This window comes from Cotesia glomerata, linkage group LG2, assembly GCF_020080835.1.
Source record: "Cotesia glomerata isolate CgM1 linkage group LG2, MPM_Cglom_v2.3, whole genome shotgun sequence".
Classification (NCBI taxonomy): Eukaryota; Metazoa; Arthropoda; class Insecta; order Hymenoptera; family Braconidae; genus Cotesia; species Cotesia glomerata.
In genome coordinates this window covers 12,433,558-12,555,453 of record NC_058159.1, presented here as the reverse complement: position 1 = coordinate 12,555,453, position 121,896 = coordinate 12,433,558, and the positions used below count along the sequence as shown (strand labels likewise).

The following is a 121,896-nucleotide window of genomic DNA, read 5'->3' as shown; positions in this document are numbered from 1 at the left end:
GCCGTTGAAACAAGGGATCATAGAATTTTTCTCACATGTGTCTTTTATGGCTTTTCCTCAGAATCTCAAGTACCTAAGGTTTCTCAGAACTCAACTACAATGTCCCTTTGTACTCGATAATAATTTATATTTATTTGAAACAAAATATACTCTATATAATAAATATTCCACGATACAGAACTTAAACTTTCTAATTTTGACAGTCTTCACTATTTAAATTATGAATTAATAAAATAATTTAATATAATCTAAATTACATTTAAATTTGCACTTCACTGGCTGGTAGCGTCACCTGCTGGATGCATCTAGAGGAATTACAGACCGTACATCTAGACTGTCATGCCCACTGGTGATAAGAATGTATTTACAAAGTTCGGGAAAAAATTTTAAACCTCACATACATCATATGTATGTAACATATATACTTTGCTGCTGAGAAGCATTGGATGCGTTCCGCAAAAAAATATTGATTCTTTGGTTTCCATTCATAATAATTAACGCCACCTACTAACGTACGTCTTAGATTTTAAGTGAATTTAAAAATCAAAAAAATTGTTCCTATCGTTGTTTTTTTTTTTTTTTTTTTTTTTTTTTTAATAATTTCATGTTGAGTAATACACATATATACAATTGTAAAAAAAATCAATCCAAAAATACTATATATTTAAATAATCATTCGAAATTTTTTCACTAAGTTATTTCTCATAATTTTATTGGTTTTATAAAAATAAAAATTGTCAGATATCTGTTCATTTCAGAGTATTATCTAATGTTAACAAGCATAATTAAAATTTTTAAAATTCTTTATCATTGAAAGAATAAAAAAACAATACCTTTTCATGGATAAAATTAAAAATAAATTTTTTTAAGTAGATTTGAAAAAGATAATACAAAGAAGAATTTTGAATTAATATCTAAATCCTAGACATTTTATATTTTGGCCAATAATGTATTTGTTGATCATAATGTTAATTATCATTCAACAACCTTTTGTTTCTCATCCATTATCAATGTATTACAGTGATTATAGTGATTGGAAACAACAGAATACAAAAGAAAAAAAAAAGCGATTACTTAAAAAAGTTTAAAATATTTGGCAGTAAAATAATTCAACCTGTTACCTAATAATTTTTTTGAAATTCTCAGGGCCAGTTTTTCAATCAATTAAATAAGATTTAATCCAGGATAAAATTATTATTGCCAATATACATATATTTTAACATGAGATAAAACTTTTATCCCAGATTGAAAAACTGGCACTTATTGAGAAATTAAAATTTAATTATAAAGAAGCTAGTGAAATGGATATTATAAGCGAATTGCACAAAATTTTAAAATTTTACATTTTTACATAAGTAATAACTGAAAACGTGTACCTTTTATGCTCGTCTACATATGATAGATCCTATATAATAGATATATGTAAATATATCTGTATTATTCTAGTAAATAAATGAATAAATAAATAGAACTTAGAATATAAAAATCGTTAAAAAAAGTTCGTTCATATTGTTTTAGGGCATGAAATAAATATTTTTGTTGATCGATCCATACATGGAATTGGTTATAAAATTTTTAGTTCACAACTTTTTTTTCAAATTTTTTATTTTTATTGACTAGTGTATCTTATTGGTTATTAATCGATGAGAATAAGACGCTAGGAATCTTATGCTCATCGATGATAATAAACTAATTGTTACTTCAATGTTGACATTTTTCTTTCAACAATAATTTGTAAATTTTTTTTCCTTTCGCAAGTCTACTTGTAGCCATTATACTGAATAATGTAATTTTTATTCGGTTCTGGTAGTAAATAAATACCAAAAAAAATATTACGTAACGCTGAGGGTAAATTCAGAAACATAAATCTCGAAAAAATTTTCGTTTCGACATTCTCATTCTCACTAGGATAGAAATTTACGCCTGGCCAGTAATAAGGATCGGGACGTCTCGTACATGCGCTTTTGATCGTTCGGCCATTATTTCTCAGTTTTGATGATTTTGATCTTAACGATGTGACTTATTTTTTTTTTTTTTTTTTTTACTTTTTTTTACTTTTTTTACCACAGCAAAATAATACTGCGTACATAAGCGTTAATCTAATAAAAATAAGTGACCAATTAATATAAAGGAAGATTTTAAGTTTATATTCTTTAGAGATTATTATCATGTGAAAACAACCAAAAACATACTGACCAAACTATACACAAGTTGTTATAAAATTTACTACCTACAACTAGGCAGTACTATGTATTTTCAGAATTTCAATGACATCTCATAAATTGAGAAAAAAAAAAAAATAATTATTACGGAAGGTTTATCATCGTTTGTTTAAAAATTTTTGCAAAAAGTAATTAGGCAAAAAAATTTTTGAAAATAATTTTAGTACTGTTCAACTCAACTTAAAAAAATAATTTTTTTTTACATACAAAAACCTCATTTTTACCCTTTTAGATATTACCAATTGGCTACACTATGCTATAGCCGGAAGCTCCAGCATTCATGACGAGTTTCGACGATGTACTTCCGTCTTGGAAATCAGAAAAGTTGAAAAAATTAGGGAATTTTATTTTCTAAAATCTGCGGGCACCGCGCATACAGTTTATATCATATTTCACCAATATTAATTTATCACTGTCAACCTTCATCTGATATGTAGTTTTAACATATATTAGCACATTTACGTCGTGATTTCATTCATATGGGCTTATTCTAAAATATTATTTGAGAATATTTCAGGATTGCAGTATTGCTGCTAATCTCATAGTTGGTAGTAGATTAGTGGGAGAGAGCCACTATTGATGGGCGAAACCTTAACCAGCTGGCAGATGTTTCCCGCGCGGTCGCAGTATACTCGTTTTTCCATAGTATATTTTTGTAATCAATAAGTAGTACAAATTGATAAATATAATTTGTTTCAATGAAATGTGTTTTTATCGTTTTTCATACCAAAAAAATTAGTATGACTAATGGGATTTCATCAATATCTTTAAATGCCGTAAAAATTCAATAAACAATGGTAAAAAATATCCTAACAAGATTGAATATCGTCTGTATCAATGAGCGTAGGGAAGAATCATGAGACATTCCTTGTAATTCTGTTTATCCACGACTTTGGTTTTTTGTACTTGTTATTATCGCTGCCGTTGTGAATTAAGTGTTTAAAAGTTACTTTTTGCGTTGTTACGCAATACACTGGTAATATCTGTTATTCTCTGTACCAAAAAAACTTAACGTCCTATTCTACTATGGTTTATGATAGGTTAAATAAAGTAGACTCTAATTCAACTATTATATTAATGTCTGATTGAAAAAGTATTATTATTATAGTACAACAAAACGTGCTCAAAGTTACAAAATGTAAACCATGTTATAGTTAAAGATAAATTAAAATTAAGAGGAACCTACTATTAACTGTGCGTGATGGTTAAAAAATATTTTCAGTAGAGATTGCCTTTAAGCGTTCAAGTACCCTTTAATGGTTCGGCCCTGAACCGGCGGCAGCGAAGTAATTTACGTTGGGTGTAAAACCTCAGCTGTTTCCCGCCAAAGATCGCCATTGCGAAATACGATCGGGCGTTGTGTGCGTTGTGGGCTGGTTGTCCTGCGAATAAATTCTGGATGTGTACCATTCAACATTAGCGTAAAAACAAAATAAATTATTATTGATGAGAGAAGTTAAGTGTGGATACAGTATTGTATATCGTGTTGCCCTAAGGGCACACGAATACAAAGAGGTGGAATCGTGGAAAGAACTTTAAATATGTATACATGTAATATTAGTTTCAACTTAAATAAAACATAAGATAAAAGCATATAAATTATATACACCAACTAAATAACCATAAGTTTTTTGATATTAATTAGTTATTTCTGTGTAAGATATTCACCGATGTTATAGTTCCATAAGTTTAACTGATCATTTTATTAAATTATGATATAATTTTGGTGTGTGAACAGAATAAGTGGCGCGGAAGAACAAGATATGTCAGTGTTTGCTAGTAGTGACGAACGGATTTTCATTGAAGAAATCGTCGAAGCCACAACCGGAGAAAACGAGCACGAAACCGACTTTTGTAGGTATGTAAATGTACCTAAACTGAGTTGTTGTCGAAGAAACTAAAATATCTGTCAGCAATATAAATATGTTCGTTATTAATCATATGAAGCTCGATAATTATTGCCTAAGTTTTATAGATATAACTCTAAATATATGCCAATCTTGACATAAATTTATTTTTAATTGCATATCGAAAAAAATTTGAATATTTGTCGTACGTTACGAAAAAATAACGCCGTAATCAACTTTTCTTTTAATGTTAAATTTCACTTTTCAAAATTTTTTTATTTAACAATTTAATTAAAAAATATTTAATTACTTGTTCTAATATAAAAAAAAATTTAGGACTTTTTTTTCTAAGCCGTGATATAATTTTATTTGTGATTTAGATTTGATCTACTGTATTTCCAAATTTCATATGCAAGTTATACGCATAATAAAAATTTGATCTGAGACAAACTTAAATTCCGGGTTAAAAAACTGGCCATGAGTTGAAAATATCTGCTTAAATACATGAGTAAAAAAACAAAAATTTTACTAGTATTGTAATAATCACATAATTTCAGAGAATAAAAAGTAGGTATTGATTCAGCATAATACTTGATCATTTTACAGATTAAATTTTTTTTTATGATTCACCAATATTTTATTACGTTATAGTTTTTCGTAAATTACAGAACATGTAAAAATTTCCCGGCAGTACGTATCCAAACGGCACAAATTTTTTTTTGCTAATGTTTTGTTGAATTTAAGTTGACGATTATTAATTTTTGACTTCTTGTTAATTAAAATTTATCAAAAAGCCAACATTTTTTTTTTTTGTAACGCTTGGGTAAGAGTTACATTTTTTTCTATTAAAAACGTAGGCTTATTACATATAATTCACATAGTATATAATTATGAAGAATAAAACACATTGCTAATAGTTTTTTAATTTTTAACGTTAACTCACACCTCCAATGAAAACAAAACTAAACTTCCTATGGATCACATTGACCTCACGCTAGTAATGAAATGGTCCATTTCAAGAAGAATCAGTTTTCTCGAAGTTTAGATTATGCGATTTTTTGAAGATAGAAGGATGGTCTCGTAAGGGCATCATTAATGGATCGGCTTTAATAGTTTTTAATCATTAAAATGATACATTATATTTTTAACTTCCCTCTATGAAAATTAATGATTATCAAAAAATCGGCACTGCATGCCGTACCGATCTCTTCCCAAATCTAATTAGCTCTTCACCTAATCAATAAACAACGTCGATTGAAAATCGTAAATCGAATGAAAATCAGTCAAGAAATATCATTGTTCAAAAAATTAAAAAAAAGTGTTTTTCATTTACTTAACTTCTATTCGAATCATTTTCTAAGTACACTGTTAAAAATTTCTATTGTAATTTTACAAGATATGTATTGGAAGCTAATAGGCAAAACATTTATTTAAAATTATAATCGGGTATAGTAATATTACAAAACTTACATAGCACTGTGAGGTTACTAATTTTACAAAACGGTTTTGTAATTTTAAAAATATTTTTAGATTAGCTAAGTTTGTAAAATTACAATACTTTCCTTGAATTTTACTTTAATTGAAATAGTAAAAAAGAAAGATTTGATTTAATATTTGTTGTCATTTTATTTTTATCACATTTGAAAAAAATTTTTTTGCAGTTTTTTTGAGATTTCTCAAAATCTACTGGTTCGAATCGGTTCAAATTATGGTCAACATCTAAGTTTAGTCAAGATTTTTCAAATGGTGCCAACCGCGATGAAATCGGTCAACCCGTTTAAAAGTTATGAAAGGTTTACATACGGCCGTACACACACACACACACACACACACACACACACAATTTTCGGAAATTAAAAAAAATTTTGTTATAAATTTAAAAATTAAAAAAAAAGTTTGGAACGTATTTAGTGTGCGCGGTTGCAAAATTAAAAAAAATTGAGATACACAATGACGCACACCAAGTACGTTCCAAAATTTTTTTCTTAATTTTTAAATTTATAACAAAATTTTTTTTAATTTCCGAAAATCATAAACAATCATATCGGTTACTTGGATTTTTTAATTTTTTTATTTTATATATTTTTGTAAAGAAAAAAACAAATTTTTTTTTCTTAATAGTCTTATGAACGTGGACTTGGCGCGATTTTTTTACAGTGAAACTGTTTTTGTTCGGATTTTAGTATTTTTTGTAATTATAATAAAAATTTACAATTGGTACCAACTTAATTAAATCTCGCGTTGGTTGCATTTTTTATAGCAAACTATCCCCTTTAAACTACAGTTTATGTAAAAATAATTCCAGCGCACCCTGGCGGGTGTAGATGCAAGCTGTGAAATATCTATTTTTAACTGTAGTTTCCTATCTAATGAAGGATTAATATGCATTCTCGAATTATTTAGTCTGTGGCAGATCACTTTGCCCATCGAAAAAAAAGTCAGGATCGAAATTTTTGCGTTGCTATAGTTTGTGCTGATTAAATTTAATAATTTCAAGTAGATTAATTGTTATAAGTGAATATAATTAATTAATAACAGTCAAATAAAGTATGAATTACTGTTATAATATACAATTTAGGAAAAAAAAGTACCGTAGAATTAAATAAAATTTTGCAACCTCAAAATACCGTTCTGCTTACAGTAAACACAGTCGGTAGTCTAGCGCTCCGTTTACAGCAGATTTGAACGGAACTTGGCGCCAGATTCTACCGAATCTGTGGATATTTATTATAATGAAATAAGTAACTTCTTTATTGTTAAGAAATATTTTTAATGCTAACAAAGCTTTATTAACATAAAAGAAATATTTGTTAGTTCCAAACAAGATTCATTAATATTTAATAAATATTTCTGATAATTTTTCGGTAGAAGGCTGCACACGAGCTTGTAGTGGTGTATACGTATTAGAAAGAGCTATATATACATGCGTGTGGTTGCAATGCCATATTGTTTACTCCGTTCTTACTTGTTTTTAGGTTATAGTGTTAATTATTATGTAATTGTATTTTGAAATTAAAAGAGCAGAAAATTTTAGATTATGGTTGTTTTAATTATTTTTGTTTATAAATATAAATATTAATGTATGTGTGTAGCCGCATGCAAGAATATATATATATATATATATATATATATATATATATATATATATATATATATATATATTAGGGTGCTTTTTTTTTTTTGCGACTATTTTTTTTTTTCGCTTCCATCCCGAAATTTTTTTTGAAATACACCCAAAAAAATTCCCTGAAATTTTTAGCCCTTAATATTAATATTAAGTACTCCTACCCAGCGTGTGAAGATTTCCCATTTTAAATATACGAGAACTTTTATTTTTTTTAAATTTCTATAGCTCAGTGGCATTTCATAGCATCGCTTTGACCATGGACGGGTTTTTTTTCAGAATTAAATGCTCTACAAAAGTGTCTATTGTCGCGAAGTCGTAACACATACTGGCGGGGTAGTACGGACCGCCAAACCGAATTTTTTATAGAATTCTTGTTTTTTCACTCATTATCTCATAAACAACAAGACATACAGAAAAAATGTAAATGATAATTTTGTAGGAAATTCAATTCTCTACAAAAAAGGTCCTCAGCACCAAATCACTAAGATCGATATTTTCTGAGATATTAATCATTGAAGTTTACCTAGCATTGAATTTCCACAAAATGTTGAATCAAATCTTAAAAAATATTGATTTTTTTCTTTTAGGAGGTACAGGGAGTTCATCCTCAAAATCAGAATATGTTCGTTTCAACCCACTGGAATTTGATGATAGACTACAAAAACTTGCTGGCATCGAATGTTGCGATAATTTCATGCCTAAAACAATTTTTTCAGAATTAAATAAATAAACCCAATCGATTCAAATATTTTTCAAATTTTATATTCAGCTTCTGTTATCCAGAAGCAAAGATATTCTTTGAATTGAGTTTCCGTCAATTTTCCCCAATAAAAATAAGACAAAATGATATATATGTGTTTTAAATTTATTGGTTACAGAGACTTCAATTTTTTAATAGCGTGGGGATTTTCGACTGCAAAAAAATCGAAAACAAATTTTTTGAAGTTATACTTCTTTTGGCGCGTTAGATTAAATTAAATAAATTTTGATTTATCTCACTTATTCAGATTTACTTGATAGAAATTTAACCGAAAATGATAGACTAATAATTAGAAAAAAAAGTTATGAATCTAGACACAAATTTTAAAATATTGAAAAATTATATAGAATTTAATTTTCAGATAATGAGGTTAAGAAAATTAGAATTTTAATGCGAATTAAATTTTACAAGTAAGTAGAAAAAATATGAGTCTAAATTATAAGAAATTGTTTTCGATTATTAAAAATGATTGATTGTTGAGCTTGATAATTTATAGTTGTATGTGAGAAGAAACTAACCAATTTCGTCTGTATTATTCTCATTATCTTCATTTGTTATCTCCTGTTCAGTGTCAGATTTATTCTGAAAAGTTTCCACCGGCAAGAAATTAGTAACGGGCGAGTGAAGATTGGTTTTCCCCTTTTGACACTCATTCAGAAATTGTTGCTGCTCTTTTGGCAAATTCTTAACCATTGTGGAATTCGAAATATCGAACAATTTATCTAGTTTTTGGTTAAACTTTTCAACATTCTGTTTTTGTGCTTTCGATTTTTTTTCCCTCTTGTGATGTGTCTTCACTTTTATATATTCGGCATAAAATTTTTCCAACTTCGTAAGACTGTGCTGAGGACGTATAGTTGGAATCTTGAAACTAGCCCGAATAGTATTAGTATCGTTAATAACACTAGTAGCACTATTTCGAATAGTTAATTTTAAAGACTGATGTTTATACATAAAAAAATTTAGTAAGTCACGATACGAAGGCAGCTTATTATTTATTTGGCTTCTTTCAAATCCAATTAAATAATTCCAAGTTTTATTACCAATTTTTTCACTCATTTTAATGATGGTTAAAGTCGACCTAACCTCAAATTTAACAAAGTATACATACAACGGCGTCACACTGATCAATGCCCACTAAGCTTTGTTCTTACTCTCGCGGGATTAGTACGCGAAAACAAAGAAAGCGCTGCAATTAAAGGGGAAATTTGTTGAACGCATTCAAGGTCAAGTGAAAGCTCAGTAGTACTACCAGAGCAAGAAAAATAAACCGCAATTAATCAGTATCACAATCCACAGCAACAAAGAAACATCCTATATTATTCGTAATGATCATACACAATATATTTTTATCTAGAATTTCATTGAAATTGAATTATTAAATGATAAATTCAAATATTATGGGGTGATTTAAATGAGAAATTTATTTAAAAATAAAAAACTTCAGAAAAATACAATTAAAAATTTTTTACGTTAAATTTGTAACTTAATCAATAAGTAATTACTAATTATAATTATGATACGAATAAAAAAATCATTATTTTTTAAGATTTGATTCAACATTTTGTGGAAATTCAATGCTACGTAAACTTCAATGATTAATATCTCAGAAAATATCGATCTTAGTGATTTGGTGCTGAGGACCTTTTTTGTAGAGAATTGAATTTCCTACAAAATTATCATTAACATTTTTTCTGTATGTCTTGTTGTTTATGAGATAATGAGTGAAAAAACAAGAATTCTATAAAAAATTCGGTTTGGTGGTCCGTACTACCCCGCCAGTATGAGTTACGACTTCGCGACAATGGACACTTTTGTAGAGCATTCAATTCTGAAAAAAACCCGTCCATGGTCAAAGTGATGCTATGAAATGCCACTGAGCTATAGAAATTTAAAAAAAAAAAATGAAAGTTCTCGTATATTTCAAATGGGAAATCTTCACACGCTGTGTAGGAGTACTTAATATTAATATTAAGGGCTCAAACTTTCAGGGAATTTTTTTGGGTGTATTTCCAACAAAATTTCGGGATGGAAACGAAAAAAAAAAAATAGTCGCAAAAAAAAAAGCACCCTAATATATATATATATATATATATATATATATATATATATATATATATATATATTTATATATATATATACTAGCTGACCCGGCAAACGTTGTTTTGCCATGTGAATAATTTCTAGAGAATTTTTAGTGTAGAAAAAAAATTACTAACTTATTGGAAGTGTATAAGGATGTGGAATATGAGTGAAAAAGGCCTGGAGCGCTGTGAACGATGAGGGAATGTTGTTTAAAAATAACAAAACACCAAACATTAATTGTTTTAATTTATTAAAAGTAATAATTATTTATATAATTAATCAATTACATATTATTAATCTCTTAATGCTGCAGCGTGAACAATATTTTTTGTTAGCCCGTCTTTAGCTAATACAAACAAACTTGATGGTTTACCCACTCGAGAGCATGCAACGTATAATTGTCCGTGTGAAAAACATGGTGTGCTCAAATCTAAGCCACAAACAGACATTGTTTGGCCTTGGGATTTATTAATAGTCATTGCAAATGCCAATCTAATCGGAAATTGAATACGCTTAAATTGAATTGGCACATCTGTGGGTATAATAGGTATTCGTGGTATCAATATATTTTCACCTCGAAACTTGCCATTTAAAATGGTGCCTTCGATAACGTTTTTCATTAATTTTTTAATGACTAATCGCGTACCGTTGCATAGCCGTGGCGGGTTCAAATTACGAAGCAAAATAATTGGAGATCCAACCTTCAATTGTAAGTTATGTGGTGGCATGCCTGGCAAATCTAGTGAGTTCAAAAAGTCTGTTGGAAAATTTACAGCTTCAGTGTAATCGCAAACTGTATCAATAGATTTATATGATACCAAGTCCCCTGGCAATAACTGTTGTATCTTCAGATTTAAAATGTCAACGTCCACATTTTTTGCAGCTAACATTGCTCTTTCTGCAAGCCACTCGAGATTTATGTAATTCGTGTGTACATCGGGATCTTGAAGCATTTGAACGCGCATATTTACTTTCAGCTGTACTATTTCAACATTACGCCACAATGTCGATGATTTTAAGCAGGCGTTGATTTCATCAGCGTATATTAAACGTGGAATGACGGGAAGTGTTTGTCTGAAGTCACCTGAAAGGACTAACAGAGTGCCACCAAATAGTTTGTGGTTGTTTTTAATATCTTTCAATGTCCTGTTCAACGCCTCAAGCGAATGTTTGTGTGCCATGGTACATTCATCCCAGATGATAATTTTACACTGTTTCAGCACTGTGGCTATGGACGATTGTTTTTTTATGTTGCACACTGCGTCAGGGTTATTTTGAATATTTAGTGGTAGCTTAAATACTGAATGAGCTGTTCTGCCTCCATCCAATAAAGTTGCCGCAATGCCCGATGATGCAACGGCCAATGCGATGCCATTATTGGATCGTATTTTGGCGAGAATTAGCGAAATAAGGAATGTCTTGCCAGTTCCATCTGGTGCATCTAAAAAGAAGAACCCACCTTGTCCTGCTGAAACTGCGAGCATAATGCGGTCGTAAATGGTTCTTTGTTCCTCATTCATTAGTGGGACATTGCGAGTAATAATCGCCGCCGTTTCTACAGTGTTGTACTGCATTTTACGATTCATTTCAGTGTTCATTAAATCAGTTGCACCTCAATTTGGCGAATTCATACCGAAATGACTGAGTGGTAAGTTGGCAATGATAATGCAAAGATCCTCAATAGCAATCAATGCTTCATTGTACATATCGTCGCTGAATGTTATCGCTAGATCGTTACACCGTGTACAATGTTGATGCAATATATCATCAATCATTGAATCTTTGTGATTATCCCACAATATCTCTGCTCGGGCTGAAAAACATGTAGTCAACACTATAGCGAATAGTAGACGAATTTGTATTGCTGTACAGTTCAATGCTGCTTCAGCAAGCATACATTCCCACTGATTGTCATCTTCTAGCAAGCCGAGTGCAAGGCATGCATTTTTATACGTTGTATACTGTTGCCCATTCACTTTACGTATATCTTGAAATGAAAATGGGCCAGTAACATTAACCAACAATAGTCGAAGATAAAAGCACTCAGTCTGTCTTGGATTCACTGTAAATACTCGCCCCAAGGCGTTTGATTTGAATAAATTGGGGCATGCATCAACTGGTGAGCCTTGCTTGCGGGGTATCCATTGTTTTGTTTGAGCTCATGTGAAATAGCGTGGTACTTGTGAATAGAGTAAAGTACGTGCAAAGGCACCAAAATCATCCGCACGATTACACAATTCAAAAAATTCAGTGAGTGTAGTTTTTGGTGGATTTATAGCACGATCAATCGCTGTCTCGTTCGTGAAATATACACGCTAACCATTTTCAAGATGAACGGATAACTGAACAACTGCTGGATCCCGTTCATGAATTGGAAAACCAAAGATACGCCAAACAGCTTCATTGGAGCTGATGTACCGACCTATTTGGTAGAGCGGTATTTCATCGTTTTTATTTACTGGAGGAGCATCCACATTGGTATTTTCCACTCTAAACACCGCCATGTCACTGCCTTTATGGACATACTTGCAAATGTATTTGATGCTCTTCACAGAACTGCAGAACTCAACATTAATATAAGCATTGTATGTTTTGCTCAGCAGAAGGGAATATGGCACGACCCAACGATTGTCAATACCAATGTCTGTGTTGCTGATGTTTTTAATAAATGAATGTCCGCCATTATCTGGATTCCTTCGACGATATATTGGATATCCGTCGACATTTGTGATTGTATCGTTAGTGAAATCTTTAGGGAAATTTTTTGTACATTTTCCATCTGACATTCAAGGCGATGAACGATTAAAAGTACCGCATGTGCCATGAATCATGTTTGCTGTAACAATATTAAACAGCAATTGATCAGTAGACGGATCGGGAATTTCTGCAGAAATTATATTATCTATTTCTTCAGGACGGATTTTGTCGATTAACCAAACCAAAATGTGGGCATGAGGTAATCCTCGCTTCTGCCACTCAACCGAATACAGCCAGCAACGTGTGGGACCGAATACATGTGATTTAGTATTAAAATTTATTAATGACTTCAGCTTTTGTCTAAACACACGTGCTGTAATGTCATGACGATGTATTGCATTTTGGCCAGGCAATAGCAAAGATGTAATCTCTGGCCATTTTGGATTACATGTGAACGTGATAAATAAACACGGTCGCCCATATTCGTGCACGAAAGTCAGAGCATCCTGTATATACTCTTGCATATGACGTGGACTGCCTACGTACGATGATGGTAGAATGACAGAGTTACCAATTTCGGCGGCGTCGGCGTTGTTGACAATAGCGTCTCGCAAGTGAATGTACTCTTCCACACGTAGCTTGAATTGATTATATCGTAAGTATCGTAGTCGTTCGCCTTCTATCTTCACGTACATGTCGACCATGAATTGTTGACAAAGCTCTCGAAATCGTAGAATGACGTTATCCAGCCCGCGTCTAATCATCAATCTATACGCATAATAATCCTTCGAGCTAACGTTCTTGTTTGTTTCGGCTCCTGTAATAATATATTCATAAATATTAATTTAAATTAATTGCGTTTAATAATTTAATTGATTTGTTAAAAGTGTAATAATCAAATTCATAATAAATGAAGTACCTGATACGGGATCTCATTGTTTAATATTTATGCTATATCCGTCTTGTCCCTTCCAGAAGATTAGCGGATATTGGAGAGCGTCATATGAACGGTGTTTATCAGCAATGAACTGAAGATTATTATTTCTCCTACGAATCACAATTTCTCGTGCACCTGTACGATTGCCAACCATGATTACAGCAACGTCGTCAGCAACAGGTGCATTGAATCTACGAATGTGTTCTCCAGCTGGTGTTTTATCAGGATTAATAACAATAGCGTGATTATCGCTTTCTAATTTGTGCATGTGGATTTGAATATTTTCAACAATTCATTATGCTCATTCAATAGAGCATCCAGATCGCTGACGATGCGTCTAGCAAATAATGAATCAAGGTTATTGTAGCCACAACGTTCGAATCCCAGTCTGAGCTATCTAATCATTTTTTCTCGCATATTCTATAAACTCACATTAAGGGGTCTATCCTCTTTAGACGGGCAAAGATAAGGTTATTTTCACGAATTTTTTTGACCGGTATACGTCATAAATATGGACATAAAAAGTGTTAGGCCTAAAAAATACACTATTTGATTACACAAGAGAATTTTTTTTATATTTATTTTAATCAGTTTTTATAGATAAAAATGAGGGAGAAGACTGGTCCAAAAAAAAAGATGAGTGTGCGCTGTTGATGAAATATCTGGAATGGATGATCTGAAAAAAAAAAAAAAAAAAATAGTTTTAGATTCAGTAAGTAAATGGCTATAGCGCATATCATACGATTTTTTTTTTTTTCAAAAATGACAAAATGGCAGCCATTTTTCGAAAAAGTACGAAAAATCACGTTTTTTCCGTCGTTCTTTGCCAAAAATAAATAGTTAAACTCAAAATTTCAGAAATCGTATGATATGCGCGATAGCTATAGTCATCAAGAACATGTGGTTAAATTTTGGTAAGGTTCGGTTGAATAGTTTCGGAGATTTTATCAACAAGCCGTCTAAAAACGTCATTCCGAGAAAAACGCGTTTAAAGTTTTCTGTAACGAAAAATCGTGAAAAAATCTTACTTACGTCTAATCAGCGATGCCTGCACCATACATTATGCCTTCATCTTCTTCATAGTGCTCATTTTCATCCAAAATAGCCTGCCTTCGTTTCGTTCTGGCTTCCTTAGAGGCATCGGTGCTGCGGCGGTTTGCAACTCGTATGCGCGTTCTGTCACAGTCAGCAGCAAAATGTGCGGCGATCGGGCCGATTTTGACGCCCATTACTTCCAAGATTTTTAATACTGGATGAAATCCCTCGTTAAAAATACAAGCAGCTGTTTAACAAGCTATTTCAACAATTTTTTTTCCGCAAAAGATGTGTTTGGGAGCCATTGACCAGACACAGTTGTTGAAAGATTCGTTATTATTCTGCGTGTTGCCACCGAGGCATCTTTCAAGCAGTTCTTGTTTTGTAAAATCGTCGTAGATCGGTTTTAAAACTTCTTGAACATCTTGAGCAAGGGCAGGAGGATGTTTGAATTTATGAACGGAGTTATCTTTTACAGCTATCTTGTATTTACACCAGGATTCAGAACAGTATGAATGCTGTGGATTGCTGTCAGTTGAAATCTTATGAAAAAATCCTGCCCAGATCTCTTTGCGCATTTCTTCCACAGAATCGGGATGTCTTCGAATCGCTAAACCATAGTTTCTTGATAGTTCTTTCATCAATTTTATCGTTAAATCCTGAGTTTTTACAGCAGGAATTTTTTTTACGACGATTCTTCTTTTTTTCACGACAACTGTTTTTGCTGCACTTTTTTTCACTGGGCTTTTTTTCTCGTCCTTCTTTGCAGCTTTCCTTGCCTGTGTAAGAATTTTTTTAGCCTCACTAGCGCGCTTGAAGACTCTTTTTGCGACGTGTAAGACGCACTCCAACTTTTTTACTATAAAATCTTCGCCATACGGTTGTGTATTGAGCAGCATTTTGAAAGTCTTCGTGTTGCCATCTCCGATGTAAAAACCATAACGCACAGAAAATTTTTCTAAAGATTGCAAAAACATTTCACATACACCGTCAACTTCCATTTTTCCAACACTACCAGAGTGATTAGCACTACAGTCTCTTTTGTGCGTTTCGTACCACGCTGCATATTCAATCGTTTTCTCAGTTCCTTTCTTTTTCTCGCATGCTTTGCAGTAACTTGATCTGATAGCGTTGTTCGCGATTTTTTTACTGCGTTTATATATCAAAGAAATTATGCCAATAAGAGAAGAAAATCCTCTTTTTTGCCAGGAACCGTCTCCCGAAACGGTTAAAATATCTTCTGGTTCTCCGTGCTGAGCATTCAAGAGTTTCTCTTCTCTAACAGCCTTCAGCATCACTACATCATACACACTTTTCACCGCGATAGAGATCGAATCGATAATTTTATAATAAATAGAGGAGCTTATCCCAGTTCCAAGTTCCATAAGGCCACAAAACTTATTAATACCACTCAATCCAACACCAATCAAACGCATAATATACACTAGACGACGATTAATTTCGTATCCAGTAGAAATCATGTGACACGAATTAATGTACCTTTCGCCACACTCACATGTAACACAAACTTTAAAACCGAGTCCTCGCTGTCCATACTTTGTAAAAGAAATATCTTTATCACAAGTTTTACACTTTAAATACTCTTGCAACGTAGAGAAAACCAGGAAAAACTGTATAATACTGTATCCCGACGTTTGATCCACGTGTACGTCGAAACTGGTATCTTCCGATTGTTGTAACTTCGACGCAGATGCACTAGCATAACTTGTATTTGCCTCGTGGTCATGTGGAAGCACTCCATGAAATTTCCGCTTTTTCGGCTTCGAACCTGGACGTCTCCACTTGGCAGTTTGATTTACACTTTTCTTGTCCATTTCGGTAATCACGAGCACAGATACTGACGGTTGAAAATTTCAAACACGACTAATATCGAGAGAAATTCTAATGGAACGGTATCCTTCGAGAATAACCTATCATAAATGAAAATTTTCAGTATGGATAGTATATTATAATATTGTACATTTGTCAGTATACCTGAAAAAGGTTGCAGCTGCTAATGAATACAAAGGCAGATAGGCCGTACCGCTCCGAGCGGTCCGCATATTAGCGCGCTCAGGTAGCTACGTAAACGTCGTCCAAAAGTACAGTTAGACTGCTCGGATCTTTATAAATTTTCAGTATGATACTTTTAAATATGTATACTTTCGAAAAATACAAAAAAAAAAAATTCGATTTTTTCAAAATTCTAAAGAGGGTAGACCCCTTAAGATGATCCTCTCCACATTCCTTTCTCAATCTTTTCCTACCAATATCCTGTTACGTGAATGTGGAACGCTTCACGTAATAATTACCGTAACTCCTATTCTTTCCCGCTTCACAGCATTATTTATATTTATAAAAATGTATATATATATATATATATATATATATATATATATATATATATATATATATATATATATATATATATATATATATATATATATATATATATATATATATATATATATATATATATTTATATATATGTATTTATTAGAGTGTACCAAAATTCAACTTCCGTACTCTTTAAACATGAAATAGTGAAAATTCACTGAAATAAGTGAATATTCACTTTTTCTAAGTACCAATCGAACCACTTTGGTTTCAAAGAGCGAAGCGCTTTTTTTATAAATTTTTATTTGTTTATAGATAAAATGGTTTTTAAAATTACATTTGTTGTACAAGTATGACAGAGATACTTCCGTTTGACCAAAAGAGAGCGAGAGAGAAAAAAAAGTAAACCCTCCTTAAAAGGTCCATCACGGAAGTTAAATTTTGGTACACCCTAATATATATTATGTATATATTTGAGTAAAACTCAAGATAATAATAATAATAATTATATATATATATATATATATATATATATATATATATATATATATATATATATATATATATATATATATGTTAGACTGTGCCAAATAAATCGAAGATTTTTTTTTTTCGGTCCCATATTAAAATTTCGTTTAGAGTTACGAAAAAAAAATTGTGTCAAAATTTGAGCGCTTTATCTTCATTTTTCAATTAGCGCTCGCAAAAAGAAGAATTTTTGCCAAAAGAAGTTTTTTTTTTCACTTATTTTTTGGTTATAGAAAATTCAATATACCAAATATGGAAAAACCCTTGGTATGGTTTTGCAGGAAATTAAATTCTCTATTTTTGAGTAAGATGTTTTTAAATTGAATTTATAATTGTTAAAAAATTATATCCGAAAATTTTAAGACGTTCCGTTTTAATGTTCCGGGGCTCTATCGCTGTTAGCTCATCTCAAAGTAGTCTCAAAATTTCTGTTTAAGATTTTTTTGAGACTAATTTATTTAGATCATTTTGTTTTGCCGCCAAGGCAAAAGAGAGTTGGTCACCCTGACTCTCATTACTATACTAAAATCTTAACTATACTCGAGACTCAACAAGAGTCGTTTCTATGACTGTTCTCCACGAACATGTCCAATAACACGTTTTGTAATGGCTGCTGCACCTGCGCACCATGAGCTAGCGGGAAGAAGCCCGGCTGGCACGAGACACGAGGCGCGAGACGCCATGTGCTAAGTAGAGTTGTGTTTGGGACCTGTGACCGACACAATATTCGCTCTGTGCGCGACTTCAGCGCCATGGCACGTTTGAACTACAGGGGGCTATTGTAATATATTTATTATGTATTGAATGGCTGTCAGAAATAATAATATCGAATGATAAATAAAAAAATGTTTTTTTAATTAAAGGAAATATTTATAATAAATATTTGTTAATGTAAAGTGTTCTTGTGCATTAAAAAGTGAAATGTAAGTATATTTAATACCGAAAAAGTAGCATAGAAGTTAGCACACATAAAGATAGGTTAACTGAAATCAGACTGAATTCAAATAAAAAGAAAATAGAGAAAAATTATAAGAAAACTTGAATAAACATTTAATTATTTTTTTTTATAAGTAAATTTAGATTAAACGAAATTACCAAAATATTTTATTGTTTCAAAATTCTACAAATTAAAAGTGCTGATTGTTTTAGAGTACAAAAAAAATAGATTACGTTTGCTAACTAAAATTAACATATTACAATTCAATAATAAAGCTGGGAAAAATTTTTAATCGATTTAATTTATCATTTTTATTTTTAGATTTGGATTTAAAATGGAAACCATAATAAAAACGGGATTTCAATCAATAACCCACGAAATTCAGTTCCAGCCACAGACATTGGTAAAAGGAAAAAAGCTGGTTCTTGCTGAACATGTCCGAGAGGTAGAAGAGCTTCGCAAGAATAACGAAAGCTATTTAACTTGACTAGTTAACTTGACACTCTTGATCAACTCTCAAATGAGTTACTGTCGGCGGATCTTCAGTAATCATTTCTTGCAATTCATTAACTTCAGGCTCAGGATTGAGTGCTGAAGATGCATTTTTGTTCTGCCGGCGGTCCATTAAGCGCTTAAATCTGAAAAATTTATTACACAAAAGTTCATATTATTTGATTGCTGATAATCACAAATTTTAATAGCGACAGTATTTATTTATAAAATAATATCTAAAATTTATAGTAATACTCTCCTTTTTAGTTTTTAAATTATGTTAATTTCAATATATTATTACTCACCTATTCGTGACCATTAACTCATTAACTTTTTGAGATTTATAAACTGTAGGAAATTTAGTAGGAATGTAGCTGGGACTCGATTCTATGTCAGACTTTTGGCCTCCAATAAAATGATCACTACAAATATAATCATGTGCCTTTGGAGTCCACAATGAGCCATCAATACTGCAAGGAAAATTGAAAATTTTTAATATTTAATATTTATAATTTATGATCATTGGTATGGATAATCTTTTAGTTTAATATAATAAGTAGCAAAGAGTAAATGAATCTTAAATAATAAATGAAAAGTTTATAATAAAAAAATTCAATCTTATTTTTTAATATATAATTAATAATTATTAATTATGCTAAATTTATAAATGTTTAAAAAAAATTTTTTTTTTAATTAATAATAATATTTCCTAGCATTTTCTAAACTTACTATTTTTTTAAGTTTTACTCCTTTCAAGATTTTTATTATTACCGATAGTAAGGTTATGATTCTACTTACTTTTGTCTCCTCAGCGGCTATCCATTTTTTCCTTTGATTTATTTTCCAACTTGCTGTTGGAAATTTATAAAAATGACAAGCACTTTTTCTACCTGTATTCTTACAACTAACAACACAACAACTTTTGTGACTCATTTTATGTTATGTTATTTAAATAAATTTTAAATAACAATTCACTTGTATATTTAGCTAACTCGAAACATAAAAACAGCCCCCCGTAGTATCGGATATAGCCACGGGTAGCTCTGACGGTAAATCAGTTTCTCCCCACCATGGCTTCGCACTGAGCGAATACCTGCTAGCCTCGCTAACACTTAATTTCATTATTCTGTGTTTCATTGTGAACAATTACATAGTAATACATCCATTCTGATATTAAATTAACTCATCTAGTTAATTAACTTCGTGTTCTTTATCGTGAAAATAGTATAAATTTATCGTAATTAAACTTAAACACATTTGATAATTGTGACGTAGTACTTTGGTGTGGCGTCGCGGCCATTGTTTTAACTTACACGCCGTGTAATAAGATGCGTAATTTCATCACTTTTAAATATTAGTTTAACTTCAAAATCTTCAGTAATGAGTAATAATTAATTAGATTTCTAATAAATTTAGCTTCATAATATGCAATTTAACTTATATTAAAAATATTGAACTTAGTGTTTCTCACGTAATAATCATCAAACATTGCAATTTATTTAAATTCTCGCGAATAATGCATAATTAAAATAAATTAAAAACAGTTATAATCACGAAATAATTCAAATTGACTAATTAAAGTCTAATTCATCTCAAATTAACTAACTACTTTACATTCTCAGATCATAAATACTTTTGATCCTCTTGGATCAACTCACTCGATCTTTCAGATCAAACACACATTTGATCCTCTCGGATCAAAATTCTCAGATCTTCTCGGATCATCATTAACAGGTCGACGGTTAACCTTAATAACCTATCGGCGGCTGAGATCATCTCTCACCCCTATTGTATCTTCAATACAATTATTTCACTTATTTCACTTATACACACACACATATTCATATCATACACGACTGTATCTATCTTCGAGGAGTTTTTCTCTAGTCATTACTAGAGTTTTCTCCCATTGGGAATAAATTATTTATAATTATTCGCCCCAACACCGAGTGTTTTATTTTAGATTTAGAATTCCTGATCCTGATTCCTGAATACTTAAGAAGAAAAAATAATTACGAAAATTCTCCTTCTTGGAGAGTTTACGACAAAACACATTTTTAGACTAATTTATTTAGATCGTTTTAAGACAATTTAAAGACGATCCATAATTATGTTCCGGAGCTCTGTCGCTGTAAAATTTTTTAAAGACTATTTTAAGATTTTTTCAAGACGATTTTAAGATTTTTTTAAGACTTTTTGAGATATTTTCAAAAAACTAAATCCCCTTTTTCAGTTAATTGTTGAAAACTTTTGCAATTTTTACAAGCGGAACTTTATTTTTTTTTTTTCAAAAATCATCTAGATGCCATTCCGAATCGAATGACAGCTCAATAATAATTTTCGGAGACTGCTGAAAAAAGTTAACCAAAAAGGCACTTGTTGGCTAGACTACAACTACCGTTTTGAGTTACGAATGCTACAGAAGAATCCGTTGACGAATAAAAATGACAGAAAAAGATAAATTTAATAATTTTGAAGCATGAATAATCTTTAAGTCAATGAGACTTATGAATAAAAAATTACGAAAAAATTAATTTTTTTGTCTTCATTATTTTTGTTAATAAAATTATTTTCAACTTCTATTGTACTATACTATAGTCAATTAAAGCATAAAAAATATTTTTTTAGATCATAAATATTCCTAAAAAAATTGTATAAGTCAGTTCTTTTCGTTAAGAAGTAGTTTTATACGTGTCCATCGATAATTGAAAACAAAAATTATCGAACAAATTTTAATTAAATTAGCTATTAAAAAGAAGCTGTTGATTCTTTAAATTCGACAAAAAATCATCTTTGTAGAGAATTTAATTTCCTACAAAACCATACCAAGGGTTTTTTCATATTTGTTATATTGAATTTTCTATAATCAAAAAATAAGTGAAAAAAAACTTTTTTTGGTGAAAATTCTTCTTTTTGCGAGCGCTAATTGAAAAATGAAGATAAAGCGCTCAAATTTTGACACAATTTTTTTTTCGTAACTCTAAACGAAATTTTGATATGGGACCGAAAAAAAAAAATCTGCGATTTATTTGGCACAGTCCAATCTAATATATAAAATTCTCGTGTCACAATGTTCGTTCCCATACTCCTCCGAAACGGCTTGACCGATTCTCATGAAATTTTTTATGCATATTCAGTAAGCTTGAGAATCGGCTACTATCTATTTTTCTAACCTCTAAGTGATAAGGGGTGTTCACCCCAAAAATTTTTTTTTTATTTTTTTGATAAAAATTTTTTTTTTTTTAATTTTTTTATTATGTTGCATCAAAAAATACATACAACTCTAAATTTGCACTTTTTTATCACCAACCCTTGCTTTTTAATAGTCATTTTCATAATTTTATCATTTTCTATCCCGCTCGATAACATCAATTATTATCACTTGGTAAGTTATCCCCTCCATGTGTCTACCGGTGTCACTTCTCACCCTGTAAACAGGACGGAGTAGGGATGTTACCTCTACAGTTTTCGGCTACAGTCGACGCTCTCTGTATTGGACCTCTCTGTATTTGACCGCTCTCTGTATTTGACCATATTCTTCCTCTGTATTTGACGATTTTACACAGCTCTTATGGACAAGGACGAGTCAAATACAGAGAATGGTCCTGTACGGGCGAGTCAAATACAGAGAGCGTTGACTGTATTATTAGTGTTTATGCTTCAAGCGTAGTAGTTAAACATTTTTACTATCTCAGTGTACAGTCAACGCTCTCTGTATTGGACCTCTCTGTATTTGACCACATTCTTCCTCTGTATTTGACGATTTTACACAGCTCTTATGGACAAGGACGAGTCAAATACAGAGAATGGTCCTGTACGGGCGAGTCAAATACAGAGAGCGTTGACTGTAACTCTCATATCAAATATATTCTCGAGTAACTTTATTATTTATTTATTAATAACTAATATTATTGAATATAATTAATTATTAATAACTAGTAAAATTATTAATTTTGAGTGTAAATCGCACGATCAGTTAATTAAGTGACTTACATAACCTCTAAAATACTCAACACGTGTCACGAGTTCCCGCAAACAACGGCTATTGAGTTGTAAGTATAAATTATTTTTTACGTTTATTATAAAATCAAAAATTATTCTTTCTTATTTATAACGAAAATATTGTTGGGAATGGTGAAAAACGAATTCGATGAAAGTTAGATTATTATTACAATTGGGAAATTTTTTTTTGTGTTTACTTATAAGAGCTCTAACTTCGACAGAATTTTTTTTTTCACTATTTCTAACAATATGTATTTTCGATATAATTAAGAAACATAAAATTTTTCGCTTTCGTGAAACTATCTAATTTTTACATGTATATTTAATGTAATCAAAGATAAAATAAATGATTAATATAATAATTAAAAATAAGTTTATTGCAGAGTCTCTATGTTATCATTATTCTTACTGTAAAGAAAAATATAATGATTATAAGGGTAAAACTAGAGCTAAATCCTTACAATTACCAAAGATTAATAAAAATATTTCGCGCAAAAATTCTAAATATATAGCAATTAAGTATTTTAATAAACTACCTCGGACTTTAAAGTCGTTAAATATAAAAAATAAGCTTAATAAAAAAAAAGTATTTCAGTGGATAGCATCAATTGATATCTAATTTCATGATTACATCTTTGTTATCATAATATGCTCTCTTTTTTTTCTTTTTTCATTTTAAAATGATACTTTATATATTAATATTAAGTCTTTTTATTGATAAGTTTTTGTTTCTCCAGGTCTATGTACAGGTGTTTTTTATAACACCTCTATAGGTGCATATTTTGTATGTATATACTAATTTTGTATCCTGGTAATAATAAATAAATAATAAATAAATAATTAAATATAATAATTTTATAATTCAATCAGTTCTATTCATGTGTGTTTTGTATTGTACAGTGAACCATGCCAACAAAACGCAAAGGGGCCAATTTGATCCGTGATACAAATAAATCTAGAAGCATTCGAAATAGAAGAGCCCAAAGAACCGAAGAACAAGTTCAGGAGGAAAATACTGGAGCGCGTGTGAGAATGGCGCAATTGCGTCAAGAACAATCAGACGATATACGAGCTGAACGCAATGAAGTCATGAGATTAGAACAACGACGATCACACCGTTTGACTGTCAATAGACGCAGAGCGAATAAATGTTAAGACATTGTCGATGAGTGATCGAGAGTGATCAATGAGTGATCGATGAGTGATCAAGTTTGTTTGTATTAGCTAAAGACGGGCTAACAAAAAGTATTGTTCACGCTGCAGCATTAAGAGATTAATATTATGTAATTGATTAATTATATCAATAATTATTACTTTTAATAAATTAAAACAATTAATGTTTGGTGTTTTGTTATTTTTAAGCAATATTCCCTCATCGTTCACAGCGCTCCAGGCCTTTTTCAATCATATTCCACATCCTTAAACACTTCCAATAAGTTAGTAATTTTTTTTCTACACTAGAAATTCTCTAGAAATTATTCACATGGCAAAACAACGTTTGCCGGGTCAGCTAGTATATATATATTATTATTATTATTTTGAGTTTTACTTGTATACCGTTATCTGGTTTTTACAAGGCTGATATCCCCACTCTTTTTTTGGGGAATCAACTATATCTCCACTCTTTATTACGGCTGTGGACCAACTTGTGCCTTCTCTACCGCATTTGCCCTGATCCTCATCACTCGGCTATTGGAACAGTAACATAGGAAAACCACAGAGAAAACCCATGTTAGTACAGTCGGAGCTGGGTTACGTCTACAGTGATTGATAAGAAACTCTTCTTTATCGACCACTGGAGCATTAGACCCCTCTCCTACTGTACAGAGATCCCTCGTGCTAGCCAACGCCAACTAGAGTAGTCACCCATTCAAGTTGTTGCTTAAATGTGTGATGATCGCCCAAGTCAGACGTGTGCCCCCCGGCTATCTCTGCCACTTTCAGAGGCTGGCAACGTAACGCACATATTTTTAATTATAATCACTGAAAAATATTGGTGCGTGCTGGGATCGAACCCGGGTTCCACTCTTTCGAAAAGCGAGCACCGAGCCGACTAGGCTATTGCCAGCCTTATATATATATATATATATATATACAGAGTGTCCCAGAAGTAACGGACGCCATTGTAGCATCTGATGAACAAAATAATTCTGAGACGAAAAGTCATTAGCCATTTTTTAATCAGACGCATAGATAATTAATTATTAATTAAAATAACGTTCTTTTATGCGTTAGAGAGAGAGCACTAGTGTCAAGTCAAGTGCGTTCCAACGAAGACGCTTGCACGTGTGAATGTGTAAGTAAATATGTGTGACTACGTTAGCTATAGAAACTAGTTAGTCATACAGTTAGTTGTGTCTTTGTTTGGCACATACTTTACTGGACACTGGCGCTCTCTCTCTAACACATAAAGCGACGTTACTTTAATTAATAATTAATTATCTATGCGTCTAATTAAAAAATGGCTAAGGACTTTTCGTCTCAGAATTATTTTTTTCATCAGATGCTACAATGGCGACCGTGACTTTTAGGACACCCTATATATATATATATATATTATATATATATATATATATATATATATATATATATATATATATATATATATATATATAATCGTGGACATTAATTTGAGTCAGTTTCTCAGTTTAAGGATTCATCGCCATCAATAAATTTGGCCGTTTCTAAACTCTAAAATTAGAAAATATGAAATTTTCCAATTTGTAAAATAAGCAAACCATAAAAAATGATATTATAAAAATTTTAAAAATATAAATAAAGTTAAAAGTAAATTATACATGTACTAAAATGTGACAAATAAAAAGACAGCCAACTGTAAATAATAAAATTTCTAAATGAATTCATTTTTAAAAAATGAACAGTTAAAAAAAAGCATTAATAAAACGTCATTAATCTAAAAATATCGGACTAAAAAAAAAAGAATTATTAAAAATATTCCCAATTAAAAAAATGATAAACTAAAAGTTTGAACATCTAAAACAACGTTACATTATAACTGAGAATATTTAAAATCACGAATTTTAAAATATGACGATCGCTAAATATTGCAAATTTAAAACCTGACAACTTGAATTTAGCTGATTTAAAATTTAGAAATCGCTAAAATCGGCCATTTCTAAACTTGGTAACTCGTTAAATCAGCCGATTTTAAACCTCGAAATTCATCAAACTTGCAGATTCTTAAAATTATTTAATTTAAAGCCTGAGCAGCGTAATATTAATGATATTTATGTTAAAAATTAGATTTTACTCTTAAAATTTTTTGTTGACAATTCTTCATTTTCTTAAATTATTGAAATCCAAAAATTCAATGTTTGGAGTTATATAAAAAAAGTTTTTCAGAGTACTAAAAAATCTAAACTATAAATAATTTTATTTCGTAATAATTTCATTTTTGAAATAAATAAGACCGCTATAATTATTAATTAGTATACAAAATATTATTAGTTTATCAAGTATCAATTCAACAATATAAATATATTTTACGAAAGAATATCAACAAAAAATTTATCAAATTTCTATTGACAGGTTTATGAATCCACCACATAAAACAAAATTAAAAAAAACAAAATTATTTCATTAATTAGTGAATTTTTCGGTTGTTATAATTCAAAATATGTAAAATCTAATTTTTAACATAAATATCATTAATATTACGCTGCTCAGGCTTTAAATGAAATAATTTTAAGAATCTGCAAGTTTTATGATTTTCGAGGTTTAAAATCGGCTGATTTAACGAGTTACCAAGTTTAGAAACGGCCGATTTTAGCGATTTCTAAATTTTAAATCAGCTAAATTCAAGTTGTCAGGTTTTAAATTTTCAATATTTAGCGATCGTCATATTTTAAAATTCGTGATTTTAAATATTCTCAGTTATAATGTAACGTTGTTTTAGATGTTCAAACTTTTAGTTTATCATTTTTTTAATTGGGAATATTTTTAATAATTCTTTTTTTTTTAATCCGATATTTTTAGATAATTATATATATGAGAGATTTCCACGTATATAGTCACTCATCACGATATCTCTGGAACTATAAGACCTAGAGACTTGAAATTTGGTAGGAATATTCCTTTCGCCGAGTAGAGATCAACTAAGAACGGATTTTACGAAATTCCACCTACAAGTGGGGTTGCGGGGGCGTTAACAATGAAAAATTCACGTTTTTAAACTATAGCTTCTATTGACTCCGAATTTAGTAGGAATCTTCTGTAAGAGATCTCGAAATAATCTATAAACAAATATTACGATATCTCTTCCCACAGAGGGTTGCGGGGGTGAGCATTAACAATAAAAATTTTAATTTTCAAGCTATAGCTCCTACAGACTCTAAATTTGGTAGGAATTTTCCGTAAGAGATGTAAAAGTAATTGATGAACGAATTTTACAATATGCCACCCACAGGGGATTGCGGGGATGGGTATAAACAATGAAAATTTTTAATCTTCAAGCTGTAGCTCCTACACGGAAAAAACGAGATTTAACTGGTTTCCATGTTGGACGGAACCTAGTTCCATCTATAGTGAAAAAAATTTACAAATGGTTACTACTTCTATGTAGACTGTAGTAGGTACAGTTTCCGTTTATTTCAGTTCAATCCGAGATGGGGCTCAAAGCCATCTGAGATTTATTTGTCTCAGACGGTTGTCAGTACTGCGCGCATGCTCGTCAGTCCCATCTTACATAGAAGTGGCGTCCATTTGGAATTTAACTAGAATCTATCTGCAGATAGTACCTATTTTTACATTATCGTTTTCAAGTGCATTTTGCAATCAAATATATATGAATAATATGAATGAATAATACACGGAAAAAAAGACTCTGTCAAAATTACAGAAAAAACTGTCAAATTTACAGATTTACCGCTGTCAACCCAAAAATGTCAATTTTACAAAGTTAAAAATGTTATTTTCACATTGTGAAAACTGTCAATCTAAAACTGTTAATTTTACAGTTTTTCAATGTAATAATGTCATTAAAAAAATGTGAAATTCACTTTTAAAAAAAAAAAAGTTAAATTTATGTTAAAACAAAAATTGAACTTGTTATTTATGAGTAAGAATTTCACATTTCGTGAAATGTAAACAATAAACAAAAAAATATTTTAAAAATTAAAGTTTTAACTAAAAAAATTAGGTAAAAAAATTAGGTCACATAAAATAATTGTTCAAATCTGCAAACCATAGAAAGTAAAAAGCATTAAGATACATATAACTATAATAATGAATATTAGATTTATCTATACTGTTAAGAGAATAAGCAAAATTCTGTGGCCAGTGTATTTATATGATAAAATGGGTTTTTATGATTAAATTTGGTATTGTTGGAAAAGTCTTGACCTGGAGTTGGGCCTTTTCATGATTTAATATCATTCTCACCTATAGTCAATTTATGATGATAAGTACTTACACAGAAAAAAAAATTAACTTGATTCAAGAGAAAAATTCTTGAACCAAGAATATAATTTTGAAGAGGGTAATTGTCTTGAATCAAGACGAAAAATTCTTGAATTAAGTAAAGTTTCCTTAAATCAAGAAAAATTTTCTTAAATCAAGAATTTTTCTACTCAAGCCAAGAATATTGAGCTCTTCAAAAATATATACTTGATTCAAGAACATTTTTTTTCTGTGTAGGTTGCATTCAAAAATGCTCTATCCCTAGATACACCATTAAGAAATGACCTTGTATCTTATGAACTATTGACAGTTTTAAAGATATAAACTCATACCGATGTTACACTCATCAAGACGTTTCATTTGAGTACCCACATCAATTTTTCATATATTTTGTATATTTATATATATGTATATATGAAAAATATATCAAAAATGCATGTGGGTACTCAAGTGGAAGCTCTTAATGAGCGTAACATCGGGACGAGCTTACACACTGACAAAAAAAGTACTACTCTTGAGAAAATTTTCTTGTCACAGGAATATATATTCTTGATAATTTTCAAGAATATATTTTCTTGTCTCAAGTATTGATCGAATTAATCGAAGTATTTATTGTTTAATTCAAGTGAACCTATTTGTTTGTAAATCTATCGAAATTAATGCAAAAATTTTATTATGATAAATATTGATATTTTTTTGTCAAAAAACTAAAATTCATCTCAAGGTAGTACCTCCACGAAAAGCATATTTCAAGAAACTTATGGAATTTTTTTTATCGAAAGATAAATATATTAATAATTCACCACCAAAATTTCAGATCAATTCACTGCACCGTTTTTGAATAATTAATTTTCAAAATTGCATCTTTGACACGTAGGGGTATAGAGAGATGGTAAAGTTAGTATGAAATCTATTTGCATCACTTGAGTGGTACGGAAGATTTCATACTAACTTTACCATCTCTCTATATACCTCTACGTATAAAAGATGCAATTTTGTAAATTAATTACTCAAAAACGGTACGGTGAATTGATCTGAAATTTTGGTGGTGAATTATTAATATATTTATCTTTCGATAAAAAAAATTCCATAAATTTCTTGATATATGCTTTTCGTGGAGGTACTACCTTAAACGATTTTTGAGCCAAGAAATTTTTTTCTGGACAAAAATTTTTTTTTTCTCAGTGCATCTTTAAAAATATCAATAATTAAGAAATAACTTTGAATCTTGTGAACTATTGACATTTTTAAAGATGTAAGCATTTTTTCAAATTTTTTTGTTTTAATCTAATTTTTTTTTTTTTTAACTGAGGTCTTTTTTTTGCTTCATTTTGATTTTTTTCTTTGTTCTCAGCGATACTCAAGACTTCGGGCGATACTTAAGAATCGTAGTTTTCCCTCGACGATGTTTTCTGGGAGGAGAATATCTAGATTTTGATGACATTGGCTTAAAAAAAAATAAAATTTGTTTTCATATGATTTTTTGGGGAGAAGACCGTCGTACCCCACAAAAAAAAATTTTTGTTTGATTTTTTGCAAAATTTCGACTGATTTATTCGAAACAGACGGAAAATAAACGAATTTGATAGTTAAAAGCCGCAAAACCGTCTTGAACCTTCAAAACCGTTAAGGGGACCGTCGTGCCCCAGGCTCCCCTAATTAACTTTTTACATATTATTACTGTAAATTTGACAGTTTTTATCTGTAAATCTGACATCTTATGGTTATGTTATTTTCACATATTATTTATGTAAATTTGACAGTTTTTCTTTGCAAATCTAACAAAATCTGGCCACCCTGTTTAAAATTTCCGATAGGATCCCATCAAAAGCGACAAAAGCCACTTAGAAACCCATAAATTTTAGTGGTTTCTAAGTGGCTTTGTCGCTTTTTGATGGGATCTTATTGAGCTTTTCAACAGGGCATGTCAATTTAACATTCCCATATCTGTCATTTCCACAGATTATTTTATTCCGTGTAAGTATATTATAATAAATAATACAGATTATAATTTTATTCCAAATCAAAAAACTAATCCTTAATAAATTAAAAAAAAAAATAAATTTAAAAAAAAAATTTTTAATTTAAAATTATAAAATTAAAATTAAAAAAAAAAATTTTAATTTCAGTGTAGTACTATTTTTTAAAACAAGATGAAGATTGGTACTCATCAACATCTTATTTTTAAAAATAGTACCACACTGAAATTAACATTTATTTTTTAATTTTTTAATTTTTTTTTTTAATTTTTTAATTTTAAATTTAAATTTTTTTTTTAAATTTATTTTTTTTTTAAACTTATTAAGGATTAGTTTTTTAATTTGGAATTAAATTATAGTGTTTTATTCATTATAATATACTTATTATTCATTCATATTATTCATATATATTTGATTGCAAAATGCACTTGAAAATGATAATGTAAAAATAGGTACTATCTGCAGATAGATTCTAGTTAAATTCCAAATGGACGCCACTTTTATGTAAGATGGGACTGACGAGCATGCGCGTGGTACTGACAACCATCTGAGACAAATAAATCTCAGATGGCTCTGAGCCCCATCTCGAATTGAACTGAAATAAACGAAAACTCTACCTACTACAGTCTACATTGAATTAGTAACCATTTGTAAATTTTTTTCACTATAGATGTAACTAGGTTCCGTCCAACATGGAAACCAGTTAAATCTCGTTTTTTCCGTGTACAGACTCTAAATTGGGTAGAAATTTTCTGTAAGAGATGTAGAAATAATATACGAAAGAATTTTAAGATAGCTCACCTCGCAGGAGTTTGCGGGGATGGGTGTTAACAATTAAAATTTTAAATTTCCAAGCTATAGCTCCTATAAACTCCAAATTTATTAGAAATCTTCTATATGTGATATAAAAATGATCTAAGAACGGATTTTACAACGAATCAACTCCAATAATGATTGGGGAGTGGGTGTTTAGAGATCATCTTAAAATTGATTTCAATGAAGTCTACTTCCGATAGTAATTGCAGAAGTGGCTAGTAAAATCTAAAATTCTCATTTTCAAACTGTAACTTCTAAAGACTCCGAATTCGGTGAGAATCTTCGTGTATGGTGTCAAGTTCAGCTAAGAATGAATTTTATCAAATTCCAACCCCAAAAGGGATCGCCAAATTTTGAATTTTCACCGGAAACGCCCAAACTAAGCTTCTGTTGAAAAATTCTATGAAAATCAAATACATCGTCTCCCCCTAAAATATCTTAGGAAATGCCCAAACACAGCCCCTGTCAAAAGCGGAACTCAAAATTCCAATTTTAAAAGGTTCTCCACGGGAGTTACATTTTGGCACACCCTAATATTTATATATACATAATGAAAATGGTCTTTGTTTGAGGCTCAATCACGTCTAAACCACTGATCTTATTGACAAGAAACTACAACCATTCGATACGAAATTTTTCCTAGATGGTTTATAACTATTTATTTTTAGAATTTCGACGTTCCTTCATTTTTTTATTGCTGTTTTACTTTTCTGAACGTTTGTCCTAGTAATAAAAACAAAAGACAAGCATTTTCTCTTGATTCTTTTGTTTTCATGAATTTTAACGGGGTATATTAGACGGATTGTGTTCTTTTACATTCAGCTAAGAACCTACTCACACACTTCCATGCACACACACGCTCACTCCCACCCACCCACTCATCCACTCGGAGAATCATCGAAGGATTCCCATCTGTATAGTCACTTATCACGAAATCTGGGGAACCATAGAACTTAGAAACGTAAAACTCGGTGGAAATATTACTTTTGCTATGTAGAGGTAAGCTAAGATCGGATCTAAAGAAATTCTTTCCCCAAAGGAGATTGCGGGGGCCTTAACAATGAAAAACTCCCGTTTTTAAACTATAGCTCCTATAAACTCTAAATTTAGTCAAAATCTTCTGTAAGAGATGTAGAAATAGTCTATGAACGAATTTTACGATAGCTCGCCCCACAGGGAGGGTGAGTATTAACAATGAAAATTTTTAATTTTTAAGCCGTAGCTCCTACAGACTCCAAGTTTAGCTAGAGTCTTCTATATGTGATGCAAAAATAATTTAAGAGCGGATTTTGCAATAACCCCCGCCAATAAGGATTGCGGAGGTGGGTGTTAGAATGTTAAATTTCTATTTCCAAACTGTAACCTCTACAGACTCCAAATTTGGTAGGAATCTTATATTTATAATGTAGAAATCATCTCGAATCGGATCTTACGAAATTCCTCCCTCACATAGGAGTGCGGGGGTGTAAATTATCAAAAAATTCATATTATTCATATACAGTTACTACACGGAGAAAAAAATTTTGCTATAGGAACTATAGTAGTTAGTTAGTTGTAAAAAGTTCCAGTAGATTAACGTTTTCTTATGGTAACAATACCGTTTGGCTCCTGGAACTCTACATCGTTGAGCTCTGAGAGCTAAACGTTATTTACCTCTCACAACTCTACAGGATCGTTCTGAGACTATAACAAATTTTTGGCAGTCTGTTTAATAATTTTTTTTATGATTTAGCATTGATAGTTTAATAAATAAATGCGACAGAACGAATTTATATTGCCAACAATAATTGAATATGACAAATAAGAATAGTATTATAATAGAAATAAAATAATAATAGAACTTATATTGCAAATAAAAATTATTTGTAAAATAAAAATATGGTCGTCACAAAATTATCTTATTTTTTTAATTATATCAATAAATATTGGGCATAAAATCACTACCGTATATGCACAAGAAAAAATAAATAAACGAAAACAAATTTTATTTTGTGTTAAATGGGGTCTTTTTAATGTATTCCGATAACTTATTACTTATCACAATATATTCAACATAAATTAAATTAACAGTCACTGCAAATGAACCTTGAAAAACCATAAATACAAAACTGTTTTAACGAAATTCAATTTGACGAAAAAAAAAAAACCTATTTCCTTGAATAAATAAACTGGAAACTTAATTGTCCTCATATATTTTTAATAATATGGATGAGTAACAAAATAATTCTGTTTGTCATTTTAGAAAGTTATGAAATATGTCAGCGCACTCCACTACTGCGCAACGTAGGGCGCTCCCAACTATACCATTTGGCTCTGAGAACAATCCCGTAGAGCTCTGAGAGCTCAACAACATTGAGTTATCAGAACTAAATAACACTAGGAATTTAAATTGCGCGCCTTAATTTTTCAACCAATAAGGAATCGGGGACCACATTTTTGCGATAATTCGATACTAAGTTAACTTCACTTATTTTTATTTCATCTATTTTAATTTAGAAAATTATGTTACTGTAACTCTACAACAATTAGTAAACTGTGTATAGTTGTGGTAACTCTACAGTTAGGTTACCAGAACGAAATTTTTTTTTCCGTGTACAGATATAAAATTTGAAAGAATCTTAAGAGAAACAGGAAATTACAGGAATGGCCTCCAAGGTTAACCGTTTTAAATTATTCTTCTTTCTTAATAATTGGATATCAGTTAAAAACGAATTTCGCGATAATTGACTTTATATGTAGGTTATGTCAAAGTGGTGAGTAGAATGTAAAAAAACCATTCGGCAGCCGAAATGGAAGTAGATTTCTTTTTCATAAAATAAATTTAAGAAAAAAAAGTTATGAGTACACCAAAACAATTACAATAGTTAGATTTTTATGAAATCTACTAAAAAATTTCATTAAAATAGATCCCAAAATAGATGTTTTTTGGCCTAGAAATACATGTAAATATGTAAATTGAAGCTTATTTTTTCAGCAATAAGATGAATTTTACAGAATTCAAATATCTCGACGCGTTTAAAAGTTATTTGAAGAAAAAGCGATAAAAATATGGAATTTTCGTATTTTTCAAAATTTAAAAATGCTGTAATTTCTAAACTTATTGACCGATTTGTCTCAAATTTGAACTCGACCTTCATAATCGTCTGTAGAATAAGTATGTAGAGTTTCATTGAGATCAATAGAGAATTGTAGACGTTATCATGCTGACAAGCCCCGCGTTATATCGTATATATATATATATATATATATATATATATATATATACATACATATATAAATTTTTGAACCCTATGTATTTTCTGACTCAGCTCATCGAGTTAGGTCGAAATACACCAAAATTTTTCAAAAGTTGCGTTATGAGGACAATTACAATAGTTAGATTTTTATGAAATCTACTAAAAAATTTCATTAAAATAGATCCCAAAATAGATGTTTTTTGGCCTAGAAATACATGTAAATATGTAAATTGAAGCTTATTTTTTCAGCAATAAGATGAATTTTACAGAATTCAAATATCTCGACGCGTTTAAAAGTTATTTGAAGAAAAAAGCGATAAAAATATGGAATTTTCGTATTTTCAAAATTTAAAAATGCTGTAATTTCTAAACTTATTGACCGATTTGTCTCAAATTTGAACTCGACCTTCATAATCGTCTGTAGAATAAGTATGTAGAGTTTCATTGAGATCAATAGAGAATTGTAGACGTTATCATGCTGACAAGCCCCGCGTTATATCGGACATATATATATATATATATATATATATATATATATATATATATATATATATATATATATACATACATATATAAATTTTTGAACCATATGTATTTTCTGACTCAGCTCATCGAGTTAGGTCGAAATACACCAAAATTTTTCAAAAGTTGCGTTATGAGGACAATTACAATAGTTAGATTTTTATGAAATCTACTAAAAAATTTCATTAAAATAGATCCCAAAATAGATGTTTTTTGGCCTAGAAATACATGTAAATATGTAAATTGAAGCTTATTTTTTCAGCAATAAGATGCATTTTACAGAATTCAAATATCTCGACGCGTTTAAAAGTTATTTGAAGAAAAAGCGATAAAAATATGGAATTTTCGTATTTTTCAAAATTTAAAAATGCTGTAATTTCTAAACTTATTGACCGATTTGGCTCAAATTTGAACTCGACCTTCATAATCGTCTGTAGAATAAGTATGTAGAGTTTCATTGAGATCAATAGAGAATTGTAGACGTTATCATGCTGACAAGCCCCGCGTTATATCGTATATATATATATATGTCGGAGAATAAAGTACAGCGAAGTATTTTCTGTCAAAGTGATGAGAATATTCTTTAGGATATTTTTATTTTTAGTAATTTTAAGAAATGTACTATTACTTTAATATTTTGTAAAATAAGTTTTAACGAAATTGTTTTATTGCGGTAGGCTTAGGCCTAGGTAGGCACATGGTGGTCAACGTAGTCGGGATCCCAGGACGATAGAGGTATCATAAAATTAATATGGAAAAGAGAAATATGCAGCAGGCAGACTATTTGAGAATAGTTGGGGAAAAGACAGTCTTGATTTGGAATTGAGATTGAACGGACGTCCTGGTGATCGCGAATTCGTTATTTCCTAAGTCTCGGTCTATCGCAAGATATTTATAATTTTGTTAGCATTCTAAGTTAAATTAATCTTGTACGAGTTTACTTACTCATTCTTGATAATTGATCTTATTGTAATTGGGAATATTAATTAATTGTAATAATAAAAATGGGTAAATCACAAAATGCTGAACCTCTAACAAAAGATCCTGCCTCTCCGACATCAGAAGTGGGATCGTCTCCATCTGGTCCAGCACCTGATCAGTGGAGTACATTTTTCGAGTTTATGAAGAATTTTTTACCAAACCCGTCTTCGACAAGGAACAACGTTATTTTACCGCGGTTTAATCCAGAGAGTGCGGGATCGGATCCTGTTGCATGGTGTTCAGCTACGGAATTGTGCCTGTCAGAAAACCCTCTTCAAGGGAGTGGGTTGATATCTGCGCTTAGTAAAGCCTTGGAAGGCTCAGCGGCTCAGTGGCTATCTCAAGCAGCAATTCCGGGTATACAGTGGCCACAGTTAAAAGAACTTTTTGTGTCACGTTTTGGTGGACAAGAAACTGCGACAGCGGTCGTGCTGAAAATCCACCAAGAGTTACCAACCAAGGATGAAAGTGTCGGCGCATTCGGCATTCGACTTCGATCATCGCTGAAGGCCCGCTGGAGGTCTCTAACGGTCGACGAAATTATTAATGCAGTTGTGCTTGCACGATTGACTCACATCGACAATCGGGTGGAGCGCGTAGCATTAACTACCGACATCAAAACAGAAGCCGAATTTTTGAGTGAAATGCGAGGCTTTTCCTACACCCGAAAAAGACCAGCATCAGCTTCAGACTCATCTATATCGGATTCGAAGCGTTTCAAGCCAGTGGTATCAGCAAAGTGCCATTTTTGTGGGGAAATAGGTCACAAGAAGTTTGAGTGTCCTAAACTTAAGAAGAAACACGTAGAGCAAAGCAGTAACTATCGTGGCAGCCAAGGATCACCCTCGTCATCGCGTCCTGTGACGTGTTTCAAGTGCGGAGCAGCTGGTCATATTGCGCCAAACTGTACGGCTTCAGGCAGCGGTCGTAGTGGCCCAGGAAACAACAAGGACAACGGTGGCGTCGAACGTCGTGTAAATCTGTGCACAGTAGCAGCTCCTACGGGTATTCTGAACCATCTTGGTGAGTCGTTTCCATATTGTTTTGATTCGGGAGCGGAATGCTCACTAATAAAAGAATCGATTGCTCTTAAGTTTTCGGGAAGAAGAGCCAATGAATTAATAATTTTAAAGGGTATCGGAAATGTTGTAGTAAATTGTAATATGCAAATTTTATCTACTGTAGTTATGGATTCGTTTACATTAGAGATTCTTTTTCACGTTGTCTTGGATGAATATTTAAGCGAGAATATTTTGATAGGTCGAGAAATTTTAAGCTTGGGTTTTGAAGTAAATATTTCCCAACACAGTTTTAATATCTGTAAATCTAAAGTTATAAATGAATGTAGTAAAGTTGAAATTATAAATTTTGATAGCGTAGATACTGATGTTGATAAAAACGATAAAATAAGATTAGTTTCAATATTAAAAGAATATGAAAGCTCTTTTATCACGGGCTTTCCTCGTACTCACGTTAACAGTGGTGAACTTGAAATACGTTTAATTGATCCGAGCATTACGGTACAAAGAAGACCATATAGACTTAGTGTGGAAGAGAGACAAATAGTTAGAATAAGAATTAATGAATTGCTTGAAGCGAATGTTATTCGCCCTAGTAATTCACCGTTTGCTAGCCCTATTTTACTAGTTAAAAAAGATGGATCAGACCGCTTATGCGTTGATTATCGTGAATTAAATAAAAACACAATAGCAGATAAATTTCCTTTGCCACTTATTTTAGATCAAATACCGAGACTTAGAAAAGCTAAATTTTATATCAGTTTAGATATGGCCAGCGGTTTCCATCAGATTCCCATACATCCAGAATCTATAGAACGTACGGCATTTGTCACTCCTGATGGCCAATTTGAATTTTTAACAATGCCATTTGGGCTTAAAAATGCTCCTTCTGTTTTTCAAAGAGCAATTTTAAAAGCATTAGGTGAGCTCGCGTACACTTTCGTTGTAGTTTACCTAGACGATGTATTAGTAATTGCGGATACAATAGAGGAAGCGTTTGAAAGACTTCGAATGGTATTAAAAATTCTCATAGATGCGGGATTCTCATTTAATTGTTTCAAAATGTTCTTTTCTTAAAACATCTGTTTTATATCTTGGGTATGAAATTAAAGACGGAGAAGTTCGTCCAAACCCTCGTAAAATAAATTCTTTAACAATGTTACCCGCTCCTCGGACTGTTACTCAGCTTAGACAGTTTATTGGCCTTGCGTCTTACTTTCGACGATTTGTCCCTAAATTTTCACAAATTATGAAACCATTATATGCACTCACCTCAGGTAAAAAATATATTGAGTGGACTGAGGCACATGAAAATGCTCGACAAGAAGTAATTCATATTTTAACCAATGAACCCGTCTTAATAATTTTTGACCCGGATTATCCCATAGAATTGCATACCGATGCTAGTTCCGATGGGTACGGAGCAATACTCATGCATAAAGTAGACGGTAAAGATAAAGTTATTGAATATTTTAGTAAAAGAACAAGCCCAGCCGAGTCCAGGTATCATTCTTACGAATTGGAAACTATGGCTGTTGTCAAATCAATAAAACACTTTCGGCATTACTTGCATGGACGGCAGTTTACTGTTGTGACGGATTGCAACTCTTTAAAGTCCTCCCAAAATAAGATTGACCTTAACGATAGAGTACATAGATGGTGGGCTTATTTACAGGCTTTTCAATTCGATATAGTTTATAGAGAAGGCAAACGCATGGCTCATGCGGATTTCTTCTCTCGAAATCCTCTGCCTGATTTGTCAAAACAAGTTAATAAAATTGAAGAGAAACGTGTAAAACTCGCGGAAATATCAGTTGATTGGCTCCTTGCCGAACAACGGCGTGATTCGGAAATTTCGGAAATAGTCACCAAATTACAAAATGGTGAGCTATCGGAAGACCTTTCAAAATCTTACGAAATTAAAGCCGGTACGCTTTATCGAAAAGTACAAAGAAAAGGTGAAACCTTCTGTTTGCCGATTGTACCTAGAGCTTTTCGGTGGTCCGTTATTAACCACGTACATGAGTCTGTGATGCACTTAGGTTGGGATAAAACACTTGATAAGGTCTATGAGTATTACTGGTTTGAGGGTATGTCCAAGTATGTACGTAAATTTGTTGAAAATTGTATTACTTGTAAGCTCTCTAAAACTCACTCAGGTAAAATTCAAGCTGAATTACATCCCATTCCTAAGACCCGCATACCTTGGCATACTGTGCATATAGATATTACAGGTAAATTGAGTGGTAAGAATAATACCAAAGAATATGTTATTGTTATTGTAGACGGCTTTACCAAATACGTTTATCTATATCATACTCGCAAAATTGACTGTAATAGTGTTATTAAAGCCTTAAAGGCTGCAATATTTGTATTTGGGGTCCCCTGCTCGAGTGATTGCCGATCAAGGTAGATGTTTTACGGGGAAAGACTTTAAAAACTTTTGTAAATCCTTGAATATTATTTTACATTTAATAGCTACAGGTACCAGTAGGGCAAATGGTCAGGTAGAACGAGTAATGAGTACGTTGAAAAATATGTTCACTGCTGTTGAGTCTAATAATCGCCCATGGCAAGAGGCCATCGGTGAAGTTCAGTTAGCTTTAAATTCAACCGTGAATCGTATTACTAAGTCTAGTGCGCTAGAATTATTAATTGGTAAAAAGGCAAGACCTTATGGATTGTTAATAGATGACAACGAAGAAGAAATTAATATCTCTAATGTAAGACAACGAGCGATTGATAGTATAGAAGAGAATGCAACGTATGAGAAAATTAGATTCAATAAAAATAAAGCTAAAGTCAATAGATTTAAGATAGGAGATCATGTTTTGATTGAAAATGAAGAACGTAATCAGACGAAGCTTGATAGAAAATTCAGAGGTCCATTTGTAGTAACAGAATTACTTGATAATGATAGGTACAAACTAAAATCATTGAATAATAATAGAAGTTTTAAGTATAGTCATGATAAGTTGAGGGAAATGCCTGAGAATTATGTTCCTATTGAGTTGGATGTCTGCTCGGACAATGAAAGTTGTGCCGAAAAGACTGCTGGTGATAGTTCTGAAACAGGGACTACAGTTGAAGTAGAGACCACCAATGACACGGAGCACTGATGGCTGCAGGTCGAGGCCTGAGTTATTTTGTATTTTTCGCACATGCATCAGTGTGTAGTCGCAACTGCAAACTAAATTAGTGGCTAATGTTAGTTTGATCAGGGCGCGATGGGCAGCTGATGATGTGGCGGGCAGGTAGTTGTGGCAACTACAGAATGTGTTTGGTACTGTATGTGGCATACAGGGTAGCCTAGAGATAGTGCGAATGTCTATTGGTGGTGCTCAATGAAGTATTTAATTATTAAACGATAAGGAATAACGATTGATGGCTTTTCTATCTCTTGCATACTATGCGATAACTTTCTTGTATAATAAATAATTAGTAGATTTCTGTTATTGGGGAGGACTTCTGAATCTTTCTATGGATGTTACCTATTGTAAAATGTTTTACTATAAGAGAAGTCAATTGAGACCAAAAATTAATACCAATGTAACTGAATATTTTAGATGCACCCGAGGACGTGTGATTGTCAGAATGGCCGTGTCGGAGAATAAAGTACAGCGAAGTATTTTCTGTCAAAGTGATGAGAATATTCTTTAGGATATTTCTATTTTTAGTAATTTTAAGAAATGTACTATTACTTTAATATTTTGTAAAATAAGTTTTAACGAAATTGTTTTATTGCGGTAGGCTTAGGCCTAGGTAGGCACATGGTGGTCAACGTAGTCGGGATCCCAGGACGATAGAGGTATCATAAAATTAATATGGAAAAGAGAAATATGCAGCAGGCAGACTACTTGAGAATAGTTGGGGAAAAGACAGTCTTGATTTGGAATTGAGATTGAACGGACGTCCTGGTGATCGCGAATTCGTTATTTCCTAAGTCTCGGTCTATCGCAAGATATTTATAATTTTGTTAGCATTCTAAGTTAAATTAATCTTGTACGAGTTTACCTACTCATTCTTGATAATTGATCTTATTGTAATTGGGAATATTAATTAATTGTAATAATAAAAATGGGTAAATCACAAAATGCTGAACCTCTAACAGAAGATCCTGCCTCTCCGACATATATATATATATATATATATATATATATATATATATATATATATATATATATATATATATATATATATATATATATATATATATACATACATATATAAATTTTTGAACCATATGTATTTTCTGACTCAGCTCATCGAGTTAAGTCGAAATACACCAAAATTTTTCAAAAGTTGCGTTATGAGGACAATTACAATAGTTAGATTTTTATGAAATCTACTAAAAAATGTTTTCGTTTATAAACTCTAACTTCTTGAGACATAAAACTTAGGACATATCTATTAAACTTCAATAAATTCAATAACTCCTAAAAATTTCTTTACAACGATCGTCTCTTTGGCAGCAGAGAAAAAGTCATTGTAATGTTTCCAAAAATTAACTTTACATGTAGGGTAAACCTACCAGTGAATGACCGATTTGTTGCCGGTACTGATAATTTAGCTTATTGTAGTCATAATTAACTTCAAAACTTAACTTGATCGTTTTAATTGTATTCATAAATTATTTTTATTTCGATTTTTATAATAATATTGTCTTCGTATATTTTACAAATTTAATAAAATGAGTCCGATTATACAAAACCCAGTGAATGACCGTACTTTTCCATTGAATGACCAGGCTCAATCCAGTAAATGACCAATGTGCAAATTTGTAAATTACAACTTTAAAATTATTTTTTATAGGGATTTGTTTAACATGAATGATAAACTAATGATTGTTTATAAAACAATAAAATTTGTATGTATTTAGTACAATGAAAATAAATCAAGCACATTCAACATATTTACTTTAAATTAAAGTATCCATAAACTTAACACATAATTGACGTTTAAAAGGTTTACATATATATGAATGATCGATGCGTAATGAACAAAATTTTTTATCAAATTTGCAAATTATTAATTATCGATATACGCTGATAGAAAGATTTATTAACTATTAACAAATTAATTTATTCGAAGACAATTATTTAATCTATTAAATTTAAATAAATATTTTTTAACATTCAATAAATATTTATTTGGAAGGAAAGTATATTTATTAAAATAGTTTATAAGTATTTATTAATAGTTAACAAATATAGTTATATCTGGACAGATATAATAAAATTTTCTTTTGTCTGATGTATTTTTCAACGCAGATATAGTTATATTTGTTTAGATCTGATCAAATATGGCTAGATTTGATCATGTCTGATGTATTTTTCAACTCAGATATAGTTATATCTGTTTAGATCTAATCAGATATGACCAAATCTGATCATGTCTGATGTATTTTTCAACTCAGGTATAGTTATATCTGTTTAGATCTGATCAGATATGACTAGATCTGATTATGTCTCAAATCCCATATATGGTCAGATCTAAACCTTTTTTCCCGGGTAGTTGACTTAATTCATCGTCATCGATATTTAAGACAATTGCATCACTTTCAGGATCTAACGTTCCTTTTAGGATTTGATATAAAACTGAAGCTCTATTCGCGCTCAACTCTTTACTCATCACTTTGGCAATAGCTTCTTTCAATGCATCAATAGTTTATGCAAATCTCGTGTATTTTCTTCTAGAATTGTTCACAGAGTTTCGTTTTTTCACTTTATTTTTCCTTAAATCAGTTTTATTGGCAATTTTTTTATTTTTTATAGCAGAAAGTTTTAACTTTGCCATTTTCCTAACCTCAACACTTAAGACAATACAGTAAAATAAACGTACGGTCATTCACTGGTAGTAACAAATATATAACTTACCAATAAATGACTAGTCAGTCATTTACTAGCAAAGCACACATCAAATAAGCCAGTGAATGACCGACGTCAAATTAATATAAATAAATTATTAAGTTGAATTATATCCATCATAGGTCAATTTTAATATTAGTTTATCTACACAAATGTCTATAAATTTTGTATTTTGGACAAAAAGTAATTATTTATAATTAAAATTAATAGTTTTCTAAGCAGCCGTTTTCATAAACTTTAGTCAAAATTTTATGGTTTTCTAGAAATTCTCGGATTCTCGATATAATTTTTATGAATTTTAAAAATACACTTAAATTATTTTAATTCGTGGTAATTAAATATTGAAAAATATATGTAAGATTACAATTATGATTGAGCATTGACTGTTTACTAAATTTTTGGATTTCTATAATCATTATTTTCATTACCGGTCATTCATTGGTGGGCGATCACGTTCTGGACGGTTTACCCTAGCTATTCAGTCAACGGACTAAGAATTTTACATTCATTTTACTTTTGCAGGTCATAACCGATGAATTCTTTTATTGCGGGATCGCGAAATGTAACAGATTAAAATAAATGCATTTTCCAAGCACTCGGGATGTGGAAATGAAATTTGGCTACTTATTTCAATAGGATTCATAAAAAACATGTACAATTGTTTTTCTATAAAAAAATTGATGTCACAGAAAAAATTACAATAAACGGAAAAATTTGTCGCAAGAAGCTAGGCAGATTTTTACACTTATGAGACCTACAATTTCTTTAACTGAAACTCAACGCTCATTTCAAATGTTTTCCTTCGTGTCAATTGTTATTCATTTTTGTAAGAAAGCTACGGAAATGTTATAATGATTTAATGTGTATTGAAAGTTACAATTAATATTCGCTAGAAAAATCACATGAATAAAAGGTACATGCTAATTCGATGGAATTTGGAATCTGTGCAAGTCAAAACAATATCGATGCTTTCAATTCTATCTGCGGGGCATATTTATGTTCATGCAAAAATGAAAAAAGAGGAGAGTAATAAAAATATTAATAAAAAAAAATAAAAATAAAAATGAAAATTTCCCCTATTTCCTTTTACAATTCGCCCAGCGAAGCGGGTGGGAACGGCTAGTATATATATATATGACCCGAGTCAAAATTAAAAAACTAATTTCAGCCTCCAAATTCTACTCGAGGGTAAGGAGGCTGAAATCAGTTTTTTAGATTAACCCAAGATGTACAGCGAAACCTTAATTTCAGCCTAAACTTGGTATTTTTGTCCACTTTTACCAAGTTTAGGTTGAAATTAGTATTACAGAACCCTAAAATGACCCTCCAAAGCCTACAGTTCGATCGAGAAAAAGATCCTCATTGGTTTATATGAAATAGGTGAGAGGAAAGAAAGGAAAAGGAGAAGGAATTTAAATAAAAATGGCTGCTAAGAGCGGGAAAAATTTTAAATTTTAATTTTTTTATTTATTCATTATCCTCTTTAAATAGATGAAATATAAATAAGTAAGAAGTTAATTAAGTATCGAATTAACGCAAAAATATGGTCCCTGATTCTTTATTGATTGAAAAGTTAAGGCGCGTGAAGCGCGAAATTTAAATTCCTAGTAATTTATAATTCTCATATAATTTATAAAATTCGCTATGTGAATTAATAAAAAAATTAGCATTAAAAAAAAAACATTTGATAAAAATGTTTTCTTTATTTTATTTTTTATAATTTTTCTTTTTTATTTTGATTTTTACTTTTTTTTTTAGAGTTTTTTTAAGGATGCAGAGGGAAAGAGAATAAGGTATCACATCACATTTACATTCATTCATCTTAATTAAGTTTAACGCTTGCCTTATAAATAATTTTCTAAAAACGCCTATCGCTCTAACTGAGATTCGAACCGTACACCTAACGCACGCGAGACTACAACTTATCCGCAACGCTATACGAACGTTGGAGAAATTTTAATGTCAGGAGTTTTTTTAACCAAATGTATAGATCTAAAAAACTGATTTCGGCCTCCTTGCCCTCGAGTAGAATTTGGAGGCTGAAATTAGTTTTTTAACTTTGACTCGGGCGAGCATTAGCTTCACAAATAAGGAGAAGAAAGAGTCCCACACATCATGCGATCATTTTTTAAATACAAAATGATAAATATCGAAATCTAAATTTTTAATTATTATTTTTTAACATTTCGACATTCACATAGCGAATATTACTGTTTGAAATAGTATTTTCGCCACGTAAATAATAAATTCTAGCATTTAAGTGATAAATATTATGAGGTGATCATTTAAATCACGATTTTACTGTTTAAAATGATAATTTCAAACAGTAGATCATTACTTATTATAAATCGACTAAAGTAAAAGCTCCAATTATTGACAGGGGTCTAAATATTGACACCCTAAATTATTTTTAAATATATTTAATTATCTGTAATAAAAATAACTCATATAAATTTTTATTAAATTTTAATTAATTAAAAAATTTTAAAAAAATTACTGTCAGTTCAAACCAGTTTACGAGCATCTATTTTCTTAACAACTTTGGTTAGAAAAGCATTTTATTCAAATGCCGAGTTTAAATTAATTTCTTCTTCTAATTATAATGATTTTTATTTTTTTAATTAACAGTATATGAAAAATTTATAAAATTAAATAATCGAAATTAATTGTATGCTTTATAATATTTCAATAATGGGTGACAATAACTAGTTGATATTTTTTAAGTTGAATCTCATATTGACAGCCAGTACACAGCGTTATATGACGCTTTTTTTTACTTTGACCTAAAAAATTTACTTTAAGAGTTTGAACTTTTCTGATTCAATGAATTATTTTTAAATTAATTTTTACATTTTTAATAGTAATTAATCAGTTTTATGGAAATTATTATTAATAAACTTTAATAGTATTGATTACTAAATAATGAGTTTCGATAAATAAAAATAAGCAGATAATTTGACACATGCACAGTATAGGTGTCATTAATTGGGGCTTAGATATAACAATAATTATTAGATCAATCAGTTTTTTAATCTGTCAATAATTGGTGTATCCGGATAATCTATTTAATTATTTAAAATTAATTAGTAAATATCACTGATTATCATTTTAAAAAAAGAAATTGATTAGTAAAAACATTACTTGAGACATTACCACAAATAAAATTCAACGATATTAACATTTTATTGCTTAAAAAAATGAAATCGTAACTTTGTGTCTTATAGCGTCAATAATTGGAGCTTTTACCTTATTATTTATTACAGTTTACTTTTTTCCGTGTTAAAAAAAAAATGAGTACTGTTTATTTGTAGTATTGAAATTACTATTACTTTTTTTAACTTTCTCTACTAATAAACTTTCGAGTTTGAAACAGTGTAATAAATTTATCATATGTGTGTTTGTATTACCCTATGTCCATATACTTATTGCTACTAACATAATATTTTAACCAAATTTTTGAACTTTAGTTTTTCATATTCAAAGTTAAAGTGAAAACTTTGAAAATTTTATTGAGAGCATAAAGTAGAAAAATTCTAAGTCCAAAATTAGGCTTAGTTAATGTTTTTAACTGTAAACTTACGAAATTCTATGTTCTATGAAATCGTAAAATTAACCTACTTATGCTCTTAGTAGGCTGAAGTACTGCAAAAAAGGTGTTCAAAGCGATCCTAGGTTTTGGAGGTTGAAAATATTATTCTAAAACACTAATTTTGGCCTCCATACCCTATTTTCAGTACATTGAGGGTCAAAATAATATTTTACATTCAGCGGTAGGCACAACATCAAAAGAAAGTAGGCTTTTGAGGCTTTTGAGGCTTTTGAGGCTCGAATTAGTATTTTAATTTCGGCTTGGGGAGTCATTCCATGTCAAATCGACCAATAGTTGGAATCGACCCCTTTCGATTTGGATGAATTTTGGTCAGAAGTTTTCTTTTATCATTAAACGAAGTTCTGCCAAAGTAAAAAAAATAAAAATAATTTTTTCGAAAGATATTCAAATTCAAAATTTCGCGATTTTTCCAGTTTTTCAATTTTGTTTTTGCAATATCTCGAATGCTATTATAGATACAGGAATGGTCTTTCGTTTGTTTTAAAGGGGACACTTGGGGCTATTGAAAAAAAAATATTTTGGAAAAAAATTTTGAAAAATGCCAAATTTGTCAAATTTTGAATTTTTGAAAATCGTCAAAAATGAAGACCGCCATTAAAATTTTGGCTCAATTTTTTTTGTATGATACCTTGTAATGATCTTGAAAGATCCTGAAATTTTTGGATAGAGGTTTTTTTTTTTTCAAAAATATGAATTTTTGAATTTCAAAAAAAAATGTTTGAATTTCAAAAAAAATTTTTTTTTTGTTTTTGCAACTTCTATAAAAGGTAAATTTATGCAGATACATAATATTGTAATTTTGAGTAAGGTAAAAGCCCCAATAGATGATCACGTACCAGTATATGATCACTCCATGTATTTGTATATCTATATTCACAAATATAGGTATACAAATACATGGAGTGATCATATACTGGTACATGATCATATATTGGGGCTTTTACCTTATTTAAAAATAAAATGCACGACGTGGAAATAATAAATAATAAATTTAATTCAACTTTTTTTTATTTTTTGGACATAATCTTGCATCCTTAAAATAAGTCATCCTTAACGCATGATAAAATTAGTTAATTGTCCTTTTTTTACTTCATTTAAAGTTGTTGACGCCACTTGTCGTCTTATTAACATGGGAATAATTTGTAATTTGAGATTGAGAACTATGAATGTGCAGAAATTCGTAAGCAAATACGTATTCGAAAGAACGAAAATAAATTGATATTCTCATGAAATTATTTCTAATTTTTATAGAAAATTAATATCTGTTTGAGTTATTTGAAGGTAAAAATTGTAATTGAAGTGAAGAAACGGACAAAATATATTATGCGTTAAGAAAATAAAAAATTAGGAAAACGGTTGACCTAAAAGGCTATCCTGCAACTTCCCGATAATTCCGTTAATAGCTGGCCGCTTTTTTGAGCTCTTCGAGCTCAAAAATACAGTCTGTGTGTTGTTTTGAGCTCTCCGAGCTCAAAAAGATACCTTTTCTATACTTTTGAGTTCTTTGAGCTCAAAGTCTGATAGAAGTTTCATAGAACACTATTTTTTGAATTTTCAAACCGCAATAACTTTTGAATGAATGAACCGATTTTTACGCGGTTGGCGGCATTCAACGAAGTTTTTCAAGCCTCATAAAGAATTTCTAAGTTTCAATTGGTCAAACTAGAAATTTCGGAATAACTCCGAAAAAACACTTTTTTCGGTTTTCTTTCGTTCACGATATCTCTCGAACGAATCAACTGATTTTGACTGGATTGGCGGTGATCAACGTGGTTTTTTTTTTTTTCAAGGTTGAGAGCTGATTAGTTTTTGGAATCGATCGGTAGAGCCGTTTAAAAGTTATTCCAAAAAAACCACTTCTGAAAAAATTTTTTGTCCTATTTTTTTTTTAGATTTCTCTAAATTTCTCGAAATCTATCGGTCCGAATCGGTTCAAATTATCAGGAAATCTAAGTTTAGTAAAGCCCTTTCGAATGGCACCAACCGCGATGAAATCGGTTCAACCGTTCAAAAGTTATAAGAGGTTTACCTACGGCCGCACACACACACACACTCACACTCGGGGCAGAAGAGATACTGCTACCGGGCGCGTCTCCCCGAGTGGATGGGAGAACGCTCGCTGTCCTTGGATGACACTTAATCTCTTAGTTGATGAGGTACAGCGGGTAGGAGCCAAGCAAAATAACCAAACAAAATAAGCTCCCGTGGACAAAACTCCCCTTTAATGGGTTGGTCACACTAACTGACCTAGCAAGACGATTGGTTCCTGCTGTAACTCACTGGGAGTGTCCGGAACCTGTATCGTAGTTTCCGACGATGCAGGCCACGGCTGATGTGAGCTTGCTCTGCCGAGGTGAAAGTTGCAGCAGTGGATCAGGAGCCAGCCACTTCGGGCCTTGATCAGGAAGTACGTAGTGAGTGTTAGAGATCGGAATCTTCACCGCTCCGAGCGAGTCTAGTCCGTCCGTGTATTCCGGGACTGGCTAAGTGTCGGCTAGGCCTCAGGGAACTGGGGTAGGAGTACTATCTCCGAGGGTACACCCGTTCCTAGTTATGGCAACCCGCTCCACTCCGTACGATGCGCTGGTAAATCAAAAAAGTATGAGTACGTTACAGGAAACAAACATGAATAGAAACGGGCTTCATGCTCAACAAGCAGCGATTGAAGCAAGTGCTGACATGAAGAGAACGCAAGCGTTGGAGCGCCTTGAGAAGCTGACCATTGAGCTGCAAGAGTTTGTCCAAACTAAGGTCAATATCCACAAGGAGATAAAGACCAAGACAACCGGTGTAGTCAATGCTCTTGGAAGATTCAAGAAACTGGACGAAGAATGGCGCTCATCATTACACCGCACCCCTTGTGCTACATCGGAGAGAAACAGTCAAGTGGTTGTTGAAGAAGCGATGGACACTGGAGCCGAAGGTGACGGAGAATCAGTCGCTGAAGAAGAAAGTGAAACTATCACAACGGCAGAGACTGAATCCTTTGACCAAGACGGCCGCATCCTGAGGAAGTTGAAAAGAAAATTCGTTCTCCCGAAGGCGGAGCTTTTCATACTCCCAAGAAGCTGAAAGACGTTGGACCTGGTCATCCCATCAAGAAGCAGGAAGTGGTTAAGGATCTCCCACAAAACTCTTGTGAACAGAACAAGAAGCCAGGCTGGGAAAAGGTGCAGTCCAGAAAGGACAAGAAGAAGGAGCGCAAGAAACTGCTCCCAGAAAACCTCTGGTGCCTCCACCGAAGCCGAACCAGAAGCCAAGAAGAACAGCAACGAGACCGGAGGCACTTATTATCCGTCCAGCGAACAAAGATAAGTATTCTGAAATACTTACACGGATCAAGGCGGACGTTCGCCCAGATCAGGTCCGCAACACAGTCGAGAAGATACGCAGGACCGCGACAGGGAACATTCTCATCACGCTGTCGAAAGGCAGTAGTGATAGAGGTAAAGACCTGCAGAAGACTATCGCGGGAATACTTAAGGAGGACGCAAATGTCATTAGTACAGGACCTGAAGAAGACCTGGAAATTCGCGATATTGATGATACTACAACTAAAGATGACATTCTAACAGCTTTACAAGAGGCAGCTGGAAACGATTGTGGTATAACAGTAGAGGCCATTAAAATTCGTAAGGTCTTACGTAGCAGAACACAAATTGCGTCGGTGACTCTGGCAGCAACGGTAGCGCAGAAAGTGGTAGGAGAACACGGTAAGATTAGGATCGGCTGGACCAATTGTCGTATTAGAACAGTACTAAGACCAGTCCGATGTTATAAATGCTGGCATTTTGGACACCGTGCGGTTCAGTGCACAAGTAAAGTCGACCGCTCCAAACTTTGCATTAAATGTGGAGAAGAGGGACACAAAATCGCCGAATGTAATAAGCCTGCTAAATGCGCACTGTGTGCGGATCAATCCGGTACAGAGAATAACGCCCATCATGCCGGCACAAGCAGATGCCCAGTATACCAAGAGGCACTCAAGAAGATAACTGATAAACGAAAATGAGAATACTGCAGCTAAACATCAATCACTGTGAAGCGGCACATGATTTGCTCATGCAGACAGTACGTGAACAGAAGCTTGACCTTGTGCTTATATCGGAACCGTATAAACACCTCGGCGGCCAACCATGGGAAACTGACTGCACCAAAAAAGCTGTCATATGGTCCTGTCGCAAGCTCCCCTTCCAGAGTGTCGTTAACAATGGCAGCGCCGGCTTTGTAGCAGCATCGGTAGATGGCATCCGCTTTTACAGCTGCTACACACCACCTAGCCTCACTATTGTTGAATTCATGGACTTTCTGGATCGACTGACGGAGGACGCGAAGCAGTACTACCCAGTGGCAATAGCTGGAGACTTCAACGCCTGGGCAGTGGAATGGGGCAGCAAACACACCAACGCTCGAGGTAAAGAACTACTGGAAGCTTTTTCTACGTTAGATGTAGTATTGTTAAACAGCGGCGATGCGCCGACGTACACTAAAGGAGACGCAAGTTCTATTGTGGATCTTACTTTTGTCAGCAGCAGCCTCATCAGAGGAAACTACGACTGGAAGGTGATGGAGATCTACACGGCCAGCGATCACAATGCGATTCTCTGGGAAGTATCAAAGGACCAGAATCCTAGAAGACCGGCTAAGAAACTTGACATCGTTGGGTGGAAGGTGAAATCCTTTGACCCAGGTGCTCTAGTAGCTGCCCTAAATAGTGAACCGCTTACTACTGGATCTGCAGAAGAAATGACCAAGGACTTGATGAAGAGAGTGACCCAGGCTTGCGACACCTGCATGCCTCGTAAACGGGGCATGAACCAAAGACCTTCGGTGCACTGGTGGAACGAACACATCAGCTTCCTACGGAAAGAGTGTCTCAAGAAAAGAAGAATATCTCAGCGTGGTTATCGGCGGCCTGACTCAGCGGAACTAGTCGCAGAATACAAGAAAGCTCGTCGAGACAAACAAAGCCATCAAGGATAGCAAGAAGAACTGCTGGAAAGAGCTAATCAACGAGGTGGACAAAGACTTGTGGGGCAGACCTTACAAGGTAGTCATGGCAAACTTGAAATACCAGCCAATGCCGTCTCCTACGTGTCCTCAACTCCTACAGAAGATCGTGACTGCACTGTTTCCACGACAGCGCGTTTTCAACTACCTGTTGACACAAGACGAACTGAATGATATCCCACCTGTGACGAAAGAAGAACTGATGGAAGCTTGTAACCGCGTCGGGAATAATAAAGCGCCAGGATTGGACGGAATCCCTAATATTGCCTTGAAAACATCTATTAAAGCAGCGCCAGCGTTATTCCTCGATGTCTACAACATCTGCTTGAAGGAAGGGATTTTTCCTCGGAAGTGGAAACAACAACGGCTGGTACTACTTCCTAAAGGAAAAAGCCACCGGAAGAACCGTCATCTTATCGTCCACTCTGCATGTTGGATACAGCCGGTAAGATACTCGAACGTATAATCCACCAAAGGATAGAAGCAGTTGTCGATCCACTATTAGCAGACAATCAGTACGGATTTCGAAAAGGACGATCAACCCTGGACGCAATCAACCTGGTTGTCGGTATAGCCAAAGACGCAATCGCCGGTACCAGATGGAAGGGTGGAACGAAGAAATATTGTCTGGTGGCAACCCTAGACATCAAAAATGCCTTCAACTCCGCCAACTGGGATCGCATCATGCAAGCTCTTCAAGAGATGAACGTACCAGGATATCTACGAAGGATAGTCGCTAGCTACTTCACGAATAGAGTCCTTAGATATGACACGAAGAATGGTCCAAAGGAGTATGATGTTACTGGAGGCGTCCCGCAGGGTTCTGTTCTCGGTCCACTTCTCTGGAATATCATGTACAACGGATTGCTGAGACTGAAACTACCAAGAAATGTCAAACTGGTAGCGTACGCGGACGACGTAGCCGTAGTAATCGTCGCCAAGCATATTGATGAGATAAATCATATGTTCACGATCACCTTTGAGCGAATTAACCAGTGGATGGACACAGTAAACCTACAACTGGCTAAACAGAAGACCGAGGCTGTACTTATCACTAGCAGAAAAGTGGTGGAAACGATCAATTTAAACGTCGGAGACCAAGAAATCACATCCCAACCATTCATTCGATATCTGGGAGTGATGCTCGATTCCCCACTTAACTTCAAACAACAAGTTGAACACGTGACCGCCAAAGCATCAGCAGTAGTGGCTAACCTAGTACGATTGATGCCCAACATCGGTGGCCCGGAAGCAGACAAGGAGGTTATTGCTATCATCAGTAGTTACATCGGTCCTCACGTATGGGATATCCATTTGGTCCGACGCACTTGAGACCCAAGAATCATGGAGGAAAGCATGTCCGGTTTACCGACTGAGCGCGCTAAGAGTACCCAGCGCCTTCCGAACAATATCAGAGGAAGCAGTGTGCGTCATTTCTGGAACTCTGCCGCTTAGAGTCTTAGCTAAAGAAAGACGGGCCCTTTACCATCGAAAGAGGTCAACTACACTGAGCGCTGAAGAACTAAGAACAGAAGAACGGCAGCACAGCATCTCGCGATGGCAACTTGAGTGGGACGCCGCAGCAAAAGGAAGATGGACACACCGCCTCATACCAAAGATCGACGTTTGGCTGAGCCGAAACCATGGTGAAGTCAACTATTACCTAACGCAGATGTTGTCAGGACATGGGTGCTTTCGAGAGTATCTGCACCGCTTTAAGCACGACGATTCTCCGGAGTGCCCGTCTTGTCCAGGGGTTATTGAGGACGCAAGGCACGTTTTCTTTGTGTGTCCACGTTTCGATCCTCAGCGTGAGGAGTTAGAGAGGATCCTGAACTGGAGAATCCAACCAGAGACAATAGTAGATGCAATGTTGTCGAATCAAACTGCTTGGAACGCTACAAGCACTTTTGCCACAGAAGTGCTTACAGAGCTGCGTTCCATTGAAAGAAAAAGAGCAAATGACAGAAACTAGAAGGAAGGAAAAATAACACCTTAGCCACCAGAAGGAATAGCGGTAGCTGGATCCTCCCCTCACGAAGTAATGCCTGACGGCGGTTTCCATGAGGGATTAGAGGAAAGAAGAAAAGGGGTTTAGGGTTTCGTGGGTAGGGGCGTTAGGGTCGAGTTTTAGTATGACACTGCGTCGAGTCGCCACATATCCAGGCCAAACAACTATGCCTGGAATCCGTAAGAAGGATTCCCCCCCCTAAGATAGAAAAAAAAAAAAAAAAAAAAAAAACACACACACATACATACATACATACATACATACATGCATACATACAGACATAGTGACACCCTCGCGGGAATAGTCAGGAAAGCTTCCTAGGACCTCAAAATGTCGAGATCTGATGAAAACTCGATTTTCGAAAAACGGGGTCAAACCAATAACTTCCCGATTTTTGAAAATTTTCAATTTTCTTAGCGGGAAGTTAAAAATTATATCATGCGTTAAGCCTGACTTTTAGATTATGTCTAAAAAATAAAAAAAAGATGAAATTACTTTATTATTTAATATTTCCACGTCGTGCATTTGATTTCTAAATACTCAAAATTACAATATTATGTATCTGCATGACTTTAACTTATATAGAAGTTGCAAAAAACCAAAAAAAATTTTTTTTTGAAATTCAAAAATTTTTTTTTTTTTTTTTTTGAACTTACGCGTCAGCCTTTCCGGCCTAGACACGTAGGACTTACATCCCTCCTTTGACTGGACTATTTACACTACATTTACCTCCTCATCGGCTGTGGCCGACTTACAATCTGCGCCCGCATTTGCCTGTACCCCGCCCCTTAGTACAGTGTCCAAGGAAACTACAGAAACCTGGCCAGGGTACACGGAAAGAAAATTGTACGAAAAATTACGATGAAAACATCGTAATTTTTAGTATAGGACACTGTAGCGCCGGACCAGAACTCAAACATCATAATTTATACGATGTTACATCGTAAATTTCTATCACTCAAATTAAAATGAAGTTTAGTTCACCGAAAAAATAATTTTGTATCACCGAGGAATCGAACCCGGAGTCCTCTCCGTCACAAGTCCAAGGTTTATCCCCTTACGCTATCGGAGGGAATATCCAAATTTTCTGTTCAGTCACATAATAAGACCCTCCATACAGTAGTTGGTCATCTTTCGATGGTGGCGTCGCAAACTACTGGACTCGGTCTGTCTCTCTTTTATTAAAACATATAGTATGCGTTCTTATCCACTTGCTCTTACGAAAAAAAAGTTTACTAAATAACATCGTAATTTTCAATAATTCAAATTGTATTCTGTAGACGGCAGCATCGTAAAAATCAACATACTGAAAGTCTAGTCCTGGATTACGATGTTACCATTGTAATTTTTCATAGGATTTTTTTTCCGTGTACAGTCGGCAAGGGAGCAGGCCTTGGAAATCGCTGGAAAACTGTGACTGCCAGGGCTCGAACCCACGCCTGAGCGACTGTTGTACGGACAGTTTAAGACTTAAACCGCTCGGCCACGCAGTCGCCTGAAATTCAAAAATTCATATTATTGAAAAAAAAAAACCCCTATCTAAAAATTTCAGGATCTTTTAAGATCATTACAAGGTATCATACAAAAAAAATTGAGCCAAAATTTTAATGGCGGTCTTCATTTTTGACGATTTTCAAAAATTCAAAATTCGACAAATTTGGCATTTTTCAAAATTTTTTTCCAAGATATTTTTTTTTTTCAATAGCCCCAAGTGTCCCCTTTAAAACAAACGAAAGACCATTCCTGTATCTATAATAGCATTCGAGATATTGCAAAAACAAAATTGAAAAACTGGAAAAATCGCGAAATTTTGAATTTGAATATCTTTCGAAAAAATTATTTTTATTTTTTTTACTTTGGCAGAACTTCGTTTTATGATAAAAGAAAACATCTGACCAAAATTCATCTAAATCGAAAGGGGTCGATTCCAACTATTGGTCGATTTGACATGGAATGACCCATATATATATATATATATATATATATATATATATATATATATATATATATATATATATATATATATATATATATATATATATATATATATATGGGGTATTCCATGCCAAATCGACCACTTTTGAACTTGACCCCTTTAAATTTTGCTGAAACATTTCCATTCTTTTTCTACCCTTTGAAAAACACTTTTGAGAATTTTTTCAAATTTTTTTGGCCAACCCAAAAAAAGTTATGAATTTTTCAAAAAAACGGCTTTTTTATTTTCAAATAGCCATAACTTTTTTAGGCATCTACTTTTGGGGACCTTTTTTTTTTTTTAAAATTTTTGTTTTTAAATGAACTTTTGAAAAATATATCAGAAAATTAAATATCATCAATTCTTCAAAATAATCGGCATTTTTGACCAAAACCGTTATTTTTGGAAGTTCGACAGTTTTTTTTTTTTTCTAAAAAAAAAATTCAATTAATATGACAACTTTTCCCGTCCATCTCGGAGTGGCTCGGATTTTTTTTTTAATTTTTTTTATTCAATTGAAAAAAAATTGTCAAATTTTGAAAAATGGAAAAAAATTTTTTTTTTCTAAGTTATTTCTATAATAAAATAAATGTAATTTAAATGTTTTGTGGTATAATATCCTTAATTTATAAGCTTATAAAACGATAGTAAATACTAAGATTCAAATTTGAACATATCAGTAATATCGATAATCTAGGGTATGACAATTATGGACTTATCTATAGTCAGTATACTAAAAAACTATACGCTAGTATGTTTCGATTCATAAGTAAGGCTGTCACGCTCATATCCAAACATAACCTGTTAACCTTTTGTGTGATGTAGTGAGAGATTTTTGTCATTCCATTTTTTAAATAAGAGAATTATTGTTATAGTTGATTTGACCTTGTTTGAAAAGATAATTATCTTACTTCTACTCATCTACAGTGATTGGAATAATTTCATCGAGACATAATGGCATCAAAAATATTTTTCGATCGTTGTTGTAATCCATTTGATTTAGAATCACATTTTAAAAAAAAAAGTTTACGTCCAGCGACTGACATCATGAAAGTCACGTTGGGATTAAGTGATAATTATTTATTATGCAGTTCGTGTCGAAACAGCTTTAAAATTGGTAAAGGAACAAACAAATACTAGTAATGATACTACCGTTGATGCAAGTGATCATGAAGATGATTCTAGTGATAACAATGAGAACAGTGATGGTGCTGACAGTGATAGTAACACAACTGCCACAGATCTCCCGTTGTAGCAGCTATACGATTCATTGTTTTTTTTAAGGTTCCTTGTCGTTTAATAGTGAACCCAAAGATTCACAATCAAGCTCGGCATCCCAAGTTAGTGCTGCAACTCAATTACCCAGTATAAACGATGCATTGCGACTATTAAATCAATCGCCAATTCCTTCAAAAAAATTGAATGATTATTAATTTTTGAGTAATAAAATAAATCAGACGTCTGACAGCTTGAAAAAAATTTTGCTCTCAACTGCTGACGAAGGATCAATTGATGACGATGGTGAAAATTTTCGTTCATTAATTGAAAAGCTGCACGATAAATTCAATGATAAAGAAACAGAAAAGTCTTTAAAGATACAAATCTTAACCTTGTTACCTGAAAAATGGGGTGAAAGACGTATTTGTAAAACTATGAATACATCAAGACATTTATCAAGAGTAGCAAAAAAGTTGGTTGAAGAAAAAGGTATACTTTCAACACCTGAAACAAAATTAGGTAGGTATAGCGTAAAATCAATGGCTCTAATACATCTGAAGATTGATTCACTTAACATTTTTTTTATAGGGACGACAATTACTGATCAAATATTATTGAAAATTGTGAATTTTTACAACGATGATGAGTATAGTGCTTTGATGCCCGGCATGAAAGACTTTGTTTCAGTTCGAAATGATGATGGTAATCGGGTACACGTCCAAAAACGGCTTGTTCTGTCTAATTTAAAAGAACTTTACCAATGTTTCCGTAAAATAAACCCTGCAGAGAAAGTTGGATTTTCGAAATTTGCTTCGTTACGGCCGAAACATTGTGTGTTAGCAGGAGCAAGTGGAACGCATACTATCTGTGAATGTACTATCCATCAAAACTTTAAGTTGATGATGCTTGGTAATTATCCAATTTATTAATAATCATACGTGCCTAGATTTTCAGTTTACTCAATCACTTTTATTTCAGGTGCAAATGTTCATTCTTTAACGAGGAATACAGAAAAGTCGTTGAAACACTATAATGATTGCTTGGACATGATAATATGTGAGGCTCCAACAGAAAAATGTTATTTGGGTGGATGTAACAAGTGTCCAGGGGTAGATGAGTTGAGTAACATTTTACTGACATGTTTTGAGAATCAGGAAATCGAGAATGTCACGTACAAGCGTTGGGTATCAAAACCAAGGTGCAGTTTAGAAACTTTTATACAGCCTACAGAAGAATTTATTGAAAACCTTTGTAGTGAATTGAAAGTTCTTCTACCTCACTCATTCATTGCAAAAGAACAAGCTAAGTTTTTAAAAACATTAAAGGAAACACTAAAACCAAATGAATATGTCATTATTTGTGATTTTGCAGAGAATTATGCGTTCGTAGTACAAAATGCAGCATCTGGTATTCACTGGAATAATGATCAGGCGACAGTTTTTCCGGTAGTTATTTATTATAAAGTAAATGACAAACTTGAACACAGAAGTTTAGTGATTATTTCAGACTGTAATAATCACGATGCTGTTGCTGTTCATGTTTTCATCAAAATAATAACTGATTATGTGAAAAGTCTTCCTGAACGCTGTAACAAGATTTATTACTTTTCTGATGGGGCTCCTCAACAGTTTAAAAACTTTAAAAATTTTGTTAATTTGTACTACCATGAAGATGATTTTGATATTCCTGCTGAATGGCATTTTTTTGCAACTGCCCATGGCAAAGGTCCGTGTGATGGAATTGGTGGTATCCTCAAACGACTTGCAGCAAGAGCAAGTCTCCAGCTTGCGGTAGATAAACAAATAACAACACCTATAGGACTTTACGAATGGACTTCTGATCCGGATAACTTGCCAAATATAATAGTCAAGTTTTCTCCAGAAGAAGACTATAATACAGCATTGAACGACTTGAATGACAGATTTACAAAAACGAAACCAATTGTAGGAACTCAACAACTACATTGTGTAATCCCCGACAAAAATGGTTGTTTGTATGTAAAAAAATTCTCAAACTCTAATGAACATAGAATTTGTAAAATATTAAACGCCAGAGAGAACATTAATGATTAAATTATTACATTGTTTTTGTAAAATCATTAAAAATTAACAATATTAATTAATAAGCTTAGTATTTACTATCGTTTTATAAGCTTATAAATTAAGGATATTATACCACAAAACATTTAAATTACATTTATTTTATTATAGAAATAACTTAGAAAAAAAAATTTTTTTTCCATTTTTCAAAATTTGACAATTTTTTTTCAATTGAATAAAAAAAATTAAAAAAAAATCCGAGCCACTCCGAGATGGACGGGAAAAGTTGTCATATTAATTGAAGTTTTTTTTGAGAAAAAAAAAAAAAAAAAAACTGTCGAACTTCCAAAAAATAACGGTTTTGGTCAAAAAAAGCCGATTATTTTGAAGAATTGATGATATTTAATTTTCTGATATATTTTTTCAAAAAGTTCATTTAAAAACAAAAATTTTAAAAAAAAAAAGGTACCCAAAAGTCGATGCCTAAAAAAGTTATGGCTATTTGAAAATAAAAAAAGGCCATTCGGCAGCCGAAATGGAAGTTGATTTCATGATGAATAATAAAAATACTACTAGGGTTACATACGAAAAAAAAAAAAAAAATAAATTTCTGTCTGATTAAACAACAATGACGTCAAAACGAATGCAAAAGTAAAATTTCATTATATCTGTCTGAGAAAGTAGGTGATTTTTGGCTTAGACTGATAATGAGGTACACAAATTAAAGCTTATTTAATAAGCTTTCAGATACCATTTATAGAATTTTGATAAGATATCGCGTTCAATTGTAATTGCACGAAAATACGGTAAAAGTGAAAATTTTTGCGATTTTTGAAAATTTTTGAATTGCTATTATTCCTAAACTATTTAATTTGGAGAAATAAATAAGTAGACAAATTGAAGCTTATTAAATAAGCTTTCAAATACAATTTACAGAAATCCGATAGGATGTCGCGTTCCATTGTTATTGCACGGAAATACGGTAAAAGTGAAAATTTTTTTCGATTTTTAAAAATTTCTAATTGCTCTCATTTCTAAACTAATCGACAGATTTGGCTCATCTTAGAACTTAACCTCGGAAATCGTCCTAAGAATAAGTATGTTATGTTTTATTGAGATCCGTATAGAATTACGAGAGTTAGAGAAGAGACAATGCCGATTATATCGTATATATATATATATATATATATATATATATATATATATATATATATATATATATATATATATATATATATATATATATATAAATACATACATATATAAACTTTTAAACCATATGCATTTTCTGAATCCGCTTGACGAGCTGAGTCGAAATATAGCAAAATTTTTCAAAAGTTCCGTCATGAGGACCAATGCAATAGTTAGATTTCTATGAAATCTACTAAAAGCCGTTTTTTTGAAAAATTCATAACTTTTTTTGGGTTGGCCAAAAAAATTTGAAAAAATTCTCAAAAGTGTTTTTCAAAGGGTAGAAAAGAATGGAAATGTTTCAGCAAAATTTAAAGGGGTCAAGTTCAAAAGTGGTCGATTTGGCATGGAATACCCCATATATATCCTTGAATTGTGTGACTATTAATTAAATTTCAATAAATATATTAATAGATAATTTCTTAAATATACACATTTTATACATTTACTAATCATTAAAAAATGATTAATTGAATGTTAAAAATTGATTTATTAAATTTTAAGAAATCATTTATTAGATACTAAGAAATATTTATTGTATACTAAAAAATGATGTTTAAGAAATGATTTGTTAACTATCAATAAATACAGTCGACTCCCGTTAATTTGAAACTCAAGGGACCAGAGATAAATTTCAAATTGTCAACAGTTCAAAATAACAAGCGTTTAAATAATAAATAACTTTTCTCACCTCCGGGCGGAAAGCGTCAATTTTCCTCCCGCTGCGCTAAACGAAAATGCCGCTTTCCGCCTCCGTCGAGGAGAAAAATAGTATACACACCATGGGCAGTAAATAAAAAAGCCTCAGATCACATGTTTATTGACCTCGGCTTCGCCTCGGACAACAATTACATGTGATCTGAGACATTTCTTATTTTACTGCCCTAGATGTGTAATATACTATTTCAAGGGAACGGAAAAAATTTTCAAATTATCGAGATATTCAAATTAACGAGGGTCAAATTATCGAGAGTAGACTGTATTTCTTAAATAAGGCTCGTTAAGAAATAATTTGTTAAATATGAACAAATCTTTTTCAATACTAATAAATCCTTCTATCAGTATAGAAGTTTGAAATTTTTTTTCTCCTCGACGGAAGTGGAAAGCGGTATTTTCATTCAGCGCAACGGGATGAAAGTTGACGCTTTCCGCCCGGAGGTGAGAAAAATAGTATACACACCATGGGCAGTAAATAAGAAAGCCTTAGATCACATGTTTATTGACCTCGGCTTCGTCTCGGACAACAATTACATGTGATCTGAGATATTTCTTACTTGACTGCCCTAGATGTGTAATATACTATTACTTCTTAATTGTTCTACTTTTAATACACAAGTTGAAAAAAAAATAAAGCGCATTTTTCGGATATAAAAGTTGCAAATTGACAAAATAATTTTTTCTTTTAAATTTTTCCTCAAAATCCGCCGTTAAAGTTAATGAAATGAAAAACATTTTTAAAATGAATATTATTTTCTATAAATGCAACAATTTTGTACCTATACAGAACAGTATTTTTATTTATTTATTTATTTATTTATTTATTTTTTTTTTTTTTTTTTTTTTAGTGTCAATGGTATAAACGAAAGCTTACTTGGAACGGCGACTTTAATTGATGTTTCAAATTATGATGATCATCAACTAAAAGGTAAAAAAATTTCGGATCCGTTAAGTTCCAAATTGGATTTGGAACACGTTTTAGATAATACACAATTGCCTAGCCAAACAAGTTTATATAACATTGAACACAAAAATAAATTGACAACTCGAGGTCACATGGAACAGGAGAAAAGGATGCGGCGAGAAATCGCCAACAGCAATGAACGAAGACGCATGCAGAGTATTAATGCTGGATTTCAGTCACTCAGAACATTATTGCCTCACCATGAAGGTGAAAAATTATCTAAAGTAAGTTGAATTAGTATCATTATTATGTTTTTTTTTTCTTCAAACTTATAAGCCGGTATTTTTATTTGGGTATTTTTTAAATTTGTAACTTATTTTATGAATAAAAATCAAACAAAGGAGCTTTGAATCATATTTAACTCTATGAAAAAACACGAAATGTTTTTCTTTTTAATGGCTTATGATTTTTTAAACTCTAAAAAACTTGAAAAAAAAATGGTTTATGAGTAATATAAAGAAAATAATTAAAGCTCCAAAATTTTAGGTTTTAGATTTTGTATTTGAAATGTTGTAGTGTTGGCAGTTTTTGGGTGGTTATTATCTAATAAGATTTCTAAGAAATTTTTTTATGAAGTTCTTTCAGATAATCTAATTCTATTGAATTAGAGCTGTTTCCGAATTTTGTACGATTATTTATTATTAAGGTATCAGCCTTAATTTGTAAAATAATTTATTAATTGATTTAATTTCTAACGAAAAATAAAAATTTTAATGTTGAAAAAGTAAAAAATTTTAGTTAAAAAACCACCCTTTAAGATATAATTGCACAGTTCAACCTTGAAAATAGTATATTTACACACCTCGGCTTTGCCTCGGCCAACAATTGCATGTGATCTGAGATATTTCTTACTTTCTTGCCCTAGGTGTGTAAATATACTATTCTCATCAATAATGAACATTTAAGAAGGTAATGAGTAATAACTAGAAATAAAGGTGAAAATTTTCTTATTAATCGCCCTGATAATCGTGTATCCGAACAAAAACAGTTTCACTGTAAAAAATCGCGCCAAGTCCACGTTCATAAGACTATTAAGAAAAAAAAATTTGTTTTTTTCTTTACAAAAATATATAAAATAAAAAAATTAAAAAATCCAAGTAACCGATATGATTGTTTATGATTTTCGGAAATTAAAAAAAATTTTGTTACAAATTTAAAAATTAAAAAAAAAATTTGGAACGTATTTAGTGTGCGCGGTTGCAAAATATTTTACTTTTAATGAAATTCGTAAAATCTATTTACTAGGACTTTAAAACAATTGAAATACACAATGACGCACACCAAGTACGTTCCAAAATTTTTTTCTTAATTTTTAAATTTATAACAAAATTTTTTTTAATTTCCGAAAATCATAAACAATCATATCGGTTACTTGGATTTTTCAATTTTTTTATTTTATATATTTTTGTAAAGAAAAAAACAAATTTTTTTTTCTTAATAGTCTTATGAACGTGGACTTGGCGCGATTTTTTACAGTGAAACTGTTTTTGTTCGGATTTTAGTATTTTTTATAATTATAATAAAAATTTACAATTGGTACCAACTTAAATCTCGCGTTGGTTGCATTTTTTATAGCAAACTATCCCCTTGAAACTATAGTTTATGTAAAAATAATTCCAGCGCACCCTGGCGGGTGTAGATGCAAGCTGTGAAATATCTTTTTTTAACTGTAGTTTCCCATCTAATGAAGGATTACTATGCATTCTCAAATTATTTAGTCTGTGGCAGATCACTTAGCCCATCGAAAAAAAGTCAGGATCGAAATTTTTGCGTTGCTATAGTTTGTGCTGATTAAATTTAATAATTTCAATTAGATTAATTTTTATAAGTGAATATAATTAATTAATAACAGTCAAATAAAGTATGAATTACTGTTATAATATACAATTTAAGAAAAAAAAGTACCGTAGAATTAAATAAAATTTTGCAACCTCAAAATACCGTTCTGCTTACAGTAAACATAGTCGGTAGTCTGGCGCTCCGTTTACAGCAGATTTGAACGGAACTTGGCGCCAGATTCTACCGAATCTGTGGATGGAACATTTATTTATGGCCATATCATACATTTTTCCCAATTCATTCAATTTTAATATTTTTACATACTAAATTGTATTTTTAAAATTTTTTACAATCATTAGGACGGTTTTTTTTTTTAAATATTAAAAACCATATTTTCTAAACTAAAAATTTTATCTATATAAAAGTATTCTTAACATATCAAGTAAACATAAAAATTTGATAACAGGCAGCTATTCTTCAACAAACTGCTGAATACATATATCAATTAGAGCAAGAAAAAACTCAATTGCTTTCCCAAAACTGTCAGCTCAAGAGACTTGTAAATCAGCATGAAGGGGGAGAAGTACCAGTCAAGAAACGAAAAACAGAAAATCAAGGTGAATAACATAATTTAATTATTTTTGCAGATAATATCTTATTTATATGTATGTATAATAGGTTTCATAACACTTCAACCGACGACAAAATAACTGAGCATCAATATCTCAGCAACCGCTAATTATACAGAAAATTCGAGGGTAGTTTCTGAAACTATAAGAAATCATTTACAAAAACCTACCATAGTAATGTTAAAGAAAAAATTTTTTCTACCTTTTACACGAATTCGGTCATGTTGTCATCGGTTGAAATGTTGCGACGGCGGAAAAAAATTAACTTTTAATCTTTTTAGCTCGTAAGCTATTAACATTTAAAAAACAAATTTATTTGTCTCTTTTGTAGAACTACAGTAATGTTTTCAAAGATTGTCAATTAAAATTTTTCAACTAATTCAACCGTGGGAAAAATATCTGTAATAATATGTTTATTTTTGATCAGTTTGAACTTTGAAGCTCTATTAATCTGTGATTTTTATTATTTTTTTCTTTTATATATATTAGGGTGGCTCAAAAAAACGGACTATTTTTAACTTCCCGCTAAGAAAATCGAAGATTTTAAAAAATCGGGAAGTTATTGGTTTTACCCCGTTTTTCGAAAATCGAGTTTTCATCAGATCTCGACGTTTTGAGGTCCTAGTAAGCTTCCCTGACTACTCCCGCGAGGTTGTCACTATGTCTGTGTGTGCGTGTGCGTGCGTGTGTGTGTGTGTGTGTGTGTGTGTGTGTGTGTGTGTGTGTGTGTGTGTGTGTGTGTGTGTGTGTGAAAGTATGTGAACCGCTTATCACTTTTGAACGGCTGATTCGATTTTATCGCGGTTGGTGCCATTTAAAAGGGCTTGGTCAAACTTAGATTTCGAGTATAATTTGGACCGATTCGGATCAGTAGATTTTGAGAAATCTTAAAAAAACTAAGAAAAAAAATTTTTTCAAATGTGGTTTTTTTTTTGATAACTTTTAAACGGCTCCACCGATCGATTCCAAAAACTAACTAGCTCTAGACAACAAAAAACCACGTCGATCGCCACCAAGCTGGTCGAAATCGGTTGATTCGTTCGAGAGATATCGTGAACAAAAGAAAACCGAAAAAAGTCTTTTTTCGGGATTACTCCGAAATTTTTGGTTCGATCAATTAAACCTGAAAATAACTTATGAGGATGATAAAACTGCGTCGAATGTCACCAACCGCGTGAAAATCGGTTGATCCATTCAAAAGTTATTGCGGTTTGAAAATTCCAAAAATAGTGTTCTATGAAACTTCTATCAGACTTTTGAGCTGGGAGAGCTCAAATGCATAGAAATATTATCTCTTTGAACTCAGTGAGCTCAAAATATCACATAAATTATATTTTGAGCTCAAAAATGTCATAAGTACAATTTTAAGCGCCCAGGGATGGAATTAGCGGGAAGTTTCAGGGATGGCTTTTAGGGTGAACCGTTTTTCTAATTTTTTTTTTTTGAGTCTTGAATGAAAAAATATTAGTTTTTGATGTTTTAAGAGGTCGCTCCAAATTTTTTTAAATTTCGAAAATCGTCAAAAATTGAACTTTTTTTTTTTTAATTTTTTTTCTCGTTACGGTATCATTTTATAGACCACAAAAAAAATAAGTTTCTGAAATTTTCAGTTCAAAATTTTAAGTTTGAAGGTCGCTCATAATTTTTTTTCAAATTATTAGTGCATTACGTTAGATTTGTTTTGAGTGACCTTTTAATATTCAAATTAAAATTGCATGCATTTTTTTTTTTTATTATTTAGTGCATTAATCGATAAAAATACACCATGAGATGAACTAAAAATCAAGCACAATATAGAAAACATAATTTTTTTTTAATTTAATAATTTTATTTAATCAATCACAACATTTTAACAATATTTCAATAACTCACCGGCCAGACGCGGGTTTGAATTTCAAGCTGGTCTCAGAAACCAGCTTGGTTAACCCTTGCCGCGTAGGTTAAGATTTTCACAAGCCAAAAAAACCCCAACGTACCACTCCCAACAGTTATAGTCGGCGATATGACCACAGCAATTAAAACCGATTCTAAACAATAATTAATTAAAAAAAAAAAAAAAAAAAAAAAATATGAGCCACCTTTCAAAATTTAAATTTTGAACTGAAACTTCCAGAAACTTATTTTTTTTTGTCTATAAAATTATGCCATAACGAAAAAAAAATTCGATTTTTGACGATTTTTGAAATTTAAAAAAATTTGGAGCGACCTCTTAAAAATTTTTTTTTAAGCTATCCTTTGGAGAGAACTCTCAAAACATCAAAAACTAACATTTTTTCACTTGAGACTCAAGAAAAAAATAGTCGGTTTTTTTGAGCCACCCTAATATATATATATATATATATATATATATATATATATATATATATATATATATATATATATATATATATATATATATAAATTTCTGCATTTTGTCAGAGGATATCGAAAACAAATTTTATAAGAAAAAAAAAATTATTTCTTGAAATTTTTCTAACTTAGAGTATTTCAAAACTATTTTATTAAAATTAAAAATGTTTAATTTCAGGTATGGTCGTGAATTTACCTATTCATGTAAGTGAAAGTGGAGACGAAGGATTAGGTAGCATGTCTCCTGAACCATTATCAGTAATGACGGTTTCAACTGATGGGCACTCAATAGTTAACAGTAACAACAATGTAAACATAAATTCTGAAATTATAGAGTTAAGGCGACAATTAGAAAGAGAACGGAATCAACGTTTGAATTTAGAAAAACAATTACGAGCAATACCAACTCAGGTTTACACAGAAAGATTCCGAGACGGTCAGCTAATAGCTTATCAACCACATGAAGTAATTTGAATAAAATGGTTTATGAATAATTTTATAATTTAAACTTTTGAAGCTAAAAACTGTTAATTTTTCAGGTTATAGAGCACACAGATGATGCTATGGCTCAAGAAACAGAGGAAGCTGTGGCAACACTTCAGGTTGTTTCACTCATGTCAATTCCAGCAGTAGGATCAACCCAAACAGTTGAAACATCAAACCCTGAGCCAAGTTCACCACCTATTTCACCACAGCCTGCGGAATTGATTGCAGAAGAAATTTTGAAAGAAGAAGAAATTTGTCCTGAGTCTCCTAAAATAATTGCATTTGCTACAAACAATCAAATATTTCAAGCAACTGTTGAAGAGCAAAGTACTCCAGAACCTTTTTCCCCGCCACATGTTACTTATAAAAATGAATTTCATAATACTTCGACGCAATTTATCACAGCAAGTCCAACACGACCTTTTTCACCACCTATAGAACTTCAACGACTACCTAGTGTCTTAGAAGCAGCGATGAAGGCGGAACCTAAAGTTGAAGTAGAACGGTACTTGTAACTCTATTTTATGAAAAGTTCTTTAATCGTGTTTCACTGCCCACGGTTTCTTATGTTGTATCTTATAGTGCAAAAGTATCGATTTTAGCCATCTTAGTCCCTTGTTCAGGCAATTTAAATTTAAGAATTAATTATTTATTATCATTATACTGGCCACACACAGTTCTTTGACATTATTTAGAAAATTTTTAAGTAGACGTTAATATTTAACTATAAATATTTGGTTCATAATTTGACTGCCAAGCCTCTAAAACTTTTTTCTCACTGTACTATCAGACATAAAAATTCTCAGATATCAATAACAACTAGGAATTCAAATTGCGCTCATATGTGCGTGCGCGCTCCAATCCTGAACCAATAAGGAATCATATCAGGGGCCACTTTCGATTAACATCGATATAATTTCGATACTAAATTAACTTCACTTGAGTCATCAATTTTATATCATGGGATTAAAAAGATTTATTCTAGTTGAGCTGTGAACTAATAGGATTGTTTTTTTTTCTATAGATTGCCGTCACCAGCTAGTTCATTGGAAGATGGATCATCGCAAGCAAGAATATATCTCGCTAATACATCTAGACAAAACTTAGAAACTATCGTCGAAGCGATAAGACATCTAGAAGGCGACCATCTATTTAGTGATGAACCAGCGCAAGACGTTCCTCTGGCTTTAACGAATAAAACAACCTCGGGTACGCCAGCAAATACATCAACAAAACAACGACTACTACATGCTGAAGTTAACAATTTTCTTCAATTTCACTCGAAACAACAACAAACCCAACAACGACCTGGTGTCATTGTCGTTAAACACTCGTGATTATCTATTTTTTCTCCTATTACAAATAACACAATACAACATGAACAAACATACATTTTTCACCGTTACAACTCGTATTTATTAATACAACATCTTAGTAGATATTTTGTCTTCATAAAACAAACATTTCATTGAAAGAAATTTCAACTAGTTTATACGATTAAATTATTATTATTATTATTATTATTATTATAATTATTATATTTAGAGTACTAACAAGCCTGTTACAAAAAAATAGCTTTTTCTTACAATTCATTTTATATTTTTTATATTTATGTATATATCGTTATTTCATTTGAATAAAACGCGTGACTCGTGGTAAATATAGCATTATTTTTCATGGTCATTTTTTAAAAAACACTGAATAAACTGAGTGAAGTATTGTATTGTTGAACATTATATATATTTCAATGAGCAGTGGAATGCACAATTATTTATGAAATTTTTTCAATCACATATACACAAAATATATCTTTATTTGTCTTTTTTTTTATAGTTGTTAAAGATAATAGATTGTAAAAAAATTTTTTTATGGGATGTTTTTTAGTTTTTTAAAAGTTATTATCGAGTAGTAGAGACAAGTCTTATGAAACTGTTTACACTTTCATTTTGTGCCAAATAATAAGTATGTTTGACTTGTCCTGTTTTCAGCACATTTAAGGTAGTTGTTCCATTGAATATATTTTCTTCTTTTTTTTTTTTTATTCTTTCATAATTTTAACTCAAACAATTTATAGATAAAACTATATATATATATATATATATATATATATATATATATATATATATATATATATATATAGATTCGCAGACATTCAATTAAAAAAAATTTTTTTTTATTAGTCTTTTATACTGTGGTGCGCGAAGCATTGATAATTTAATTCATATAAGAAGTCATCGGCACTGACCATTTTTTTTAAGATTAGTACGAAACAGAGTGGAAACATTAAGCAGTAACTGATAATTTTTGATATTGATATAAAGTTAATCAAACACCAGAAAAATCGCTATTGAAAACAAGCGAACGATATAAATCGTGAGATAACAGGACAGCAAATGAGAAAGCAACCAATAGCGCCCGTGATCTGTATAGTTAGGAACGACTACTTTTTATAGTATATTTCGAGGATTATTCTAAGGTCCCTACGGCGCCATGACGTGAGATTGACATTTTTCAATTTTTGAGTATCGATATCTCAAAAACTAAGAATATTATCGAAAGATGTTATTTTTACTTTTGGTCTTATTTCGTCAAGAGTTATACAAATCCGCCTTCAAATCATGGCGCTGTAAGAACCATAGACTTCCCTACATTTTTACAGTAAAAAACCAATGATCAATTAAAAAAAAAAAAAGATTCACTTAATAAAGTTTGACAATTAGTATATGGTGTCATAAATCAATTACTGAATTTTTTACAATAATAATAATAACCTAAATCTTAGTTTAAGCTTTTAGTGATCATAGTACCGTTCAATCTGGACGGTACTATGATCAATACTATGATTGGTGAACAACATTTTTCCACAGCTATCTTCACTCGATGACGGCTCAAATGTGCGAATACGTATAGAATGTTGGTGTTTCATGTTGTACTCAATTGGATTCGTATTTTTATTTGAAAGAACTAATTTGGTTTAGAGCAATATTATTCACATACATAAATTATAAAAATCTTATGAACATGGAATATAATAATTCTATGAAAGATAATAACTTTTCGCAGTCTTTTCATTGAGAGCATTTCTTCAAAATTCTATTTTTTTTATTTATATGAGATTGATAATTAATATTTAGATGGCAAGTATTAATTATTAATTTTTATTAATATTATCATAAAAATACGTAAGAAAAAAGTATCGAATCCCTCTAAAGGTGTTCTGTCCGGACAGGATCTCCCGTCAAAAGTGCTCCTTTCCCTGATAGAAGTGTCTATTCACACGTAAATAAATCCTGATAAATCCACGTAGCGTGAGTATAAGGGCCCTTATATTTATGTAGCGTAGATTAAAGACCCTTATATTCACGCGGCATAGATTTATCAGGACTTTTTTACGTATGAACAGACATGTCCTTCTCTGATACCCACCATACATAAATATACATTTAAAACACTCACTAAATTTCTTGGTTCTGATATTTCGTTCGAGACTCAGGGCGAACAATATCAATGCATCTTTATCGAATGTATCTTGCAATCTTTAGAGGGAGTTGATTGTATTGATTCTAAGATTTTCCCCGAAGCCAACATCTTCCTATAGAATCTGCAATTAAAAGCTACATAATGTAAAGAGTAGTTTGATCCGTAAAAAAAAATTAATCTTTACGCGCTCCTTTTATAACAACCAATGTTTATCATTTATTCATATATGGCATTCATGTTCATCAGTGAAGGTTAAACCTCAAGACAGAAGTTACTAACCGTTTTAATAAATTGTATAATTATTGTATGATATACAAGCATTGAATAAAATTTTCGATCAAAATAAATTTTCTTCTAACTATCATTTCATACTCTCAAAATAATAAAATATCTACTATTTTCACAGATATATCATTTCACCATTCATTAATTTACTTCATGATTACTAGTCAATTTTAACATATGGTATCGAAACAAATCAAGTTGTCAGCTAATTTCTTTTTTTTTATTTTAATAAAAATAATATATATATATATATATATATATATATATATATATTAGGGTGTGCCAAAATGTAACTCCCGTGGAGAACCTTTTAAAATTGGAATTTTTAGTTCTGCTTTTAACAGGGGCTGCGTTTGGGCATTTCCTGATATATTTTGGTGTGAGACAATGTATTTGATTTTCATAGAATTTTTTAACAGAAGCTTAGTTTGGGGATTTCCGGCGAAAATTCAAAATTTGGCCGGAAGTGCCCAATTAAATCTCCTGTTAAAAATCCTATAAATAATCAAATGAATTCTCTCAATCCGAAATATCTCAGGAAATGCCCAAACACAGCTGCTGTTAAAAGTGAAACTCAAAATTCTAATTTTAAAAGGTTCTCCACGGAAGTTACATTTTGGCACACCCTAATATAAATATATATTCACCCGAGGATGGTAATGAGTGCTCATACCGACACACAGGAGAATAATAAGGAGGTACAGAAGAATAATGAAATAAAATACAAAAAAGTCGCTACTGAGCTACTGATTGTCGCAGCGACTTGGTCGCTGAATTTTTTAAAGTTGCTGGAAATTTAAAATTAGGTCACGTGACCTAATTTGTCGCTTGAATGGAGCGACTACATAAGGCCATTGCTTTAAGCAACGTATTGGCGGTCGGTCATCTATTTAGTGGTGCACTTTCACCCTATTTTTCTCATCTTAGATAAAAAGAGGCGCGAAATACTTGAATTTATGATTAAAGCAAATTTTGTTGAATTGTCCATTTAATACTCATAAGTCGGTGATACGATTTATTTTTTTTTTTGAAAATTAGATGAGCGTTATGAGGCGTGCACTCTTGGATTTTGCCGAACTTTATTTAATAATTTTCTAGTTATTACTAAAAAATCGAATTAGCTGATATTATGTCTCAACGATCAGATCCGTAGAATGTCGAACCTATGAATTTGGCACTGGTCAGATGCAGATTTCAACCCCAGAGATAGCTGATTTATCTTTTTTATGGTTTCTCTCGTTTCTATATACGCTACACCGGCAAATACAGATACTACAATAAGACGGCTTCAGCCGCTACGGTAGGGTAATTAAGAAGATTGATAGTTGATAAAATTATTACGACAAACGTATTTAATACGTACTATGGAAGGTAGAAGTACTTCTACCCTCCATAATATGTACAAGGCGTATTATGTATGTGAAGCTAAGCCACTGCGCATGTGCGATACACGACGCGTAAGCAATTTTCTTAAAGAAACGACTGTAGAGTAAAACATTATACAAGTGCACATGAAAATAGCATCCCTCAGACGCAAACAGATAAATTTTTTATTATCAGAGTCACTTAAGACATCAAACCAAACGCAGCGTTGATGAAATAAAGAATATATAATCAATGAGTTCCAATTAAAAACTAACGTAATAGCGTTGTTCGTTACACACGTGAAATTTTTTGCCAATAACGGTATAATTAAAAAAATATTTTAGAAAAAAGAATTTTATTCACCATACTGATTGATAATTTTCAAATCTTTGAAGTTTACTGAAAAAATTTTTTTGCTAATGATTTAATTACTTTGGAAATTTTTGGAGTAGGCATTAGCATTTCGAATAAAAGAATAAAAAATTGATTAAAATAATTAGGTGTAAAGAAGAAATCATCATTAACATTATCATAATAAATGTAAGAATAGATGGCCGAATGAAGCAGACATGCAGGCTTATACATGGTGTGACAATTTATTAATAAATAACATCAAAAGCATTATTATTTCATCGAATATTCTTGATTAAGGAAACTGTTGCTGAAGAGAATTTTGTTCATGAAGTAACGGCTTTACAGTAGTTCAAGGTTGAACTTGGAGTAACTCTACATCAAATATTAGAGTTGCATTTGGTGGAATATTGTATCTCTGTCAAGGAATAAATATTATAAATTTTATTTTTTTTTTTTATGAATATCCTGCAAAATCAAAAATTAATATTTAAATATCAAAGGATATATTCCAGGATGGCCCTGACTTCCATATGCGAAGTCTGGTGAGCAAGTAAGTCTTGCACGCTCGCCAACTGACATCTGAGCAACTCCTTGATCCCATCCTTTAATTACTTCACCCTTCCCAATTTTGAATTTGAATGGCATTCCGTGGTCACGACTAGAGTCAAACTTTTGACCATTTGTAAATGTACCTGTTTATTTAAATATTGTTAATACATATTGATTTCATAAAATTAAACTGAATAGAACTAGCCAAAATTTTATTTGTTTATGTTAATATTACACAGTAAAATTTGTTTTTTTGTATGCAGAATATATTTGAAACTACTCAATCAATTTAAAGTTTTTTCACTAATAAAACGTACACTATACCCGAGTAAATGAAAAAAATTTTTTTGTTATACTCGCTCCAGAAGTTCAACTTCTGAGCGCTGAGTGGCGTCCGTAAAGGGACTTTTTTCTAGAGACTCTACCATACCGTCTTTTTTTTACGGCCTAGGCCGTGAAGTTTTACCCCCTCTTTTTTTTTTATGAACTTTTCGTGTACATCCAAACGAAATTGAGAGAGATTGTAAAAAAAAAAAGTCACATTCTAGCGTACCGACCGATAATTTTTAGCCAATGTTAAAGTTAGTTATTATTGAGTGGCGCTAATTATTTCTCTGCTGGCAGTTTATTACGAAGCGGACCTAATGTTAATAAAATAACAACAACGCCATAAATAAATACTAATAAAAAGTTATTTAAATTTTCTGGACGTGAGCAAGATTTTAAGATTAATAAAAAGATAGTTAATATATAATTAATTTTTTTTGCCCTTGTGAAACTTCATAAAATTTAAATATGTCATTATTTGCCTCTTATCCCTCAAAAGTTAAACTTATGGAGCGATAATAACAAAAAATATTGTATGTCATTCGGCCGTTTAGTGGCGATTTTGACAACGACTTTTTTTCGATATTCGCTTTAATGTTTATGACGCGAATGTTCGAAAACGAGCGTAAATTTCCGTCCTCGGCTACGCCTCGGACGTTAAAATTACGCCCGTTTCGAACTTTCCCGCCACAAACCTTAAGCTCATATCGAAATATCGTCGCCGTCAGAAAACCGCCACTTCACGGCCTTATGACATAAATATCTATTTCATTAAATATTGATACTTACAAATTAAGTTAAACGAAAAATTACAAAAGATAATTTAAAGTGAATGAAACTTCTATAAATAATATTGTAACAGTGTAAGTTAAAATTAATTTCATAAACTTTAATATCTGCTTAAGAAAATAAATATATGCGAGATTATGAAAAATGAAAATAGAAAATATATTTTTATCCGTATTGTCAAACACTTTAATGGATACTTGTCAAATAAAATAATATTGTTTTATTCTGATAACATCATATGGACTTACGAAAGACTAAATTATAAAACAATATATGGAGATACCTGTGTAATGAACCACAACAACTTGTCCCGTTTTTGGATAGGTTTGACCTGAAATCAGAACAAATTAAGCTCTCAGGTTGTTATTCATTAATATTAAGCTCAATGACAATTAGACCAAATCAACATCGTTCTGTTAAATTTACAATTTTTTTTTTTTTTAAGCCGTCATTAGATGTAAAAAAAAATATTTAGGTAAAAGATAATTTACAAAATGATAAGCATTAGTCACAAGCATTGATTGTCATTAGAATTTTAACAATCATTTATATCATCATGCTACTAAAGTTTCATTAAAATCTTCTAAACTATTTTCAACTTCCCGCCATGGAAATCAATGATTTTGAAAAATCGGAAAGTAGTGTGGTGTGCGTGTAGACTATAAACTCATAGCTTTTGAACGGTTCGACCGATCAAAATGCAGATTACGGTTTTTGAAAAAGCTCTATTGTCATTAGATTTTATGTGAATTCTAATAAATTCGTCGGTGACCGTCTCTTTTTTCTTATGCAAAAATTTTTCGCGACAAAAATTGTCAGCAATAATTCCTTGTACAATATTTTTTCACACAAAAACCATGATAAAAGGGCCGTGTTAATGTTTTCTTTTAGAAATAATACTTGATTGTAAATAATTGTGAAAAATTTTGGCGGGATTAATAAAGGCGGGGAGCCAATTCGTCAAAATGGGTTTTGAGATATCTTGAAAATAAAATTAAAAAGAAAATGTTTTTTGGAGATAACTTTTAAACTAGAATATCGATCAATTTCAAAATTCAATCAGCTCTGAGCTCTAAAAAGCAATTTCGATTTTCACAAACCACATCAAAGTTAGTTAATTTATTCGAGAGATATCGTTGTCAAGAAATTTAAGAAAAAAAATGTTTTTTTACGTAATTCTAAAATTTTGAGTCAGATCGTTTCTGAAGTAAAATGTTATATATTTGTGCTTAATAAAATACATTGTATCCCGCAAATTACATTAAAATATCGTAGATTTTCGAGTCCGAAATGTACGAAAGTTGTATTATTAAGTTAGGAGAGCTCACCCACAACTTTATAATATAAAATTTTTTGAGCATTCTAAACTCGAATATATCATATATGACGAAGTTTTAGAGATGGCCTGCCAGGTTGACCGTTGTTTGGATTTTTTTATTCGTGATATTAATAGTGTTCTACATAACTATGTTAAAGTCGATAATCAGAGTAAGCTCTTATTTTAAGAACGAAATTGAAAATTTGGAAATATTTTTTTTTAGTGATCTTATCTTTAATTTGTAAATGTATGTCAAAGAATATAAAATGGTAACAAGAGAAAAGAAGTTATACTCTAAAATAAAAATTAGGAAAACGGTTTACCCTGAAGACCATTCCTGTAACTTTCCGCCAATTCTATACCTAAACGCTTTAAATTGCACTTATGACGTTTTTGAGCTCATGCAGCTCATAAATACAATTTGTGTGTTATTATGAGCTCCAAGTTCAAAAAAAATATCTTTCCTATGCTTTTGAGTTCTTTGAGCTCAAAAGTCTGATAGAAGTTTGCTAAAACACTACTTTTTGAATTTTCAAATCGTAATAACTTTTGAATGAATAAACCGATTTTTACTTTGGTGGCATTCAACGCAGTTTTTTAAGCTTCATGAAGAATCTGTAAATTTGTATTGATAGAATAAGAAATTTCGGAGTAATTCCGAAAAAACGCTTTTTTCGGTTTTCTTTCATCAACGATAACTCACGAACGAATCAACCGATTTTGACCGGACCAGCGGCGATTGACGTGGTTTTTTTATGTTAAAAGCTGATTAGTTTTTGGAATCGATCAGTGAAGTCGTTTAAAAGATATTCCAAAAAAACCACATTTGAAAAAATTTTTTTTTTTAGTTTTTTTGTGATTTCTCAAAATCTACCAGTTCGAGTCGTTCCACAGTACATTCAAAATCTAAGTTCTGTCAAGCCCTTTCGAATGACACCAAGCGCGATTAAATCGGTCAAGCCGTTCAAAAGTTATGAGAGGTTTACACACACACACACACACACACCTGCGGCAGAGGAGAAACTGCTACCAGGCGCGTCTCCCCGTAGCGGATGGTAGAACGCTCGCTGTACCTGTACTGGTACAGAGGGTAGGAGCCAAATAAAATACGTTCCCGTGGACAAAAATCCCCTTTAATGGGTTGGCCACACTAACTGACCTAACAAGACGATTGTTCCCTGCTGTGACTCACTGGGAGTGACCGGAACCTCGTGTCGTAGTTTCCGACGATGCAGGCCACGGCTGATGTGAGCTTGCTCTGCCGAGGTGTAAGTTGCAGCAGTGGATCAGGAGCCAGCCACTTCGGGCCTTGATCAGGAAGTACGCAGTGAGTGTTAGAGATCGGAATCTTCACCGCTCCGAGCGAGTCTAGTCCGTCCGTGTATTCCGGGACTGGCTAAGTGTCGGCTAGGCCTCAGGGAACTGGATTAGGAGTACTATCTCCGAGGGTACACCCATTCCTAGTTATGACAACCCGCTCCACTCCGTACGATGCGCTGGTGAATTTAAAAGTATGAGTAGAATTCAGGAAAACAACAATAGTGAAAACGGGCCTCATGCCCAACAAGCAGCGATTGAAGCAAGCGCTGAAATGAAGCGGTCGCGAGGGTTTGAACGCCTTGAAAAGCTGACCAGTGAGCTAAATGACTTCATCCAATCTAAGGTCAATATCCACAAGGAGATTAAGACCAAGACGACCAGCGTAGCCAATGCCCTCCAGAGATTCAAGAAACTTGATGAAGAATGACGTTTAACAGTACGACGCACTTCTCGCACTACACCGGAGAGAAGCATTCAAGCAACTGTCGTGAATGAAGAAGCAATGGACACTGGAGCCGAAGGTAACGGTGAATCAGTCGCGGAAGACAGAAGCAGAACTAGCAGCAAGTCAACTAAGAGAAAAGATCGATCTTCTCCCGACCCAACGATCAGCCAAGTTGTGAAGAAAAAGGACCTGAAACCAAACCCTCCGAAAAACACGGCAGTGCAGAACGCCGGAAAAAAAGAGGTGAGTGAATGGCAGAAGGTCCAATCCAAGAAGGAGAAGAAGGAGCAAGCGAGAGAGCGGTTACCAAAACAACCGGTGAACAAATCTCTGCCGGAGCCTAAGCGGAAAAAACCGCGAAAATTCACCAAACCAGATGCCTTAATTATTCGACCCGTTGAGAAGGCAAAATATGCCGAGATACTGCGTCGGATTAAAAAAGATGTCCCACCAGATCAGACCCGTGACGTCGTTGACAAGGTTCAAAAGACGAATGATGGGAATATGCTCATTACGCTTTCCAGAAAGACCGCAGACAAAGGACAAGCTTTGTTGAAGACCATCAAGAGCATCCTTAGAGAAGAAGCGCAAGTCATCTGTAAAGGCCCAGAGGAACAGCTTGAAATCCGGGACATTGACGACGAAACAACTAAAGACGATGTCCGGAAGGCCTTACATGAGGCAGCTGGAAATGACTACGAAATACCTGAAGATGTCATTAAAATTCGTCCGGCCTACAGAGGTACTCAAACTGCTTCGGTACGATTGCCAGCAGCAATAGTGCAGAAGATACTCGGAAAGACAGGCAAAATAAGGATTGGCTGGGTAAATTGCCGTGTCAGAGCAGTTAAGACACCACTGCGATGCTATAAGTGCTGGCACTTTGGGCACACTACTGCCCAATGTAAAAGCGAAGTCGACCGATCTGGGCTTTGCATCAAATGTGGGCAAACAGGTCATCAAGCTGCTCAATGCCCAAATAAAGTGAAATGTGCGTTATGTGCGGAAAAACCTGGCTCTCAGGAAACTGCTCACCGGCCTGGTTCTGGCCGATGCCCAGTCTTCCAAGAAGCACTCCAGAAGCTGACAAATAAACGAACATGAGGATACTGCAGCTTAACATCAATCACTGCGAAGCTGCGCATGACCTGCTTATGCAGACAGTACGGGAATTAAAGCTCGACGTTGTGCTTTTATCGGAGCCATATAAACATTTAGCTGGACAACCTTGGGAGACGGATATCACAACGAAAGCTGTGATCTGGGCTTGTGGTATGCTCCCTTTCCAGAGTGTAGCTACCAATGGCAGCGCTGGCTTTGTAGCAGCATCAGTAGATGGCATCCGTTTTTACAGCTGCTACGCACCACCTAGCCTCTTAATTGCTGAGTTTACTGACTTCTTGGATCGACTGACCGAGGACGCGAAGCAACATCATCCAGTGGCAATAGCCGGGGACTTTAACGCCTGGGCAGTGGACTGGGGCAGTAAGCAGACTAATGCACGAGGAAGAGAGCTGCTAGAAGCTCTTTCTACACTAGATGTAGTCTTGCTCAACAGTGGTGACACGTCGACCTACACCAAAGGTGACGCAAGCTCGATTGTAGACGTCACTTTTGTCAGTACCAGCCTTGCTAAAGGTAACTCTAACTGGAAGGTACTGGACATCTACACTGCCAGTGACCATCATGCGATACTCTGGGAAACGTCAAACGACCAGAACCTCAGGGGGCCTATCAAGCAATTTAACACCGTCGGTTGGAAGGTGAAATCTTTTGACCCAGAAGTATTGCTAACAACCCTCGATAGTGATCCGATAGAGACTGGATGTGCAGAAGAACATACTAAGGCCCTGATGATGCGAGTAACACAAGCTTGTGATGCCAGTATGCCTCGCAAACGTGTTATGAATTCAAGACCTGCGGTACACTGGTAGAATGATCATATTAGCAACCTCCGTAAAGAGTGTCATCGAAAGAGAAGAATATCTCAGCGTGGCTATCAACGACCTAACTCTGCAGTGCTGATCGCAGAGTACAAAAAAGCTCGTCGTGAACTTAATAAGGCCATAAAAGAGAGCAAAGGAAGATGCTGGAAAGAGCTCATATACGAGGTCGACAAAGACGTGTGGGGTCGGCCGTATAAGATGGTCATGACGCACCTGAAGAAACAACAAATGCCGTCACTTACGTGTCCCCAACTCCTTCAGAAAATCGTCACTGCGCTGTTTCCACAGCAACACAGTCTCAATTATCAGTCAACGCAAGGTGAACTGGACGACATTCCACCTGTCACTGAAGAAGAATTGTTGGAGGCCTGTAATCGGGTAGGAAATAATAAAGCGCCGGGATTGGACGGAATTTTACAGATAGAGTGCTGAAATACGATACAAAGAATGGTCCGAAAGAGTATGATATAACCGGTGGTGTGCCACAGGGCTCTGTTCTTGGTCCACTTCTGTGGAATATCATGTATGACGGGCTCCTGAGACTGAAGCTTCCAAGATGTGTCAAACTGGTAGCGTATGCGGATTAGGGTGTCCGTTATTTCCCAAGTTGATTTTTTTTTCGCGATCGCCCCCTAGATTTTTAGTTCTTGGCCTAAGAAAAAATATCTTACACAAATAAGCTCTGAATTACCAAATTGAACCGTGCCGAAGTCGAGATACATTTCCCATTTAAATAACATGGGAATTTGGAACTTTTTGCAATTATTTTTTTTTCTTCAAAAAAATTGTCACCACGATTATGATCAGTGCATATTCTGATGAGAAATTGAATGCTCTACAAAAAAGTTCTCTTATAATTTTTCGATAAAATCATTCCTTTAGAAGTTATTTGTGGTTAAAGTTGTGTTTATAGTTATTATCATAGTTTTGCAGTCTTGCTGTAAAGTTTTTTGTGTTATAATCATTTATTTTATCTATAAATGTTCCAAAAATTTTATCAAAATGATTAATAGTTACAGTAACGTTAACAATACGATGTATTGAATACATTTTTAATAATATTGCCGCTTATTTGTATTTTTTCTGTCTCTATTCACATTTATTTGTTAAGCAATTTTTAGTTGCATTATTAGAGTGCCAATGAAATCAAATTTTATAAACCAGTTGCATTTCACCATGCACGCTAGATGTCAAAAACGATTTATTCGCTGAAAATATATATTTTTCGGGACATTTTCGAGTTAGATCTTGAAACGCAACAAAATCTTTGGGATATTTGTTCATTCATAGTATTTATTTATGTATCATTTTGGTTTTTGGCACCTCTTGCAGCATCAGCTCTATACCAAGATATAAATTATATAAAGACTGTATCATTACAGGACGACCGTTGAGAAAATTTCTGAGGCAGTATTGCACAAATTCAAAAACCATCTGTGGTGTTTAACTGGTGAAAAAGCTGATTTGACTTTTTTCGATTCAAATACATAACTTCACGTAAAACGAAAAATGATTAAGACAGTTGGGTTCTGCAAGGCATATTCCGAGAAAATTATGAAATTTTTTTTAATCGAAAGATAAATATATTAACAATTCACTACCAAAATTTCAGATCAATTCACCACACCGTTTTTGAGAAATTAATTTTCGAAATTGCAACATTTATACGCAGAGGTATAGAGAGATTGTAAAGTTAGTATGAAATCTTCCATACCACTCGAATGATGCAAATAATTTCATACTATAGTATATAACTTCATACTATAGTATATTACGTCAACCACACTAAGTGCTGAAGAACTGAAAATAGAAGAGCGACAGAAAAGCATCGTACGATGGCAATTTCAGTGGGATGCCGCAGTGAAGGGCAGGTGGACGTACCGTCTCATACCATGGATTGACGTTTGGCTGAATCGTAATCACGGTGAGGTCAACTACTATCTAACGCAGATGCTATCAGGATATGGCTGCTTTCGAGAATACTTACACCGTTTCAAGCACGATAATTCTCAGGAGTGTCCGTCCTGTCCAGGAGTTAATGAAGATGCGGAGCATGTTTTCTTTGTTTGCCCACGATTTTATTCACAGCGTGATCAACTTGAAAATATCTTACACCAGAGTATCCGACCAGAGACACTAGCAGAAACAATGTTGTCGTCAAAAGCCGCATGGAACGCCGTAAGCACGTTTGCAACAGAGGTCCTTACAGACCTGCGTTCCATCGAAAGAAGAAGAGCAAATGACAGAAACTAGAAGGAAGGAAAAATAACACCTTACACGGTAAGAAATTTCCATTATTTTTTATTCTGCATGGATTTTAGATATTACAATGGTGCATATTACTAGTGAACCTTATTGACTCAGAATAAAATTTTACAATGGCCCATAGTAATTTCCGAAACAAATGAAATCAGACATAGTAAATGGTAGAAATTGAAATGTACCATAGTAAAATGAAATATGCAATAATTTAAATTTCCGAATGTACTATAGCAAAAAAAAATAAGAAAACGTTTGTAAAAAATAAAAAATTTTAGAGTAAAAAATGTTTTTAGCAATCAAAAAAAATATCAAACCAAACAAGATTTTTTTTGTTTGCAATAATTTTTAAAAATATTTTTTTAAAATATAGTTTTTTTCATTTTTAACAATGAATGTAGGATTTATTTTGGCAGTTAATTTTATTATGAATAATTATAAACACAATATATAACTTTTAAATTATTTTTTATTATTATTAGAAGTGTCGGTATCAGGTTAACCATCAAATGTTTGTTTTCATTTTAATTTTTCACGGTAAATTATTAAATATTTTATTATTTATGAATCGTACAAATTTTCATTAACTATTCATGTGTTGATGGATTTCTAAACTAATATTTATTTAAAACTTAATGTTTATTGCAATTTTCATAACACCGTTAACCACTACTGATAGCGTCTGTAGACTTATGTTGACAAAACAAAGCAGCACGAAAAAATGAAAGAGCGCGCGTCGCGACTGACGCGCATACGTTTATTATGGGACATTTGAAAATTTCATAGTCACAATTTTAACTTTAAACCGAGTACACGTGACTAAATGTGAAACTTTTTTATAAATTTTTATTGTCGACTGAGCAACAGAAATTTTACTATGGAACTATAATGAAAAGTTTTAAGCACACTAACAGTTTTTATTCTGTCAGTTTACGAAAATTTTTTATATATGTTTATGTAACAGTTGCATGGTCAAATTTACTATGGTCCCTAGTAAATATTGATTGGTACAATATGATATTCTTAAATTTTTATGGTAATATTTTGAATTGAGTCATTAAGGTTCAGTCTTATTATGTATGCATAGTAAATTTCTCACCGTGTAGTCATCAGAAGGAATAGCAGTAGATAGATCCTCCCCTCACGAAGTAATGCCTGACGACGGTTTCCATGAGGGATTAGAGGAAAGAAGAAAAGGGGTTTAGGGTTTAGTGGGTAGGGGCGCTACCGTCGAGTTTTAGTATGACGCTGCGTCGAGTCGCCACATATCCAGGCCAAACAACTATGCCTAGAATCCGTAAAAAGGATTCCCCCCCCCCTCTAAGGAAAAAAAAAAAAAAAAAAAACACACACACACATACAGACACCATCGCGAAAATAGTCTGGGAAGCTTCCTAGGACTTCAAAACGTCGAGATCCGATGAAAAAACTCGACTTTCGAAAAACGGGGTGAAAACAGTAACTTCCCGATTTTTGAAAATCTTTGATTTTCTTAGCGGGAAGTTAAAAGTAGTAAAATTTCCACTGATTTCGACAGTGACTCAATTTTCGCTACTTATTCAGTGATTTTCCATAATGAATCAGTGAAAATTTCACTAAAGAGATTCAAATATCTTTGATTTTTTAAGCAACTTTTTCGAACTTTTTTAATAAAAAATTCCAGTTTATAAAGGATTTTTTAATTTTTCACCAAAATTTCAATATAAATATGGACAAATTATATTTTCCTACTGTGCCAATGATATAAATTGAAACCCTTTATTGATATGTTGCGATAAAAATTTGATGGCAGAGTATTTTTAACTCAAAAAGCAGACGAAGTCGCTCTCACTTTGAAAAAAAAGTTTTTTGGTAATATAATTCATGAACTTTTGTACCAAGTAAATAGTAAAGAGGCCGTAGAAATCATCCAAAAATTAAGAGATAAATTTAGTGATGAAGAAACAATTCGAGTTGAAAAAATTCAATTTTTGACAATTCTCCTTGGTGTGCGTCATTGTGTATTTCAATTTTTTTAAAGTCCTAATAAATAGATTTTACGAATTTCATTAAAAGTAAAATATTTTGCAACCACGCACACTAAATACGTTCTAAAATTTTTTTTTTAATTTTTAAATTTACAATAAGATTTTTTTTAATTTCCGAAAATCATAAACAATCATATCGGTTACTTGGATTTTTTAATTTTTTTATTTTGTATCTTTTTGTAAAGAAAAAAAAATTTTTTTTTTCCTAATAGTCTTATGAACGTGGACTTGGCGTGATTTTTTTTACAGTGAAACTGTTTTTGTTCGGATATATATATAACATGGCCTGTCCGGACGATAGCGTCTCCAATTCATAATGGATCTTTTCCAAACTCAAAATATGTACTTAATTTTTAGATGAATACCACGGTCAAGTTCAAAGATGAGCTTAATCGGTCAAGTAGTTCAGAAATTACAGCGTTTCAAAATTTTCAAAATCGTAAAAATTCATATTTTGGCATTTTTCTTTCGCGGATAATTTTTGAATGAAATACTTTATCGAATTTTTTGTAAATTGCATTTTAAATCTCATCAAGCGAGTTTTAATTTGAATGTCATTTTATGCTCTTAGACGGAAAATAACCTCTTCGTCTGTAGGTATTTAATGAAATTTTACTAGTGCATTCGTTTTTCGTTACTTAGGAAAAAGGGATTCTATCAATGTGATTGAAGTATTTGTATTATAAGTGTTTTGATTTTATTCAAGTAGGAAATCTACTTTCACTTCGGCTGCCGAATGGCACTTTTTTACTTTTGCAAAGAATTAGAAAGTTGTTAAAAATTTTTAGTTTCATAGCAAATATTACAGACGAGTACATTAATGGTGCACAAGAATAAAATAATCTATAAATTAAATTACATACAATTATTACAATTAATAATTACAAAAAAAGTAATAATTACCATCTCCGGGGGATATAACTTCGACATCAACACCCATGATTATTTTTATAATGGTAAAAAATTGTTTTTTATTTCTAAATCTGTAATTGCAATTAAGCAATTAAAACTTTTAAAAATATCAACCCCTTGGGTAAAACTCAACTATGACCATAAGCAAGACTTGCTGGTCGTATTAGGTTGAACTAAGCATTGAGCATTGAAAGTATACCTATTTTGTACACATTTAAAACCATAGAGAATAGAAAAGAGGAGTCTGAACTTAAAAACAAATGGAATCTCTGATATGCTTCTATAATGCCAAGCTCCCCCGTTGGTGTCGCTTATGCAGCATTTTGTGATTGAAAATTTTGAAAATAGAAATTGAACGCAGTTTTATTTAAAAAAAAAAAGCGGTACAGCTAAATTGTGTTAGGATTTAAAGAACAATGAAAAACAAACGACAAGCAAAGGATTAGCTTATTAAAAATCAATAAAAATAGATTTTCAGGAGCTAGTTTCACAAGCATTTATGGAAACGAGTGTACAGTCAGCGCTATGCATTTTTCCGAATACGGTTACAAACGTTCACAAAATATAAATAAGTATCAAGTTTTATGTATGTATTTTTATGTAATAGACTAATTATATTGGTATGAAACAGAGAGAGAAATGGTCGGGAAACACAGACTTCGAGCCGTAACTTCACTTCTCCCTGAGGCTGATGCAACTGAGCACTTGCTGTAGCTGAAACCACTGAATAAAATTAATAAAATTAAGCTCTCTGTTAATTATTATTTATCATTTAAAAACAGTCCCTCTTACTAAAGTTTTTTTTTTCTTCAACTTAATCTAACAGTTTTCATCATCAAAAACCGAATTAATAAATAACAATAAATTTAAATAGATCTTGCGTGACTACAACTCACACCTCAGTCCAGAAGGAGGCAGTACGATCTATCTAGTGACCTTGTAGACATCCACAGAGAAGATTAGCATGGCCCCTGCGCAAGGATGACACGCAAAATCGTGAAGCGTTCCACATTTTTTACAAATATAAATAATGCTGTGAAGCGGGAAAGAATAGGAGTTACGGTCATTATTACGTGAAGCGTTCCACATTCACGTAACACGATATTCGTAGGAAAGGATTGAGAAAGGAATGTGGAGAGGATCATCTTAATGTGAGTTTATAGAATATGCGAGAAAAAATTATTAGATAGCTCGGACTGGGATTCAAACTATGGAGGGTAGAGATATCTCTACCCTCCATAATTCAAACCCAGAACCTAGACATAACAGGCATAATTACCAGTTCTTTGCATATATAGAGGTTTTTGTGAAAATTTATAATAACCGTACGGAAGAAATTATCTATTAACAATTAACAATTTGCTTCCGAACTCATCCACACATAAGATTTTTAGATCCTTAAGGCGCAATTTCATGCTGACGCTTGACGCGGATTCTTACAAACTAAATAGTGTTTGGTTTTGACGTTGCGTTAATTTAAGATGGCGCTTCAGTCGAAATTATATACCATTTAACCTCATTTGACGCTCTAAACCAGCGTCAAACGTCAGCATGAAATTGCACCTTTAGATTTTTAAGATTTTTGGGTGCTAAACGCTGAAAACGATGCTTGAAACGTGATGAGAGCGCGCAACTAAACCGTTGATTTTAAATTTCTCGTAGATAAAAGCTAAACGCGGTTCATCTGAACAATCGTAATAGTGTAATAGTAATTAGTACTATTATTTTGTTTTAATTCATTATTAAGATCAATACCAAAATTCGTAGTAAAAATATTATGTTATACTCTTGAAAAAATACTACTAAAAATGCACTAAATATGTTTAATGGCATAAAATTTATCTTAAAAAAACAGATTTTTATCTTAAATTTAGAACTTTAACTAGATATTGTTTACTTATACGATTTGTAGTGATTATATTCGAATAGTCCAAACGAAATAAAATATTTTGATGAAAATAATGCGAAAAACAATTTTCATTTTTAGAAAAACAAAATAATTATAATAAGTATAATAATAAGTATATTGTTACGCGAATGCCGTAGTACATGAAAATAAAGTTAGCAGACACCTATTTTATTAAATAAAATTATAAAAAAATTGAAAAAAAATTAGGAGAACGGTTAACTCTAAAAACCATCCCTGCAACTTCCCGCTAATTCCATACTCAAGCGCCCAAAACTGCACTTAGTACGTTTTTGAGCTCTTTGAGCTCAAAATATAATTTTCGTGTCATTTTGAGCCCTCCGAGCTCAAAAGTCTGATAAAAGTTTACTAAAACATCTTTTTTTGAATTTTCAAACTGCAATTACTTTTGAAGCCCCATAAAGAATCTTCAAGTTTAAATCGATCGAGCCAGGAATTTCGAAGTAATTCCAAAAAAACACTTTTTTCGGTTTTCTTTCGACAACGATAACTCACGAACGAATCAACCGACTTTGACCGGATTTGCGATGATCGACGTGATTTTTTGATCTTAAGAGCTGATTAAATTTTGGAATTTATCGGTGAAGCCATTTAAAAGTAATTCCAAAAAAACCACATTTCAAAAAATTTCTTTTAGTAGTTTTTTTGAGATTTCTAATAATCTACTGGTTCAAAATCTAAGTTTGGTCAAGCTCTTTCGAATGGCGTCAACCGCGATGAAAATGGTCTAGCCGTTCGAAAGTTATAAGAGGTTTACAACATCCATACACACACACACACACACACACACACACACACACACACACACACACACACACACACATATTTTAAAATTTCTTTACATACATATTTTAAAATAAATTAAACAAAATCAAAAATGTTTGCTAACTTTATTATTATGCATAGTACATACGTTTTATAACAGATGGCATTCCAATTATCTTTCTTGGTTGCGGTCTATATTAGGTGTGGACATATGTATTTACATGTGTCGGTGGGCTCACTGAATTTGGCCCCACTTTTTTCGATTTTCGGTTTTTTTTTATTTTTAATTGTTTGTTCGTCGTTTGTTCGTTAATTTCGAATGTAAAAATTGTTTGTTCGTCTTTTATTTATTTATAATTAATTAAACAAATGATCACCCTTAAGTTGGCACCCCCCTTACTAGATATCTTTATTTTTATCGCTCAGATTAATTAATTTTGATCAATTATCGTTTGTTCGACGACTATTGGTGATTGTTCGATCATAAAAACAATTAAATTCCCAATTATTAATTATTTTATATCTAATAAGCAAACCATCAATTCACGCCTACACTGCGCATGCGCCAGCAGTCTAATGGCGACTGAGCGATGCATAGTGCATATCATGTAAAAAAATGACATTATAAATAATGCTCCATTTCGAATATCATCAAATTATACGATTCGAATGAAGTATTTATTCAACAGTATGAGTACATCCATTAAATATAAAGGTATTTAATTTTAATTAGAAAATATTGTAAGCAGTTCCGATAGTGGTAAATTTTATGGAGTGTACATGTGTACATGTGTAAATTTAGACAAAACCGTAGAAGTAGCAGTGATATCTCACACTCCAACGATAGAAAATGTGACTGTAATTCTCACGAAAATCAGAGGCATTTTCAAGGGTCCCAAGGTTCCGAAGGACGTCGAGGTGGGTGTGGAAGTAGCTGTGGCAACTGGATTCAACATTATTTTCCATGGTTGTGGACGATGAAAACGTTATTCTGACTCTAAAAATCAACAGGGTAATGCTGTTAGTGAACCCAAGAATAATATGAAATTCAATAATGATTACAATGTTGGGTAAATTAATACTGAATTAATTCAAAAAATTTAGTTAAGCTTTTAATTGTATTACTATTTCGTCGGTGATGATTATTTTTACTATTTTTTATTCATAGATTTTTTATACTATATAAACTGCTTTATCAGTTTAGATTACGATTGGCCAAAATAAAAGTTGATATTGATACCAAGAACGAGAAAAAATATGACAGTACAGATGAAACTGGAGTTGGTGAAAGAGAACCTGCAGAGGAAACTGATGTTATTCACTACGGCAAAGTCAAATCGTTATTTGATGATATTAACTGTGATGGCGACGAGAAGACTGAAAAGTTAGTATTGCTTTCAAGTGTATTTTCTTTTTTTTTAAATTAAGAAATTAACCTTAAGTTTTTAACGTTAATATTTTATTATTTTCATTATATAAAAAAGAGACCGATGTACAAAAATAGCGATCAATGTTAAATCGATAAAAATTTATTTTATTTGGAGAAAGTAATTAATAATTTTTCTTGTAACAAGTCTATCAAAAATGCGAAAACTTTATAACAATGAAAAATCAAAATTAACTTTCTCACAAAAAATTTTTATTTCCCGATAGAAAATCTCAGCATTCGAATTGACGAACCGAGCGTAAGTTAAAATGAAAAACGAAGTATCCTGTTGGCTGGGTTCTAGATGACTGCATTTTTTATGGACGTGGACGATAAGAGCATGGTGGTACTTATCCTCCAAATCAAAAGGGTAACGCTGGCAATAAACCTTTAAATACTCTAAAATTTAAAGTGATTTTGAGGAACTCAATTTTAACTTCGATAACTCAGGTAAATTTTCATTAGCACTACTACTTATTTCACTAAAAAAAAGGTTTGCTTGATCTACGAAAATTTTTCGAAAAAATCATGTATTTTGGTACTAAAAGACAATTCCTTAAGACAAGGATATTTCATTCCAGCCAAGATAAAATTCGTTTTCCCAATTATTATCTCGAGTCGAGAAAATTAGTTCTTCAATAATAAAATTTTGTATTCTATATACTTATCATAAATTGCCCTCATAGATAACGTAAAATTTGTGCTGGATTCCTTTTAATGTTTAAGTTGAATGATAAATATGAATATCATGCTAAATTAATTAGATATGTTTATTAAAACTATTTTTTAATCAATGGCGTTTAATTTATATCATAATCGTTTACTTCTTCATTATTCTTTATTTTTTTAATAAGAATTAAAAGATGTGATGATCCATATTAAAATTTAAAAAAAAAAATTGATGCTGGCATTGAGAATGAAAAAAAAAAAGAATTACAATCGCCCTTTAATAATTATTGACGTTTGGCTTGTGTACATAGCGCATATATTTTTTTAATAAATTTCATTTTAAATGTTAATGATTTTTTATTTAGATCACGACTGGCTGAATAAAATAGATGCTAGTATGGAAAATGAGGATAAAATTGACATTGCATTTAAGACTGAAGCTAGTGAACGAGGACCTGGTGAGGAAACTGATACTCTCCATGATAAAGCTAAATCGTTTCTTATCAATATTTAGTCATCAACATGAGTATGTGGTCAGTATTTTTTCATACTATATTTATTTATTTATTTATTTATTTATTTTTACACATTCACAATCATTTTGTAGTTTAAATGTATTTAACTATACCTATTCAGTAATTAAATTTAAAGCTGATCTGTTCTTAGTGTAAAAAGTGTAAAAATTAATTATTGTACAATTTTTGTTTATTTATTTAATTATTATTGCTAAAAAATTTAAATGATCAATGAAGTGAAGTTATCATATGCCGGTATAGTAAAATTTGATTTTATCATGGAAAAATTTGACAAATTTGTTATTTTATAACTAAAAATAACAAATAATAAATAACAAATAACAAATGAATTAAAAGTGTGATGAGTTACAGCTTTAAAAAAAAAATTTTTTTTCGAAAATTCTCCTTTAATTGATCGTCAGTTATTATTATACATATATTATTATACTTGTAGTGCTGACAGCTTTAACAAATGACAACTACGTCCGATATATTATTGTATAGATATATTGTTGCTTCCATTGTTGTAAGAAAATTTACCAACTAAGTTAGGTGTAAAAGGTTAATATTAATAATTTTTTTTATTTGATTATTTTATTAATTTTTTTGTTTTTTTTTTCTCTTACAGGCAGCTTTCGAGTAACTTATTATGCCACCTGTAGCAGGTGTGCCGGTCGATTTAGCTGTGAAAGTATTAAAAAAATACATAGCTCATTTCGCCAATGATGAATTTGCACTATGGAAGTCATAAATCTGGAAAAAAATTGCAAACGATCCTGAGCTAGAGGGTAAATGGTCTATTGGTAGCGTGAGAACGAATGTTAGAGAAGTTAGAAGAGGAATTTTGAGTGAAGCCAGAAGACAGTGTGGTATCACTATAAATATTATATCTAATAAAAAATCAAACGTAAATGAAAATTGTGACATCTCAGAAGAGTCAGATGAAGATTGTGACGGGGATGATTTGAATGAAGAATCAGATTTTGAGAATGATGATATTTATAAGCATGAATGTTTTACAGTAGAAATTTCCTGGGATCTGTGGAATGAAATACACAACCTTGAGCCTCTGGTTTACAAAGGTCGCAAATATATTGGGTTTAAACCCAAGGTGTGGACCAATGCAGTATCTAATGCTTTTTGGAAGCAGCACCATTTAAAGTGTGCTTTCGTGTTTAAAAGAGGCAGAATTACTGAAAATGGAAGAAATTATGCTACTATAACCGGACGCTGTAGAGCTAAAAATTATCACAATCCAGTGAAAGGAATAATTAAAGACTGTCCTGGAGAGGTCGGGCCCGTATATATTAAAATGTTTTGTCGTGATACTCATTTCGTAAAACACGAAGATGTCAAAAGACCACTTAACGGAACAGAACGTGTGAAAGTGCAAGCAGAACTTTTGAAAACTCGTGCTTCTGCTTGGAGGAAGGATAAAACCAAAGATTATATAGATCCGGGAGATACTGGTTCGCCGTTTATGTATGATTCGAATACTCTGCATCAAGCGAAGAAAGAAGCTAGCAACAAGAAACTTGGTATTAAAACTGATGACACGCGAGACATGATTTTAGCGATTAGAAACATGAATGTTGATCCGTCTTATGTTAATTCTATTTTGGCGATTGGTGATACACCATTTTATGTATTTTATGCAACTCCAACGCAGTTTCAAGCATACAGTGAATATCAACGCACACATCGGCAATATTCATGTGTATGTATAGATGCAACCGGTGGTGTTGCAAAAAAACTCATCGATTCAAGAGGCGACAAGACAGGTTATATTTTTTTGTACGAAATTGTGATAAATTTTAATGGAACATCAGTAGCCGTGTATCAAATGTTGTCGGAGGTACATGACACTTCTTTTATCGCTTTTTGGCTCTCGCGATGGGTACAGAAAGTTAAATTACCCAGCCAAGCAGTTTCTGATGGCTCAAAAGCCCTCTTAAATGCGATGTCGATTGCATTTAATAATAAAACATTAAAAGAATATATTAATTTTTGTTTTGAAGCATTAATTATTGGAACTAATAAACGCCCCAACACGTTTATTAGATTAGATACTGCACATTTCATCCATTCTTGTGTCTAAGTGGAAGTGTTTTGAATCAGCATTAAGTAAAATAGTTAAGACTTTTTTTATCCGTTGCATGGCGCTAATTGTCGACTGTCGAGATTTAAAACAACTGGAAGAAATTTTTATTTTAATGCTAATTGTTCCGAGCACAGAGTTTGAAGATTCAATAATTGCTGTTGATAATATCTGTATGACCCCTTTAGACGCCAGAAAACGCTTGGAGGGATTTATTTCTGATAAAAACATTAAAGTCGCAGAAAGTGATTTAGATGAACCTGATTCGGACGAAAAAATTTTTCTGGATAAGCTTTCTAATTTTGATACAGATCACCTCGGTTGGTCTGTCTCCATTTTAACGTGGGTTGATAATTTAAGTCGAAAAGCTAATACAATTATTTTTACTGGGTCGAATCTAAATAGCTTTCGTGTACGTGGTTTATACGACAGACTACTAGAAAAAATTAAAGAGTTTCCGATTTTTACAAATATTTGCACTCCAGAGACGATGTCTAGAGGAACATCTTGTTTCGTAGAAGGTGACTTTAAAGATTTAAAATTGGATTTAGAGCAACAACTTAAATTACCTACTACGATTCTTAAATTTTTAAAGCTTCACATATCACAATTATTAGGTGGCATTTGTATATTTCGAGCTAAAGTCAATAAGTTCATTGTTGATAATCAATTTAAGGATGACATAAATGAATGTGAACACGGAAAATGGTTTGAAAACTGGAAAGGGCTAGGAAAGGAAAAAACTACTAGAAATGCATGGACAGCTTATGAAAATCCAACAAAAGAAGAAAATGATGAAAAAAATGATGATATTATATTTGTTAATAGTGAAAGCACAAATAACGATTCCTCAATTTCCCATGATCATGATTATTCAATTAAATCGGAGAACTTGGAAAACGTTTCATCGTCGACACAAATCACAGAAATTAGTCCAAATGAAAACAATTATAATGATAACAAGAAAAACGTAAATATTACAACTGACTTTACCTTCTATTGAAGTAAATAATGATTGTTTACTTAAAGCTGTAGAAGAGATAAATAAGAATAAGATGGACAATAAAAAAGAAACCAAATATTTTCAGAATTATCCTGAAGTAAAACTCCAAAACAATTTAATTAATGAAAAAGTGAAAAAAATTTTTGTTTTAAATAATGGCAATTTATCTGGTTCGGTTTTTTTCAATAAACAAAATTGGATAGTATACAATACGTGTCCTTTTCACACGATTGTTCAAGTATTATTTCATAGTGCACTAGAACATCCAAACTTTCATGAATTTCTCACACAATCTAATATTCCAGTTTTAAAATTTTTATCAGATTTTATGAACAGTGGGCCATCTATAAAAATTTACTCTGTGCTATGTCAGACTATTAATTGTCAAGACAATATTATAAATTTGTGGAAGATATTGTTGCAAGAGGTACCTGGAGTACTTGAAGAGATGACGTGTTCGAATCCAGGTTGTGGTTACTCTTACACAAAAATTTTACCAGTTCTATTCGTTAACCATAATGTAATAATTAAAAAAGGATTCTCTTCATTGGAAAAAGCTCTAGATTTTCATCCGAAAATTTTTAATGTTTCGTGTTCATTGTGTAAATCTGGGAAACAAACGCGTCATTATACTCCTAAAGAGTGCATTTTTATTGAATTAGATATTCGTGGAAGTAGCACGGAATCATCTGGACGTACCTGTACATTAAGCGAACTTCCAGCTAAAATTACTTTGAAAGCTCACAATAAGGATGCAATTTATATTGACTTATGTTACCGGTTAGTTAACTTTATTTTATATTATTTTTACATGTATGTATTTAGAGCTAAAAATTATTATTCTATGTAAATTTTCAGATTGTCTGGAGTAGCAGCTTATGATGTCGGTCATTATTTTGCATACTGTAGGAAAATATCAGGTAGTTGGAAAAAATTCAATGACCTCAAAGTGAAACCTGAGTATGTGTCACCTAGCACTCAATTGCAGCCTCACGGAGTTTTTTATGTTTTAGAACCACAATGAGTCATTTAATTGTGATTTTTTAACGAGTAAAAGAATGTTATGTTCTTGTGATTTTATTTTTATACTTTTTAGAAAAAATGACCAATGATAAATAGTAATAATGATAAGCAATTATAGTTAACATTAAAATATAGTATTTTTAGATTAAATATGCAATATTAAGTTTCGATCTTTAATTTTAAAAATTTTAAGCTAATTTTATTTTTAAATATAAACTTCAAAATATTTGAATTTATAATTGTGTGACTTATTTTTATCATTTTCACATTGCTATTCAAGTAGTATAGATTCTTTATTAATTAATTCAATCTGCTTAATTTTTATTATCTTTCATTGAGTAATTAATTAAAATCTTAAAGTAAATTAGGAAAAGATAAATTATTTGACTTCAGTGTCTCAATACTTATATAATTTATTTTTCTGAATGTTTTGAAATGAATCTTCACTATGTGGTATCTTATAAAAAATAACTTTAGTATTTTGACTTGGTTTTTAACTAAGAATGAACATTGATTTGTATAATTACCAAAATTATTTAAGAAATGAAGAAGTTTGGATTAAATGATGAAATTTGAGTGTACTTTTATTAATTTATGACTTAAGTGCTTAATTAAAGAGCCTGATTTAGAAAAAATTTCATAATATTTATTGTGATATAATAATAAAAGAGTTTGAAATTATTAGCAATTATAATGATGATTGGTGTTATTTTCCTTAAGAAAATCTGAGAGAAATTAAAATTCGAGACAATTACAGGAAGTCGGTTTAACTTTGATGTTTTATACTTACAATGAAATATTTTACTATCAAACGAAAATAACTTTATTGATAGATTAAATATAAAGAATTAAAAAACTATAACCAAATCATTTGCCATCTGGCCAGTGAAGGCTTTGGCATAAATCAATAAATTCAATTCAATTCAATTCATTTAACTCCATCAAGAAAATGAATCCAGTTCAATAAATATACTTATTTTAAAAACAGTAAAGAATCATTTTTGACTGACGGTGTGTTTGATGAATTATTTTATAAGACACGGTGAGTCCTTTTATTTATAAATTAAAATTTGTGATCATTTTTTATATTTAGTCTAATTACTAATTGATCTTTTAATAAGTAGGCATGAACGAATTTTCTCACTGAACATTGGTTATCAACGTTAGCTACTGTAATGAATGGTACGATTGAGTTGAACGAGACTGGTGAATAAATCTCTCTAAGCTCATCCATGGGTTAATCGATGAAACAGTTATGCAAACATATCTTTGATAACCCGTTTAAAACTTGGAATGATAAATTTCAGAATAGAATAGAAAACTGCGTTAATATACTTGCTGATTTTTACATAAGATGAGATTTTTACTGTGTTGGTGGATATTTTCATGGATATTCGACATTGTTGTTTAATAAGTATTCAATATTACAAAAGTTGAGGAACGTTTATAAATTTTATTGATGATATTTATATCATTATTACAGTATTTCCATAGTTTATTTAATAAAAGATAAATTTGAATTAAGATATCAAATCATAAAGAACAAGAATCTATTAATATTAAAGAAAATTCTGATGATTTAATGACAAAAAAAATTTATTGCTTTAACCCGCGATTGTTCAATGAAGACTATCAACCTTTGCTCTTATTCTGCCAGCAGGCTTGAAGACATAGCGGATTCATATTAAAAGTAATTTCAAAATTAGTGGGCTGTGTAGGTTAGAGTACGCATTTTGATAATTATAATTATAAACAATTAATAACTTTTTAATCATTTTTTTAGGACAGAGCATTAGACCTTAATTATGCGTTTGGTTCAAATATGTACTCTGAATCATCCTGAAGGTGATATTAAAGTATGGAGACAAATAGACAATTAGTTTTGCTTTGTTTAATTTATTTAAACATCTGTTTGATGATTTAGCTGAAACAGATCAACTACTGTGTAAAAATCGAGACGATATTTAAAACAATGAGATACGTGCTGGCTTGTTGATAACCTGGATATTGAGTGTCGTTAATTCAAGACGATTTTTATTTAACTATATGAGACTGACACGAACATACAATAAAATGCAATTTCAAATATTCTAATTTATAGTATTTTATTATAGGTTTCAAATTAGTAGAAAATTAGGAGATTTACCGAAAATAGGAGAAAAATAACCAAGCGATTGAACTCCATTAGAAAAAAAATTTCAGTCTAACAAACTCAGCATCTTGCGAACAAAACGAAGATTACTTAAAAAAAAAATATTTCACCCGAGAAAAAATGAATTTGCCTAATCATAGATAGTTATATATAATCACTTATATATAATTAGATCTGAAAATTGGCCAGATCTAATCATATATAATTAGATATAATTATATATAATTATTTCTATAAAAATAAAAAATATTCACCGCGAGCGGGGATCGAACCGGGGACCTGACGCTTTAAAGACCAACACACTACTTTTTTTTTTTTTTTTTTAACCCTTCGTTGGTCGCGCTTCACTGCCCGCCTTCATTGGTCGCGTGGTTAGGGAATCGGCGCAATGTTAATTTTCTTACAGTGTTGCCAAGTATACTTTTAAGTAAGCGCGGTAAAATTTGAGTTGGTATGAAATAAAAATTAATTTGTTCCGAAAAATTATTTTCAAAAAATTGCTTTTTTTATTTATTAAAAATTTCTACATGTCAATTTTTTGACTCAATTTATTTATTAAAAGAATTCTTAAAATTATCAAATATCTGCTAAATCAATTTTAATTAAATTATTTAATATTTAATTGTAATGTAGTATCGTGACTTTAATTTTAATCATAAACGTTATATTCAAATATTTTATCAGAGAAAAAAATACGTACCGGTTTAATGCTTTGATGAGTAAAGTATTAAATACTTTTGTAGTCACAGTAGTAATATTATTATTCTTGTGATCCAATCCACGTAATGATATTTATTTATTTATATTTATATTTATATTTATTTATTTATATTTTTATTTTTATATTAAAATTACTTACAATAACATTGCACAAATAAATTAAATAAATAACTTTATGGGACATGCGCATAACAACTATAACAGCTGATGACGGCCATATTGTTTTTATTTATTCAAGTTTCATATAATTGGCAATGCTGCGAATAAAATTTCATGGTCGGGTTTGGTCGTGCTTACGGGGAATCGCCGCGATTCCATGTTCTTACGACATTTATTATTTAATATCTAATTAATAAAAATACCTACAACTTTAAAAACTGTTTAGGTGCATGCTAAATGAATTGAAGAAGGAATAGCTAAATTTTTTAAGGCTGGAAAAAATTATTTTTTTTTTTATAACGAATTGAAAAAAAAAAGCGGGGAATCGCTCATAGCGCGACCAACGAAGGGTTAAAGAAGTTTTATTTGCTTTGAAAAATTACATTTTTGTTACATTAATTGGCTGCAATTATTAACTTAAAAAATAGCCATAGATAATTTCTGTTTTTTTTTTTTTTTTTTTGTTTGTAAAAACAAAAAAGAAAAACTTGGTTTTAACAGTAAGTCTCCTCGATTGGAGTAGCTGATGTTAATAATTATTATTGGATATTTATGTATGTTTATTTTAGAATCTTAGAACTAGTTTACTTAGTTATGATAACGATCTTATTTTAATTGCTAAATATGCAACATTAACAGTTGTGGAAAAATATTTCTTTTTTAAAACCACTTGTTTCTAATTTAAAGACCAACACACTACCTATTTACCTACGAGACTTACTGGAAGAGTAAAGCTTGAAATACCTACAAGTAATGCAAATCGAATACATAATCGATTTTTATAAATTAAATTAATTAATACAGTTCCATTATTTCATCCACAAAAAACTATAGTTTAAAAAATTATTAATCATTGGAGTAGCAGACTCTGAGATGAAAACAGATGGTCTGCTTATTAGATATAAAATAATTAATAATTGGGAATTTAATTGTTTTTATGATCGAACAATCACCAATAGTCGTCGAACAAACGATAATTGATCAAAATTAATTAATCTGAGCGATAAAAATAAAGATATCTAGTAAGGGGGGCGCCAACTTAAGGGTGATCATTTGTTTAATTAATTATAAATAAATAAAAGACGAACAAACAATTTTTACATTCGAACATTAACGAACAAACGACGAACAAACAATTAAAAATAAAAAAAATCCGAAAATCGAAAAAAGTGGGGCCAAATTCAGTGAGCCGTGTCGGTGTATCGGATTAGACCCAGAGTATAAGCCATATATATGAAAATTAAATTAGCCGACATTTAAAAATTTTTATAATTTATTTTGTTCAAAAATAATTTTAAAAAAATTAAAATAAAAATTTTTACATGCATAAAATTTTAAAAATTATACATGGAATTTTTAAAAAATAGTTTTTTAATGCTAATTTTTAATTAATAAAAAATAACAAAAATTTTTGAGTGTCGGCTAACATAATTTTCATGCCATATATGTTATTATTACAAGTCAAAAAATGAAATGACTGTGAACTTAGTCAACAACTGACAATCGAAAATTTTAACAATCGATATCTCAGCGAGGAAATCGATTTTGACAAATTAAAAGCATTTGTTTTTTCCAAAAAAAAAAAAATATCTATTATTTAAAAAAAACTGTTAACTTGGTAAGAAATAAAAAAAATGAAATTCTAAATAAATGCAGGTGTAGATTTTGGTGTTATAAAGGACCTGCATTTTTTTGTGTTTCCCGATTTTTATTTTTAAAAATTTTTATTGCTACTAATTTTTCAAAAAAAAAAAAAAAAATTAAATGCCGATCGTGTAATGCCTCCAGATGCATCCAGAAGGTGACGCTACCAGCCAGTACAAATTTAAATGTAATTTAGATTATATTAAATTATTTTATTAATTCATAATTTAAATAGTGAACACTATCCAAATTAGAAAGTTTAGGTTCTGTATCGTAGAATATTTATTATTTAGAGTATATTTTGTTTCAAATAAATATAAGCTATTATCGAGTACAAAGAGACATTGTAGTTGAGTTCTGAGAAACCTTAGGTACTTGAGATTCTGAGGAAAAGCCATAGAAGACACGTGTGAGAAAAATTCTATGATCCCTTGTTTCAACGGCTAAATAATAACGTAACAAATATGTAACAAAAAAATAAGATCGTTAAATAACATATTTTTGTTAAACTTGCTTCAATATAATATTGCAACGAAATATATAAAAATTAAATTAAAAATTTATATCCTATATCCAACTTATAAATAACTTATAAATAATGTAGTAGAAATATGGGTACTTTTATATGTACAAGAGCGGATATATGTATGGGAGTTATAGTGGGAGAAGAACGGAGTTTGTAGCTCTTCGGAAAAACTATGTGACGACACTTCTCACCGAGAGCTTAGATTGCTAAGATCACGTCATTGTAAACCTCAATTTTATATTTTGAAGCTTTTTAATATTTTGTCAACTTGAATAATAAATTGAAACCAACTAAATAATTTTGATCAAAATTAAATAACGTATAAATAGAATTCTTTTATTTAAAATGATTCCTTTCCCGCGCTGAAACCGAGTATTTCAATACTCCCGGGCGAAAGAACTACAGTAAGTAAAGTTTTCAATAAATAAAAATAACATCCACTAGATGGAAGCATAACAATCGAAATTCATTTAAAAAAAATGTAAGTACTCAATTTTAGATTTTTTTATCTGAAAGTGTTGATTAGAGCACTCGTCAAAGTTTTATTTTCAAAATTTCATCGCGAAAAAAAAATCATCTTTTATTTACAAATAAATACACCTTCAAGTATTTAAAAAAAAAAAAACAACTTCAATTTTTTTATTTGTCAAAATCGATTTCCTCGCTGAGCTATCGATTGTTAAAATTTTCGATTGTCAGTTGTCGACTAAGTTCACAGTCACAAAATGAATCAAATTTCCGTTATGAAAATTCGCCTCAATGCATTCATGAATAGAGCACTAAAGTATATAAAAAGAAAGAGCCTGTATACAGCTTGACGTATCTCTGTATCTATTTTTTATTATATTATTTTAATTAAATTGGTTAACGTTTAAAAAAACGTTTGTGAATTTGTTATTAAAATTTTGCCTTATGTAAGTTGACAGAAAATGCCGATAAAAATAAACAAAATGAGAAACAGGCATTGTGAAAGAGACAGTTTGCGGTAATATTAAATACAAGGTTTTAATATATTTTCTCAAGAGTATCAAACATGCAGGCACCGAATGGTTTGTAATCATTCATATAATTTTTTTTTTTTTTTTGTACGAAATTCGTTGTACAGTTTTGTGGGATATCATTATAGAATATTTATTTGCAAAAAGTATTTAATTATTTTTGAAGTAATAATACGTAAAATTAAAAAAAAAAAAAAAAAAGTAGATAATTGTAGTATCATATCGTTATTGATAACAATAAGTTAAATGTACAAAACGTACAAAGTTCAAGTTTAGTTTTTTCGTTAAGCTGCCTAAATGCATTGAAAAAATTCTATGTAAATTTGATGAATATTTATTATTCGTTAGAGCTTAAAAATTAGTTGTTCAAAGTTTTTAATATTTAATTAATAAATATACTTAATTAAATAGATTAACTAATGTTTGTTTAATTTTTCTAAGGTTTAAACGTTTGTATGAATTCGGTATACACTTCTATTCCTGGTATTCCTGAATTAGGAATGGTGTGGATGGGGGATATGATGATACATAATGAACCAACAACTGAGCTCATAATAGATCCAAGGCACGCTTCTGAAAGTCCTTTTATTACACATGGCTCTCATTCATTTGGAAATATACGAAATCATCAAATAGCTCCTGCTACCATGGTTAGATATTTGCCTCAACAATTTGCTAATAATTGTTCAGAAATTGATGAAGCTATAGAAGCAGCTAATAGTCAAAACATTCAGCAAGTACATACACCTATAAGCACGTATAATTGAACGGTACTATATTATAAAAATATAATTTATTAATTATTTCTCTTATTTTATAGGCGTACGACACTCAAGAAGAAAATGAAGGAATGAGTGATTATTTAACTTTAGATGACTATGTAGAAAAAGAAGAAGAAGAGGAGGAGGAAGAAGAAGATGATGAACAGCAACAACATCAAGAGCAAGACGAAGAAGAAGAAGAACGGGAAATGGTAGTAAGTAATGTAGCTACTCAAACGACTCAAGATAATAAAAATCGTAAAATTAAACCGATTAAGCATCCCGGATTAGTATTGAAGACACCGATCGCTTATCAACCTCATACTGATTTGAATTTTATTCCCATTCGCAAAGATGGGATAGCTGTTTGTGAAAAATGCGGTGCGATAGGTGTAAAGCATGCTTTTTATACAAAAGAAAGGAGATTTTGTAGTAGGGCATGTGCTAGGTCTTCAGAGCACACAACATCCACGGCTGATTCAACTTATAGTCCATCTTATGTTGAACAACAACATATTAATCTTTCAAAAGATGAAAAAAATTCAGATCATGAGATGCTTGCTAGAGTTAATCAAGTGAGTTGTGAAGAATGCTTTTCTTCTGAAGAAAAAATTGAAGATAAAATAATTCCTGAATCAGTAATGCCCGAAGATTTGCCTGTTAGACGAAAAAGAACCGCCGAAATGGCTGGTTCTTATGACTGGACTCCGCAACTTACTGAGTCAGGTTTTTGTGCAGCGCCAGTATCCTGTTTTAAACATGCACCGATATCTGAGATATGGGATAATATTACTGTCGGAATGAAAGTTGAAGTTGAGAATACGGATTGTGATGAAGTTTGCGAAGCATTTCCGGATTCTTTCTGGGTTGCTACTGTCCTCAGAATTTCTGGTTATAGAGCATTATTGAGATACGAAGGATTTGGTCAGAATTCTGAGAAGGATTTTTGGGTCTCTCTTTGTTCTAGTGATATTCATCAAGTTGGCTGGTGTGCAACTATTGGAAAACCCTTAATCCCTCCTAATACAATTGCTAATAAATATAAGGACTGGAAAGATTTTCTTATGCGAAGGCTTACTGGTGCTCGAACCTTACCTACAAATTTTTATAATAAAGTTAATGATAGTATTAAATCTCGATTTCGTTGCGGTTTGCATTTAGAAGTTGTAGACAAAAATAGAATCTCCCAAGTTAAAGTCGCAACAATTCAAAAAATTGTTGGCAAACGATTGCATATTAGATACTACGATTCTCCGCCCGAAGATAGTGGTTTTTGGTGCCACGAAGACTCTCCTTTGATCCACCCTGTAGGCTGGGCAAAAAAAGTTGGACAAACACTTGATGCGTATCCAGAATACTTGGAACGTGTAGCAAAAAATCGTTTAAGTTCGGATGATGCTACAGAAAATTTATTTCATGTGCCAAAAATTCATCATATACATCTGGGTTCTACATTCTGTGAAGGAATGAAAATTGAAGCAATAGATCCCCTTAATCTTTCAGCAATATGTGCTGCTACAGTAATGCAAGTTCTTAAAGAAAATTATATTATGATAAGAATTGACAGTTATGACGAGGATACTAGTGGTGCAGATTGGTTCTGTTATAATGTTAGTTCGCCATGTATTTTTCCAATTGGTTTTTGTGCTCAACATGGTTTACCCCTTACACCTCCAAAAGGCTACGATCCTACAACCTTTTCATGGGACAATTATTTAGCTGACACAAATGCTTTACCAGCACCAGTTCAATTATTTAATCGTGAAATTCCTCAACATGGATTTATTGAAGGAATGAGATTAGAAGCTGCGGACTTAATGGACCCAAGATTAGTATGTGTTGCTACAATTACTCGTGTAATTGGTCGACTATTACGTGTTCATTTTGATGGCTGGGAAGATGAATATGACCAGTGGCTGGATTGTCAAAGCCCTGATATTTATCCAGTAGGTTGGTGTGATCTTGTTGATCATAAGCTTGAAGGCCCTCGTGTGCCTATTGAAATAATTAGTTCAACTGTAAAAACACCTAAAAGCCTTAAGCGTAAAGCAAAAAGAAAAATGAAGAAAAGTGGTAAAATCAGTTGTCTAAGAAATGTTTTATCAAAACATACCACCCGTGTTGAAAGACTTAAAGAGTGTAAAAAAGAACTTGGACAGGTCGCAAAGATTGAACATGATAGAGAGATGAAAAGTTTACCCGAACAAGATGAAAGAGAACCAGAACCAGCATTAGAACCAGCTGGACCAGATCAAACTTTACCAATTCCTACAATCGGACAATGTCATTCTTCATTACATGGAACTCAGTGTGACGTTGAAAATTTACAACCACAAAAAAAGACTACTACCTCCAATATTCGTGTGAGTATACATATTCTGCTTATATTATGGACTTTATTTTTATTAATTGAGTAATTATCCACTTAATTATTATCAATTTTTAGATCAATACAACTAGTGGAAAGTATATTCCAAGAATAGCTGATGGATGGCAGAAAAGTTCTGACTCTGGGGAATTAGTCCCTATAGAGTGGAACGTACACGATGTTGCGCAGTTTTTGCACATCAATGATTGTGCTGCTTATTGTGACAATTTTTGTAAACGTAAAGTTGATGGAAAAGTATTTCTTACATTAACAAAGGATCAAATCATAGATTTGACTGGCTTTAAAGTTGGTCCATCATTAAAAATATTTGATCTTATTCAACAATTGAAAATCAAAGTTAATCCAGCACATGAAAGATTGAAACTAGGGTTAAAAAAAATATAGTAGTAAAGGCAGAATTATAAGTTTTTTATGTTTGTTGATGAATCTATACAAGTGAGATATTGACTATTAATAAGGCGTGTGACTAAAAATAAGATGATTATTTACTAAAAATCGTGACATAATTAGATGAAAATCTATGGACTATCATAAAAATCGTTTATTCAATTATTCGATGAAATATACAATGTATAAAAACTAAATACTGTTCCAATCTCTACTGCATAAAATATAATACTTATTTAATAGTAACAAATTTTATAATACGTACTTAACTTTTACAAAAATATGCCTCCAATAAATTTTTCAGTGAAAACTTAATTATTTTTTTAAGTCAGATATATAATATTACTCCAATTATTACATCAGCGCTTCGCTAGATGTATTAAGTTTGATGATGAGCTTTTTTTCCCTTTATAATTCATTTTGCATGTCTCATAATACGAAACATTTGAGATAATGCTGTGCGCTCAATTTGCCAAGGATGAGCAATTTCAGGCTTTACTTATCATTATAAGATTTTATTTGATAAAATATGTAGATTTAAAGAAAATATATAAATTCAACGGTATATAGTGCTGTACTATCGTTATAAAAAACAAATGCAAGCTATTTTTCGTATAATATCAATATTTTTAACAAAACAGAAAAATTCAATAAAATTAACCTTGGAATTTATATTCAATTTTTAAAAGTAATTTGTTTCAAAAAAACGTTTCTATGAGATTAAATTTTTAATCTCATATGATGAAAATTTTTCTCCCTTACTAGTTTGTTTGATTTCAATAAATTACATTTTTTGATACAATTTAAGACTTTTGATAACACTAACTATTGAATTAATTACAAGCTAGAAAATAAGATCTATATTTAATTAACTATATTTTTCTTGATTTTGATTGTCAAAATTTATTAAATATTGTTTTATGTGATAGTTATTTTAACCTCATTATAATTAATGTGAAAAAAGGAAATCGATGAAAAATAACTTGGAATAATTTATTTTATAAAACCGATTTCTATTTCTTCTTAATTTAATGATAAAATTTGTAGAGCATAAAACAAAAAGAAAAATAAATTTAAAAATATGTAAACGAGACCGTTAATGATATGGCTCCAAGTAAAAAAGAAAAGAAAAACTGATCCATTTTGGGCAAGAATACCTGCAAAGGGTGAGATATTTTAAGAAGAAATTTAATAGAATTTTCCATGTTTAAAACTTCCTACGGCTCTATTTTAATTGACTTGCAATTTTTATATTGCCCTAAACAGTGAAATAATAGTTTTCAAATTACTAATCAGTTATAAAAAATAAAAATAAAAAAAAAAGAGAAAAACGAACGCACTTTTTGTGCCCTTTTTTAACTTAATAATGGAAAAAAAAATTTTTAATTTGAACCTTCTCAAATCTTGTAATAAACCAAAAATTTGAAGATTATTTAGCGATTAATTAAAAAGTATTCCAAAAAATTTCATTATTTTCAATACTTTTTAATATTTAAAATAAACTTTAAAGGATTTTATGTTTGATAAGTACTAAATGTTTTCTCCGTTTTAATGAGGATTTGATTTGATTCAGCAAAGTTCGAATTAATTCGGTCCTTACTTTTTCCAATCATAGTGAAAAGATTGATATTGTTGACCTTTGATAACTAACATTTCACGACCATAAGAAACTTTGTAAACTATTATTTACAATTACGCGAGTATTCCGCCAAGTATGAATTATCCAATCAAAATTGAATTTACATAATATTCAAAAAGGCTGAGCGAAACTTAAGTTTTTCAGAAATTTTAATTGGGTCAATCTAGTTTTTTAGAATAGAGTTTTAATTAAACAAAAATATTAAAAATACGATTAAATCAGTCGTTAGGTTCGACAGTTATCGGCAAATAATTAAAAAATTTGACACAGTTATATTTTCTGTAGGAGTTATGGTTGCTCCAACTGGAATAATTTCCATTGAAGTTAGATTGAATCTTTGAGTTATTCGTATTTTGGAACATTTGATTTAGAGTTCCTATTAGTCCCCTTATAGTTCCTAAAAGTTCCCATCAAAATAATTTTTGAGTAAGGTAGTAATAGTATCCACGTAACCAGAAAAAGTTACGAATTTTTCACGAAAATGGTGTTTATTTTTAAACACCCATAACTTTTTCAACAGTTGACTACTAATTGAGACGTTTTTTTTTCTTCAAGTTTTTGATTTTAAATTTATTTTTCAGGAATTAAAAGATAATAATTTTCAGGCGAACTTTCGGGTTGTTTCTTCTTCACATTTTTGAAAAAATTGTAGTTTTCGATGATGGCCAGTTTTAATTTTTTTTTATGTAAAAAGATTTCGTGGAATTATCTAATGTTTGCAGTGGTGTTTTTTTGTATTCAAATTTTTTTATATCTTTTGAAAAAATTTTAATTTTTAATCAAGCTTATTTCATATATCGTCATTCTGGAAATTGTCGAAGACGTATAAAAAATTCCAGCGAAAAAAAAATAAATAAGAGAAAAAGAGGGCAATGATGTATCTAAAGTAATCTTGGAAAAATTTTGATTTTTTTCGAAAAAGTAATTGAACCAAGAGTTTGCATTAAAATCTTGATTAGAGGAGTCTCATAGATACAATGCGGTTAATAAATTTTCATACTCATACGTCAAGCTTTCGTTATTCCTACATAATCTGAAATGTTTTAATAACACTGGATTATCAAGCATCACAGAAAGGATTGAATAATTTAAATTTCCTGCATTTATGTAATAATTTAAAGTTATGTGTATAAAAGAGATAAACTAGGAAAAGCTATAAGAACAATTATTATACCATATCAACCAAGAGTGATAGCCAATAGTCCGGTCAATTTAGACATTCGAAGTTACATAAAGTCCCAACAAGCTGAATTTCTGTGAAGTTGTTCAAAACATAATTATAAACAATGTCTAGAAGTTCCCCATCATTCCCCTGTAAGGAAAAAATTTAATTCAAGGTCAAAGGTCAAAAAAATGAGTTTTTCGCGATTTTCAGCAAAACGGTAAGTTTTATCATAAAAGTACCTCAGACAAAAATTGTAGATCATAAAATTATCTATAAAAAATGTATCAATACTTTTTTTCTTACGAGCCACCGTTTCTGAGATATAACGATTCAAAAAGTTATACAAGTTGTTATCGTCATAATATGCTCACGTTTCCACGCCACCTATGAGGTAGTGTACTTAGCGCGTTTTTTTTAACGTGGTTTCCCCAGTAGGCCTACTCCACGGGTCAGTTGTGATCCTGTTTAATGTAAAACTATTGCAAAATAACGGAAATTTTCAAAGATTGGGAAAGATAAAAGCGATGTAAATGAAAAAAAAGTGTTGAAGTTTATTCGTCTTATTCATAAGTTTCAAATTCTTGTTCTTCTTCTCCTGCTTCTTCTTCATCTTCATTTTGGATGCAAGTAAATTGCGTCAATAGCGATGTATCGCATGATACTTCGTCGGAGTCAAACGAATCCTCCATTGTTTGTGATTCAATATTAGAGCACGACCGGCCTTGACAATTTGTGCATGCCAAAGAACAAGACAGTCCGACTTTTTTGCAACCACATTTAGCACTGCATCCCTTTTTGCAGTTGCAAAAAATAGTGTTCAGCAGTTTTTCCGGCGCAGATGGAAGTAAAGTTTGAACTGGCTCTAATATATTGTTGACCAACTTCCAACCCCAGTCTGTAGGGTCTAGCTGATAACCAAGCCACACTTGAACTTGGTAATATACTCGAAAAAGATGTTGGTGAGCAGCAACTGAGGTTGGAGGAAGACAAGCTAATTGAACTTGTTTTTTATTTTTAGTATTTTTAACGAAACATGCATATCGATGCTTATCTAAACAGGTAGTTTTTTTAGGAGCTCCGTACATAGAAAGAAGAAAGCGGATGTCGTTGGTAATAACTTCTTGTTGAGTTGAATTACTCTTTTTAAAAACTTCAGCACATTGAATTAAATCTTGTTTTTCAAACATTTTGAAAACTGCTGTTTTACCCCTCCTGTAAAATGCAGATGTCGTATCACAGCCAGTTATTGCGTGTAAAAATAGTACATGATCTTTACACTTCACTAAAGTAAATAAACTTTTTGATGAATATATATCTGATTGATGCTGAGCTTTTCCTGGTTTTAAGAAAAAAATAGTTTTTTCAGTTGGCGTTCGAGCAGTGAGTAATACAAGTAAGTCAACATCTTCACCAACAACAATAGTTGTATTTGTCAAATTGAATTGCTCTATTGCTGTTTCAATAATCAATACATCAGCATCATTATTAGCTTGTTTTACTAATATATTTTCAGCCGTAAACTTTTCTTTCAACATTGAAATGAACCGAGAATTGTTGTGGGTATTTGTAAGAAATTTCTGTTGACTGGTTGGGACTGTCATAAGTTCATCAAATAAAATATCAGAAGATGAATTTCATTTATTATAGCAAGTATAAGACCCTAGCCACGCACACAATAGAACAAGAGACAGATGTCTCGAAGTTACACTGGCTTAAAGATTAAGGGACTGGGTTTCATTTTACCTGATATTCTTGTAGTTAAAACTTATGTATATTTTATATTGTAAGTATAAGTTACAATGACCGATAGAAAAATATTTAAACATTTAATATATAATATATATTATATAAAATATTACAACTCTAGATGTATATACGTGGCGTACTCATGCATATTATGACGATAACAACTTGTATAACTTTTTGAATCGTTATATCTCAGAAACGGTGGCTCGTAAGAAAAAAAGTATTGATACATTTTTTATAGATAATTTTATGATCTACAATTTTTGTCTGAGGTACTTTTATGATAAAACTTACCGTTTTGCTGAAAATCGCGAAAAACTCATTTTTTGACCTTTGACCTTGAATTAAATTTTTTCCTTACAGGGGAATGATGGGGAACTTCTAGACATTGTTTATAATTATATTTTGAACAATTTCACTGAAATTCAGCTTGTTGGGACTTTATGTAACTTCACTCTCATTTTTTGGTCTAAATTGACCGGACTACAAAGAAAGGTCATCTTATGTGACAAATAACACCGGCACACAAAAAAAAAAAAGTTGTCCGTACTTTTGACCGGACCTACCTATCATTATGTATTTTGTCGCGCTAAATCTGAATCTGAAGTCAGTTTTGCCCGTACACCCTCAAAATTTTGAGTAAAATCCAAAAAACCCAAAAAAAAGCGAAAAACTGCAGTCACAGCGATGAATAAAATTTTGTGGACCCAGATCAAGTATGATGCTTACGTATTTCAATTCACTGAATTTGAATCTGAACGTTAATTAGCCCGTTGAGCCGTCAAAATTTGAAAAAATAGCAAAAAACCCGAAAAAATAGCAATAAATCATGAAAAATCGAAATTATCGTGATAAAACAATTTTTTGGATTCAGATTGAGTATGTTTTTTATGTAATTTATTTCACTGAATTTGAATCTGAAATCTTGTCTCTTTGAAGTTTTAAAATTTTAAAAAAATTTCAATAAACCAAAAAAATCGGGAAAATTACAGTTATAAATATGAGAAAAAAAATCTATTAAACACGATTGTTAATGACTTAGGTGCATTTTCATATATGGAATATGATCTTAGAATTGAAAAATTGACAAAATTTTTAAATCTTCAAAAAATAGCATGTAAGGAGAAGGTACGAAGCCATATTTTCGAATTTCAGACTGTTGTTCGTTTGTATCGAATTATTTTATCTTCAAATGACCTATGCAGTGGGTTCCTTTTACGTTTTCTGTTTTCTTCTGGTGTTTCTCTTGTTACCATCCAGCAAAAATCTGACATCATGTTGACATTCTAATTTACTCAATACTTACCCGTCATTTCATTTAAGTCTTTATAAAATCGAAGGTGGTCGACGTGAGAATCCATGAAGTGTAGTTTGAGGTTTATTAAGCAACCTAAAAAAAGGAACCCACTGCGTAGGTCATTTGAAGAAAAAAAAGGCCATTCGGCAGCCGAAATGGAAGTAGATTTCATGATGAATAATAAAAATACTACTAGGGTTTCATACGAAAAAAAAAAGTAAATTTCTGTTTGATTAAACAACAATGACGTCAAAACGAATACAAAAGTAAAATTTCATTAAATCTGTCTGAGAAAGTAGGTGATTTTTGGCCTAGACTGATAATGAGGTACACAAATTAAAGCTTATTTAATAAGCTTTCAGATGCCATTTATAGAATTTTGATAAGCTATCGCGTTCAATTGTAATTGGACGAAAATACGGTAAAAGTGAAAATTTTTACGATTTTTGAAAATTTTTGAATTGCTATTATTTCTAAGCTATTTAATTTGGATAAATAAATAAGTACACAAATTTAAGCTTATTAAATAAGCTCTCAAATGCAATTTACAGAAATCCGATAGGATGTCGCGTTCCATTGTTATTGCACGGAAATAAGGTAAAAGTGAAAATTTTTTGCGATTTCTGAAAATTTCTGAATTGCTCTTATTTCTAAACTAATCGACAGATTTGGCTCATCTTAGAACTTAACCTCGGAAATCGTCCTGAGAATAAGTATGTTACGTTTTATTGAGATCCGCATAGAATTACGAGAGTTAGAGAAGAGACAATGCCGATTATATCGTGTATATATATATATATAAATACATATATAAACTTTTGAACGATATGTATTTTCTGAATCCATTTGACGAGCTGAGTCGAAATATAGCAAAATTTTTCAAAAGTTCCGTCATGAGAACCAATGCAATAGTTAGATTTCTATGAAATCTATTAAAAAGTCTAGATGAATTTGTTATATTTGCAATAGTTTATCAGCAATATTAGTAATAAATAAAAAAAGCAGGCGCGAAAGGTAAGTTTGAATCTACAAGAGAACTTAAAATTAACCCTGATTAAAAATACTCATTAAAAAGTATTGAAAAAGATGAGAATTGAATACTTTTGAACAAATCCTATTCCACAAGTTTTTTATCTGAACATTAAATTAATACTTTTCAATTATATTGAATCTAAAAATAATGTAAGAATTTCTGAACACATAAAGAATTGAAAAAGATTCAAATGAATTGATATTTTTAATCTTTTTGAATCCTGTCCAATAACAAAAAAGTTCCGTATTTTCGGGTTACGAGTAGGATTGAAAAAGATTCAAATGAATTGACAGTTTTCAATCTTTCTGAATCCTTCTCAATACCAAAATAGTTCCACATTTCGGGTTATGAGTTGGATTAAAAAAGATTTAAATGAATTGACATTTTCAATATTTTTGAGTCCTCTTCAATACCAAAATAGTTTCATATTTTGGATCACGTGTAGGGTGAAAAAAAAATTAAAATTAATTGAAAGTTTTAAATTTTTTTGAATCTTTTTCAAAAACAAAATAGTTTTCTATTTCGGGTCACGTGTAGAATTAAAAAAAATTCAAATGAATTGATAGTTTTCAATGTTTCTGTATTTTTTATTAACTAAAGCCAAAATATCTATCTCCAATTCTTTAGAAAATTTATCTCTTGAAATCAACTGAAGTTTTTTTTTCTTAGAAACCGTAAAACTCAAATTTTTTCACTGAGTGATCAATTAAAGATCACTAAGTGGTCTATTCTTGATTACTGAGGGATCTATTATTGATCATGAGCTGATCAATAGTGATTTACTAGGAAATTATTTATTGGTCATTGAGTATTCATGAATTGATCATTCAGGGATCATAAAATAATGTCGAATTTCGGGTTACGTGTAGGATTGAAAAAGATTCAAATGAATTAACAGTTTTCAATCTTTTTGAATCCTTCTCAATACCAAAATAGTTTCGCATTTCCGATCATGCGTTGTATTAAAAAAAATTAAAATAAATTGAAAGTTTTCAATCTTTTTGAGTCCTCTTCAATACCAAAATAGTTTCATATTTTGGATCACGTGTAGGGTGAAAAAAAAATTAAAATTAATTGAAAGTTTTAAATTTTTTTGAATCTTTTTCAAAAACAAAATAGTTTTCTATTTCGAGTCACGTGTAGAATTAAAAAAAATTCAAATGAATTGATAGTTTTCAATGTTTCTGTATTTTTTATTAACTAAAGCCAAAATATCTATCTCCAATTCTTTAGAAAGTTTATCTCTTGAAATCAACTGAAGTTTTTTTTTCTTAGAAACCGTAAAACTCAAATTTTTTCACTGAGTGATCAATTAAAGATCACTAAGTGGTCTATTCTTGATTACTGAGGGATCTATTATTGATCATGAGCTGATCAATAGTGATTTACTAGGAAATTATTTATTGGTCATTGAGTATTCATGAATTGATCATTCAGTGATCATAAATTGATCGCTGAGTAATTTAATAAGGTGAAAAATTATAAAGCTTTATTAAACATTGAAAGAAAAATTTTTTTTATAATATTATTTTTGATCCGTTTTCTTATGATTAGAAGCTACTTAAAAATGATTTTTAATAATTTTTATCTGCTATTGTTTAAAAAATTGTTACAAAAAAATTAGGAAAACGGTTGACCCTGAAGGCCATCCCTGCAACTTCCCGCTAATTCCATACCTGGGCGCTTAAAATTGCATTTACGATGTTTTTGAGCTCTTCGAGCTCAAAAATACAATTTATATGTTGTTTTGAGCTCTCCAAGCTCAACTTTTATATGTTTTTGAGCTCTTCAAGCTCAAAAGTTTGATAGAAGGTTGATAAAACACTATTTTTTGAGTTTTCAAACCGCAATAACTTTTGAATGAATGCAGTTTTTTAAGCCTTAAGAAAAATCTTTAAGTTTGAATTGATCAAAGTAGAAATTTCGAAGTAATTCCGAAAAAACACTTTTTTGGGTTTTCTATCCTGCACGATATCTCTCGAACAAATCAACCGATTTTGACCAGATTAGCGGCGATCGACGTGGTTTTTTAAGGTTAAGATCTGATTAGTTTTTGGAGTTGATCGATAAAGTTATTCGAAAGTTATTCCAAAAAAACCACTTTTGAAAAAATTTTTTTTTACAGTTTTTTTTAGATTGTTCGAAATCTATCGGTCCGAATCGATCCAAATTGTATCCAAAATCTAAGTTTGGACAAGCTCTTTCGAATGGTGCTAACCGCGATCGGTTGCTCCAACTTGTAGGTGAATACCAGCTCCAACTTGTAGGTGAATACCAGCTGTTGGGGAAACAACGTAGTAACAATCTTCTCTAGGAGTTGTGGACACGTAGGTGATGGCATTGGTTGGCATTTCAAGTGGGTCATAACCACCTTATACGGTCTGCCCCATGGATCTTTTTCGACTTCTGCGACCAGTTCCTTCCAGCAACGTCTTTTGCTTTCTTTGATGGCTCTGTTCAGTTCTCGACGGGCTTTTTTATACTCTGCCAACAGCTTTGCGGAGTTAGATCGTCTGTAGCCACGCTGAGACTTTCTTCTTTTTTTAAGACACTTTGAGCGTAGAATGCTAATGTGATCGTTCCACCAGTGCACTGAAGGTCTTGAATTTATGCGACGTTTCCGAGACATACTAGCGTCGCAAGCCTGGGTGACTCTTCTCATTAGGTCCTTGGTCTTCTCTTCAGCAGTTTCTACGATGATCGGATTGCAGTCTAAGGTTACTACTAAAGCAGTGGGGTCGAGAGACTTAACTTTCCACCCAACCGCGCTAGCGCTCCTGTTGTCTCTTGTTAGTTTCTGGCCAGTTGATAATTCACATAGTATCGCACTATGGTCGCTGGCTGTATAGATGTTCAATACTTTCCAAGAAAAACCTCTTCGAGCTAAGCAACTGCTGACAAATGTAAGGTCGACAGTTGAGTTTGCCTCTCCCTTAGTATACGTTGGCGTGTCACCGGTATTAAGAAGGATCACGTCCAGAGTGGCCATTGCCTCGAGAAGTGCTTTTCCACGTGTATTAGTGAACTTGCTGCCCCAGTCTGTTGCCCAGGAATTGAAGTCACCAGCTATTGCCACGGGAAAGTGTTTTCTTGCGTCCTCAGTTAGCCGATCAAGGAAGTCTTCAAAATGCTCATTAGAGAGACTAGGTGGTGCATAGCAACTGTAGAAGCGGAGGCCATCTACCCATGCTGCTACGAAGCCAGCTTCTTTATTGTGTGTGTGTGTGTGTGTGTGTGTTTTATCTTAGGGGGGGGGGGAATCCTCTTTACGGATTCCAGGCATAGCTGTTCGGCCTGGATATGTGGCGACTCGACGCAGCGTCATACTAAAACTCGACGCTAACGCCCCTACCCACTAAACCCTAAACCCCTTTTCTTCTTTCCTCTAATCCCTCATGGAAACCGGGAAGTTAAAAATTCGTTGTTTATGAGATAATTAAAAATTTTTTTTGATAAAATTATAATTTATAAACTAATGGAAATACGATGAAAATACAGAAGGCATACTAATTCTCTATTAGCTAAAGAATAAATTAAACCAAAAAGTTTAGTTGTTACTAATTTATTTATTAAATTTATAGAAATTGTTTATGAAAAATCCTTCGGAAAAAAATTTTTTTTGCTTTAATGATTAAAAATCTTATTAACTATTAAAAATATGACTACCTCATTCAAGCATCTTGTCATTTATCGTCCATTACTAAACATTTTTACCTTTTAAATTTCAATCTCATTCATAATTGTCATTTATAAATTATCATAAGCATCATAGAAACAGAACCTGAAAATAAAAATCTAGATATCCGTAAATTTTTCTGGTATAATAAAGTGAGATTGAAATGAAAATGGATCAATAATAACATTATAAAAAAAAATTTTCTTTCAATTTTTAATAAAACTTTATAATTTTTCACCTTAATAAATTGTTAATAAAAAAACGAAAATTAACAATTAAAAAATTAAAAAATTTTTCCAACGGAAATCTATTCTAAGACCTTTGAAAAATCACTCCACGAAAGGAAAAAAATTCTCAGATTAATAGTTTAACAATTATCACACTTGCAATGTTAATGTCGTGCTACAAAAAATTGTTAATTAATTAATGGATAACTTATTAAAAAATCGCGATAAAAATTTTTTGACCACGGATTATTGTTCATTAATCTGTCCTGCAGGCGCCTGAATTTTTTAAATAATCTTTATTCATTAAAGGTCCGAAGGGGGCGTGGCTTGCGCAAGCCGGAGTACCCGTTTTTGGGCGTATTTTCAACTCTCTGGAAAAATTATAAATATTGGTCCGACATTTCTGGGAGTCAAAGCTTTTTTTAGCAAATTTCCTCTCCTTTTTGAATCTTTTTTCAAATTTAAAAAATCTTTATTAGTTTATGAGATATTTGCAAAAAACTAAACCGTATTTTTTTTAGTTAATTGTTGATAACTTTTGCAATTTTTGCAAGCGGAACTTCATTTTTTTTCAAAAATCATCCAGATGACATTCCGAATCGAATGACACTTTAATCATAATTTTCGGAGACTGCTGAAAAAAAGTTGACCAAAAAGGCACTTGTTGACTAGACTGTTTCTCACAAAAGTGAATAATAATTGACACAAAGAAAAAATTTTGAAATGAGCATTTAACGTTTCAGTTGAAGTAATTTCAGGTGTCATTAGTGAAGATGAAATCTACCTAGCTTTAAGTGCGTCGAATTTTTCTGTTAGTTAAATTGTCTCAGTAATATAAATTTTTTATAGAATTACAATTGTACATGTTTTTTACGAATTCTGTTAAAATAAGTAGCCAATAGTATATTACAACCCAAGGCCAGAAAGTAGCCGAGGCCATCATATCACATACGTCAGGGTATTCAACATTCTGGTCATGGGTTGTATACTATTTTTCTTGCTCTCCAGCCGAAAGTACGCAACCCCGTGGAAGGGGTTTTGCCGGGCGTGAGGGGGGCGCCGCCCGACTTTTGCAAAGCCGAGGCTTTGCTGGTCGGGGCGGGTATAAAAACAAAAAAATAAAAGTTAATAAATTGAAAAAAAATGTTATTTTAAACTTTACTAACAAATGCTCTGATTAAGAGTGATATGCACAGAATTTGTCACAAATATTTAAACTCATTCTAATTACATACTTCAGCTGAGAAAAAAATTTTGTCACCTTGAGAAAATTTTTCTTTTGAATATTTGATACCCATTTTATATTATTTTAGCGTGCAATTATACATATTGAATGAAAAAAAAATGATTCAATACTTGATCTTTCCATTTGACATGTTAATCAATAAAAATTTACTTCTATCGAAATATTTAATTTTTTGGAGCAAGAGAAAAATTTTCTCAAGACAAGAAAATTTACTTCTATCAAGAACTAAATTTTGTGGAGTAAGATGCTGAATTTTCTCAAAACAAAAAGATCTTCTTGACCTAAATCAATTTTCTTGGATCAAGATACGTATTTCTTAAAGCAAGAGAATTAATTTTGTCTGAATAAGTGAAATTTCTTGTGTCAAAAGAAAAATTTTTTTTTTGCTCAAGAAAATAATTAGGAAGAATAGTATATTACACATCTAGGGCAGTAAAATAAGAAATGTCTCAGATCACATGTAATTGTTGTCCGAGGCGAAGCCGAGGTCAATAAACATGTGATCTGAGGCTTTCTTATTTACTGCCCGTGGTGTGTATACTATTTTTCTCCTCGATGGAGGCGGAAAGCGGCATTTTCGTTTAGCGCAGCGGGAGGAAAATTGACGCTTTCCGCCCGAAGGTGAGAAAAAATATTTTCTTGGCTTAAGTGAACCTTTTTTTTCTGTGCAACAGTCTCCTGGGCTGTCCTTTTCCAAAAATTGAAACTTTGATATTAAATTTCAAGCTATTCGTCTATAATATATAATTTTGTCTATAATTTTTATATACTTAATTAGTTAACTAACAATTTTCTTCAGTAAAAAGTACCGGAAATTCATTTGTTTCATTATAAATTCATTAAAACAAAAAAATTTATAAATATAATAATTGTAATTAATTTCTGTTTATTGTAAACTTTGTTTTTTTATTATTTTGAAATAATGTTAAATTCAAAAATTTTTGATGAATAATGAAGTATATTGAGTTAAATCATTGATAAGTTGAAATTAGTATATTACACATCTAGGGCAGTAAAATAAGAAATGTCTCAGATCACATGTAATTGTTGTCCGAGGCGAAGCCGAGGTCAATAAACATGTGATCTGAGGCTTTCTTATTTACTGCCCGTGGTGTGTATACTATTTTTCTCCTCGACGGAGGCGGAAAGCGGCATTTTCGTTTAGCGCAGCGGGAGGAAAATTGACGCTTTCCGCCCGGAGGTGAGAAAAATAAATTTTGTTCTCTTATTAATTAATTAATTATTTTTTTCCTTCTATTCGGCTCTCTGTAACTTCATTTCTGTTGAGTTTAGAAAAACAATGGACATCTACAATTTTGTAGAGAATTAACTTTTCTGTAAGATAGTTAAGAGCGAAATTGAAAATAAATTTTATTCATGTAGTTATTTTAAAAATGGAAAAAAAAAGAAATTTCACAGTGTTATTTAAATGAGAAAGGAGACCCCCCTTGCGCCAACTCAATTTTTAAGATATTAGGCTTAAACATTAGGAGAATTTTTTTTTATATTGAAACTTTTAAGATATCGATACTGCCATTATAATACGTCGTATCCTACATTTAGAAAATTTTACAGCAGACGGTAAAAACGATTAATTTTTAACATTGATTAAATGGGATTCGACTGACGAAAATATTTATTTAAAAATAGTTATTAAACTATTTGACCTTTAAAATTTTAATACGCCTTGCACAATATTGTTATGATTCCATTTTTCAAAAAAAGTCAATTTGTCAAATTTTGTGGGATACGACACATTAGAATGGCAGCATCGACATATGTTTAATCGAAAAAAAAAGAAAAGTTATTTTGACACAGTCTAATATACATTTTGGTATTGAGAAGGATTCAGAAAAATTTACAAACTTGAATTCATATTAATTAATTTCAAGTCAACGCATAATCGGAAATGTGGTACTTTTTTGGTATTGAGAAGGATTCAAAAAGATCGAAAACTGTTAATTCATTTAAATCTTTTTCAATCCTACTCACAACCCGAAATGCAGAACTTTTTTGTTATTAAAGAGGATTCAAAAAGATTAAAAATATCAATTCATTTGAATTTTTTTCAATTCTTTAGGAGTTCAGAAATTTTTATATTATTTTTAGTATTATATGAAGATTTTTTCTTTACACATTTAATAAATTATAAAAAATTGATTATAATTTTCTTTTATTTTTAATTATAGTATAAACTTTTTGAGTGTTAAAATTTTCTCTCGTTTGGCTCTTTGTAAGAGGCCCGGGGAAATTCCCGCAATTAGTTTAGGGCCCAGATACATTAAAGGCATTAGAATCCAAATATATAGAAAAAAAAAATGGTAGTTTTGTTATATGTAAACAAACTCACTTATACTTGAAATAAGAAACACCTAAGTAATGACAAAGAACATTGACGAAAAGGATTTACCTCAAACAGAAAGATTTTAGAGTAACAATATTCAAATTAATTTTTAACAATACTCACTTAGAAAATCAAAGTTTACGTGTATTTTAAATAAGAAATTTTCTCACGCAATCTTTGAACTTTAAGATGTTTAATCAGATTTATTTTGAAAACAATCAACTCTACGTGTATGACTGATTTAACTTGATTTGTAGAAAAATGAATTTCTTATTGAAAAGTATTTGTGCAATTTTGTTGTAAAACCAGTACTTTACGAGAAAAATTGAAAAAAACTGATAAATTTGAGCAAAAATCGACTCAAGAATTTTTTAGCAGTGAGACGGTTTAGAGAACATATACGGATTAGCCATACACTTTCAAAGATTTGCCTACTATTTCACCTATGGCCGATGAAGTTACATTGAATGACGCGAAGTTATAGATGATTGAAAAATAAAAATATAAATTTACGTGTTAATTAAAGGAGAAATTTCCAAATTCATTCAGCAAGTACTTAGAATTGAAATTAATAGATAGATAGATAACTTTATTTTATGCCTAACTCTTTTAAAAATAGCTCATTTTTTGTGAGAATTTTTTTTTGTATGTGTTGACAACAATATTTTGTGAATGGAGTTAGAAAAAAACAATAATTGTCTCCAACGAAGCATTCTAATAATTATATATACTTATCTATAATTATACATGATTATATTTGGCCATTTTTCATATATAATCATATGTAACCAATTTATATAAATATTTTTTCTCGGGTAAAGATAATAAAAGCTTCAATTATATTGAATACTTTTGAATTGTATTTAAGAATTGAAAAGTATTCAAGAGATACCAGAATGAATCCCGTTCAATACTTTTGAATTCCACGTCAGAATTGAAAAGAATTGAAACGATAAAAAATTTAATCCTATTCAATACTTTTGAATTCTATTATAAGAATTAGAAAGTATTCAAATGATCGAATTTTCAATTCCATTTAATATTTTTCAAAATCTCCGTATGGATTGAAAAGAATTGAAATAATTTTCAATACTTCTCAATGAGTATTTTTAATCAGGGACATTACAATATTAAAATAGACCGGTAGATAAGACAGGGTTTTCTATAACTATAAAAATTACTAGTGCTTTTAAAGTCGTAAGTAACAAACGTAAAAAAAAGTATCCGGAATAACGGGAATATTATATCTAAAAAATATTTTTTCAGAAAAACTTCGAAAATAATAAGATTCCAGTTTTTTTTCAACTTTATTTTTAAATGATAACTTTTCTTTTTTTTATAATTGAGGTTATAATTGAGGATGGTTTTACTTGTATCACTGTAGAGTGTTTTACAAGGGAGGGTGGGGAATTATTGTCTCTCTACTTTTTTCTCCGCAATATAATCTCTCAACCCCGTCATTATAACTCTCAACCACTTTTTCGTCCCCACCCCCCTGCATGTCGGGATTTTTTCTTTCATGCCCGACACACATGTGCTGCGACTGTGGCCGACTTACGCGTTATAATCAGTACCTGCATTTGCATTAAGGTCTTAAATAGTATGGAGGTACTTCTATAATGACATTTTACCTCCATAACTATATGGGAAAACCACAGAAAACCCGACCGGTACAGAGGCTGGCAATGAAACGCACATATTCTTAGTTTATAATCATTGAAAAATATTGGTGCGCGCCGGAATCGAACCCTGGTCCCACTCTTTCGAAATGCAGGTACCGAGCCGATTAGGCTATTGCCAACCTTTTTCTTTTTTTTATAATTAATGTTTAAGAGTTAATGAAATTAATTGATGAATGAGTATCGCAAAAGAATTTTTTATGTTATAACAGTAAAACGATTTTAATCGAGTAACTACATGAATTAATTAAATCATTTAATTTATAAAAAATAGAATAATTTACTTGTCAATTCGAAGCATAATAAAAAGAACGGCAATTATATTTTTGTCAATAAGTTATACGAAATAACCATTTTTTTTATTTCTTGATAAAAAAAAGATCATAACTAAAGCATTCGAATATTATTAATAATAGAACAAATTGCTTTTATTTTTCTTGTGCTTCTATATTGAGATAAGAATGTCGAAAAATGAGAATCACTGAGTTAATATAGTTTAAACTACTAGAGGAGAAAAAAAAAGAAAAAATTGTGTATTTTACGAATCTTGAGCAGTTCTTGAGCAAGCCATGTGTAAGAATCTGTTGTGGATTTATTGCGCAAGAAATTCATCAGAAATAAAAAAATTTATCCATTTTGCGCATGTTGAGCAGATCTTGAGCAAACCATGCGCAAGCGTCTTTTATAAGTTACTAGTGTAATAAATGCACCAGACACTTGTTCACTGCAACATGTTCAAGATATCACCAATATTCTTGCGTACAATGCCATGAGCAAGTCATATACAAACCTGGACAAAAGTTTCTTGTAACTCAATCTTGCGGAAGACATATACTTAGAAAAAGACACTAGTGACTAGGGGTCTTGCTCAAGATACTTGCTTAAACACATGTTACTAGGGTAGTGCGTACTAAAGTTTGACCTTGGGTACGAATTAACTGCGTTGTACAATTCAACCGACGCTTGACTAGTCCGTGAGAAGACAAAGGAAATTTCTCGAAGAATTTATTATTCGGTTTTTATTTTATTAATTCGTTAAATAAAATATATACAACTAAACCGATTTTTCAGATGCTTAAAATTGTTAATCAATAATCAAGTAAATTAATTTATCAGATAAATTCTCCCGACAACTTACACCACAAGGTCTCTGAGTAGTCTTCGGGTAAAAAATCCCGTTGAGGGACGCTCAACGACAACTAACGAATAAAAAATCAATTTTAGTTAATTAATTATTGAATTATTATTAATTAAATCGAGAATAATTAATCAGAGGAGAAGTAAACCGAGTATAAACCCCGCGGTCCACTCCTAGCCCACAGAGTTATTATATTCAATACCTTGATGAATATACGACGACCTAACTCACTACTTGAGATTGAAGTCCTAGATGTTGTTGGATTCTTACGTCTGGTAACTACTCCGGGGATCGGTCCCTCTTGATTTCTGTGGCACACTGTCTGGCGGTTACACTACTTCTCCCTGTCACAACGCATGGCTCACCTATATAATACCTCCAAACTACCCCCTCCTACTCTCTCTTTAGGCCCGAAGATCGAGACGCGCCAGTGCTGCGTCGAACAATTATCGATGTCTGGCGACTTATCGATTCAGGGTAATTTTACCCTGTTACAAGTTGAATTAAGAAAAAATTACTTCCACCAAGAATGGAATTAAAAGTAAAATTTTTACTACGGCCAACACAACTTCAGTCTTCCTTCAGGCATCCGAAAATTTTTTTGAGCCAAGAATTTTGTTCTCCAGTCAAGAAATTTTTCTTTCTGTGAAAGCTTTTAGACTGAAATACATTTCGATGTTGCTGAAACAAGATTCATACTCCAAATTTTTTCTTCTCAGTATAAAAAAAAATTTTAATTGAAGATAATTTTTATTATCAGTATGTAAGAATTCAATTTTAGAAAAATATCCAACTTTTGAGGATTCACATTTGCAAAAGAATTTATATTGTAAAAAAATTGAACTTTTTGATAATTAAATTTTTATCCATACAATGAAATTTTAAAAAATAACTTACGTTTCAAAAAAATTTTAATTTTCAAAAAAAATTTTTTGTCTTAGTATAAGGGGGATTCCAAATTAAATCAGACAGTTTTAAGGAATTTTATTTTTGATTTTTTTAATTTTTTTTTTAATTTTTAAATTTTTTATTTAATTTATACAAAAATTGTATTTTCACGTCAGTAAAGTGGATAAATAAATATTTGGAAACAATTTGTTTGTTTATTTAACATAAATAAAATTAATAATACTAAAGTTAGACGACGTTTTTAATTTTTTGATTTTTTTTTAATTAAATTAGAAAAAAAAAAACAATTTCTTAAAGCTTGAGCATAACATGAATAATGTCTCAGTCAACTGGTAAAGTTCATATATATATATGAGATAGGAACTTTCCTCATCAGCACTCCTGCTTGGACCAGCGCTAACGTCAAGAACTGAGGACCTAAAGGACGCAAGATCGAG

General features: G+C 31.6%; 5 protein-coding genes, 5 long non-coding RNA genes and 1 other non-coding gene across 14 annotated transcripts in view; 7 read left to right on the top strand and 4 right to left on the bottom strand.

Annotated features, from left to right (window-relative positions):
- Positions 1–2,601: 2,601 nt before the first annotated feature.
- On the top strand, positions 2,602–68,588 carry LOC123259960. The gene is made up of 6 exons (XM_044720808.1): positions 2,602–4,080; positions 61,464–61,803; positions 63,825–63,975; positions 66,515–66,801; positions 66,876–67,327; positions 67,847–68,588. Exons 1-6 carry the CDS (start codon positions 3,986–3,988, stop codon positions 68,157–68,159), a joined length of 1,638 nt encoding a protein of 545 aa, XP_044576743.1. The 5' UTR covers positions 2,602–3,985; the 3' UTR covers positions 68,160–68,588.
- LOC123259961 lies at positions 7,408–9,237 on the bottom strand. Its single transcript, XM_044720809.1, has 2 exons — positions 8,475–9,237; positions 7,408–7,894 (listed from the first exon to the last, which is right to left on the bottom strand). Exons 1-2 carry the CDS (start codon positions 9,013–9,015, stop codon positions 7,749–7,751), a joined length of 687 nt encoding a protein of 228 aa, XP_044576744.1. The 5' UTR covers positions 9,016–9,237; the 3' UTR covers positions 7,408–7,748.
- On the top strand, positions 18,307–18,921 carry LOC123259965. Its single transcript, XR_006508355.1, has 2 exons — positions 18,307–18,498; positions 18,834–18,921. It is a non-coding gene; the product is annotated as an uncharacterized LOC123259965 (long non-coding RNA).
- Positions 19,009–20,039, bottom strand: LOC123259964. Its single transcript, XR_006508354.1, has 3 exons — positions 19,803–20,039; positions 19,310–19,474; positions 19,009–19,150 (listed from the first exon to the last, which is right to left on the bottom strand). It is a non-coding gene; the product is annotated as an uncharacterized LOC123259964 (long non-coding RNA).
- A 3,941-nt stretch (positions 68,589–72,529) lies between the features above and the next one.
- LOC123259962 (peptidyl-prolyl cis-trans isomerase Fkbp12) lies at positions 72,530–84,421 on the bottom strand. The gene is made up of 4 exons (XM_044720810.1): positions 84,190–84,421; positions 74,255–74,302; positions 72,812–72,998; positions 72,530–72,713 (listed from the first exon to the last, which is right to left on the bottom strand). The coding sequence occupies exons 1-4, from the start codon at positions 84,224–84,226 to the stop codon at positions 72,656–72,658; spliced, it is 330 nt and encodes a 109-aa protein (XP_044576745.1). The 5' UTR covers positions 84,227–84,421; the 3' UTR covers positions 72,530–72,655.
- On the top strand, positions 80,666–85,214 carry LOC123259966. Its single transcript, XR_006508356.1, has 2 exons — positions 80,666–81,280; positions 85,073–85,214. It is a non-coding gene; the product is annotated as an uncharacterized LOC123259966 (long non-coding RNA).
- LOC123260237 lies at positions 85,111–85,214 on the top strand. The gene has a single exon (XR_006508426.1). It is a non-coding gene; the product is annotated as a U6 spliceosomal RNA (small nuclear RNA).
- Positions 85,215–98,065: 12,851 nt separating this feature from the next.
- The window catches only part of LOC123258637, a 24,556-nt gene continuing 725 nt past the window's right edge, over positions 98,066–121,896 (top strand). Inside the window, exons 1-2 of the long non-coding RNA XR_006508105.1 lie at positions 98,066–98,220; positions 109,066–109,079. This is a non-coding gene — a long non-coding RNA (uncharacterized LOC123258637). The remainder of the gene's footprint in view (positions 98,221–109,065; positions 109,080–121,896) is intronic.
- Positions 99,604–103,925, top strand: LOC123258634 (polycomb protein Sfmbt-like). 3 transcript variants are annotated; one of them, XM_044718774.1, is made up of 4 exons: positions 99,604–99,874; positions 100,265–100,560; positions 100,644–102,947; positions 103,031–103,925. In XM_044718774.1, the coding sequence occupies exons 1-4, from the start codon at positions 99,859–99,861 to the stop codon at positions 103,355–103,357; spliced, it is 2,943 nt and encodes a 980-aa protein (XP_044574709.1). In that variant the 5' UTR covers positions 99,604–99,858; the 3' UTR covers positions 103,358–103,925. The 3 variants fall into 3 exon arrangements, with proteins under 3 accessions (XP_044574709.1, XP_044574711.1, XP_044574710.1); XM_044718776.1 differs by lacking the exon at positions 99,604–99,874 and having other exon boundaries at positions 100,424–100,556; XM_044718775.1 differs by lacking the exon at positions 99,604–99,874 and having other exon boundaries at positions 100,446–100,576.
- Positions 104,874–107,950, bottom strand: LOC123258636. The gene is made up of 2 exons (XM_044718777.1): positions 106,404–107,950; positions 104,874–106,311 (listed from the first exon to the last, which is right to left on the bottom strand). Exon 1 carries the CDS (start codon positions 107,763–107,765, stop codon positions 106,725–106,727), a length of 1,041 nt encoding a protein of 346 aa, XP_044574712.1. The 5' UTR covers positions 107,766–107,950; the 3' UTR covers positions 104,874–106,311; positions 106,404–106,724.
- On the top strand, positions 106,893–108,757 carry LOC123258638. 2 transcript variants are annotated; one of them, XR_006508107.1, is made up of 3 exons: positions 106,893–107,947; positions 108,032–108,182; positions 108,274–108,757. It is a non-coding gene; the product is annotated as an uncharacterized LOC123258638 (long non-coding RNA). The 2 variants fall into 2 exon arrangements; XR_006508106.1 differs by having other exon boundaries at positions 108,032–108,757.

Excerpts from the sequence above, each read along its gene's own strand:
- LOC123258636 (XM_044718777.1), bottom strand. The coding sequence starts at position 107,765 with ATGACAGTCCCAACCAGTCAACAGAAATTTCTTACAAATACCCACAAC.
- LOC123259961 (XM_044720809.1), bottom strand. The coding sequence starts at position 9,015 with ATGAGTGAAAAAATTGGTAATAAAACTTGGAATTATTTAATTGGATTT. Across the intron at positions 7,895-8,474 it reads GAATAATACAGACGAAATTG|GCATGAAATTATCGCAACAT; the intron begins GTTAGTTTCTTC and ends AAATTGTTTTAG.
- LOC123258634 (XM_044718774.1), top strand. Across the intron at positions 100,561-100,643 it reads ATAGTCAAAACATTCAGCAA|GCGTACGACACTCAAGAAGA; the intron begins GTACATACACCT and ends CTTATTTTATAG. Across the intron at positions 102,948-103,030 it reads CTACTACCTCCAATATTCGT|ATCAATACAACTAGTGGAAA; the intron begins GTGAGTATACAT and ends ATCAATTTTTAG.
- LOC123259962 (XM_044720810.1), bottom strand. The coding sequence starts at position 84,226 with ATGGGTGTTGATGTCGAAGTTATATCCCCCGGAGATG. Across the intron at positions 72,999-74,254 it reads TGTTGTGGTTCATTACACAG|GTACATTTACAAATGGTCAA; the intron begins GTATCTCCATAT and ends TTAAATAAACAG. Across the intron at positions 72,714-72,811 it reads AGTCAGGGCCATCCTGGAAT|TATTCCACCAAATGCAACTC; the intron begins ATATCCTTTGAT and ends ACAGAGATACAA.
- LOC123259960 (XM_044720808.1), top strand. The coding sequence starts at position 3,986 with ATGTCAGTGTTTGCTAGTAGTGACGAACGGATTTTCATTGAAGAAATC. Across the intron at positions 63,976-66,514 it reads ACGAAAAACAGAAAATCAAG|GTATGGTCGTGAATTTACCT; the intron begins GTGAATAACATA and ends GTTTAATTTCAG. Across the intron at positions 66,802-66,875 it reads TAGCTTATCAACCACATGAA|GTTATAGAGCACACAGATGA; the intron begins GTAATTTGAATA and ends TTAATTTTTCAG.